The 119,198-nt window shown below is 41.7% G+C and overlaps 3 protein-coding genes and 1 long non-coding RNA gene across 5 annotated transcripts; 3 read left to right on the top strand and 1 right to left on the bottom strand.

Annotated features, from left to right (window-relative positions):
• Positions 1-1,127: 1,127 nt before the first annotated feature.
• Positions 1,128-7,500, top strand: LOC306773859. Of its 2 annotated transcripts, XR_013771817.1 has the most exons (4): positions 1,128-1,221; positions 1,332-1,404; positions 2,815-2,967; positions 6,851-7,500. It is a non-coding gene; the product is annotated as an uncharacterized lncRNA (long non-coding RNA). The 2 variants fall into 2 exon arrangements; XR_013771818.1 differs by lacking the exon at positions 6,851-7,500 and having other exon boundaries at positions 2,815-5,539.
• An 8,135-nt stretch (positions 7,501-15,635) lies between these two features.
• On the top strand, positions 15,636-18,330 carry LOC306773857 (nucleotide triphosphate diphosphatase NUDT15-like). The gene is made up of 3 exons (XM_079263799.1): positions 15,636-15,813; positions 16,820-17,016; positions 17,108-18,330. The coding sequence occupies exons 1-3, from the start codon at positions 15,668-15,670 to the stop codon at positions 17,215-17,217; spliced, it is 453 nt and encodes a 150-aa protein (XP_079119925.1). The 5' UTR covers positions 15,636-15,667; the 3' UTR covers positions 17,218-18,330.
• A 1,689-nt stretch (positions 18,331-20,019) lies between these two features.
• Positions 20,020-33,291, bottom strand: cpo (carboxypeptidase O; the record flags this gene model as incomplete). Its single annotated transcript, XM_079264128.1, has 9 exons — positions 20,020-20,285; positions 20,357-20,441; positions 23,002-23,204; positions 27,063-27,153; positions 27,424-27,540; positions 28,571-28,675; positions 28,747-28,848; positions 28,937-28,976; positions 33,173-33,291. 9 exons carry the CDS (start codon positions 33,289-33,291, stop codon positions 20,020-20,022), a joined length of 1,128 nt encoding a protein of 375 aa, XP_079120254.1.
• A 23,736-nt stretch (positions 33,292-57,027) lies between these two features.
• LOC306773863 (cholecystokinin receptor-like) lies at positions 57,028-118,901 on the top strand (the record flags this gene model as incomplete). The annotated part of the gene is made up of 5 exons (XM_079263804.1): positions 57,028-57,166; positions 80,491-80,739; positions 100,811-101,072; positions 112,955-113,082; positions 118,321-118,901. 5 exons carry the CDS (start codon positions 57,028-57,030, stop codon positions 118,899-118,901), a joined length of 1,359 nt encoding a protein of 452 aa, XP_079119930.1.
• Positions 118,902-119,198: the final 297 nt, after the last annotated feature.

Here is a 119,198-nt window from a genome sequence, read left to right as displayed (position 1 = left end):
TGATAAGAAAGGGAAACCCATAATTAAGACTGCATTTCTGGAAAGACCCAAACAAAAGGTTACTCTGCTTGAAGCAGAACAAGATAGCTAATACCTTGCTTGAAAATCTGTATTGATTTGGAGAGGACTGTTGAAGATTTGATAATTTTCTTACACCCCAAATGCTAAGAATTTTGAGAAATCTCACATAAAAGAGTGTGTGATTTGGTGGGAGTGTAACTGTGGTAATCATGTTGTTTAGAATAGTTGTTTAATTTCCAATATTGTGTATTTGTGTTTGCCTTGTAATTAGTTAACAATTAGGAATTTTAAGTTTAATTTATCACAGAGTTAAAGAAGTGTAAAGTACTTGTGCTTTTATTTTGGTACACCTAAAGTTATTTCCTGTTGGGCTGCTCTCGTTAGAGCTTGACAATAAGCAGGGTACAAGCGCCTTCAGAAATGAGATGCTGCAGGGTGAAAGATTTTGACTGGGACATTTCTGAAGGACTGAATAGTTCCCTTGCAAGGAGCATGCAGCCAGCGAGGTATTTGTTTGTTTACTTATATTTTACTTTAGCAAAACGTTATTTACTGGCTGTGTATGTGGTTTATATGTCAAATTGACACTGTTTATTTTTTCTTTAATATTTTTGTTCAGTTTTCACGGTGCCATTTGTGGAGATGTCTACAAATAAACCTGTAACAAGAAAGCCACTTGTGTCTGCTTGTGCTTCGAGGGAATTAATAAAGTTAGTATTACTAATAATCATAATACTTCATTTTCATATTCTTTTAAAGCAAATAAATAAATAAATACATAAATAGATTAGCCATTTTTTTTTATTTTTTTTATTTTGGTATGTAAAATGTATAGTATAGCTACCACTGATTTAGTTGCCACCCAGTCCCAGGGACCATTGCTCATTACAGTCGTCTGGACCCAACCACCTTTCTTGCAACAGACCTTCCCCTTATTGGAAAGAGAGTTTTCAGACTGTTTGTGGCAGGAAAACAGACTGGCCGTCATATGTTCGTGGAATGTGATATTTTGTCTAGTCTTCCAATCTACATTGGAGGATTTGTCCTTGATGTAGTTTTACTTTTAGACTGTGAGGGGCAGCAGCACGCCTGACGGCGTTCAGTCTGCCGGAGAAGAAGAAGACGACGAACAAGAAGAAACAACTGCAGCAAGACGACGGTTTATAAATATCGCGAGGATCCGCTTAATTTCATCGCAAGGTATTTTCTGCAACATTATTGAATTATTAATTAGTACCCTATTTTAAACTATAGCTGGCGAGTCCGATGTAGCTTTTATACCGACTAATGTTCGTTCCTATCTTCTGCAGAGAAACTTCGCCACAAAAGAACCAGATAAAGACGTTTTTGTTTAAATCGAGGGAAGCCTCGTCAGGAGAGGAGGTGAGACTTTACACTGCGGTCAATCGAGCCGCTTCACGCGTATCCGCGGTCAAGCCAGCCTACACTTTATTTCAAGTGCGCGTTTACTTTCAACTTTACCGTAAAGTCAATCGCCACCAACTATTACTTTGGATTTCAAAATAAAGCGTCTCCTTGTCTTTTTCCTTTTTTATTCTCGTCTTGCAGTCCCATTCATAGAGCAATAACAGACACGTGTGTCATAGTAATATAACCTAATAATGTTTAAAAAAACTGTAAAATATATAAACCTCTCGTTCTATTTTGTAACTATCTACATTCCACACCAACAATCTATAGACTAGTTACAGCTGTATTTGTCTAAGTTATTGAAATAGGTTGTATTTTCCTCAGTACATTAACCTGCGTAAATGATGCTTTTTATTCTTTACGTTCTCCTTAGCTTACATCTGTCCTACGTTGATATGCATTTGCAATATTGTGTTGGACAAGTTTTCTTGTATTTTTCTTGTGCTGACAAGAGATTCCAATGCGCAACGTGTCTCCCAATGCATGATTCCATTCGTCCACTAGATTTCAGCATTGTATTGTGTCCAAGTATTAAAGTGAAGTTAGCCTAACAGGCACATTTATGACAACCTAAAACATATTTACCTGTATTTAAGCACGTAATAGTTAATCATGCAGATTTTTATTTGTTATTAATGTGAATATTATTTTCTTTTATTTTATTTCACACCCTACACATGTACATACCAAAACAAATTGGATGTAAATATTATATGTACCTATTGTGCTGCTGTGATGTAATAAGCCTGACTATGTAAAGTAAACCACTGGACTTTATGAAGCTGCCTGATCCTTCTTTCCTTATGTTCTGAGCGCACAACAGGGACACACCCACAACATATCCCTTTTCCAATATAGTCCACTCTATGGTAGGGGTGTAAGAAAATGTTGAGATATCAAAATATCTCATTATTTTGTGTGACAATGTTATATCAATATTCAAAAGGACTGTACCAATTTTTATCAAGCTACTGATATTTACTGATGTGGCAGATTTTCATTTCTTTATTCATATTGTCCATAAAGATGTTCAGATGATAAAGATGTAAAGATGATCAGTGTTTTTATTTATTCTGCAGTGAAATGTAGATCCTCTGTTATTCTGTAAGTTGATGTCAAATATGCAACAGCATTCAGTGTTTACTACTAGCAAAGAAAAATTGCCATATATTGTCTTGCTCATAGTATGTTGATATATCGCAATATTTCGTATTGTTGGTTATACAAATATGATACAATTTTGGATGAGTCGGTCAGTTGTGGAAATATATTTTGTGGATTTTTATCCAATTCTATTCAAAGTTATTAATGTGGCGATGAATTTTCTCTTGAAATCCAGCTTTTTTTTCTCTTTAATTTCAGGATTTCCTGAAGATGTGTTGAGTTGAAGTTGGTGATGAAAAAGGGAGTTCCTTTATAAATGGAATCTGGACAAATGGAACCTCAAGTCCCATCTCTTTCAGAAAACAGAGGAAGTATGGCCAGCCAGGATGGAAAACAGTTGATGATGGGCAGGTGAACAGTTTACTAATGATGATGCTACTGTGAAGAACGAAGATTATGAAAAAGAATCTCAGCCTTGGTTATAATCAGCTCACCTCTATCAAACCAAAACTAAAGGCAACACAGGTAGAAGCTCTGATCAACAACCCTGCTGAACAGATTAGATCAGAACCTGATGAAGAGGACCAGAACTAACCTGTAATCCAGACTCAAAAACTTGTTTACAACCAAATAGGGACAAAAAGGCTTTAGGCTCTTCACAGTAAAAACATTTGTCAGATTTTGTAACTGCAATGGAGGGTGGTGAAAAAGACTTGAATGACAGCAGGGCACATGGATCAGATGTAAACAGTGGTGTGGAGTGTAACAATGACATAAAATCACTCGGCTCTGAATGTGGTGAAGAGTTTCACTCCCAAAGATCTCATCAGAGACGCTTAACCAAAAGGTCTTTCAGCTGTTTGAACAGTAAGAAATGTTTAAAAACTTTGCAATGTGTCATTTTTCAGAAAAGAGACCATTCAGGCAAAAACAATGTCAGATGTGAGATCTGTGGTAAAACCTTTCTTCATGAAGTAAATCTTAGAAGACACATGAGAATCCACAAAGGAGACAAACCATTCAGCTGTGATGAATGTGGACAAAGATTTAGACTAAAGACAACCTTAAACAGACACATGAGAATCCACACAGGAGACAAACCATTCAGCTGTGGTGAATGTGGACAGAGATTTAGTGAAAAGGCAAGCTTAAACAGACACATGAGAATCCATACAGGTGACAAACCATTCAGCTGTGTTGAATGTGGACAGAGATTTAGTCTAAAGACAACCTTAAACCAACACATGAGAATCCACACAGGAGACAAACCATTCAGCTGTGATGAATGTGAACAAAGATTTAGTCATAAGACAACCTTAAACCAACACATAAAAATGCATACAGGAGACAAACCCTTCAACTGTGATGAATGTGGACAGAGATTTAGTCGAAAGGCAAGCTTAAACAGACACTTGAGAATCCATACAGGAGACAAACCTATCAGCTGTGATGAATGTGGACAGAAATTTAGTGAAAATGCAAGCTTTAACAGACACATGAGAATCCATACAGGAGACAAACAATTCAGCTGTGATGAATGTGGGCAGAGATTTAGTCAAAAGACACACTTAAACCAACACATGAGAATTCACACAGGAGACAAACCATTCAGCTGTGTTGAATGTGGACAAAGATTTAGTCATAAGACAAGCTTAAACGGACATATGAAAATGCATACAGGAGACAAACCATTTAGCTGTAATGAATGCGGGCAGAGATTTAGTTTTAAGTCAAACTTAAACAGACACATGAGAATTCGCACAGGAGACAAACCATTTTGCTGTGATGAATGTGGACATAGATTTACTCAAAAGACAAACTTAAACCAACACATGAAAATCCATACAGGAGACAAACCATTCTGCTGTGATGAATGTGGACATAGATTTAGTCAAAAGGCAACCTTAAACAGACACATGAGAATCCATACAGGAGACAAACCATTCAGCTGCGATGAATGTGGACAAAGATTTAGTCTAAAAACAACCTTAAACACACACATGAGAATCCATACAGGAGACAAACCATTCGGCTGTGGTGAATGTGGAAAGAGATTTAGTCAAAAGACACACTTAAACCAACACATGAGAATCCATACAGGAGACAAACCATTCAGCTGTGAGGTTTGTGGCAAATTATTTAGGCGACGTAATATGTTAAAAGGACACATGAGAATCCACACAAAATAGAAAAACTGCACAGAGGCAAGATTTTCTTTCAAATATGTAAACAATGTTTTGTGTACATTATAGTTATATGCAGGTTAGAACTTAAATGGGTTTTTCAGGTTAGTTTCTGTAGAAAGAAATCCAGCCGAAGTAGTACAACTCAACCGTCACCATCTCTTAATTGAGCCCTAAGATGTACCATTCAACCTTTTTTGATCCACTCATCCAGACGGACTTGAACAAAGGTTTATCGCGCTGTCTCTCTCTGTGAATCTCCATGAATATGTTGCTCGCTTTCTGTTCCTTAAATCTGAACGGGCCTCTTTGTTGTACACAGAATTTAATCTAATAAGAATTGCTGCTATAATTTCATGGTTGATTTGTTTTGACATTAATTTAAAATAATCCTCCTTTTTTGCATACAAGGTTTGATTAAATATAAAGGTTTATTTTAATTTTAAAAACAAAGAAAAGGCTGATATTTGAATGGATTGAATTGTTCTCAGCGTTGTGCTCCAGCTAAAGTTACCATGGTAACTCAGCAGGGATGCATTTAATCACAACAATGGAACATAACTCTTACTTTGATAAGCCAGAATTAATAAAATAAACATAACTTTAATGAAATCCAGTTTCTTTGAGTAACCCGAGCTGTAATTTACATAGATATTGCAACTTTTCATATTATTTTAAAGAATAATTCTATTTACATTTAAATTTTGAATACTCTTAACTTTTTACCATTTTGTTGCTACATTTTTGTTTGTGTATAATCCATCAGTTTTCTGAACAACGGTGTAAATGTAAACGTAAAAAATAAATTCCAAACAAATATTAACGTTTTCACTGTTTATTTCCTTTTTCAATCAGTCAATCTAGTGCACAAGTAACACAAATAACACGAGTGTTACTAGTAGCACTAGTGTTACTTATGCCACTAGTGACACAAGTTACACTAGTAGCAAAAATAACACTAGTGCTACTAGTAACACTAGTGACACAACACTAGTGCACAAGTAACACAAACAACGCTAGTGTTAGCAGTAGCACTACTGTTACTTGTGCCACTAGTGACACAGGTTACACTAGTGCACAAATAACACTAGTAGCACTAGTGTTACTTATGCCACTAGTGACACAAGTTACACTAGTAGCAAAAATAACACTAGTGCTACTAGTAACACTGGTGACACAACACTAGTGCACAAGTAACACAAACAACGCTAGTGTTAGCAGTAGCACTAGTGTTACTTGTGCCACTAGTGACACAGGTTACACTAGTGCACAAATAACACTAGTAGCACTAGTGTTACTTATGCCACTAGTGACACAAGTTACACTAATAGCAAAAATAACACTAGTGCTACTAGTAACACTAGTGACACACTAGTGCACAAGTAACACAAACAACACTAGTGTTACTAGTAGCACTAGTGTTACTTGTGCCACTAGTAACACTAGTGACACAACTCTAGTGCACAAGTAACACAAATAACACTAGTGTTACTAGTAGCACTAGTCTTACTGATGCCACTAGTGACACAAGTTACACTAGTGCACAAATAACACCAGTAGCACTAGTGTTACTTGTGCCACAAGTAACACTATTGACACAACACTTGAGTAACTTGTTCAGTTTAACATTATCTTACTTGTGTCCTGGTGGGGAATTTTAAAAACATGAACTGTACTAGTGCAGCTAGTGCAACTAGTTACATTTGTGTTACTTGTCAAACTAGTAAAATTTAACAAGAAAAAACTTTAGTGGAAGGAATTTTTTAAAGTGTCAACTGCACAAGTGCACTTGTGTGAACTGTCACTCGTGGAACGAGTGTCACAAGGCCATTTTAACAAGGTAATTTGTTTTACTTGTTTACTGGTAGGGACATTACAAAGTTTCAACTGCATTAGTTTGACAAGAGGCATCGGTCACAGTAGTGCCACATAGCAACAAACAGGTCACCTGTATGGCAATGATGGACTGGTGTTGCATTTCTCTTTATATTTGTCATTGTGGTCTTTCGACTACATGAATAAATTATGGTTTTTAACTGTTTTTCTTTTCTTTTTTTCAAATTTTATTTGATTATTTTTACATTTTTTTGGGCCTGTGATCGGCCGAGCAGTGAAGCACAGTCAGGCACAGGTTTAAAGTTCACAAAATACGAGCACCTGTGAAAGAACCACACCTGATCTCCATTCTGGATGAAAGTGCAAGCTCTGCCCCCCTGATCCACGAGTGGTTACTGTGGACACACCTTCAACTCCTCCTCTTCTTATGGATTCACAGAGTGCCATTTTGGGAGCAAGCCAGGAAATAAAAGGACACTGCTGCACTTCAGCTGGAGGGGGAAGCAGCTGTCTGTTTCTGGTGGTTGTCCCCCTCAACTTGGGTTTTGTGTTGGACATTTTTTGTGATGTTTACCTTCATGGGATTTCTTTGAGACCTATGTCTGTGGTGAACTTTAATAACATTTTGACTTTCATGACAGGACATTCCTGTGTGTGAATCTTGTGAACTGATTTGGGATTCAGTCTTTTGTTTATTTTTTTTGTGGTCTTGCCCTGGTTGGGTTTTGGAACACCCTGGGTCGAGTTCATCAGACCACCCTATTCCATTCATGGGAACAGCTGCATTGGCTGTGTTTTGTGATTTATTATGTGCTTTTGCAGTCCTTTTTTTTCCTGTTCAGCTGTTCCCGTTACCCCAACAAACAACTAGCGTGTTGCTACATGCTTAACTACACTGTGTCAGCTATCCAGGGGTATAAAATAAAATGCCTTTCTTTCGCATCCATGGTGTCCACCGTACTTTGTTGCACCAACCTTCCTAACGGGTCGTAACATAGGGTTCTATTTTGACCCAAAAAAAGAAAAAGTTGTTTAACATAAATGAATAAATCAGGCCTATAAAAGAGGTCAACCTAACAAAACTATAATCAAAGAATTTGTAACAGAAGGGACCCAAGCAACAAAATGAAACAAACTGACCTAACAAATAACACACAAGGGTAAGCTTAAATAGTGGCTAATCAGCCCAAACAAAAACAGACAAAGGGGATGACACACAAAACCTAACTAAATGAACAGAAGAAAACCCTAAATTCCCCCTCCCATTTCTGCCACTGGTTCAGTCCAATTAGCTGACTCCACCCCGTGGCCAGCTGCTGGTTCACAGCCAAGGGACTGGAGCCACTGAAACTCAAGGAAAAAACAAATGAAAACCATACCATCACAACATAAACTAAAATGCGTGCTTTTTCAGAATAGTTGTGATGCTACATGAAATGGATGTCTCATATTGGTCTGCAAATTAAATCCTGGTTGAACAAAATCAATCTAAGTGTATGTGTAACGCATTTGGGTATCACCTATGTGTGGCTGTAGACATAGCCATCACAGGGCCCAAAGTGTTTGTTTAGAAAATGAGACTAAATATGTACAGTATGATGACCCTTTATGTTATAAAAACCAAAATCAGAACTATTCAAAGAACCAAATTAGTCAAAAACAAACTTTAAAGAAATCTTGATTCCTATAGGAATTTTGTTAGTGGGTTACCCTTGAGTTTCCTCTATTTCGTTGTGTAGCCTTTTTATTATTATCATCTTAAAGTCTTACCTGAAGCACAAAGTTTGATTAAACTGGGTACATTTTACACCATTGTGATTTAGTGCTGATAAAGTTGTTTATATTTCACCATGGACAGATAGATAGATAGAGAGATGAATAGTTTTATCATAAACAATTTCATGGAAGCAGATTCAGTGAGTCACCAATGAGGTCACTTTGCTTTCTCTTTTAAACTCAAACAAACTTTCCAGCAGTCTCTTAATACCAATCCTTCCATTGTGTGAGTGTGTGTTTGTGGATGGTTTTATGTTAAAGTGCAATGAAAATGTTACTGGAGAAGTTACTAAATGGCATATACGTGGGACTCAATTCCCAGCTGTTAGTTGCATTGAAGCATTTTTTGCTATATGTGTGTACAATGACAGTTTATTAGTCTAAAAGAAGCATATAAGATATTTTTCATGGATGGATGGATGGAGTCAGGAGATAAGGCAATCCAAAGGATAGACTGCAAAAGTATAAAACTTTTTTTTAGCATAGACATTAGTGTTAAAACAAAATAGACATTTGTAAACATGTATAACACATACAACCCTCTTTATTTAAGGAAATGTGGAAGGAAGGTATATTATTTTGCTAAACTGTGCCAAAACATTTCCAGAAACTGAAGAAAGCTGAACACCAGAGATAGTCTGATTTTAATATTTCATTTCTTGTTGAACATGCTAGTCTTTTGAAATTATTTGACAAAATATAAAAACACTGTTAGCAGCAACATGAACATCACTTTACTGTTTTTAAACAGAAACAAGGTTTTATAGGTAATGATGTCTGCGAAGAAGCATAATTTAAGATTAAAAACAAGTGAAATGTAAAATAAAGACATTGTTTTAAAACACTAGATAAAAATCAAGTTTAAAAATTCAGCTTTAAAGAAAGTCTAAATTTAGGCTTATAAATAATACCTCTGGAAATGCAGCTGAGAGCAGCTGGGTCTTTAACCTGGATTTTAAAATCAGATCTGTTTTAACAGATGAGGCTTCCTGGGTGTTTTCCAATAGAAGCACAGCAAGTCATGATGGCATCTTTTACCGATTTCTCATCATTTTTATGTCATTATTTAAAACTTTCTAAGATGTATGTGAACATTATTGTCACATACAACTTATTTACTTTGAACCAGACCAATTTTTCTCTTCGAGATATGTTCATTGATAAAATGTTTGTGACCAAGGTAAAAATAAACTAAAGGAAACTCTGGTGTGTTTCTTCTGCTTCAAAAATGCAAATATTTATCTTTCAGCATTTTAAACCTCTAAAAGTAATAACACACAGCAATGACTATGTTCAAGACAAAAATCAATATGTTTCTTGTTTTCTTTTTGTCCTGCTGAATCAAATTTATTAGTTGTTGTACATATACTTTCAGGTGTTCTTGTGGATGCAAACAACAAAAATGTTTCAGACTTTTAAGGGTTAAATATTCACTGGGTTGTTACAGCTGTAGACCCAATCAGAGAAGTGCTTTTAACCCTCTATCCCACCTCCTAATTAGCATTAAGTGTAACTACTGTAACTAGTGGCAGTTTATATTTTCAATAGTCAACTAGTGAACAATTATGATCTCTTTAAATAATCATTAAAATCAAACTATGCTTTAACTAGTTAACTGGAAAACATGTTAGAACTTTCTAATTAACAAGTGGTTTTAGATTTTTTCTTCAGTTTATAGCTAGTCGACATTTTTGATTTTTTTCACTAATTATCAAGTAAAACTTTCTGTCACAGCAGATAACAAGTAAAACAACAACAAAAAAAATGTTTAAAAAAACTGTTACTATAAATGATTGGAATTCCACTTGTCAATTAAAAATGCCCATGAAATGTGAGCACATGCTAACTAGTTTGTGCATAGTGACAACTAGTGAATAAAAGTAATGTCTGATATCAAAGATATGTAATAAATACACAACAGCTTGCCATATGCCAGTGGAGATTAAACTTTCACCAAATGTAGAAACTTTTAAATTCAGATTAAAAACATTTCTTTTCTCATGCGCCTATGCATGACATCTGCACAGTAACTTTTACTTAATTCTGCTTCTAATTATTTTAATATAATTTATGATTTTATTATGATTTTGTTATTTGTATTTTCATTTATACTTTTTCTCTGTAATGCTTTTAACGTTTCATGTAAAGCACTTTGAATTGTCTTGTAAGGTGCTATACAAATAAACTTGCCTTGCCTAATGTTTCTTGAATGTTTCCTTTCTCAGTAGTTCCTGAGTAACAAAGCAAATTTTGTGGCCTGTATTGTAAAGTTGTTACCCTATTTTTTTTGTAAAAAAAATCTACTTTTTTTTAAAAATGGAAATTAATACAAATAATCCATGACAAAATTTTATTATTATTATTGATCTTATGATCTTTTTACTTGTCTTCTTGGGAATTATAGCAGCAGAATGGTTCAGCCAGAATGATGGTCTGGCAACTGTGTTGTTTTTCATAATTGGAATAAAGAAAAATGACGAGCAAAAAAAGTTTTGTAGATTTTGTTTAGTCTACAAAAATCAGCAATATTGAAGAATAATGAGAATTGAAATTTCAATGGAATCTGCACCTAAAACAAAAATAGAATTGAATCTGGAAAGCTGGAAAACTAAGATTCCTGAGAAGTAAATGATTCCAGGCTGACATCTGAACTCCAGTAAACACTGAATCCATACTGTATTCTAGCATTTGATACTGCAGCAATAAACACTACTGTTAAATCAGGGTCAAGAGTTAAATTAATCCATTAAAAATTCTTTGTTGGTCCACAAGAATGATTAAATGATTTTACAGGGTTAACAGGCGAGGAGGAAGTTGGTAGAGAGAGCAGGCAGACTGATGCTAACATCATCAGGCGTGTTAGAAAATAATGATACATCAGAATTCACATCAGCGTTCAGTTCTACTACTAGTAAAGAAAAATTGCTATATTTCGTCTTGCTCATAGTATCCTGATATATCACAATATATTGTATTGTTGGCCCGTATTGTTATAAATATTGTACCGCCAGATTCTTTACAATACACACCCCTACCTACATCCTGCGATAGTTTTTCTGATTAACAAATTTAAATGTTTGACGAACAAAAAACACTGAATTAAAAATAAATTAAACAACAGTAGCATGAATCGCTCAGAGAACTGAGTAATTAGTACTAAACGACTGCTAGCATTAGCTATTAGTATCAATATTTGCTTTTAGCATTAGCCCTTCTACACAAACAATACATACTTTTTCTGAATTATATTTTTAATACTTACATTTTGCTGCTGTGAAGATTGCCCAAGGAGAGTCAGAAAGGATCTTCTTTTAAGTTTTAATGTTGTGGTTAATCCTGTGTTGTCCTGTTTTTCCTTTGATTCTGGGAGTTTGTCTTTAAAAGCCTCCTGAATCCGGCTGGTCGCAGCTTCGACTGCTTCCTGTCGGCTGAGGATGGGCAGGGCGAGTAAGGCCCACACAGACACGGGAGGTGTTGAAGACCAACAGAGGGAGGAACTTAATAGGTTTTGGATGTCATAAAAGAGGAGATTTTTAAAACGAGCTGTTGAGATGTTTAATTAAAAATAACTAATTTGTCCTGAGGTTGTTTTTTGTTGGAGTTTTTTGTCTTTCACTAAAAAACGTCACAGGAGACAATTCTAAGCACCTAATAAAAGTAATAATCATACTGACAAATCTCGACAAGAATAACTGCCAACATGAAATACAGCCCTCAGTCAGAACTATAGACCACAGGTGTCAAACTCCTGTCCTCGAGGGCCGGTATCCTGCAGGTTTTTGTTGTCTCCATGCTCCAACACAACTGACTGAAATTGATAGATAGGCTGACAAGAAGCTGCTGCATCTATTTGATTTGAATCAGCTGTGTTGGTAGAGGGAAACAACAAAAACCTGCCAGATACTGGCCCCCGAGGACTCGAGTTTGACACTCCTGTATATATTAAAAGATGGGTGGAGCCTCCGTGACATCACCTGTTGGTTTCTGAAGAGCTGAATTTAAGTTCATTTGGGCGATTCCTACCTTCACCATCTTGACAGTGCCATGCGTGTCTTCTCTCCTGGAAAATACAAAAATGGGCAAAGATGTGGAGCTGAGAGGGGGGCTGTGAGCATGGGGGTGGATGACTGACATCGAGCGATCTCCAAGCTGCCTGTAGCTAAGAGCAAACCGAGCTAACCAGTCGGTAAAAGGAACTAACCAGCTAGCAGAAGTAAGCGGGCTAAAGTTAAGTCACGCTGTTTATCGGCTAAAAACAGCGGTTGTTCAACATTCATCTCACGTAAGGCAGAAGATCAGGTACCTGTCAATCAAAAGGACACATTCTAAATATGCCAAATTTCAAAATGAAATTACTTTTAAACGGAGGAGTTAGAAAAAAATTCACTCACCCCCACAGTTGTCATGAAGGTAAACCTAAACTATTGATCCAAAAATGTTTTTTTGTACCAGGCGTTAAACATGTTTATTTCTGCTCTGAAGTTGGTCTTTTTAACATGGGAGTCTATAGGAATTTGTTCTGTTTTGGAGCCTCTAGTGGATGAAGGGGACTGATTAACTGCAATTTATGGCACTTCCACATAGGCTTCACTTTTAATCACCGGAGGCTGCTGCTGCTTGGTCCGAACAAAACTACTATATATTTATTCAGGAGTGTAGCCTAGTTTAGTCTGCTGGTCTACTCTGATCTGTCCCTCCCAGTCTTCAACAGCCCTGTTCTGGAGCAACACATTTAAACAAGAACCATCATCCTCATTAATAAATAAACACCCAAGCAAAGATGAGAGGATGAAAGACTGATTTTGTATTCCAAATATAAATATATTGTAAAGCAACATAAGATGTAAAACCATCTTTAACAGCTGGATTTTAACTGCTGAACAGCCAGAGACCTGCAGGTAAACAAATTGGTAAATAATATTACAATAAAGCTTTTCTTTTTCTATCTACATTTGAACTGAAGCAGCATCTAGAAACAAAACTTCCAACATGACGTTAAAGCTGTTTTCATCTACTACAACAAAAAGCACACACACACTTACCTCTCCTTGGTGGTTTTGGGAAATTCGGGACGTTCTCCAGTCACAAATAGAGTTCACCACTGGATTTAATCCAGTCCAATTCAATCCATTTGATTTATATAGCACATTTTATGAAATGAAAAATACTTTATTAATCCCCAAAGGGAAATTCAATTTTTATAAACATAAACAGTTTCTAAAGTGCTGCACAGAATAAAATAAAAACAATGTTACAGTACTAAAATATAAATAAATACAAGGTATTTACAAATGTGTATAACAGCAAAGGGCAAGGGTAATGGTTTAGCATAACCAGCTTAACCTTCGAAGTACTAACTCTCACCAATGATCTGCCTAATGTTAATGTAATTCTGAAGACATACAAGATTTAAATTGCTTGTTTGTTTCCCTGTTTCATGTGTTGGTCTTGCTGTCCATTGGCAGCCGCCACAATTCTTTAAATTAAAAAATAATAATCGTATGATTTCTATGTTTACTACTAATGTCCACTCGAATTAGGAATAATATCAGAGTAGTTCAGATTGGGGATAAAACTGACAGGCTGTCAGCCAATCAAAACACGGAGAATTTCCCGCTTCCGTAACACTCCCCTCCGATTGGTCGAATCGTTTTACCTATGTTGCATTCCATGAAGCCTAGAAATTACAAAACTACCTTCCTCTTTACCGTCATAAGGCGACTCAGTTAAATTTTTTCCTTCTGGACTGAAAAATCATTCAGGGTTTGATGACAAATGTTCGGGGCTGGAGCCTGAGAATGCCCAGGCCAGGCGATAGGATGATAACCAGCAATAAAAAGTCATTGTTGAAACACCATTACATTCAATTTATTTATAAAGACCTTTAGTCCCAGCTAAAGAAAATGCCAAACATCTAACATCGGTGAAATAAAAGCATTGTAAGCATTAATAAGATATAATAAAAGAAGCAAAACAAAAAAAACATCAGAATTAAAAACCAAATAAGTTAAATTAAACCAAACAAAATGGGTATGAGAGATGTGTCATCTTCGACACTTGTTATTTTTTGTTTTCTGATAAATTTACCTTTTGTTGTCTGCAAACAGAATTTAATAAGATTTTAGATTCAACAACTTAATTAAAATGAGTTGCAACAAATTTCTTTCCATAACTTTTAAATAAAAGATATTTCATATTTATGACTAGCGCGTAAGGCAGACAGGAGTCTTTGAAATCTTTTGTGATTAAATGATTAGTTATGTCTAATAGCAAAGTTCGAGTATAACAGTAGGATAACATCATAATAAATTCTAGACAAATCCATAATCTTCCCATAATAATGCAGAAAAACAGTAATGTTCCATTCTGTTGGCTTTCTAATATTATATATCCAAATACTTCTGATACTATTATTAGTATTACGTTCAGTGGGTTACCACTACATTGTAATGAACAAATAATATTTTTTTAAAAAGAAAACTTTTACCTATTAAGAACAAGTTTTCACTGTTCTCCCCCCTTGAAAAAAAAGTAAGATTGCGAAAAGATCTTTAAAGAAGAAAAGTCTGTTGCTCATCTGTTTTCATTTAGTCTCCATTCATTTCCATACAAAGTGCTTTTCTGATATTGATGTGCAAGGTTTTTTTGGGCTTTTGTTTTCAGTGTTTTCTTGATTTACGCTCAGCATGAATCCCATTGTTCCAACCTATAAATTGATTTGTTCATGTTTATGTGCAGACCTTTTAGATCTCTCCTGTCATGATCTTGTTGACTTCCTAAACGAGTTTGTATATTCACTGATCATAAAAACAAACAAAACACCTTCCATAAATAGTCACCAGATGGCAGTATTGCACCCCGTTGTAGAATGAAATTGTATTACTAACAAGTATCATTATAATTTCTGCTTGGACTGGCGAGCTGTCCAGGGTGTACCCTGCCTTTCGCTGCGGGGATGGGCTCCAGTTTCCCTGCGACACTTCCTCGGTCTAAGCCGTGAGGATAATGAATGGATAGATGGATGGATCATTATAATTTAATCAAATCAAGAACACTTTTAATGCACTTTATGCAAATTTATGGGCTAAATTAGACAAGTTTTACCATTAAAAGCTGCATACAATTTGTTTTTGTATTATTTTCCGTTCTAATTTTATGGTGAAAACATAGACTGTATGGGTGAAGGACTATAACTTGCGAATATTTCCGTGTTTTCGGCGAACCAGGAAGTGGACGACAGGGAACTATCTTGCGATGGAGCATCTGCATGGCGTTGCAGGAAAGGTTGAAAATGTTGAACTAATTTTTGTGTTCAGATGGACAAACAGGTTAAACGTCCAGGGGTCGGAGTTGGGGTACTGGTGATTGACTCTGCCCACCCTGGCTGTGTTCTTTTGGGGAAACGGAAGAGTGCAGTGGGCAGAGGAACTTACCAGCTCCCCGGTGGTCACCTGGAGTTCGGGTAGGTAGCTTGCTAGCACAATAACAGTTCACAAAGATTTTACAGACTTACAGTGTAAGTTTCTCACATATTAATGTATTTATGAATACTGAATAACTCCCGAACTTTTTCAGTAAACACAAAAAACACGATCTGAATGAATCATTTGGAATTTAATGCTAAAATATGGTGCTCAACTTTAAATTTGCTGTTTTTTAAGTGGAGTTTGGTGGAAGGTAATGATCCCGCAGCACATGGCCTGCTCTGACATTAGAGAAGGAAAAGGATTTGGACATAGACCGTATATGAAAGATGGACAGAGCCTTCGGCAGTAAAAAGTGCAGCCTATGCGGTAGTGTATAAAAGTGCAGTTCCCCCTTCTTCAACTAGGGGCTGGCTGCAAAACCGAGCAAATCCCCATAGACTCTCATGTTAAAAAGACCAACTTCACAGCAGAAATAAACATGTTTACAGCCTGGTTCAAAATTCCATTTTTGGTTTAATAGGTCAAGTCTTCATGACAACTGTGAGAGGACTGAATTTTTTTCTAACTTGCCCATTTAAAAGTAATTTAATCTCGAAGTTTAGCATATTTAGGGGCGTGTTCTTTTGATTGACGGGTACCTGATCTCCCGCTTGAAGTAAGAAGAATGTAGAACAACCACAGTTTTTAGCCAGTTAACAACGTGACTTAGCTTTAGCTTGCTTACCTCCGTTCTCTGGTTAGCTCTTGTTATCTCGGGGTTAGTTCGGTTAGCTCTTCGCTACAGAAAGCTTGGAGTTCACTCAATGTCAATCATCCACCATGACGCTCACAGCCCCGCTCTCAGCTCCACCTCTTTGCCCATATATGTATTTTCCAGGCGAGATGACGCGCATGCCTCTGCCAAAATGGCGATGATAGGAACCGCCCACCGAGCTTCAATTCAGCTCTTCAGAAACCTATGGGTGACACCACGGAGGCTACGTCCATCTCTTTATATACAGTCTATGGATTTGGATGACCCCGATTTCATGTCTTTGAAAGGGAAACATGGGAAGAATGTGCCCACAGAGAAGTACTGGAGGAAACTGGAGTGCATTTAGTGAATGTCCGCTTTGCTTCAGTGGTAAACTCCATCAAACTGGAGGAGCAGTACCACTATGTCACCATTATCATGCAAGGAGAACTGGACAGGAGGCAGCCTGGAGAGCCAGAGAACCTGGAGCCAGACAAGAATGAAGGTACAAGCAGTGGAAATACTGTTTTTAACTTGTCATAAATCATCTGTAGTTCATCAGGTTTAATGCTGAGGATTGACTTCTTGTCTTTCAGGTTGGACCTGGACACGTTGGGACGAGTTTCCTCCAGAGCAGCAACTTTTCCTGCCGCTGGCCGGTCTGAGACAGCAAGGCTTCCAGCCTTTCAGGAGCACGGAAACCTGAATTTCCTTTGTGACATGAGGAGCCTTTCATCGTAAACTGTTATTATTTATTATTATAAAACAACAAATTAAACTTGATGTTGTTGAAAGTGTCTAGTTTGCAATCATGATGAGATTGCCACTCAGATTTATTCTTTGCAATAATTCCAACCTGATGCAAGATGTGGAATTGAAGTGTGGTTTAATTTTCCAGTCAGACCCAATACAGAGTTTCACCACCAGTGTGTGGCGGGTTTAACTCCAGTTTATAGATATATGTAACAGTGTTTAGGGATGCAAAGATACCTCCTATAAAAAAAATTGTGCAAGTGAATGCTTTTGAGCACCAAAATGAGTACAAATAAATCCCTATCAGAGTTCACTGGTAAGGGGTATGGACCAGAATGTAAAATGTAATGTGTGATAAATTGTGACATCAGGTGGGTCACCCTGTATCCGTTTTTTTAATCCACTGCCATGACCAGGCACCAAATCCCCAAAAATGGTCTTTTCTCACAAAAATAAAACTGAATCCAGATTTTTAAAATGACAGCAGTAATAATTTTGCTTCTGGACACCCAGTGATGAAAACTCGAAATAAAAGCCATTTTTAAAACATCGCAAACTTCCTGCATAAGGATGATAAAAATGTTTTTGGTTGGTTATGTTGACATTTATGACAAGGCACCTACATAAACAAAACCAGGGTCTGTCACTGACATGGCCAGATTATCCAATAAGAATTATGGGGACGGTCCCCACTTGGGACCCATGTGGGGGCCACATAGGGCATACACCAGCAGTTTGGACATAAAACAAAATGTATATGAAAGTGAGATAGTTACACCACAGTGTCTAGTGTATTGCTATTGGTACCACTGGCTGAGGTATGTTGGAAATGTCGTTTAACAGTGTATCATTCCCAATTTAGACAATGTTGCTGTGTGGAAGAGGGTCCCTGGAACACTCTGGGCCCAGGGACTCGAACAGTTTTATTTCAGCCCTGGTCACTGAGACAATGCCAAATTTGGACTTTTAATACGGCACGAGTAATGACTGTTTATGCACCAATGCGCATGTTTGGGACGGCCTTCCCGTCAGTCTCTGTAAAGGTCTATTTCTGCTCCCCTATGTACTAAATCTGGACGTCAATAAAACAGTCTTGCATCGCCGTACTCATATTTCCATATGTCTATTATGTTGCCATGTTGAAGTCAGTTCATTTACTCTGGGGCAATTCTGAGTTCAGAGTTCACTTCCATGTTTTGACACCAGTTGGTAGAGATAATGCTTTGATGTAAAGATTGTAGCTGTCTGAAAACACCAGAAGAAGAATAATTTGCTGATCTCACCTCGTGCGTCTTCTTCATGTGCTTTTTATTTGGCGGTTTCTGCATTTTCTTCTTTCTGATCTTCTCTTTTGCTGGTTGTGTGTCAGCTGTACAACTAAACACAACCTCTGCTATTTCGACTGGTATAATATGGATACCAACGGTGGTGTTTTCAGTTGATACTATAGTGTAATCATCGATATTTTAGTCTTGGTTCGTCTCAGCTACACAGGTAAATGAGGAAGCAAATGGCCTCCCGCCAGCAGCACACACACCACCAGCTGTTAAGAAGTATGGACCAGAATGTCAGATGCAACAACGGACTTGCTAATCGCATGACACCAGGTGCTTCATCTTGCAGTCCCCTAAATTACCGGCTGAAAGACTCCCAGCATCTTCTTAAATAAGGAGTTTAAAGTTGTTTTTCGTGGATTTGGTTCACTGCTATGACGATGCACTTCCATGCCCAAAATCTGCCTTTCTTGGCAAGATAATACTACATTTTTAAACACAGCATGTTAAATAAATGCTTTGGACAATCTTATTTAAAAGTATCAGTATCTGCAATACTCCTTTTTTACTTACTCATTTTTACTTGATATAGAAAAATAGAGCGTAACATGACAATTATTTTAAAATTTTGTATATTACACATCCATGAAAGAGATTTTGGATTTGGATACTGGACACAGTTTTACAACTTTTGTTTTATTGATGCTTGAAAAACTTTTGGTCATGTAACTCATGAAAAGTTTATTATATAACAGAGGGGTTCCCAAATCTATAGATGGAATTTTATCCTTATAGTGCACCCACCAGTTAATGCCCATGACATAGAGAAACAGTTTTCTCCTTTTAAAATAAGTGCTGGGGTCAGACAGGCATCATGTGTCCTGTTTTTTTTTTGTCTGTGGTTCATTGTGCGACAGGTTGCATTGATGTATGCAGATGATGTCATTTTATCTGTTACAATGCTGCTGCTCAATCACATTAAGTAAATGTAAAGAGGATAAACATGATGGGGGTTCATCTATTCATCTGCGCTTCTGTCCATCTATCCATGAATCCATCCATCCATCCATTTTCTGCCGTTTATCCAGGGTCAGGTCGAGTAGATAAACTCTGTAAACATCATCTTATCTCTGATGGACCCGAACAGACTTCAGTCAGGATCTTTTTTGTATGTGGAGTCACTTGGAGTCCGATTGTAAATCTGGTTCTTTGTGTCTTCCACAATGTAAAATGAATGAATGAATGAAAAAATCCAATCTAAATTCTTTTCACTGATGTATAAAATGTTTAATTCCATCAATGACTGGAAGGAATTTGACATTCACGCAAAACAAACATTCAACAACTAAAGCTGCAGCTGTTATTATGAAATATACATTATTGTTTATTCACAAAATGCTTTTGCATTTATTCTAAAATGTGATAAAACAGCAGATTAAATCAGGATGTAAGACTGAATAAAAAAAAAGGATCTTTTCTCTTCACATCAAGTTGGCTGTGGTGATGCCTGCTGCTAACAGCACGGTCCAAAGGGTCGCCATGGCGGTTGCTACGGCACCGTTAAAGGTCTTATCGTGGGCGTAGGTGATGATGTGGAGAGCTCCGCTGTAGGCCTCCTCACAAGTCGGCTGGATCTGATCCTCTGGGAGGAGGAAGCCGTGTGTCCCATTGTCTCTCAGCTCAAAGGTGTAGGCTAATGAGATCCCCAGCATCCGGGCCCAGTCTCTGGATGAGCCAGAGTTGGGGTCTGAAGAAAGGTTTATTTTAAGGTTAGGTAAAATGAGGTAGTAGTCGGTTGTTTCTGCAGTAAATACATACATAATATATCTGGTGAGGCTCCAACTTTGTAGTATTTCCCGTGGACGTTGTAAATAGCATCGGCTGCTTTCAGTCCCACTTCCATCTGAGGAACCAGAAAATAGCTTTTGTCAGGTAATCACTGCCATGCACAAGACTACTTTCGTGCTCTAATACGAGTCTAAAACAGGAGATTTGGAGAGTAAAATGTTCTGGGGCTTCATCTGTATTCATGGCTCCATCCTGCGATCGACATATTACAGCAAAATGAGCAGAGAATTCAGTCACTTGAAAAACATGAGAAATGTGCTCCTAATGTATGACGCCATCTTCGATATGTCGCACAAACACTGTGGTGGGGGTGTGAGAACAGAGTGAGGAAACACTGCAGTCACAGTGTGCTTCTAGAAATATCAGCTTGAGGACTGAAGCTGTTTCTCACACACAACCATCTCCAGGGTTTACAAAGTAGGTCTGAAAGAGAAAATATCTAGTTGTTGATGTCAGAGGAGAATGGACAGACTGGTTGGAGATGATAGAAAGGCAACACGAAGTCAATTACGCGCTAGTTCCAATCAAGATATGCAGTCTCTGAACACAAAACATGTTCAACCTTGAAGCAGATGGTGTACAGTCACTTTTTCCCCAACTCCTCGGTAAGGAAAGTAGCTGTCAGGGAAGGTAGAGGGGTCTAAAAAGCTCTGTTTCCTCCACGGGGTTCAGGATGGCTAGGGGTGGGTCAGTACGCATTCTTTTTGCATTTACAGTAAAAAACACAGAAGGGACCCACGGCATCTGATCCAACCCGTACTATATTATAGAGAAACGTTGCTGGTCTGATGAGTCTCCATTTCAGCTCCACATGCTTTGACCCACTTTTGTTCCATGAATACCAGCATGACCTGGTTTAACCAGCACAGCCTATCTGAGTCCTGCTGCTGACCATGTCCGTCCCTTTATGAGCACAGTTTAGCATCTTCTAATGGAAACTTCCAGCAGGATGATGCACCATGTCGCAAATTCACATCATCTTCAACATGATGATGAGTTCACTCTCCTCCAACGGCCTCCAAAGTCACCAGATCTACATCCAACAGAACAGCTTTGGGATGTGGTGGAACGGGTGATTCTCATGATGATGTGGTGAAACGGGAGATTCTCATGGTGATGTGGTGGAACGAGAGATTCTCATGGTGATGTGGTGGAACGAGAGATTCTCATGATGATGTGGTGGAACGGGAGATTCTCATGGTGATGTGGTGGAACGGGAGATTCTCATGGTGATGTGGTGGAACGGGAGATTCTCATGGTGATGTGGTGGAACGGGAGATTCTCATCATGATGTGGTGGAACGGGAGATTCTCATGGTGATGTGGTGGAACAGATTCTCATCATGATGAGGTCGAACGGGAGATTCTCATCATGATGTGGTGGAACGGGAGATTCTCATGGTGATGTGGTGGAACGGGAGATTCTCATGGTGATGTGGTGGAACAGATTCTCATCATAATGTGGTGGAATGGGAGATTATCATCATGATGAGGTGGAACGGGAGATTCTCATGATGATGTGGTGGAACGAGAGATTCTCATGATGATGTGGTGGAACGAGAGATTCTCATCATGATGTGGTGGAACAGATTCTCATCATGATGAGGTCGAACGGGAGATTCTCATCATGATGTGGTGGAACGGGAGATTCTCATGATGATGTGGGGGAACGGGAGATTCTCATGGTGATGTGGGGGAACGGGAGATTCTCATGGTGATGTGGTGGAACGGGAGATTCTCATGGTGATGTGGGGGAACGGGAGATTCTCATGGTGATGTGGTGGAACGGGAGATTCTCATGGTGATGTGGTGGAACGGGAGATTCTCATCATGATGAGGTGGAACGGGAGATTCTCATGGTGATGTGGTGGAACGGGAGATTATAATGATACATACCACATACATCCCATTTAAAGCTAAACTCTTAGTATTTTGTAACATAAATAAATTAAAAGGTTTATTTGTATCTATCTGAAATTGAACTGGTGCAAAACGGGATTTAAACATTTTGTTATGTAACACGTTCATTATTTATTCATTAACTCATTTATTTATTTGCTATGTTATGTACTAACTGACCTTCTTACTGAACCAGCCAATGTTTTGGACTCAATTTGCATCCTGGTGACAAAGTTTCATAACAGCTACTGCACATAAACATTAGTAATGATCTCAAAATCTGAGGCAGTATTTGGAACAATTTTAAACTTCTAAACTAATCCTGCTCCAGGTTTGTACTTTTTTCTTCATAATAAAAGCCATACATGCATCATCCTGCTTTGCATAGAGTAATTCTCTCTGGAGATTATTACCTGCATCAGCGTCTCTGCAAACAACAGACAGGCCTTCATTCTCTACTATCAGTGTTTTGCAGCTTCCTGCAGTTCTGCCTTGCCAGCTGAAGGCTGACGGTTCTTGAATGTCAAGTGTGTTGCTGACATCTGTCACGGTACCATGCATGTGGTTCCATATGCTGTGTAAAGTCCTGATGGATTTAACTCCTGCAGAATTCAGCTACTGAACTGTAAACTCTGTATCCAACAGAGATCTGCACGAGTTCAGCGTCTGATGAAATTTATGTAAAGCATGCAACCCTGTGTTTGTATATGTACATACCAGCTCATCGTAATTGGAGGCGCTGAAGTTGGGGTGTCCGTAGGGAACCAGGAGCAGCTGGCCGTAGGAGTGGATGGTGAGGAAACACAGGAAGTCGTCCTTTCTGCTTCCTACGAAGTAAGTTACAGCTTGGGCCTCGGGCTCGGATATGGGTCTCGTCCCGCAGTAGATTTCTGAGCTGCAGTTTGTTGAGATTCCGACAGCTGCAAATGTTGGAAGAAAACCTCAATGTTTGGATAATGAAGGAAACTGATCTGGAGATAAGGATTTTTTTTTTTTTTCAAAAATTCACAAATGTTTTTTATTGTGTAATTGTGCTGCAAATGTGGGCGTTTGCGGCACAGTTACACAAATCCCCCAGAAGAAATAGGCATGTAATACGGAAGCTCATTCCAGCCACTCAAGAATAAAAAATATCTCAGAGTTATGAGATTTAATTTATGATATAGACAGCTAGAGTTCTAATGATTAGATAAAAAAATGACTGTAATTAGATTCAAAGTAATTCCATCCATCCATCCATCTTCTGCCGCTTTTCCGGGGTCGGGTCGTGGGGGCAGCAGCCTAAGCAGGGAAGCCCAGACTTCCCTCTCCCCAGCCACATTTGCCAACTCTGCGGGGGGGATCCCAAGGCGTTCCCAGGCCAGCCGAGAGATATAATCCCTCCAGCGTGTCCTGGGTCTTCCCCGGGGTCTCCTCCCAGAGGGACGTGCCTGGAACACCTCACCAGGGAGGCATCCAGGAGGCATCCTGACCAGATGCCCGAGCCACCTCAACTGGTTCCTCTCGATGCGGAAGAGCAGCGGCTCTACTCTGAGCCCCTCCCGGATGACCGAGCTCCTCACCCTATCTCTAAGGGTGAGCCCGGCTACCCTGCGGAGGAAACCCATTTCAGCCGCCTGTATACGAGATCTCGTTCTTTCGGTCACGACCTACAGCTCATGACCATAGGTGAGGGTAGGAACGTAGGTCGACTGGTAAATCGAGAGCTTCGTCTTTGGCTCAGCTCCTTCTTCACCACGACAGACCGGCGCAGAGTCCGCATTACTGCAGACGCCGCACCGCTCCGTCTGTCGATCTCACGCTCCATCCTTCCCTCACTCGTGAACAAGACCCCGAGATATTTAAACTCCTCCACTTGAGGCAGGACCTGACTCCCGACCCGGAGAGGGCAATCCACCCTATTCCGGCTGAGGACCATGGTCTCAGATTTGGAGGTGCTGATTCTCATCCCAGCCCCTTCACACTCGGCCGCGAATCGCTCAAGCGAGAGCTGGAGATCACGACCAGATGAAGCCAACAGGACCACGTCATCCGCAAAAAGCAGGGGCCCAATCCTGAGGCCACCAAGTCGGATCCCCTCAACACCTCGGCTGCGCCTAGAAATTCTGTCCATATAAGTTATGAACAGAATCGGTGATAAAGGGCAGCCTTGGCGGAGTCCAACCCTCACCGGAAACGAATCCGACTTACTACCGGCAATGCGAACCAAGCTCTGACACCTGTCGTACAGGGACCGGACAGCTCGTACAAGGGGGTCCGGTACCCCATACTCCCGGAGTACCCCCCACAGGAGCCCCCGGGGGACACGGTCGAATGCCTTCTCCAGGTCCACAAAACACATGTAGACTGGTTGGGCAAACTCCCATGCCCCCTCCAGGACCCCAAAGAGGGTATAGAGCTGGTCCATTGTTCCGCGACCAGGATGAAAACCACACTGCTTCTCCAGGAGCCCTGAATAGACCTTACCGGGGAGGCTGAGGAGTGTGATTCCCCTGTAATTGGAACACACCCTCCGGTCCCCCTTCTTAAAAAGGGGGACCACCACCCCAGTCTGCCAATCCAGCAGCACTGACCCCCGCTGTCCACACGATGCTGGAGAGGCGTGTCAGCCAGGACAGCCCCACAGCATCCAGAGCCTTAAGGAACTCCGGGCGGATCTCATCCACCCCCGGGGCCTTGCCACCAAGGAGCTTTTTGACCACCTTAGCGACTTCAGCCCCAGAGATAGGAGAGTCCACCCCTGAGTCCACCAGCTCTGCTTCCTCATCGGAAGACGTGTTGGTAGGATTGAGGAGGTCTTCGAAGTATTCCCCCCACCGACCCACAACGTCCCGAGTTGAGGTCAGCAGCTCCCCACCTCCACTGTACACAGTATTGATGGAGCACTGCTTCCCCCTCCTGAGCCACCGGATGGTGGACCAGAATCTCCTCGAAGCCGTCCGGAAGTCTTTCTCCATGGCCTCACCGAACTCCTCCCATGCCCGAGTTTTTGCCTCGGCAACAGCCGAAGCCGCATGCCGCTTAGCCCATCGGTACCCATCAGCTGCCTCCAGGGTCCCACAGGCCAAGAAGGCCCGATAGGACTCCTTCAGCTTGACGGCATCCCTCACTGCTGGTGTCCACCAACGAGTCCTGGGATTACCGCCACGACAGGCACCAACGACCTTACGGCCACAGCTCCAGCTGGCCGCCTCAGCAATAGAGGCGCGGAACACAGCCCATTCGGACTCAATGTCCCCCGCCTCACTTGGGACATGTTCGAAGCTCTGCTGAAGGTGGGAGTTGAAGCTCGCTCTGACAGGGGACTCAGCCAGACGTTCCCAGCAGACCCTCACAACACATTTGGGCCTGCCAGATCTGACCGGCTTCCTCCCCCACCATCTGAGCCAACTCACCACCAGGTGGTGATCAGTTGACAGCTCCGCCCCCCTCTTCACCCGAGTGTCCAAGGCATGTGGCCGCAGGTGCGATGATATGACTACAAAATCGATCATCGAACTGCGGCCCAGGGAATCCTGATGCCAGGTGTACATATGGACACTCTTATGTTGGAACATGGTGTTCGTTATGGACAATCCATGACGAGCACAGAAGTATAATAACAAAACACCATTTGGGTTCAGAGGGGGGGGGGGGGGGCATGCCTCCCAATCACTCCCCTCCAGGTCTCACTGTCATTGCCCACGTGAGCATTGAAGTCCCCCAGCAGGACAATGGAGTCCCCAGAAGGAGCACCCTCCAGCACTCCCTCCAAGGACTCCAGAAAGGGTGGGTACTCTGAACTGCTGTTCGGCGCATAAGCACAGACAACAGTCAGGACCCGTCCCCCCACCCGGAGGCGGAGGGACACTACCCTTTCATCCACCGGGGTAAACCCCAACGTGCAGGCACCAAGCTGGGGGCTGATGAGAATGCCCACACCTGCTCGGCGCCTCTCACCATGAGCAACTCCAGAGTGGAAGAAAGTCCAGCCCCTTTCGAGGGTACTGGTTCCAGAGCCCAAGCCATGCGTCGAGGTGAGTCCAACTATATCTAGCCGGAACCGCTCAACCTCGCGCACAAGCTCAGGCTCCTTCCCAACCAGAGAGGTGACGTTCCACGTCCCTAGAGCCAGCTTCTGCAGCCGGGGATTGGACCGCCAGGGTCCCCGCCCCTTGCTGCCGCCCAGCTCACATTGCACCTGACCCCTACGGCTCCTCCTGCAGATGGTGAGCCCACGGGAGGTGGGGCCCATGTAACCCTTTCGGGCTGAGCCCGACCGGGTCCCATGGGTGAAGGCCCGGCCACCAGACGCTCGCTCTCATACCCCACCTCCAGGCCTGGCTCCAGAGGGGGGTCCCGGTAACCCGCGTCCGGGCAAGGGAACATTCATGCCCAGGTTGGTCGTCATCATAGAGGTCGACGAGCCGTGCTTAGTCTGGTCCCTCCCCTAGACACCTGTTTGCCATGGGTGACCCTACCAGGGGCATAAAGCCCCCGACAACATAGCTGTCCCTCCCTGAGCCGTCACCTTATCGTAGTGGAGGGGTTTGTGCGTCCCGAAGATCCTAGCAGCTATGTTGTCGGGGGCTTTATGCCCCTGGTAGGATTCAAAGTAATTATGAGATCAAATTTTAATATTATAATTATTACTATAAATCTCATAATTACAACATACTTTGTAAATATTGAATCTTAAGTGGCAGGAAGGGGCTTCCATACATAACAATGAGCAAATTCAGCTGATTTAAGAGATCAAACTTTGACAAACAGAAGAGAAAAGCAGCAATAACACTTACTGCCCCAGTTGGCTTCAAAGTTGCGGTTGAGATCGGTGCCATAACAGTCGCCTGAAGGTCCCGGCGACCTGTTTTTCCTCCACAGTCGAGTCTGAACAGTTCAGAACGCTGAGTCAGTCGATAAGAGACTCATTCAGGAATGTATTAAACGGCCACTTGACATTTCTGTAAATATGAAATCTGTCCTTCTGCTGCTGCTGCATTCTTTCCCCACTCTTCACAAACAAAATGATTTCATCTTGTAAGCATGGGAAGCAGCAGAAATAATTTCCCAAAATGATTAAACTGCAGATAATTTCTCCTAAACAATCAGCAATCCTTTCATATCCTGCACTTTCAGAGCCTAAAGACGAGTACTGACTGTGCTGTCCTTCCAGGAGTAGATGTAGCCATCGATGTTGAGCACCGGCGTGACGTAGAAATCCATGTTCTTCATCATTGTTTCCATTTTTCGATCTGTTTTGTATGTTTGCAGAATCTGGTGAAAAAGGACAAGAAAAACCTTGTTAGAAGATTAACAGAAGACATGCTGGACACAGACGTTTAACAATTAAAAACACAAGTAAAAATCTTATTTTATTTTGTTTGTTTTTTTTGTCAGGGGTGTCAAATATATGACCTTGGGGCCAAAACTGGTGAGCAAGAGAGTTCAGTCCGGCCCGTGGGAGGGATTTGGGAAACGTGAAAATTGAGAATATTAAAGACACTCTGCAGAACTTTTGCAGCTTTGCAGCAACACTCCTATCGACGGCTGATTCGCTTCCATCTTCATCGTTCCTGTGCTGTAACATCTTCCCAGCCAGTAAAGGTCAGTCTCATCTGGACCTATCCATTTACTAGTGCATGAAGTGAAACTCTGCTGCAATGACATGCAGCAGTGCTGGCTCCAGAAATGTGAATTGTAGAGGTCACTGTGCCACCAAACGAGTTTTAATCTGGGAATCTTGCGTAATTCGTCTTTCACATTTGAAATGATTCGTTCAGTGAATATGTTTGTTTTTCTTGGAAGGCTGAAATAAAATACACTAATTTGTAAATAAAGAACTTGAACATGAGATCCTGCAACCAATTTCACACTACGTTACCCACGATGCACTGCGCATGCTAACCAGTGATGCTGCTACGGAGAAGCTAAAGATACAACATTGACATCAGACGCTTTGCCTGCTTATAATTATTTACTGGAATATTCTGTATTGTCTGAAAATTAAATTTAAGCAGGTAAAACTTTGGTATTGCCAATTATTTTCTAAAATGGCTGTTTTCATACAAGATGCAACACTTTATCTTCTTTTCTTTCACAAGTTTTTATCTCATTTCAAACTAAAAAAAAAACTGAAATGATCTGAACTTCGTTCAAAGCTGAAAAGAACTCTGAAGGTGAACTTTTCATTTGAACCTGCGGGAACTGAACTTTGCACTAGTTCATTGCTGACTTGACATCAAATCAACCTTTACGTTTCCTTTGAACTAAAATCAGTTGGACACACCTGTTTTTACTGGCTTACCTGTTTGACAAAGTACTGACAGAAAGCTGGAGCGATCCATTCCCTGGCGTGAATCCCACAGTCCATCCAGATTGCTTTCTTTTTCTGCTCAGTATTTAAACCAATCTGAAAAAAAAATCCAAATTAACTCATGAACACACAATTTTAACCTTGTTTTTATCTGGAATGTGCATCACCTTCAGCAAGCTAATAGTCCTCTTCTCATAAGTCTGTCCGTAGTCCACGATGGTGACCAGGTCGGGGTAATCCTTCACCATCTGAGCCATCCAGGTACTGATCTGCACAATGGAGCATTGTCATGCTGTTTATTAGCATATGTATCCACTGATCTATCAAAACAGTGAAGCTGAAATGAGCTTTTCCCACCTCCTCCATGGGATGGTATCTGAAGTAGTCATGTTCCACTCTGTTGCACAGAAAACACAAAACAATGAAGGTGCACACTTGTTCTTTGTCACCAAGACAGAGAAGAAAAAAGGCAAGAACTTTAAACATAAAGTGAAAAGTATCTAAAACATTCTGTCGTTAGATTTTTTACTTTATGTTTTATGTTGGGTATTTGAACTAAATATGACAATAAATCAGTTAAGTGAATATTAATGATCGAGTATTTCATTACATACACTGTGTTCCCAATGATTCTGTGTGTTTTTGTTTATTTCTCCTAAATAATCAGTGCAAATGATTTTAAATGTCAAATCAGTCATCAAAAATCGTATCATATCGGCTGATATTGACATTAAAAGTCAATAGAAATCATTGATATCAGCTTCTACTTTTTTAACTACATAACTTTACACAATCTGCACATATTACGCATTAATCTCTTTAGTTAAAGGTAGAGTATGTAAGATTTTCAATATTTTCAAAATAAATTAACTAAAAAAATAACTACAGTCATAATTAGATAGTTTTCTTAAACATGTAGATTCCAGTCTGTCCATATTTGATGCGTTATTAAATTACAAGTTTAATTAATGACAAAGACCCTTCTTGAATGTTTTCTGACCAGTAAAAAAAAAAGTACTTTTTTCCACCAGTAGGGGGAGTATAAGCCCATTTATTGCAGAGCGGCTCTGAGCTACAGCTCACAAGCGATTCCTGGCCTCATTGGAGCTGGCAAGGAGGAGGGGTGAGGGGTGAGTTTTGCTCATTACTGTCAACCTGTGTCCGTTTGTGGAGGTAGCAGTTTTGTGGTTTTGCTCATGACCTGGTGTTTGCCACCTGGTGGTGGAAAGAATCGCCTTGAAATCTTACATACTCTGCCTTTAAGTCTCCGGTAACTCAAATTGACAAAATGAGAGATGTCCTGTATAGTTTTCTGGAAAAATTTTTGTATGACACAACTTGCTTTGAAAATATCGGTATCGATGGATATCGGTGTAAAAATGGTAAATCGGATATTGGTAAAAAAAAAAGAAGGCAGTATTGAACATCCTTAGATTATATAATAATCTGGATTTTGTTGGTTAAAACAGCCAATAATGAAAACATCAGTAAATATCCAGAGGTTCAGATTATTCTGCAGAACATTGAATCTGTTGGAAAGAACTGAACATATGTGGACACTTCCTGCCTGGATCTCATTGTGGAAACCAGTTTGACTCCCACTGTTGCTGTTTGGAGGTCTCAGGGGATGGAACTCGATGGGCTTAGCAAAGGCCTGCATTAAGAGTCCTACCATCTTACTCACTCATTCCAGCCCAAAACATTGCCCTACCACCACCCTGCTTGTTGGGACATGTACACATCCACTAGAACTCTGTCCATCCTGACCATTCAGTGCAGCACGGCATCCATCAGAGAATAAAAGTTTTCCGTGCATATGGAAGCTTTTCCTGAAGTATTTAACCCAGAATTGTCTGGAAACTGTTTAACTGAAAGGTTTAATTGATGAATCTCTCACACGTTATTCAGCTCTGTTTCCACTGAACGGTTCGGTTTGGTTCGCAAGTTTCAGACCAGTTTAGCCAGTTCAGGTGAGTGTTTCCGCTGCAAGTTGGACCACCGCTGTGCATGTGGCATTTAGACCAAATATCTGTTGTAGCATCAGACTAGCGCAACGACAACTAACGTGATGCTGCAAACAAAGAAAAAAACCGAATGATACCTGGGAAAGTTTGCAGTTCCAGAGTCGAGCAGACCTTACTGTTGTTTGCAGGCATTGTTCACCTTTCCAACATGGACTGAACCACTGACTGAATAGCAGCGATCTTTGTTTCTGCTTGCTTTTGTTGTGAGCAGTGACGTTCGGTTCTTTGGGATGTTTTTTTAATGGTGACACAAAATAGCTAACCTGACCAGGCCGAACCGAACTGCTCAGTGACTTTTGTAAACCCTCATATTTTTCCATTTATGATGTGTCTTTTGTGCTCTTGGGTGTGTTTAGCTGTTCCTAAAGCAGCCGTGGTTTCTTACATGTTTCCCTTCGGGACAGAAATTCCATGTTCTACCTTTTAGTCAGCATGTTTCCACAAATTATCGCATTTTAACAAAAACTTTGCATGGTATAATGAACCTTGTTTACATTACATTGATTTGTGAGTTAAAAAAAAAATAGCATAAATTATTAATTATTGTAGTTATGATCAGAAACAGATATCAGGATGGATTATGATTGACTGATAGATCACACAAATGTCAGGATACTGTTGTTCGTCTGTGTGTGTAGAAGTAATTTTGTGTTTATGCTCATTGTCAGGTTTAAAACCTCTGTGACATGTAAAATAAAGAGACTGACTCAGACTCAGTTCCAGTCCTTTGCAAAGGGAAAAGGAGCAGTCTTAGAGCATGCACTGAAACTCCAAAACTGTCTTAAGCTTGTTACATACTCCACGAGAAATGAGAAACTTTTTTTTGTTCTCGAGGCTCCGAGAAGAAAATGACGTCATTTTGTTCTTGCAGACTCGTTTGAAGACAGTTTTTGACACACCGGGCTGGCAGAACTTTTTTCTTGAAGGTCTGCGAGAAGTATCGTGTGATTGGTTGGACATTGGAGGTGGGCGTGGTTAACACGGCGAAAGCATGAAGCGGAGTTGCTGCTTCCATATGTTTGCTGTTGCGGGCAAAACGGATTGTTTTGATGAAACAGCTGATCGAGGTGGTGAGCAAGTACGAACATTTTTACATGTGGCAATAAAACTCTCGGACCCAGCCACGTGCACAACCCGCCCTGCCGCGGACGAAGCTGCTCGTTAAATATGTAACAAGAAAAGTACTCTGAGAGCGGAAACCTCCGCCAAGCACAATGTTAAGGAATCCTTTTAAAACATTCCTGGATCCAAACGGTGATCCGGATCACCACCAAAATTTAATTAGCTTTTCATTTTTACATTTCCAACAACTCTTGAAATATTTATAAAAATCTGTCCGTAACCTTTTAAGTTATCTTCAGCAAAAAGACGCCGGGAAAAACAACCTCCTCGGCGAAGGTAACAACCGGCACATAAAAGCAGACATCAGCCCCCGCAGTGATCCCTCCCCACTGCAGACGTGCTTCTCGTGGAGGATGTATGGACCTGCCGAACAAGACATTTTTTCTTGTTCTTGCAGCCTCGAGAGTAAGAACTGAGTTCTTGCTTCTCGGTGAGTATGTAACAAGCTTAACCCCTTGCTCAAACTTCTGCGTAGGCTTTTATAGACGCATTGGGGTGTGACCACACACCATTGGATAAACAATACATCAGGGCTGTCACAATCTGCGGTTACGATTTTTTGGTGCCGGTTCAATGTAACTTATGATTCTCACAATTCTTCAATTTTGCTGATTTTTGTAAACTAAAAACAACAAAAAAAGATATATAAAACTTTCTTTGCTAGTCATTTTTCTTAATTTCAGTAAAAAACAGCACAGTAGACAGATCATCATTCTGCTGCCACAATGCCCAAGAAGACAAGTAAAAAGATCAATAAAAAGAATAAAAATGACAAAAATCTTTTATAATGGATTATTTTTATTTATTTGGGGAAAAAAAGATATTTAAACAACAAAAAAAAAAATCTATTTTTAAATTGTGAAGCAAAAAATCTGGATATTCAATTCTTTTCGATTCGATTCCCCACCTCTACAATACATGCCAGACATTTTACAGTTAAAAGGCAGATTAACATCTTTTCTATCGCAGTTATTGTGAAAGCAGTCAAGCGTCAGTTTTAAACAGCTTGTAATAGTAGACACTAGATGCAGAAATAAACAATGGAATACTCTGTTCAGGTGAATCTCTCTCTCTGGCCTGTAGTCTCCTATTTCAACGGACAATGTTATACTCTGGCTGATAACACATAGTCAAAATGAACATTGTCATAATGTATCGAAACAAATCATAACATATATGTACATTTTCTAACACTCATCATGCTGTGAAAGCAACAGTGTGACCCATTTAACCATTAAATATTATATATATTTATAAAACATTATTTATTTAACCAAAAGTTGTCATTAATAATGATATGGAACCATGCAGGTTATTTTCAGACAATAAACATTTAGGAAAACATTTATTTATTACCATTATAACTTAGAAAAAGTTCTTCAAATTCAGATACAAAGAAATGTTTAAATGCAACTGATCAGGAAGTGTTTTTACTAAACAAGCTCACCGGTCGACTGCAGCTCCTGCTGCTGCTGAGAGCAGCAAGACAACGCTCATTCCCACCAAGTTCAGCATCGTTTCTTCGTCCAGTCTGCTGTCTAGCTTCACCGGTCTCAGTATAAACATACCCGAGTCATATACACTGCTTATTCAGCTGTACAGACCTTACAGGACACGTGTTTGCACTTTCTTAGTTAATGTTTCATCTGTTGATAGCTTTGATTGAGTTCCACCATTTAGATTAAAAAGAACCTGCAGCTTTTTCTTAATAATTATCTTTATCGATCAGCTGTTCTTCCTGTGACGTTGTTCTCAATTCACTCAGATGGCTGATTAATTGATACAAACAACCATAAAAATACAGATCTGAGACACGTGCTGTCAGCTTTAAATGTTGTGTAAGTCTTTTTTTGTTATCGCTCTTATCTTCACTGACTTTCCAATATGACCTTTAGAGTTTTTCATTGGCTGTTCTTCCAGCTTTTATTGTCTTTATTATATCCGGTAGAAACTCCAGTCAAAACTTGATTTAACTAGGTGTTGCTCATAATTATACATCTGCATTTGAGTGAAACATTATAAATGAAAAATAGGTTTACAGTAATGTCTTCAGTTCTTTCCTTTTAGTGTTTGTGTTGTATGTTGGGTATCTGACATTACACTCCAACCTCATGCACAGTTTTTAAGATATTTCCTGTGGCCAGTTTGCACTTAACAGTGCATAAACAGTCTATGTTAAAAAGACCAACTTCACAGCAGAAATAATCATGTTTACAGCCTGGTATAAAACACATTTTTGGGTTTAATAAGTCAGGTTTACCTACCTTTACCTTTACCTTCACCAATTTTTTTTTTTTTTATAACTCATGGGTTTATGGGTATGTCCTTTTGATTGACAGCTGCCCAATGTCCCGCTGCAGGAAGGAAGAGTGTAACGCTGTTAATCGGCTAAAGTTTCAGGGCGTCACATCTGGAAAACTGTGAGAATCATCATAGATAAGGAAGATAAAGTGGTTTTTGGTTAATTGCTGTGACAAGGCACCTACATGCCCGAAATCAGTTTCTCTTGTGGCAATAATACTCCATTCTGATTTTTATGTTCTAACTTGATTGTGTTTAAAGATTCAGATGCTAATTTCACAGATTTATATCTGCATTGATGTTTTAATTTTGACAGCATTGATTAAAACAACTCCCCAAATTCACTTGATAAATGTAGGGTATATATTTGTCACAATTATCTGGTGACTCCTGAAATGATCTCATGACCCCCAAGGGGGTCCAAACCCTCAGTTTGAGAAACAATGATATAAGTCTAACAGTCTCATATTCAGCCAAAAAGTCTTTATTAATCTTGTTTTGAGAGTAATATACTTGGCAAGAGCAGAAAGTGTAAGATTAATCATCGTGTTTTTAGAGTTTATGTCTTTTATTTCTAATTATGTGACTATATATTAAGAGTGGTTATTTTACAAGTATACTACGCTAAATGATCTCACCAAGACTCTGTTTGACATCACATTGTTTCACATCTGAATGTAGCTGTAAGAACCTGTTTCAAGGCCTCCAGCACCCAGAGTTCATTAAATTAGAGCAATGATCTAGACTTAAAAAAAAGACTTAAGATTCTCAATTTATGAAAAATGTTATGTAACATCTTTTCTCTCAAAATGAGAAAGAAACGCATAAAGGAAGCATCAACAGGCTGGTTTTAAGGGTTATTTTCACCTAAAAAGGACGTAAAGTAGATGTTTCACAGCTGGTTGAAATATATTTAAAGTCTGCATATTTATTATTTCAGGGAATCTAACCAAGTGTAATTATGTTACTGCACAGACACATAATCTCACTCGATCATAGTCTGAATCTACTACATATAAGTGTTCTTTATTCATATTAAGATATTTTTGCTCATTTTTGCACTGAAACTGCAGAAGGCACCAGATCTCTTACAGTGTGCTGACCGAGAGAAGGTGGGGATGGGGGGATGTCATCTTGTACATGCTTCAGCAGGTCGTCTCTTTTTATGGCTCTGGGGGATATATGAGGCTAATCTTTTTTGATTTCTCAAGTGCCTTCAATACTATCCAGCTGCAGATCTTCTGCTTTCATGGAGTGGATCAGTGACTCCCTGACAGAGTGGCCACAGCAGGTCTCTGTCAGGGGAATTCGATCTGTGAGACTGCATGCTCTAACATTGGAGCCCCCCAGGGAACTGTGTTAACCCCTTTTCTCTTCCTTTACACATACAGGTCTTTATCAAGCCACATACAGGAATACTCAGATGATACAGCTGTGGTTGCTTGAAGGAAGGGGACGGGAGGGGCTTCAGGAGGGTCTTCTCTGACTTTCTACACAGTAGTTTAATCCTCAACACTGCTAAAACAACAGAGATGACATGCCATACGCCATTCACGCATGCTCGGAAATTCCAAAGGCGAGCAGAAGAGTTTATTCACTGTTGTTTCCATTGAACGCTGATTATTTTTTAAATTCTGGTGAAATGTCCTGCACAGAAGATGCTGAATAAGAGAGAATCGTTAGATTGCCAAATGTTATTCCAACCTTCCCAGAAGAATTGCATTTTTCTTCAGCAAAAACAGTAGTAAACATGGCGGGCGCCAGTGTTTACCTTGACAGTTTCCCAGCAATACGCTCGCTGCAGCCTCCTACTTGGGCTTCTGTCTCTCAGCTTTCCCCTTATGTCCACAGAAGGTTAATAGTCATTGTCTTTGGAGTCATTAGACAGCCAACCGAAGACAACTAGAGCACTGCATGACTGGTACCAGGGTGTAGGCTTCCAATTGCATGTATCCAGGCTGCTTGGTGGTGTATCTTCCCGGGAAACTGATAAAAACTTATTCCCCATTGAGAGGACTTCTGTCCTCTTTGACTAGAATACTCAAACATACTACAACTCTTTGGCATCTTTGTCATTTTGCTAGTAAAGACAACTCTCTGTGGAGATTTACATGGACATTAAAAACCTTCTTGGTTCATTACAAGCATGTGCAAGTGACATATGCATAAATTCTGAATATCGTTTGAGGGGGAGGGTATCAAGGTGCTCCAGATTCAGATATCTGGGTATCTACTTGGATCATTAGCTGGACAGGTCAGTACAGGCGGATGCAGCATGCAAACGATAAAGCAGGCTCTTCTTTTTCAGGAAGCTTAAATTCTTTGAAGTCTGCAGTAAAAAGCAAAACCTCTTCCACCAGTCAGTTGTTGTCAGTGCTGCATCTTTTGCTGTGGTGTGTTGGAGGGACTGCATGGCGTCCACGGAGGGGAAACAGCGAAAATGCCAGCAACTGGTCTATTAACTTCCCAGGCGAGATGCTACATGATGCAAAATGTCTCCCTGGAAGTACTTCTCACAGATGAGTTGCTGCTTTTCCACGAGATCATAAAATGTTTGACGTGTTGTTTGTGGTCTTTTTGGGATCAAATATGAGTTTATGAGATCTGCAGATCATTCCATTCAGTTTTTATTGACTTCTTTGTAGTTGGGTTTGTAAAAAGGAGAAGATTAGATCTGTTTTAGTAGATTATCAGTAGTTCAGGTCATTGAAGCCATAATGAAGTTAGACTAATGAAAAGGAGCAAAAGTCCACACATTTATGGGCCATAAGTGTAGCTGTTGTACAGGCTGAATGACGGGACTGCTATCTTAAAAATATCAGTAATGAGATTTGATCTGAGTCGGAACCTTCTGCGTCATCACTTGCCTTGTTTGTGAAATCCAACATTTCACATCTGTGAAATCACAACTTATCCTGCTCCAGCAGGAGGCTTCCACAAGTGTAATCAAGAGCATTCAGTAAAATAAATTTGCATTTAGGTTTCTTCTGGAGCAAGCAGCAGGCAGCAATCAGTAAACCTGGCATATTCTCAGTTCACCATAAAGTTTCAGCCGATGTGATACGAAAGGCTCTTTGGCATTTAAAAAGCATTTGAAGGAAGCCCTTTTCCGGTACCGCAAGCCTAAACATTTCATTCCCGTCTGAAAAGAAGCTCGTAAACAATGTCGAACGCAGGGGGAGTTTCATATTATACTCCAATCAAAGTGAGATTTCCACCTTCGAGATAATGTGCCTGGAGATCAGAGCAGTTATTGCAGCTCACAGAATACTTGTTTCATATTTCTTTTCTTTTTGTCTTAACTACAAGCCAAGGTTGTACTTATATCTTCTTTGCACTCTGGGAAAGTCTGGATGTGGGAGCAGAGGTCAGAGTAATGCTTTGTGGAAGAGCTGGAGGCACATAATGGGGATGATGTGAACATCTGTTCATCCAGTTAGAACAATATGTCCTCACTGTCAGAAGTTTTTATGCACTTCTACAAGTTAAAGAGTGTTTTTATAGAGTTTAATTGAGTTTTAATAAGTAATATTTCCTCCCTTTCAAGTACTGAAGGTAATATATAAAACATTTATTCCTGTGAGCCAGAAGTTTTTGGCTGTAAAAAGTTCTGAAAGCCAAGTTTCATTATTATTTCTTCTTTGAGGAGGGGATTTCAGCTCATCATTCATTTCTTTGCATCTGCTTCAGGAACATTGTGCATTCTTACAAAAGTGAACTTCAGTGTTCTGGTTGCAGAAATCTCAACCTTTCTGAAGCTCTTGCATGTTTGTTTGGATAGTTGCGGCTTTCTCACCTGAATATATGAAACAGTGACTATATATATATATATATATATATATATATATATATATATATATATATATATATATATATATATATATATATATATATATATAATGCATTGTTACTCCCTCAAAGTTTAATCAAGCTCGAAATCGTTCTTGAATTTTCACAGACATTTATTGATGGACAGTGTCTTCAACTTGACTTGGAAGATCCTTAATTGTCCCAAATATGCCGTCAGAACTAAAAAAAGAAATACCAAACTCAAATGAACTTACAGCAAAACAGAGGAGTTACATAAATGAAACAGGAATTCACGAGACATAGCAAAAGGTAAACTTTTCAGAAATACATAAAATTAAACGCTTAATTGGCATTACAGTTACACGAAACCAATTAACAATAAAAACAAGTAAAAATTGTACCTCACTGGCCGCATCAACTCCAAGGGAATAAAAATATCCCCGGCTTCCCACAAGAACAAAGAACTTATCTCCATTCTCTTGGCACATGCATGCAACCTGTCTCTTGCAGACACCGTGTGCACAGCGCCTCGTGTGGCTCCCTGAGTGAATCAATCAACTACATCCCTGGAGCAACAATGTGGGCCAGTGGTCCCTCCTTTCTTCCATACACTTCCATCCAAATAAACAATATGCTTTTACATGAACTTAGTGAATGAAAAAATAAATAATTACTGAAGATTTTATGAACTACTTGGATGTGAATATACATCGAATGTGAAAACTAAAATATGACAGGTGCTGCTGACAGCAGCACCTGTCATATTTGTATATATATGTATACAAATATGTATATATATACATACATATATATATATATGTATGTATATATACACACATACATATATATATACTTACTTTATATATATATATATATATATATATATATATATATATATATATATATATATATATATATATATATATATATATATATAGGGATATTTGACTTTCAGGTGAAATTTATGGAAAATGCAATATGTTCATGCTACAGTGATATAATATCATAAAAGTAAGACATTTAAGTAGAAGGATGCACTACTGATTTCCTCATCTCAAAAAATTCATTCAACACAAAAGGTAACAACAATGGTAGTTACACCACAACAAAAAATTTGAACGTCTCAATATCTCATCATGTGCCCTTGAGCATCAATTACAGCTTGACAACGACGTCTCATGCTGTTCACAAGGCAACTTATTGCCTGCTGAGGCATGGCATCCCACTCTTCTTGAAGGGCAGCCCTCAGGTCATTGAGGTTCTGGGGTGCAGGGTTTCGAGCCTCTACATGACGGCTCAGCTGATCCCACAGGTTTTCAATGGGATTCAGGTCTGGAGAGAGTGCAGGCCATTCCATTTGAGGTACACCAGTCTCCAACAGCCGTTCCCTGATGATGCGGCCTCGATGAGCAGGAGCATTGTCGTCCATGAAGATGAAATTAGGCCTGTGCTGTTCATGTAGGGGCACAATCACTGGATTAATGATGTTATTCAGGTAGTATGGGCTTGTCACTGTACCATTCACAAAGTGTAGGGCGGTTCTGTACCAAGTGGACACCCCTGCCCACACTGTAACACCGCCACCACCAAAAGCTGGCCTGGTGACAACAGTGGCTGATGCATAGCGCTCTCCCTGACGTCTCCAACATCGTTGCCGGCCATCATTTCTGCTCAGTGTGAATCGACTTACATCAGAGAACAGCACTGAGGCCCACTGGTTCCTCGTCCAGCGTAAATGCTCCCTGGCCCATGCAAGACGATGATGCCTGTGCCTGGTGGTGTGGTCAGGTACCCGTGCAGGTCGTCTAGCACGCAGACCACGCTGATGTAAATGGTTTCCAATGGTCTGACGTGACACTTGATGTGCCTCTCACCTCTCTTAAACGTGCCTGGAGTTGAGTGGCATTCATCATCCGGTTTCTCAGGGCAGTGTTCACAATGTAGCGGTCATCAGCACGGGATGTGGCCAAAGGACGTCCACTTCTACGCCTTTCTGTGACTCTTCTAGTCTCTGGATATCTCTGTTGCAACCTGCTGATGACACTCTGTGACACTCCAAGCTCACTGGCCACTTCTGTCTGAGAACGTCCTGTTTGAAGCATCGCAATGGCAAGGGACTGTTGTTCCATTGTTAGGTGTCGTCTTGGTCTCATGATGTGTGAACAGCATGATGAGGACAACTGTTTAAACACCAGCTCTAATTGAACCAGGACATTTATTGGTCAATTCAAGGATCACACACCTGCCGTGATTTTTGCCGTTAAGCTCCTTGTTAGAGAACAGCAACTTGTGCAAAATGTATTGAAACATTTAACAGTTGGACATGTGCATTTAAAAGCTTAGAGAAGATCACATTAAGTTCACCTGTACAGGTTTGAATGCATTTTAGGCTTGTTGTGAAATTTCACCCAAAAGCTGAATATCCCTAACTTTTTGTGAATAGTGTATATATATATATATATATATATATATATATATATATATATATATATATATATACATATATATACTAAGGTCCTCTCCCTGAGCCGTCACCTTATCGTGGTGGAGGGGTTTGTGCGTCCCGAAGATCCTAGCAGCTATGTTGTCGGGGGCTTTATGCCCCTGGTAGGGTCACCCATGGCAAACAGGTGTCTAGGGGAGGGACCAGACCAAGCACGGCTCATAGACCCCTATGATGACGACCAACCTGGGCATGAATGTTCCCTTGCCCGGACGCGGGTTACCGGGACCCCCCTCTGGAGCCAGGCCTGGAGGTGGGGTACGAGAGCGAGCGTCTGGTAACCGGGCCTTCGCCCATGGGGCCCGGTCGGGCTCAGCCCGAAAGGGTTACATGGGCCCCACCTCCCGTGGGCTCACCATCTGCAGGAGGAGCCGTAGGGGTCGGGTGCAATGTGAGCTGGGCGGCAGCAAGGGGCGGGGACCCTGGCGGTCCGATCCCCGGCTGCAGAAGCTGGCTCTAGGGACGTGGAACGTCACCTCTCTGGTGGGGAAGGAGCCTGAGCTTGTGCGCGAGGTTGAGCGGTTCCGACTAGATATAGTTGGACTCACCTCGACGCATGGCTTGGGCTCTGGAACCAGTACCCTCGAGAGGGGCTGGACCTTCTTCCACTCTGGAGTTGCTCATGGTGAGAGGCGCCGAGCAGGTGTGGGCATTCTCATCAGCCCCCAGCTTGGTGCCTGCACGTTGGGGTTTACCCCGGTGGATGAAAGGGTAGTTTCCCTCCGCCTCCGGGTGGGGGGACGGGTCCTGACTGTTGTCTGTGCTTATGCACCGAACAGCAGTTCAGAGTACCCACCCTTTCTGGGGTCCTTGGAGGGAGTGCTGGAGGGTGCTCCTTCTGGGGACTCCATTGTTCTGCTGGGGGACTTCAATGCTCACGTGGGCAATGACAGTGAGACCTGGAGGGGAGTGATTGGGAGGCATGGTCCCCCCCCTCTGAACCCAAATGGTGTTTTGTTATTGGACTTCTGTGCTCGTCATGGATTGTCTATAACGAACACCATGTTCCAGCATAAGAGTGTCCATATGTACACCTGGCATCAGGATTCCCTGGGCCGCAGTTCAATGATCGACTTTGTAGTCGTATAGTCGGACCTGCGGCCACATGCCTTGGACACTCGGGTGAAGAGGGGGGCGGAGCTGTCAACTGATCACCACCTGGTGGTGAGTTGGCTCAGATGGTGGGGGAGGAAGCCGGTCAGATCTGGCAGGCCCAAATGTGTTGTGAGGGTCTGCTGGGAACGTCTGGCTGAGTCCCCTGTCAGAGCGAGCTTCAACTCCCACCTTCAGCAGAGCTTCAACCATGTCCCGAGTGAGGCGGGGGACATTGAGTCCGAATGGGCTGTGTTCCGTGCCTCTATTGCTGAGGCGGCCAGCCGGAGCTGTGGCTGCAAGGTCGTTGGTGCCTGTCGTGGCGGTAATCCCAGGACTCGTTGGTGGACACCAGCAGTGAGGGATGCCGTCAAGCTGAAGAAGGAGTCCTATCGGGCCTTCTTGGCCTGTGGGACTCTGGAGGCAGCTGATGGGTACCGACGGGCTAAGCGGCATGCGGCTTCGGCCGTTGCCGAGGCAAAAACTCGGGCATGGGAGGAGTTCGGCGAGGCCATGGAGAAAGACTTCCGGACGGCTTCGAGGAGATTCTGGTCCACCATCCGGCGGCTCAGGGGGGGAAGCAGTGCTCCATCAATACTGTGTACAGTGGAGATGGGGTGCTGCTGACCTCAACTCGGGACGTTGTGGGTCGGTGGAGGGAATACTTCGAAGACCTCCTCAATCCTACCAACACGTCTTCCCATGAGGGAGCAGAGCTGGTGGACTCAGGGGTGGACTCTCCTAAGTCGCTGAGGTAGTCAAAAAGCTCCTTGGCGGCAAGGCCCCGGGGGTGGATGAGATCCGCCCGGAGTTCCTTAAGGCTCTGGATGCTATGGGGCTGTCCTGGCTGACACGCCTCTGCAGCATCGCGTGGACATCAGGGGCAGTACCGCTGGATTGGCAGACTGGGGTGGTGGTCCCCCTTTTTAAGAAGGGGGACCGGAGGGTGTGTTCCAATTACAGGGGAATCACACTCCTCAGCCTCCCTGGTAAGGTCTATTCAAGGGTCCTGGAGAGGAGGGTCCGCCGGATAGTCGAATCCCGGATTGAGGAGGAGCAGTGTGGTTTTCGTCCTGGTCGCGGAACAGTGGACCAGCTCTATACCCTCTCTGGGGTCCTGGAGGGGGCATGGGAGTTTGCCCAACCAGTCTACATGTGCTTTGTGGACCTGGAGAAGGCATTCGACCGTGTCCCCCGGGGGCTCTTGTGGGGGGTACACCGGGAGTATGGGGTACCGGACCCCCTTGTACGAGCTGTCCGGTCCCTGTACGACAGGTGTCAGAGCTTGGTCCGCATTGCCGGTAGTAAGTCGGATTCGTTTCTGGTGAGGGTTGGACTCCGCCAAGGCTGCCCTTTATCATCGATTCTGTTCATAACTTATATGAACAGAATCGATGATAAACAGAATCCGCTGTGATGGCGACAGGCGGAAGGGCGTCTTGAGTGCGGGATTGTTTGTTGTAAAAGCGGTGAATTCTGCCGTTTATCGTGTGCTTGTGAATGGCATGTTTTGCCTAAATGTACGCTTGATCGTTAAAGACTGATCTGGGCGTGATCGAACATTCATAGCTTTATTTCTCATCGCTTTTGGTGACCTGTCACAATGAGGAAGTGTGTGCCTGTGCTTCTTCTGCTCACCTGGTTTACTGTGGGGCCCCTGCTCGCGTTTGAGGCAATCCGTGGCGGTGGAACTGTGCGGTACAGCCGGCAGGATCTGTTACTCCTGCGGGATGTGGACTATCCGGTACCAGCGAGTCTACAAAACTGGACCGACATGCTACAGGGTCAACGCGGAGTCAGCAGCAGCGGGCCTTTCCAGTCGAGGAAAAAGCGGGGGAGGAGGGGAGGCGTGAGGCAGAGGCTGAAGCATCTTGCCCGGACTTCAAAAAGCCCTCCGCTCCCCTCTATACTGCTCGCTAATGTCAGATCTCTTCGCAATAAACTGGACGAGCTGCACACGAATATCTCGTGCCAATGGGCATATAGGGACGCGGGTCTAATATGTGTCACGGAGACGTGGCTTGACGGCGCTATTTCGGACTCACAGCTCTCCCTCAGCGGCTTTGGAACCCCTGTGCGGCTGGACCGGGACACGGTGAGCAGCCAGAAGAGACACGGGGGCGGGGTCTGTGTGTACATCAACCACGCGTGGAGCAGGACGTCCGCTGTCATCGACTCTTGCTGTACAACTGATGTGGAGTTGCTCGCATTGACATTTAGACCCAAGTACCTGCCCCGCGAGTTTGGTCAGCTCGCGTTAGTGCTTGTATATATCCCTCCATCAGACAATGTCACGCGTGCATCAGAGACCATTGCGTCCTGTGTTCATAAAATTGAGGCTGCCTCCCCTGACTCTCCTGTGTTTGTTCTCGGGGACTTTAATGGCTGCAGACTGAATAAGACTCTTCCTACTTACCATCAGTACGTCACATGTGCCACTAGGGGCGATAAAACAATTGACCTCTGCTATGGCAATGTTAAAGACGCATATAGAGCTTATAAGAAACCTCCTCTCAGTACTGCAGACCATAATGTTGTCCACCTAGTCCCAATATACCGCACTAAACTACAGAGAGAGGGTGTAGTGAAGAGGAAGGTCCAACAGTGGGGCAATGAGGTGCAGGAGACACTCCAGGGTTGTTTTGAGTGTACACAGTGGGAGGTGTTCACAGAGGGCAACACTTTAGAGGAGGCCACTGATGTAGTAACATCATACATCTCTTTCTGTGTGGAAATGTTGGTCCCTACTAAAACTGTTAAAGTGTTTTCAAATAATAAGCCCTGGATAACAAAATCACTTAAAGCAACCCTAAATGAGAAGAAAATAGCATTTAATTCAGGAAATAAAGTTGAAGGCAAACTCATTCAAAATAGATTGAATAAAGAGATTAAAACAGCACAGAGAGCTTATAAAGACAGGGTTGAAAGGCTTTTCAACAACGGTAAGCCCAGAAATGCCTGGCAGGGCGTTAAAACCCTGGCTGGCCCCCCCTCCATCTCTGCCTTGTCTGGGCTCTCTGCAGAGGTGTGTGTCCACATGGCTGAAGATCTAAACACCTTCTACTGCAGGTTCGACCAGTGTGATTACACCCAGGAGAGGGAGGAGCTCTCTGCAGAGCTCGTCTCCAGGCTTCAGCCCACTGAGAACCTGCAGCTGCTGCCTGTGGATGTGGAGCGCACTCTGAAGAGGATTAAACCCAACAAGGCTCCTGGACCAGACCAGATCTGCGGGCGCCTGCTGAAGGTTTGCAGCAGTCAGCTGGCTGGTGTCTTCTGCTCACTGTTCAACCGTTCCCTGGCTGAGCACATCGTCCCCTCCATCTGGAAGTCCTCCATCATCTGCCCTGTGGCAAAGAAGAGCAATCCCAGCACCAACAACGACTATCGGCCTGTGGCTTTAACATCTCTGGTCATGAAGAGCTTTGAGAGGCTCGTCATGGCCCAGCTGCAGGCTGATGTGGAGATGCTCTCCGACCCACTGCAGTTTGCGTACCAGCCGCGCAGAGGGGTGGATGATGCTGTGCTCACCTTGCTGCATGGTGCCATCACCCACCTGGAGAAGCCCAAGTCCCATGTCAGGTTGGTTTTTGTGGATTTCTCAAGTGCATTTAACACCGTGCAACCACACCTCATGGGACGTAAGCTGCTCTGGATGGATGCCAATCCCCACCTCATCCTCTGGGTCCTCTCCTTTCTCTCCAGGAGGGATCAGAGGGTCAGGGTGAATGGTCACCTCAGTACTGCCAGGACAATATCTACCGGTTCTCCTCAAGGTTCAGTCATCTCTCCACTTCTCTTCACACTATACACAAATGACTGTAGGAGCTCAACCCCAGGAATAACATATATCAAGTACTCAGATGACACCGTGATCATTGACACCACAAATACCGATAAACTTCTGCAATCAGAACTGGACTCATTCTCACTGTGGTGTAAGGACAACTGTCTGAATCTAAATGTATCCAAGACCAAAGAAATGGTCATTTATTTCCACCATGGCCAGTGTTCCACCTCCTCACTCACAGTAAACTATGAAATAATTGAAAAGGTTCATTCATACAAATATCTTGGCTCCATAATTGACCATAAACTCACATTCCAACTCAACACTGAACAGATCTTTTCAAAATGTCAACAGCGCCTCTTCTTTCTCCGTAAGCTCCGCAAACTTCAGGTTCACCAGTCCATTCTCACTGCCTTCTATAAATGTTTCATTGAATCCATTCTCACATTCAACATCACTGCCTGGTTTGGTTTACTCACTCTCACTCATCACAACATGCTCAATAAGATTGTTAAAATCAGTAGTAAAATCATAGGTCAGGAGCAGCAGTCACTCAGTACCATCTATAACACCAGAGTCTTGAGAAAAGGCACCCAGATCTCCACTGACCCCTCGCACACCCTGCACTCTCACTACACCCTGTTACCTTCAGGGCGCAGGTACAGGTCTCTCCCTCTGAGAACAAAGAGGGCCACTTCCACTTTCCTTCCCACCTCTATCCGTCTGTTAAATGGTTGATGGCTATTGCAGACTGTTATATTTATGACTGTGTATGGCATATTGGTGTCAATTGTTGTTTTTAACTTATTTATTAACTGACATGTTGAGTTGTGTGTGTGGACATGTCTCTTTTTATTTTATTTGTCATGGTTGTGCTCTACCCGCAAATGAAGTTCCTAACGGATAAATAAAGTGAATTTGATTTGATTTGATATGGACAGAATTTCTAGGCGCAGCCGAGGGGTTGAGGGGATCAGACTTGGTGGTCTCAGGATTGGGTCCCTGCTTTTTGCGGATGACGTGGTCCTGTTGGCTTCATCTGGTCATGATCTCCAGCTCTCGCTTGAGCGATTCGCGGCCGAGTGTGAAGCGGCTGGGATGAGAATCAGCACCTCAAAATCTGAGACCATGGTCCTCAGCCGGAATAGGATGGATTGCCCTCTCCTGGTCGGGAGTCAGGTCCTGCCTCAAGTGGAGGAGTTTAAATATCTCGGGGTCTTGTTCACAAGTGAGGGAAGGATGGAGCGCGAGATCGACAGACGGAGCAGTGCGGCGTCTGCAGTAATGCGGGCTCTGCGCCGGTCTGTCGTGGTGAAGAAGGAGCTGAGCCAGAAGGCGAAGCTCTCGATTTATCAGTCGATCTACGTTCCTACCCTCACCTATGGTCATGAGCTGTGGGTCGTGACCGAAAGAACGAGATCTCGTATACAGGCGGCTGAAATGGGTTTCCTCCGCAGGGTGGCCGGGCTCTCCCTTAGAGATCGGGTGAGGAGCTCAGTCATCCGGGAGGGGCTCAGAGTAGAGCCGCTGCTCCTTCGCATCGAGAGGAACCAGTTGAGGTGGCTCGGGCATCTGGTCAGGATGCCTCCTGGACGCCTCCCTGGTGAGGTGTTCCAGGCACGTCCCTCGGGGAGGAGACCCTGGGGAAGACCCAGGACACGCTGGAGGGATTACATCTCTCGGCTGGCCTGGGAACGCCTCGGGATCCCCCCCGCAGAGTTGGCAAATGTGGCTGGGGAGAGGGAAGTCTGGGCTTCCCTGCTTAGGCTGCTGCCCCCGCGACCTGACCCCGGATAAGCAGCAGAAGATGGATGGATGGATGGATATATATATATATATATATATATATATATATATATATATATATATATATATATATATATATATATATGTATATATATATATATATATATATATATATATATATATATATATATATATATATATATATGTATATATACATACATATATATATTTTATATATATATATATCCATCCATCCATCCATCTGTCTGCTAAGCGAGGTAAGGGTTGCTGTGGAAATTCAACAGAAACCAGGCATGACTGAACCGTTCTGCTCCAAGTAGTAGAAGCTGTTGAATGTTTCCAACACCTTATTGGATCCATGACACCAAGGATTAAGGCAGTTCTGAAGGAAAACTGCAGTCCAACCTGGTAATAGCAAGGTAGACCTGATAAAATTATGCTGATTTCAAGCTCTGCTAAGACAGTATTACTCCTGTAAAAATTGTCCAGGGCTTATATTGCTTTTTCTCAGGGAGAGGCTTATAGAAGCTTAGCAAATCTTTTTCGTCTCACGCCCTTGAGATTAATTAGTCCAGGAATCCTGCCTTCTCTGCGTTCAGACTCCCGTCTCAGTCTACGTTAGACTGAAATTGAAAATGCTTACGCCACCTCTGTCTTCGCAAGCCAACTCTTTGTTCCTGCACCTCTGCTGACATGTGCATCGTGTCTACTTGTGAGTTACTCATAAGATACAAAGACAAGACCTGTCTGAGCTGCAGCCATGTGTACACAAACCCAATAAGAGAGAAAGTGTGTGTGTGTGTGTGTGTGTGTGTGTGTGTGTCCCACATAGAGAAAACACACATCACAGCTTGTTTCTTCACAATGATGGATGAAAGCTTTAATGCATTCGGATGAGAGAGGCAAGCCGCTTGGTTGCTCTTAGACACAAGCTTACATTTTAAAACTTGTCTGCATGTGTGTTATTAAGCTTTACTGCTAGGAAACTGTCATTGCACTGAAGACTGACATCATAGTCTGAACTTCGGCTTTGGGCTGTTTTATGTTCATCTGCAGAAAAGCTGCATCAACATCTGGACAGACTGCAGCCGAAAAGACCAGCAAAGATTCGGTGCACATTCCTGAGGGGACTCCGGCTCTCATGAGTCGGTTAAGGCAGTGACATGTATGAATAATGTGTTAGTCATTCAGTGGCTTCATTTTCTTTTGCTCTTATTCTTCATATGAGCGCTGCTTTCTGTGTGAAGAGACACTGGTTTACTTAATAATATCAGTGAATAAGATAGGAAACTGAAAGGAAGCAGGGAGAAATAAGATGCAGAACTGTTCTTAAGTTAAAAAATAAAGGAGCTATATAAAATATAAAATATACATACCCCAGTGGAAATTTAATATTTTATTCAAGTGGTGAGAGATTGGATATTTTCTCCACAGAAATCTGACAGAAAACACACTCTACATGGATGGAGTCAAAATGTTGGAGGTTTTGTTAAAATCAAGAAACCAGCCTTACACACTCACTGGCCACTTCCTTAGGAAGACTTGCTCAGTCGGCCAATCACATAGCAGCTTTTAGTCATGAAGATGTGGCGAAGGCCACTTGCTGAGGTTCGAAATGAGCATCACAATGAAGAAGAAAGAAACCCTCAAGACACGACAATCTGTAGGACTTCCAGAGAAGCTCTAAAGAAGAGAAAATATCCAGATGTTGATGTCAGAGGTCAGAGGAGAATGGACAGACTGGTTGGAGATGATAGAAAGACATCAGGAAGTCAAATCATCACTGGTTTCAACCAAGACATATAGAACATCATCTCTAAACACACATGTCCAACCATGAGGCAGATGGTTATTGGCAGAAGATCCCACTGGGTGCCACAAGAACAGGAAACTTAGGCTACAATTCTCACAGAATCCCCAAAACTGGACAGTATAAGATGGAAACATGTTGCTGGTCTGATGAGTCTCCATCTTAGCTCCACATTCAGATGGAAGGGTCAGAATCTGCTGGAAACATCATGACAACATGGATCCATCCTGCCGTCAGGAGCAACGCTTCAGGCTGCTGCTGGTGGAATTGTGTTGAAGATGTTTTCTTTTTGCCCATTTTGGACCCCTTAGGACCAGCATGACCTGGTTTAACCACCACAGCCTACCTGAGTCCTGCTGCTGACCATGTCCGTCCCTTTCTGAGCACAGTGTAGCATCTTCTGATGGAAACTTCCAGCAGGATGATGCACCATGTCACAAAGCTCACATCATCTCCACCATGACGATGAGTTCACTGTCTTCCAACGGCCTCCACAGTCACCAGATCTACATCCAACAGAGCAGCTTTGGGATGCGGTGGAACGGGAGATTCTCATTGTGATGTGCAGCAACTGTGTGGTGCTTCGTGTCAACATGCAGAAGTATCTCTGAGGAATGTTTTCAACACCTTGTTGAATCTATAACTCCAAGAATTAATGCAGGTCTGAAGGAAAAAGGAGGTCAGTGATATTACATTTTGGACATACTGTAAATCTTGTTTTAACATACCACATATTCATACAACATCCTGTTTTCTATGGGGTCAAAAAAAGAGATCATTTAATGCAGGCGTCTTCTCAACCATTATGCAACTGAAGAGCAGATAGACTCGATCAGTGAGCTTTACTTATCTTAAAAAAAACAACCTTCCAACTTCTTAATAAATGCTTTGATTTACTGAACTATGGTCATACTGAAACTTCTTTCCAAGGCTAATATCTCCCCTCTCTAAGTTGATGAATAGAAAAGAAAATTCTAATAAACACAAGAAGAGATGGGCTGAAAAAGCAGTTAAGCGAATAACCTTCAGGAATAACAAAATCACTTGACATCCTGTTGAAGTTGAACGTGCCGAGAGAGAAGAATAATTGAAATCTCTGAAATGTTCATGAATGCACTGGAAGTTGAGGTTGTAGCTTGGCAACAGCTGAGCTAATGACGTCAAAGCCAACATGGAGCGGTTCCTGTAATGCTGGCAGGGAGTGCTCGTAGATAATCTGAACGGAGACTGACAGCTAAATGTTGGATATCCAGGTGGAGATTCACCACCTCATCTGTTATTAAGCAGAACTCTAATTTCTCCTTTTGTTCTGTTGCTCTGTTAGCAGCTAACGGGAGGTGGAGTCCAGAAAATGTCACACAGCCACCATTTTTTAATCTGTTAAAACCATCTTAATATTCCTGCTGTGTCCTTATTAATGCTGCAAAATGAGCTCATCCTCTTCTTGGTGATTGAAAGCCCATTTCTGCTCCCTCATGTACGCCACATTGACTGTTTCAAATGTCACATGTCGCTGCTCTCATACTTCATGCATCTTTTATGTTACCACAGTTCATTTAGTTCATCCAATACTGAGCAGTGTTGAGTTCAGAGTTCACTTCTGCAGTTTGACACCAGTTAGTAGCAGTAATGCACCATTATAAAATTCTTTACAACTGTTAGATAAACACCAGAAGAAGTAAAAAACCACGAAGATTTTGATATTCTCAACTTTGTCTGCGTCTTCTTCAAAAGATGTTTACTTGATGGTTTCCTGCATAGACATCATATATATTCATAGACGCTGCATAGTATCATGCTGCCTCTACGAGCTGATGTCTCATTGTGCTGTCATCTTGGATGGGTCTCCCATGCACCTCCAATGCATTTATTTGTAAGGTGTAAGCCCAACCACAACAATAACTTCACCAATTTTTACCTGATATTGCTCAAAGTTTGGTTTGTTACAAAGGGCAAAAAAAAAAAAAAAAAAAAAAAAAAATTTATGAAGGAAAATGCACTTGTGGGATGAGCAGCAAAGTTGAGGATGTGGGTGCTACCCACAAAAAACTTTCCAAATCTTCTCTGCTGATGCTGAACAGCTGATTCTGGGACTGGGTCTCGTTTGGTGTTGTTGTTTCTTGGATTGATGATGGATGAATTAAACTTTTAACTTCTGCAACCTACACACTTCCCCCTGCTGCTCATCTAAAAAATACATTTTCTTTACAAATATTGGAAAGGAAATAAAGAGGATTTCCAGTGGTGTTAGAACTATGAGCAAGAAGCATTGTTACAACAGCCAAACACTCATTTACTGACTTTATGTGTAACATTTATACATTTTAGCTATCTGGTGACAGACTGGAAATGTCTCCATGATATCGAAAACTAAATCTAAAACTTTTTCACCTTTATGAAACTCAATTTCTAGGATAGATTTTTACATTTTCTTTGGTGTCAAGTTAATCAAGAGAATGTCTTTAGGCAAAAAAGGAAAAAAAAATCTTTGAAAAGACATTTTTTACCTCAATAATCTCCCAACTCATACCTCCAACTCACCTTTTCTCTCATGAAAAGATTTAATTGGTCATATTCCTCACTGCTGTGTCTGCATTTGAAGAGATAATGATCAGAATAAAGGCAGCAATTACAGGAGTCTTAATTTGCCTCATATGAACTGGTGCTTTGTTAAAAAATGACTTTAAAAGCATTTAACCATCTGATGGATGGCGTCCACATAGTGTCTGAGTATATTCATGGGTGAGAATTGTGTAAGACATGCTAAAACACAACTTCATTGGACATCAATGGGCCATCTAATACATATTCATAAATAAATGTAAAATTAAATTTTTAAAAAAAGTATATATATATATATATATATATATATATATATATATATATATATATATATATACATACATATACATAGATGTCATTAAATAAATACTTTATAGAATAAAACAACTAAATAAAAAGCCAAATAAAACTAAAAATAGGCTGAAGCATCCCTGCACATGTCTGGTGAAATATTGTCTGGGGAAAAAACTGTAGCTTGGTTTGTGAATAATTCATGTATAAATACTGGTTTGACTGTGTTGAGGCGTCGGGAGGAGAGACGCCTTCACAGACTCATCAGTGTGAGGAGCAGATTGATGATGATACATTTCCCATCATCTGTTCCAGGGTTTCCTAACGGTCCTCATGCCAGGGACGGAGACATCAACATAACTTCATCAAATCGAATTTTATTCAGAAAGCAATTTTAATGCAAGAGCAGCGCGGAGTGCTTTATGGAAGAAAAACCCTGTTTGCATATTTAAAGAGGTATATAAAATTGTTTCAGTCCACATTTGATCCTACTCTCTATCTCACATGCACACACACCCAGACACACACTGGATCAATCCACATCCAGGCTTGGGTTCACATGTGACCATAAAGCTGCAGTGCAGGACCCCATGAGCCACTTAGACAAGAGCAAGGTGATGAGGAAGATTTGAAAGTGCCACCCTGTCTTGGCTCCTCCCCTTCTAATGAATAATCTGGTTTTGCTCCTTGCGTGATCCAAGGCTTTTTTATTCGCAGCTTTTTCCACCAATGATTTTCTCTTTCTCGGCTGTTTAGTGGGAGGAGGCAAATAAACCAAGCCGGGTCGCGAAAATCCTTCCTGCATTTTCTCAGCCATATTTGTCTTCCAAGTTTTGTCTTCACTACTTTGTATTTTCATCCTAACATGCTATTTATATGCAGGTGTGGCTATCAGGTATGCACTGTGGGAGGGGGAGGAAAAGAAGCGGGAGAAGAAGCTTACAAAATATAAGAAATTAAAAACTCCATTTCTGTCCGAACGTTTGAATTGGTCAGAGTTTTAACAGATATATAGTAAACTGAGGGGTCTGACTATATTTCTTGTTGTTCATAGTTACAAAATGTATAGATTACTATCAGGATGAGGAACCACTTCACCCAGAGTAAAGTAATATCTCTGAGCAAAATTACCAAATATAGCTTTAATATAGAATGAGTTAGTTTGTGTTGAACCCTGCTGAATTATTGGAATGCCTGGAAAAATGATGAGATGAGATGAGATGAGTTAAGAACATGAGAAAAGAAGATAACATAAGAAGATGAGATGAGATAAGATGATAAAATAAGGAGATTATATAAGAAAATGACATGAGCTAAGAAGATGAGGTTCAATATCGTATCTTATCTTTAGATAAAGATAAGATAAGATAAGATGAGATGAGATGAGATGAGATGAGATAAGATAAGATGATGACAGCTGAGAAATGAGAAAAGGAGACAAGATAAGATAAGATCAGATGATGATATTAGCTGAGAAGATGAGATTACATAATGAGATAAGATAAGATGAGAAAAGGAGATAAGACAAGATAGATAGATGAGATAAGATGAGAAGATAAGATGAGAAACGATAAGGACATGAGATAAGATAAGATGTTACTGTCATGGTTTCTGATCTGCAGTGAGGGATCTGCACACTTCCTCAGCCTGATTAACTTTTGAACTCACTTGTGCTGCTCATGATTTAAACACCTACTCAGTGTGAGATCGTCTGTCTTCGTGCAACTTTCCAGCCTTGTTTCATGTGCCCTGTTTCCAGAAGATTACCTGGTTTTGACCCTGCCTGTCCCCAACTACTGCCTCTGCTACTTCCTTCTGCTATGCGAATTGACCTCCTGTTGTTCCTGACCCTGCCTCTAGTCTTTGCTCCTTGGATCCCTTCCCTCTTCTGAGACCCGTGTATGACCCTGGACTGCCTTTGGAACCTGAGTATTGAGGATTGTGGGACCAGTTCCCTTTTCTGGAGGACAAAGCAGAAATCCTGTTCATACTTTTCTTTTCCCTCCTTCATCTCATCCTTGTTTTTTTGGCTCACATCTACTTTTTGTGTTCCAGACCTCGAACAACCAGATTGAGCCTGACCTTCAACACCATACCAGCATTTTAATACATCTGAATATTTTATGGCTGAGTACTGAGTTCTGTTTCTATATTGTAACAGTTACTTTATTTTACTGTAATACCAACAAAATGCCATGACTGGATTGAGATGTTTTGACACTCCAAAGTGTAAATAAGAGGAAAATTCTTCATTTCCTTCAGACATGCTGGTGTGGAAATTAATGTGGAGGAGCAGCTGAACTCCCAGCGCTAAACGCCTGAGTGGAAGAGGAAGGACGAGACTTTTGGCATCGCTTTAATAAGCTGTTATCCTACAAAATCTGGAAAAAAAAAACACAAGCACACGTTCAACTGGGCTGAACAACAAACAACCACTCCTCCCACACACCACAGCAGAATAAAAGCAATGAAAATACCTTTGAGACCACCACCAGGATAGACAGAAACATTGTGTATGTCCCCCCAAACCTCCATGCCTCCACAGTCTCATCATTTCTCAAGCTGTACCACATGAACCGAATTAAATCCTGCGGTGCTCTCAGGCTGTTCCCTGCAAACAACACCATCACTCTGTACATCAGGATTCCCTGAAGTTCTCACCTTCTCCTCCTGCGGGTCAGCCAAGGTGCCGAATGGAAAATGAAGCAGCTGTTCTGCAGGCGTTTTTTAGTTTTTAAACAAACCATCTGAAGCACGAGAAGCGTACCAAGCACAGGGTGTGCAGCATCTTCTGCTCTGTCTTGCATCTTATGCACTATCCTGCTCCTTATATCACAGCTCAGTTTGAGAAAAATAGGCTGCTTTCTTCTTTAAATCTTTGGAAATTGTAGCTGGTTGTCATACTGATGAGCTTCATCTGACATGCTGCAGGAATCGATGTGTGCTGCAGATGAGTCAACAGCAATCATTCCCAAAACTACATCTTACATTAAATTAAGACATACAAGTGGCCTCCTGCAATTTCTTCTCATATAACATGGCAGCGTGTTCACCTGAACATCTCAGCTGATTTCTTTTCTGGAAAGAAAGAAAATAAAAGATATTTTATAACCCCAAAATAGTACTGTTCACTGTTCGCCTAGAGTGGACATGCAAACATGTTTTTTTTTCTTTAACATCGTGCGATAACAGTAACTGTTTTCTTGAGATAACGCAACAATTTATTCCAGATTTGACAGATCCATAAATTTTATGGATTTGAAAATAAGAATCATTGAAACAAAATTCAGTATGCAATAAATTACATTGGCTTTGATTTACTGTGCTACAACAATCTAAGTGATGCTGTTATCAGAATAAAATAGTTTAGAGTATCTCAAGTTCTCATAAAAGATCGACTGTTGAGCAGAGCCGCACATCCTTATTCTCCTTGTGTTATGATAATTTTGACAGTCATATTAAAAAGTGTCGGTATCAGTGATATTTGTCCTTTATTCTCTTGGTATTGATCAATACCAAATCTTGCAGTATCACACCTATTTCAAATCTAAATAAGTCACTTGATTTCTATGCGGATTATAACCAAAAAAAAACCCAACCCATGAAAAAAATCTTAAGATAAATCCAATTTTTAGAATATGAGCTCTTTATTTGTCCCTTTAACAAAATGTCAAATAAAAAAGTTCTGAATTTGTTTAGTGATACTTACCATTCAATACCCTGTAAAATATTTGTAATCTTCTGCTTTCTGGTGTCCATTAAGGGACAGAAGACCAGAATCAAATTGTCCTCAACAGGATTTTGAGTAAAGTTTGAGCCAAATGTCTTAGAAACTGCATGTTTCATGTCACGCTGGGTTCTACTGGGTTTAAAAGGCAAACAACTGCAGGTATAATTTTCAGTATTAATAATATCCAGGCAGGGCCAGATTAAAAGTGCACAGGCCCCTGGGCTCAGAGTGTTCCAGGGGCCCCCTTCCCCACTGCAACATTCCGTGTGTTTACATGGGAGTTTTAATTCCTGTTTAATTCCAAATAAAAGTTAATTCTGCTTTAAACTGATGAAAAATGACCATGTAAACACTTAATTCCTAATGCTAATTTCTATTCGGAATTAAACTTAATTTCGATGTAGGTGGCTGGTTTATTTGCATTTTAATTCCGATCTATTTAATTCCTCTGTTATGTAAACTTTAATCCTTCTCTAAATTAATTCCGGTCGTTCTGCGCATGCTCGTTACCTTGTCCTGTCCCGATGATGCGTGTTGTTTTGCCCATAGACATGGGTTATGGTTGTGGTTTTGCCTCCTGTGTTCGGTGGTCTGTCTTTCTTTTTCTTCTCAGTTGCTGCAAAAAGTGAAGTAGTATGCTCGTGTTGAGCTGCTACTTCAAAATTCTGATAAAAATAGCGGCGAAACTGGTACTTATTATGTAGTTTGTAAAAGTTATGATTGAAAAGGCGAGAAACAAGGAGCCAACTTTTATTCAGAATTGTTATCTTCATGTAAACTCTTGAGAGAATAAGTTAATTTCAAATGATATATTCCGAATTAAAAATACCATGCAACCGTAGCCATTGTGAAAATTGTGACTGATACACTGAAATGACATCTCTAACATCTCTCAGCCAGTGGTGCCAATAGCAACGCACTGGATACTGTGGTGAAACTATCTGGCTTTTATATACATTTTGTTTTATGTCCAAACTGCTGGTGTTTCCCGACGTGGGCCCCAAGTGGGTATGAGGCCCCTGGGCTTGAGCCCAAAATGCCCATTGGATGATCCAGCCTTGTATCCAGGATTTAACGCAGGTCACAGATCAATATTTTCCTATTATGTCATCAACAAACAGGCTGCGCGCGAGTGTTATTTTCTTTGTTCAATATTTTAACGGCATTTTCCTGTTTGTTTCTTGAGTTTCGAAGCATTTTTGTAAGAAAAAGCATTTTTTTTGTGTTTATATTTGTGCTTGTCTCTTAACATGGTTGCTTAATATACACATATTCCACGCATATTCATGTTTACATGATAGTCCACGGTCACGAGCGGTTCCAAATCATTATGGTGACGAGAGAGAGAGAGAGAGCTCCTCAGTTGCCGTAGCAGCGCAGCGTCATTCCTCCACAGTGGGTCTTCTGAGCGCTTCGCGCGCCTCCTACGCGACTTCACATCAGTAAACATGTGTTCTTGGTCTCTATTAACTCCACGGTAAGATTTAAATTCTACTTTGAGCTCTTGACAAGTTTTGGCATCGCCCCCCCCCCCCCCACCCCGCTCGCTGCCATGAAGCAAACAGCAACCGGTTGATTCCTGCGCGTGAAGGCGCGCGCGTGTTGCAGGTGTTAATCATCCCAGCTGATTACCGCCGTTGCGGGAGAGGATGTCGTTGCAGGCGGTGAACGGCAGCGTGGCGTGGAAGGCTGGTTGCGAGCAGGGGAACCTCAGCGTGGAAGTTGGCGACTTCAACTCGAGCTGCTCGAACAGCTCCGACCCCCCCAGACCCGCGACCAGAGCACGAGGTAAGACTCATCTTCCTCCTTGTCCTGCATGTCCTCTGAATCATCCAAACTGGGGTGTTGAACTGCTTCAGATGCTCCCAACACTCCATCTGACCCTCTGAGGAACAAACACGACACTTCTTATTGATTACATGATTATCGAAGTGATTAAGACCGGAACCAGAACCTCTTTTTCAGGGTGAAATTATTCTCCTTTTGCTGCTTATTTATTGTCACCGGATAAAAAAGTCATTTTATTTATTTTCTGTCGTAAAAACACAATAAAACAACAATGAAAGGAGAAAAATATAAATAAAAAAATGATTGCTTGATGAAAATGTTATCATTTCAACACTGGATTGTGCAAGCTCAGGAAAAAAAAATCGCCTTTCAAGCTATTTTCCCAAGGGTTGACTTATTTGTTTCACCCCCCCCCCCCCCCCAAAAAAAAAGTGATTTGCAATCAGGGGTTTGATCAATCATCCCCACCAGGCTTATAATAAATGGCAAGTAGTCGACTTTCCTGCACAATAACGCCTCAGTGCTGCCTGAAAAGCTGTTTTTAATTCCCAATGTTTGTTTTGCCTGCATCTAATTCTAAAATGCTGAAGGAGATTAACACCCTGCCCCCCCATCCCCGCTGGAGGAGATAAGGCTCCTCAGTCCTTTATCAGGACACCAGTTGAACACGCAGACTTTTTGAGATGGGAGCAAGACTCATATGACATGAAGTTCAGGATCAGTGTGAGCTCAGCCAAAACAAATCAAACAGGAGTGTGTAAATGCATACGCCTCTCTGTAAGAAATCAATCAGTCTATGTCTTTATTTACCTTCGTGAGTCTGACTTGTCTGTTTTTAGGTCAAACTTTCAACACTGCTGGGAAATTTTAACAAAGAAAATGTCCGGCAAATTTTGATAAAATTCTGAGGTTATCAAATAAATCATTTAATTAAATGCCTTTTATTTAGCTAAAGAAAATATCATTTACAATTTAATCATTGAAACTGTTATAAATTTATTTTATACGGACAGAATAATATTGGTCCAGTTTCCATCTTTTTAAAGCCCCTGATTTTTAAAATAATTTATTGTTGCAGTTTAATGTTTAGAGTTTGTGTTGTAAAAGCTCGAGTTGTGCTTTTAATCTTTGCAGGAGCCCGACTTTTATTTCAACTGCAAATGGATTTGGTTTAGTTATTAAATACAAATATCAGAGTTGATATCTGAACAAAAATGGAAAAATTGTTTTTCTCATAACTTTTTGCATAATTAGTACAAAAACAGTACAAACAGTCATGTTATATGTCTCCATACACCGTTAATGAGAGCTGGATCATCTTTTCTTCTGTTTTAGGAAACACAGCCAGACCGTCTCCATCTCACCACAAACTGTTAATGTTAATGTTTGTCCAGATGTTTAATAATTAAACTTGCAAACATAATGTAAATTTCTGATGACGTGCACAAAGAAAATGGTTTCAAAGTGCTTTAAATCAAACATGAAATAGATTGTGCAAAGAAAGCAATAAAAAGTAGTAAAAGGCAGTAACAGAGCCAAAAATCAAATTAAAAATCATAAATTAAAGTTATTGTGCAGATCTGTGCATAAGCACAGATTTAATTTAATTTGACTCGGGTGTGTTAAAGAAGGGATACATGAGAACCTGCTGGACTGCGGCCTTGTAGGGCCGAACTGTAGAGATCTTCAGCAGGGCAGTCCATGAGCTCTGACCCTTACAGGGTCTGCAGAGGTACTGCTGGCAAAAAAACAACACAAGAAGACATTATTCATTATAGAAAGAGATGAAAATAAAAGAAGGGATGGAGCAGGGGATTAGTCTAGAGATGCGTTTTACTGCCGGTACAGATCTTGCAGGATGCTGAATTAGAACTGAGAAATTCTGCAGGAGTTCTGTAGTGGGTCTCTAAAGGCATCTATCTGCATTCGTTCCTGAGATGTGGGGCTGCTTCATGCCGGTACTGAGGGTCTTTTGTCTGATGGCAGCTGGGAAACAGTTGTCAAGCAAACCCGAAACAAACCCAGACATGTCTTCCTCGTGTAATTGCTGTAGACTTCTGAGAACAGGTCAGATTAGACGGAGCCCTGCTTGTGTGGAACAACATCTGCACACGCACTTCGGCTCCTCCTGGACGCTCCTCACCCCCCATCGTTGATTCAAAGTGGCACTTTGCTGAGCTCGCCCGTCCCCTTCATTGCATGATAACTTATGATGAACTAGATTTCATAAGCATTAAGTGAACACAGGTTTCCCTGTGGAGAAGGATGAGCCTGAGCTGCGGACAAAGCGACGGGATGTGTTGAAAAATGAGCATTTTATCCCTGCTGGGAATTTACTCAGATGTGGCCTGTCACAGGATGAGCATGTAAATTGGATCAAATAATTAGAAAATTTGAAGAAACCTGTTGAGAGTAAACAAATGGCACTTAGACGCTGAGAGAAGAAACTGCCTGAGGTTTCCTATGTGCTGCTAATGAGCCGCTACCTCCTGTGCACAACCCAGAGAGGGACTCGGATATTAAAACTGAACAGTTTGATAGACATGTTGACTCAGGTGCAGAAGTCGCATGTTTATCACCATGTTGTGTAAAGTCTGCTTGCATCAGCGTTTAGTAGCTTCTGTTGTAATGAACACGAAATGCATCAGATGCAATCTTTCCTGTTGTTGACATGGAGCTCTTTTACTCTGCAGTGTGCTGAATGTTGTACAGTTTCATGTTGCAACTAGAAAAAGCTTGATGCGACCTGCGCCTGTCAGCTCATTTTTACCCATGTAATGACTTCCAGCCGATGTTCTGATCCACATTCATGTTAAATAGATTAACTATCAGATTCCAGAGCCATTGATAATTAATTCAGTTTGTCGGCTATATGGTGGTGTTTGTTGTATGTTTGTTCACTTGTAGTGGTAAAAGGTTGATCCTGTTCTGGATGGTAGTATCCAGAAGGTTGTTCCTGTTCTGGATAGTAGTATCCAGAAGGTTGTTCCTGTTCTAGATGGTAGTATCCAGAATGTTGTTCCTGTTCTAGATGGTAGTATCCAGAAGGTTGTTCCTGTTCTAGATGGTAGTATCCAGAAGGTTGTTCCTGTTCTAGATGGTAGTATCCAGAAGGTTGTTCCTGTTCTAGATGGTAGTATCCAGAATGTTGTTCCTGTTCTAGTTGGTAGAATCCGGAAGGTTGTTCCTGTTCTAGATGGTAGTATTCAGAATGTTGTTCCTGTTCTAGATGGTAGAATCCGGAAGGTTGTTCCTGTTCTAGATGGTAGAATCCGGAAGGTTGTTCCTGTTCTAGATGGTAGAATCCAGAAGGCTGTTCCTGTTCTAGATGGTAGAATCCAGCATGTTTTTTCCTATATTGGATGGTAGTATCCAGAAGGTTGTTCCTGTTCTAGATGGTAGTATCCAGAAGGTAATTCCTGTTCTAGATGGTAGTATCCAGAAGGTAATTCCTGTTCTAGATGGTAGTATCCAGAAGGTTGTTCCTGTTCTAGATGGTAGTATCCAGAAGGTTGTTCCTGTTCTAGATGGTAGTATCCAGAAGGTTGTTCCTGTTCTAGATGGTAGTATCCAGAAGGTTGTTCCTGTTCTAGATGGTAGTATCCAGAATGGGTTTTCCTGTTCTGGATGGTAGTATCCAGAATGGGTTTTCCTGTTCTAGATGGTAGTATCCAGAAGGTTGTTCCTGTTCTAGATGGTAGTATCCAGAATGGTTTTTCCTGTTCTGGATAGTAGTATCCAGAATGTTGTTTCTGTTCTAGATGGTAGTATCCAGAATGTTGTTCCTGTTCTAGATGGTAGTATCCAGAAGGTTTTTTTCTGTTCTAGATGGTAGAATCCTGAATGTTGTTCCTGTTCTAGATGGTAGTATCCAGAAGGTTGTTCCTGTTCTGGATGGTAGGATCTAGAATGTTGTTCCTGTAGTAGACGGTAGAATCCAGAAGGTTTTTCCTGTTCTAGTTGGTAGAATCCAGAAGATTGTTCCTGTTCTGGATGGTAGGATCTTGAATGTTGTTCCTGTACTAGATGGTAGTATCCAGAAGGTTGTTCCTGTACTAGATGGTAGTATCCAGAAGGTTGTTCCTGTTCTGGATGGTAGAATCCAGAAAATTGTTGTTCCTGTTCTGGATGGTAGAATCCAGAAAATTGTTGTTCCTGTTTTGGATGTCAGTAGTCAGAATCTTGCCAGGATCCACATAAGTCTTTGATATTTTGGAAAACCTGTTGGGAACTTCTCCTAGATTTTCTCACTATTGTGGAGTTCTATGCAAATGTACTGAATCTCACAATGAGGAAGAATCCTTTTACAACATTCCGACATCCAGATGCTGATCTGCATTGCTCCCTACGTTTAATGGAGTGTAATGAAACATTCACATCAGCCTTTTTGATTAGAATCCTATTTTGTTTGCTCAGAAAGTCTGATCTAATGGGGAAATGTGAATGCACCAAACAAATTCTGATTTGGATCAAAGAAGTGGACTCGGTCTGGCTACAAACGCAGGTCTGTTTGTTTCAGGCCATACCAAATACAGGAAGCGGAATACAAAAAATCACTTCCAGCATTTGATGTAGTGTTACATTGGGGGTAAATACATAGCTATTGTGTAAATTTTATGTTCTAACTTAGATTTTCATATATTTCATAATCCTTAGCATATATTCATTCTGATTATGGCTTTGTGGGCTTTCTGAAAAGGTTAAGATCTTAAACATAGTTGCAGTGTCAACACATTAGTGTAACACATTAGTTACAGACATAACTAATGTGTAAAGACCCTGAGATATCTGCATTCAGATATCTGGGATCTGATTAACTAGTCTTGTTTAGAATAACATAGATTCAGGGCAGCTAATTGACGTACTGTAGGTGAGGACTTAAAAGTAATTTTGTGTAGAACTCTCTAGAGCATTTCAGACTTATCGGTCCAAATTGCAATTTGTATTATTCTGTTCTTATTTTCTGTTCGATTAAACTTTGTAATCTTTTTCACTTTAGAACCAGACTCCTCATCCTTGACACTTTTTCACAACAATAGGAATGGCATTAAGGGTCCTCTGCCTCGTCTGTTGTTCATGCTGTGTCCATTGTTGCAGTGTATTATTGCAGTATACTTGCATAAGACAAAAACCCCCCCCAGAACAGCGGTAGTTTTGTCTTCATGTTTAACTCGCAAGTGGAGGAAACGGTTCTTCTTTACGTGGGTCTTGTCCTCTCTTTTGCTAAATACTAGTGCAGCGCCACCTTTAGTGGGAATGGGGATATATTATTCTAATGATTTGGCTCCATCCATCCATCTTCTGCTGCTTATCCGGGGTCGGGTGGCGGGGGCAGCAGCCTGAGCAGGGAAGCCCAGACTTCCCTTTCCCCAGCCACATTTGCCAACTCTGTGGGGGGATTCCCGAGGCGTTCCCAGGCCAGCCGAGAGATATAGTCCCTCCAGCTTGTCCTGGGTCTTCCCCGGGGTCTCCTCCCAGAGGGACGTGCCTGGAACACCTCACCAGGGAGGTGTCCCGGAGGCGTCCTGACCAGATGCCCGAGCCACCTCAACTGGTTCCTCTCGATGCGGAGGAGGAGCGGCTCTACTCTGAGCCCCTCCCGGATGACCGAGCTCCTCACCCGATCTCTAAGGAAGAGCTCGGCCACCCTGCGGAGGAAACCCATTTCAGCCGCCTGTATACGAGATCTCGTTCTTTCGGTCAAGACCCACAGCTCATGACCATAGGTGAGGGTAGGAACATAGATCGACTGGTAAATCGAGAGCTTCATCTTCTGGCTCAGCTCCTTCTTCACCACGACAGACCGGCGCAGAGTCCGCATTACTCCAGACGCCGCACCGATCTGTATGTCAATCTCGCGCTCCATCCTTCCCTCACTTGTGAACAAGACCCAAAGATATTTAAACTCCTCCACTTGAGGCAGGACTTCACTCCCGACCAGGAGAGGGCAATCCACCCTATTCCGGCTGAGGACCATGGTATCAGATTTGGAGGTGCTGATTCTCAACCCAGCCGCTTCACACGGTTCTGAATTGCTCAAGTGAGAGCTGGAGATTACAACCAGATGAAGCCAACAGGACTACATCATCTGCAAAAAGCAGGGACCCAATCCTGAGGCCACCAAGCTGGATCCCCTCAACACCTCGGCTGTGCCTAGAAATTCTGTCCATATAAGTTATGAACAGAATCGGTGATAAAGGGCAGCCTTGGCGGAGTCCAACCCTCACTGGAAACAAATCCGACTTACTACCGGCAATGCGGACCAAGCTCTGACACCTGTCGTACAGGGACCGGACAGCTCGCACAAGGAGGTCCGGTACCCCCCACAGGAGCCCGCAGGGGACACAGTCGAACACCTTCTCCAGGTCCACAAAGCACATGTAGACTGGTTGGGCAAACTTTCATGCCCCCTCCAGAACCCCAATAAGGGCATAGAGCTGGTCCACTGTTCTGCGACCAGGAAGAAAACAACACTGCTCCTCCTCAATCCGAGATTCGACTATCCGGCGGACCCTCCTCTCCAGGACCCCTGAATAGACCTTACCAAGGAGGCAGGGGAGTGTGATTCCCCTGAAATTCCCCGGTAACACACCCTCCGGTCCCCCTTCTTAAAAAGGGGGACCATGCCTCCCAATCACTCCCCTCCATGTCTCACTGTCATTGCCCACGGTAGCATTGAAGTCCCCCAACAAAACAATGGAGTCCCCAGGAAGAGCACCTTCCAGCACTCCCTCCAAGGACTCCAGAAAGGGTGGGTACTCTGAACTGCTGTTCGGTGCATAAGCACAGACAACGGTCAGAACCTGTCCCCCCACCCGGAGGCGGAGGGAAACTATCCTTTTATCCACCGGGGTAAACCCCAACATGCAGGCACCAAGCTGGGGGCTGATGACAATGCCCACACCTGCTTGGCGCCTCTCACTATGAGCAGAACCAGAGTGGAAGAAGGTCCAGCCCCTCTCGAGGGTACTGGTTCCAGAGCCCAAGATATGCGTTGAGGTGAGTCCAACTATATCTAGTCGGAACCGCTCAACCTCGCGCACAAGCTCAGGCTCCTTCCCCGCAGAGAGGTGACATTCCACGTCCCTAGAGCCAGCTTCTGCAGCCAGGGATTGGACCGCCAGGGTCCCCGGCCCTTGCTGCCACCCAGCTCACATTGCACCCGACCCCTATGGGTCCCCTCCCGCAGATGGTGAGCTCACGGGAGGTGGGACCCATGTAACCCTTTCGGGCTGAGCCCGACCACCACGATAAGGTGACGTCACAGGGAGCCATGATTTGGCTCATTTGACCAAAATGCAGTGTGAACATGACCTCAATCTGCATGGTACACCCCCCCCTACAACTGAGCCGAGTCCCCAATCAAATAGAGTCTAGCGGACTATCCTGAGGTGAATGCACTCTAATCCTGGGGATCCACTGAAAGCGATATGGAAGTGCTGCTGAGCGGGAGCACTGAGCTTTCCTCCGGACACCCTATTTCCCCAACAGAGTTTCAGAGCGGAACGTCTGTGTCGCTGTTCAGATGAGAATTTTGTAATCATTTATCATAGTTGGTGTAGGCCTACTTAAAATGCTTTATAAAACTGCGTTAAAGTGAACGGTCAACCAGCAAATATAAAAGCAAACACAGTTTGACCACGTCTCACGTGCTTGTTATTTCTTTACAGTTGGCATGTGGTGTCAAAACAGGTATCCCTCCAAGATAAATGCACGTTTTCCATGCTGTCAATTATTAAGTACAACCTTCTCTTATCTAACAGCTTGGTGCTGGTGCTGATGGTTTGGAAGAAATGGTGATGTTTCAGAGTATAATGCATCCAAAGTGGACGTATAGCCTTATACTGGAAAATCCGCCAAATCCGCTTTAGTTTTCATCAGCTGATTTCCTGCCTGAACAATCCGCTCTGCTTCAGATTGAGGTTTCAAAGTGGCAAAAATAAAGCTGACGCATATGTTAGAGAAGCATCTGGGATGCTTCAGAAACACACAGCAGTGCACCTGGAAGAACCAGTCCTGTTGACTGGTGTTACCACGATCAGCTGCAAGGGCGCAGCACGGCCGCACCATGGTGCTTTTGCGTTCAGTGGATCCCCGAAGTCAGATCAAGATCCTTTCTCAGAAACGCATGATGGCAATCCCTCCAGGAGTTTGTGTAAAGTTGCTGACACACAGACAGATAAGGTAAAAACATAGCCATCACCACCTCCTTAGCAGCTGAGCTTTACTGCATGTGATCACAAGCTGCAGACAAGCTTCGCACTAAATTCCTTCGCTACTTTACACCTTCACACATGTCTGTCCAAGTTGCTCACACAAACGGTTGTTTTTCATGCATGAAATTTCTCCAATGAGCTGATTCATCACGCCAGGCCAAGGCTGATTGGTTGTGTGTTTGTGTCCAACATGCAGCCCTTGGTTTGACACTTTGTTGTTGTAAGTTGCTGACTAAGGCCCCGTCCCATTTCTGTTTTCCCCCTTGTCCTTTAAAGCCCCCACATTATACCTTTTCAACAATTTCGTCTAGCATCAGCAAAAAAAGCAATGTACTGTAGACACAGCAGATGGATACGAAGACAGCATCGTTTGACCTCTACCTGTCCCTGGACTGCAGGTGGAAATTGGCAGTCTTGCTAAATACTGATATTAAAAAAGAAGGCAAGTTTATGTGCAGAGCAGTTAACAGCACAGTGATTAAAAGTGTTTTACAGAAATGTTCACAAATAAGTAGCATAATTTATCAGTTATTTAAACTACAAATACATAATTTCCATCCGAGTATTACTAAACCATATATTCCATTTCGATTCAATCTAAGCTAATTTAATCCAACAAGGGCACAGTCCAGCATTCTTAAAAACACAAGATACTTTATTTCGAAAAAATACATTTGGTGCAGCTGCACAGACTGTTGCATTGTGATTATATGTTCTGTACTTCATAATGATGTATTTATCCATTTTGCCAGATAACTAATGGCTCAATAACAACCGCTGTCTGGCTTTGTGCTAATCACAGTAGAGTGTGCACATTACTAATACCGTTTGCACCGGTGCACCTGGTTATTATGGATGCTGCATTCAATTCCAAAGAAATTTCTATATTTTCTTTCCTTATTTTGGATGCAGTAACTAAGTTTTAGTTGGGAATTTTGATTCCTCAAGTTATTTCGGTGTAGTTTTTTAAAAAAAACTAATAAAGAGTACGTAACGATTTGGAATGTAAGATTTTTCCTGCTGTGAAAAGTCAAATTGGAAGCATCGGAGACTCTCCTGGCTTAGTTTACAGAATAATTTATGGGTTCAGGAGGAAAACACTTCAACTGAATGTGGAATTCAATCAAGAAATCCCCCAATGAAGCATCACAAGTTATGGCTTTGGGATGCTGCTTCCAGTTACGCCACAGCTTGGTGGATAAAACACCAGGGAGCCACTTTTTATGAGTAATTTCACTTGTTTTCCTAGATTTCTGCTTCCGGATTGGAAATGACAACTTTTTTAAGCAAATGATCAACAGGTATGGAAATTAATGTCTGAAATTAGAGAAGAAAAAGGTCTAAAAACAATGTATATTCATAAACTTCTTTTTAAATTCTAGCCAGTATGAGAATTACTGATTGTATTCATAGCAAAACTAAATGGTTTCTTCTTTATTATAGATTAATAAAGATATATTATTTTGAAATTTAATAAGATGCAGGTATTATCTGATTATCAAAATTAAATTAGAATTAAGTGATTTTTAAGGACTTAATGAAAACTGGAATCCATTTCAAGCAGGGGCATAGCCAGGCTATGGGCAGTGTTGGCCATAGCTTGGCTATGAGCTTGGCCCGCTAACACAACCTGTTGAGGGTTACTTATGTTTACCACAAAACAACTAGTTTATGGTGCTTTTCATCTTTATCAGTAAGATTATTGGCACTGTTTACCATTAACAAAAAAAAATCTGAATTGTACAATGTGCATTTATTTCTTTTATTGCATTTGGAACATGAATAAAAATGGAACATTAATACTTGAAAAATAACAGTAAATTAAAATAAGATTAATCTTTTAAATGATAAAATTAAAATACAAATTACTGACACTAGTCCTTAATAAATGGAAAATAACTGAATATATTGAAGTAATATGACTAATACATTAAAAAAATGTCTGATAACCTGCATTAAACCAGTAAAATATCAAAACAAAACCTCATCACAAATGGCAGCATCGTCATGAAGACATGACATCTGATAGGCTGCTGCAGTCATGTGGCAGAGAAGGAATACACTTGTGCTGAGCTTCAAGCTATTTTATTGCATAAAACTCCAACTAGTGAAAACCTGGCTGACATTGAAGTATCGAAGCTAATGCTTGCATACTTTTAATCTTTTATCAATCTTTAGTTCATATTTTTTTTTACACTAGGTACATTTAATATTTGGGTTTACTGGAGGGGGGATGTTTTAAAAAGGAATAAGTGTGCAAGTTTGTACATGGGAAGGTCTTTGCAGTTTAGACACTGATTTTGTGATGTAACAAAATTGTTCAGATTCTGGCCGTGTAAAACCAAAACACCATTTAGAAAAAAAGGAAAGGGAAAAAAAAGAAAAGTTTCAAAAACAAAACTTCCCAAAAGCTTCCTTGTGAGAATTATTTTGAATTTAAGATGTACAAAAAACAAAAACTAAAGCTCTCATGTATTAAAAGGGATGATAAAATCGTCGCAAGATTTTAGTCTAAAACGCTGGGAGAGTACTGAAGGACTGTAGGCATTGGAGAGAATAAAATGAATTTATTCTTGTGCTACTTGTGCACAGCAGCATTTAAGAGTTTAAAAAATGCATGTCAGTTTTTCCAGCTGCTCTGAATGCAAGTTTTGGAGTTTAGACACATAAAACTGACCTTTTCTCTCAATCTCTGAGTCTGAGCAGTCAGTGCCAAGCACTCCAAATGAGTTTTGAGCAAAAGCTGCCCATCATAAATACTCTCAACCCTTTGGGAGTTACATGGATTTCTGCCTGAATTGGTCATAAAATGCGATCTGATCTCCATCTAAGTCACAACAAAAGACAAACACCGTCTTCCTAACCTATTCCACACAGTGAAATATTTTGACAGCATAGGGTGGAAAATGTATGTGAAACCCTTGCTGACTTCTCCAGGAGCTAATTAGTCGGCTAAGCTCCAGTAGGAAACAAGGCACTCTGACTTCGTACATGAAGTCTTGTTACCAACTTGGGTGCTGGCTTGAGGCCCGATAACCCCGTTACTGTAGTGGTAAAACCATCCCTTTTCATCTAAAGCCCTATTCTTATGAGACTAGCTCCACCCAGGGACCACATATGATTTGTAATATTTGTGAAGATTATCTGCGATGTTAATAACGTGCAAACCAGCCATGTTGGTATTTTGATGGTTATAATTACACCGCAAATCACCTGCTATTAGGGATGCACCAATACCGATACCATTGTATGTCTACTCGTAGTTGCTATGCAGTGTACTGATACCACCACCGATACCACACTTGTCAAGCTAGCGCAGATGTTTGATGACATGCTTTGAACATGTTTTAAAAGAAATAAATGCCTTGAATGTTAAAATGTGTCATTTTTGTTACACTAAAACGGTGATCCTCACTGTTAATTCAACATGAGACGCACTTAATATACTAAGACAAAAAGAGTTGTTTTTGCTGTATTTAAACCCCTTGGTTTTTGTTTTACTTGCTGGTTCATTGTGTTTGTCGTTTCCTGATGCTTCCCTGTTCAGTTCTTCTATTTATTAAAACACTATTGTCAGCACTTCCTCAGCTTTCCAGCAACTCATTGCTGCTTTTGGGTCCCCACATCTCCACGGTTCTGACAGTCGGCTCATAACGTATGGAGAGAAAGGCTGAAAGGATCAACAGAGGGTACAAATGGTGAATTCATGCATTGCAATGTGCAGTAACGTGTTACTATTTGCAGCCTACTGGGCAAGACTTCCCTTTGTGCCAGCTGCTTAAATAGATGGATTAAAATCCATACACGGTTCATAGAATCCCACATTTTGAGTGGTTTTGTTGACTGACTTTAAATTTCACTTAAGTCAGCAGAAAAAACTGACATGGGGTAATTTAATACATCTGGTCCCAACTTTGAACTAATCCCATCATCATGGGGTTTAAGATGAGTCTCTGAGGGCAGAGCGGCAGAAGATGGATGGATGGATGGATGGATGTCCATTAATTGTTTAGAAGAAAATTCCTCTCCTGGTGAGCAGTGATGAGAAATTTGGCTCTTTTTAGAGATTCAGCTCTTTTGTCTCGACTCCCTTGGAAGAATATACTCTTTTGGCTCCCAAACAGTTCATTTAGCTTCGATTTTAGTCTAATTTCTCAATAACAAGTGGTTTTGTTAGTTGGTATAGAATTCTTTTAAAATGTATTTTTTTAATGTAAGAGCCTTATTTTTTGTAGATTTTCAGGGAAAATAGTTGTTTGTTTTTTAATCAGCTGAACACAAAACCACACCAAGCAAGTCAAGTAAATGGAGGCTAAAGTCTGAACCTGGTTTCCACCTCTCTTTATCTACCTGGTTTGCACCATTACGCTCAGTCTTCTTTCTTTCTGGTGGTATGTACTTTTTTCTTATATGTAATTGACCACACGGTGCCCCCATCAAAATAAAATCACAGACCTTTTAAAGATTCATCTCTGACAGGAATTGGTTTTTTGAGTTCACTAAAAAGAATAGTCTCTTAAAGTCGACTCATTTGTGAACGACACATCCCTTCTGGTAAGGCTTGGCCAGAGTCTTGACTTCAACCTGACTGAGGTGCAGTGAGAGTGATTCACACCACACATCCCAAATATTGCAGAATTTACAGTTTGTAGTAGTGCAGGTTTGACCTGAAACCATCTGGAAAGGCTTGGATGGGCTGAAAGGAGGGTGAACCCACTGCACAAGCCAGAGGTTCACATGCTTTTTTTTTTCTCCACCGTGCACATAATGTTTACATCTTAAGTAAAATATGAAAGTTTTGTTTGCTGACATTAATTTAGGAAGAATTTCTTAAACATTTGTGGCATTTTATGCAGAAATCCACGTCATTCTAAAGTTTCCTCATACTTTTTCTTTCCACATCCATGCAACTCATGCTTGAGTCATTTCTCAACACACTGTTTAATGTGAATGAAGCGGCAGCTGTTCTGGGTCTATGTAGAAACTTTGAGTGAGAGAATTGGTAATTGATTCACCGGATCTGAAGGTATTTTTCCAACGGTTGGACACTTCACCATGCTGATCCTGATCCTAATTGGTTTATAAGGTACGGCTTCTTGCCAACCCGTCTGATGGACATTGGCAGGCATCTTTGCTTTTTGCAGAAACGGCAATCCGGATTCGATTAACTGAATTTGTCACCCTGAGGAGTGGCTGTGATGCACTTACTCAGCCTGAGTTTTTCTACAAAGTGTTTTATAATTTAAAGGGGAAATAAGCTCAGGCATGCTGCGCGAGTGCCAAATAGCCATCAAGTTTCGTTCTGGTGAACATTTCGGTTCCTTGGATGATTTGTTATGTCAACATCAAGTTTATCTTGTCATATATGCTAATGAAAGAAGGAAGAGGAGAAATAAGACACTGAAAACAAGTGTAAACATAGAAACAGCCTCATGGGTAATCTAGTATGTGCTGAGCTTGTCCATGCACTGCAAGAATCCCACTAATGTGCAATCAATGTTAATCTCTCCGGGGGCGCATTATTAGAGGATGGATTCTGCTGAATTGTGCTGACTTTCGCATATAGAAACTCGCCTCATTACAGCGATAAAATACAGATGGGTTTTCACACCGTATTTAATTGCTGTCAAAAGACTCATTTGCTCTGCTTTGTTATTGCTCAGTAATGCAGTCGAGTCACACGAGTTCAGAGGTTACAGCTGTTAATCTGTCTGCCTCTTTAAGATAATCGCTAAGTGTTGTCCGCTGAAGCCAAGTTTGTCTTTGCATGCAAGGAGGTTGAAAAGCACTTGTCTCTGGATTGGATCTTCTGGATAGAGTCCATGCTGTTGGCCCTCTGAGCTTACCTGTGCAGTATGAGGAGAAGTAGCGTCTGATTGGTTGTCGGCCTGTGGTTGAAGAGCTGGAGGGCCCTTTGTGACTTGACATTTATAACTTGGACACAAATAAAAGAATTAAAAGCAAGTTCTTTCACGCTGAAGAGTCATATCAAGCATGTCTGTAGCCACTTTGGAGAGTTTACTCCAAAGGGCTCCATATGTTATCCATTAATGGTTGTTTATGTGTGATAACCAACAAGCTTTTAATGTCTGTTGGGAAAATGATAAAAATAAAAAACTGTTTGGTCTGTCTACTGGGATGGTTTTTTTTATAACCCATAAATTCCCATTATCTGTTATGTTGAGCTGTATTTTGTTCCTATGTGACCTCCTGTGTAGAATCTTTATATTTAGTGGGATGATTAGTGTCTGGGCTGCATGAGGAAGTTTATTTTCAGCAGTGAGATCTGTGCCAAGCAGCTAGCTTGCCTACAGCAGAGTTACAGAGACCATTATGAATGAAATTTTAGACCAACACCACACATTACCATGTATTTTAAATGATCCCATAATGCTGCATTCGATCTGACTCGGACTCTATGGCGTCATAACCATTGGTTTCTGAAGAGCTGAATTGAGGTTTATTGGGCAGTTCCCTCCATTGCCGTTTTGGCAACGTCACTTTTAATGTCTCTCCTGGAAAATACAAAAAAGGGCAAAGCAGTAGAGCTGAGAGGGGGGTTGTGAGTGTGGGGGTGGATGATTGACCTCTATTGAGTTGCATGAATCTAAATCACACTGTTAGCCGGCTATTGGGCTATTGTGAAGAAATATGCATTTTCAGAAAATCACTATAATTTCATTGGAATCTGTGTAAAAGGAGGGGGCTGGCACGCCGTGTTCACACAATCACTCACATTCGTACACATTGAGCTCCCTGGACCACACAGTCACACACATCCCGCAGCACTTAAATTTTACCATCATCTGTGATTTGTTGCAATAGTATCTGCTGCCGAATGAGCTGCAGATGCTGCCAATGGCCGTTACCTTGGCAATGCCACAACAAGCGACATTAGTCCGCTCAGCTGGTTCTTGTTAAAAACATTATTTTAACAGTAAAAACGAGTAATTGATCTTGTATTATTTCTTTTAAGTGACCATGGTATAAGTGGGATAGTGCCCTCCGAGGTGTCCATGATCAGAAATGAATGGACTTTGCAGAAGTGTGAACCATCCGATGCTACCTGCTGTAGACTGGAACAGAACTCCAGACTTGTTGGGGCCATTGATATGGCACACCTTATTTGGGTCAAATAATTGCAGCATAAGGGCCACAAGTGGTGTCTTGGAGCAGGAAATTATTTAAAACCTGCAGGACTCTGGTCTGTGAGGTCTGGAGATGGGGATCCCTGGTACAGGATCAGCACCATGTTAGTGTTTTGCCGTTAGCTTATCAACTCTTCCACCTTTGCACAGAAATACAGTTGCAAATGCACAAATTATCCTTTTAATATTTTAATCATACAGTTTTGCTTCTTTTCATGACTGAGAAGCAAAAAGTAAGCTAATTAAAACAACCAAAGAGATTCAGACATGATTTTTCTGCTAGTTTATCTCTACTTCTTACTTTCAAAAGAGAATTCTATCACAGTTTCAACCAAGCTGGTTTGAGCCAGATGTGCATGAATGATGCAGGAAATTTCCAAAAATGAAACTCATTAAACAACTTTTTAATTATCCCCATTTCCCCCAATTTCTCTCATGTGTGGTATCTGCTGCTACCTGAAATCTGCTACGACCAAACAAAGTCCTCCCGGAGTTTTATTTCTTCACACTAGAGATGCTTTTATAGATGTTGAAATGAAATATTCATGTGTGTTGGTACAGAAAGATTGCCTAAACTGTTGGAAAGAGCTGTGGATTTGACCTGGCCATCACTTGTTAGTGGGACACACACACACACATCCGCACACAGATCCCCACATCCACATGTACACATTCACGCTGAAACCAACCACTCCCTTGGTCCCGGAGGCCACAACCAGCACCAGGGCACGAGCCCACCCACCACCACAGCAGCAAGCCCAGCCCACCCAGTGCAGGCCGACTCTCCCCCTCGAGAGATGGAAGACAGCACCAGAGCACGGGACCCCCTGCCCAGCCCACCTTGCAACGGCTCGACCACCCGCCATGGAGCCAAGGCCCGCCAATCCCTCCCCCGCAAGCAGCCCACACACACACACTAAGTGATGGAGCTGAGTACAGGGGACCAGAGAGAACAAAATTCATCCAACTGATGTTTTGAAGAGGCAGACATCTCATTACTGATGTGATCTGAAAGGTTTCTGAAACTAAGTAATGCTTAAAATCTTTTTCTTTTTTTTTTTTGTTGCAATTCATGAGAATAGTTTTCTTTACCCAAGTGACCAAGTATGCAAAGAGAGGCAGAGGCTGGGATTCTACATTTGAGCCATTTTGATAAATCTCTGCACATTTTTTATATTAGTTTGAGGTTGATTAAATTAAAGAACTGTGCTACCCTGATAGGAAGTTGCAAGTCTTTATGATTCAGGTTATACTTTTTACTTTTTGTAAATCTAAGTCATTCTAGAAAATTGTTGCTGAAAATGTCAAATGATCTAAATGTTTGTTTACAATTACATCCTCCGAGTGCTTTATTCCTTGGTTGCTCCATAGAGAAAAGTCCTGCTTTTTTTTTATTTTTTTTTATTTTTTTTATTTTTTATTTTGCAGGATATCAGGATTGTGCAGGATGGGTGTATATTTACATTGGAAGAGTGATGACTTAGTTATTTTAAGGAATTCCCATCAGCCTGTCAGAGATTAACTAATATTAATGCTTTTAAAACTATTATGTTTGAAATTTGACTAATAAAGGGCAAGGTTTTGATTTCTAAACTTCCACAGAATGCTTGTTCAAGATCTAACCATATTTTGTCTAATGGGTGAGATTTGCACCATTTTGAGATGTATTATAACCTGTTGACTAAGTAGTAGTAATGGAAATTGGACAGGTCTAAATGTCTAAAACCTTTCGTTTTCTGTAGAGTTTTTAAGCTAATTTGTGGTGGTTTTTCCAGAGAAATTCAGAAATGTGAGTCGAATGACTTAAACCACTTAGGAGATGGTTTAAAGGGTATTATGGAGAAGAGCTCGTTGATTTTTGGTAAAACCATCACTTTAATCGTGGCAACTCTGCCCATGAGTGAAATGGGTAGAGAGCTCCAGCGTGTGAGATCATCCTCTATGGTTTTTAAAAGCTGAACATAGTTTAATTTTGTTAACTCTGAAAGTCTGGAAGAATTGTTTATTCCCAAGTATCTTATATTTCCTGGCTGTAATGTGATAGTGGGTATATTCTGGAAATAGCAGTTAATGGGCAGTATTCTGCCCTTTGTAAAGTGGCATTTAAGTTTTTTACAAGTTTTTATTTTATACATTGGTCTGTAGCGTCTCCTTGTGGTTTGTAGTGCTGTTTTATTTTGAAGAAGCCAAATGTAAAAAGTCTAGATGGCCGAACGCAGTTATGAGTCGCTCGTGTGTGAATTTGTAGAAAACGATTGTTGCCTTGGACAATAAGTGTATCCGTAAGTATGGAAATGTGCATATGTTCATTTTGTGTTTATTTTGGTGTAGCATATGTGTATTTTTTCGTGCAAGTTATGAGCCTAAGTGAGGTTAGTTTTAAATTACATTGTCATTCATCATTAGCATTTGGTACGGAGAGTTGTGGTTAATACACGTTTTGTACTGTTTTCAGTTTTACGGTTGGTCAGAGAGGACAATGGCTGAACGCCATTCTTCAATAAATCAGGTCAAGGATACAAAAGCCTGTCTATTGGAGCACCGTTATCTTGCAGTCTAGCCTTACAAAAAAGTAACTTATGGCGAGGACAGCATAGGCAGAACTGACGACTTTGACCAGTTAATAGAATAATCTGAGAGTAACGAGAAATCATAGACTAGTGAGGTGGTCTTTGATAGCGAGGTTTGTGAATTCTGTAGGAAAAGTAATATATCATCAGCATAATGACTTATTTTGTGTTCTATATTTTTTCCTTGGATGCCCTCGATATCTTTATTTTGCCTGATAGCAGCTGCTGAGGGTTTAATAAAAATGGCAAATAGTGAGGGTGAAAGTGGACAGCCTTGTCTGGTGCCTCTCTGTAAACTGAAGCTTGGTGAAATCAGATCATTTGTATTCACACAGGCCTTGGGTGAGTTATATAATATCTTTATCAAGTCCATAAAAGAGGGTCCAAATCTGAATTTTTGTAGAGTTGCTAGTAGAAATTTCCAGTTTACAAAACTCTCTCTGCATCTAAAGAAATAATTTTCTAAATTCTTAATGGTAGAGTAGTTTATAATATTGATGAGTCTGTGTGTATTAAGAGGATTGTCTACCTTTTATGAAACCTGTTTGGTCATGATGTATAATGGGAGTTGTCTTTCCTAGCCTGGTCACAAGGGCTTTGCAAATTATTTTAAAATAAACATTTGAGTGATATTGGTCGATAACTGTATGATAGTGTAGGGTCTTTATCTGGCTATAGTAAGTAGCTAATGTTAGTGGAGTTTATATTTGGAGGTAATCTATTTTTCTTAATTTTTGATGTCATTTTATGAACTACAGGTGCTAAAATTCAACAGGAAAAAAATCTGGGCCTGAAGCTTTATTGCTGGGCATGCACTGGAGGGCTTTATGCTGTTCTTCTACTGAGAGAGGTGAATCCAAGGCCGTAGCCTGTTCATAATTTAATTTAGGAAGGTCAGTGCTACTGAGGAACTTATTAATATTGTTGTCTAATGGATCAATTTGTGGTGTGTATAAGTTTTGTTAAAAGTCCCTGAATACTAGATTTAGTTCTTGATGGCCACAGGTGATATTTCCTGATGGGTCTTAAATAGAGGCTATGGTATCTTTTTTTTTATTTTTTATTTATTTATTTTTACCTGATTGGCTAAATATTTCCTAGACCTGTTGGGATATTTAAAGTTCTCCAAGCAAAGACTTTGTGCTAGAACCGGTTTTCTTCTTTAGTATTTCATTTAGCTCTAGCTTGGACTTGTTTTATTCAAGACGTTATCACCTGGGGAGATGCCATAGAAATCCTCTAGGGTTTTAATGTCAAGTTCTGTGATTTTCTTGCATTCTTGATCTGTTTCTTATAAGATAAAAAACAGATTATTTGCGCTCGTGTTACAGCTGTTCTTGCATCCCACATCATGCATGCTGATGTTCCTGGAAGGTCGTTATTTTGCAAATACATATTCCATTCTTTTTTAAAAGAAACTAATAAAGTTAGTTTCTTTAAGTTATGATGTGTTGAATCTCCAGTTTTTAGATTGTGATGTGGCTTCCTTTTTTTATCAAAGTGAAAGAGACTGGTGCATAATCACTAATATATATGGGGTGGATTTTAACTTCTGATATATTTCTCAGCAAAGAGCTGTTAGCTAAGAAGTAATCTAATCTAGAATATAAGTGGTGAACTGATGAAAAGAATGTGTATTCTCAAAGTAGGGTTGTGGGATCGCCATGCATCACAAAGACCAAAATCCTTCATGTATTGTTTTGACAATATTGACAGATAGCCAGTCACTGCTATTTACAGTAGCGTTGACCCTGTCCACACCACAGTTTAAGACAAGGTTGAGGTCTCCTCCCACAACGACAATATCATCTAGGTGGTTTGAGAGTGCAGCAAAAAAAGGAATGGAAGAGTCATCATTTGGACCGTAAACATTAGCTATGCATATTTTAAGATTCTGAATAGACAAGTTAACTATAATAAATCTACCTTTTAGATTACAATTAACCCTCACAGTGCAGAAAAAGAAGTCAAAAGTAATTTATACAGCTGACCTGGGATTGGTAAAGCCAGGGTGTAATTGATTGTTCCCTGTTGAGCATTGCGTTCACAAAAGGTCGGTCCACGGAGATGGCCGTGCATGAGCCGTCATCCATGAATCTTTTCATTTTTGAAGATCTCATGGGGAAACTGGTCACTAAGGCTATAATTTGAACCTTTGAGCTCTCTCCCACAATGTTTGACCTGTTATTTATGCTTGAAATGCTGGAACATTGCCACAATGGGTCATGGTCGGCTGGGAGCGGATTTTCTAGCTTCGATACAATAGACCCGGTGAAACATGACGTTATTAACGGCTTCATCTGGGAGTTTGAGCTGAGTTTTGATTAAGTTTTTCACCGTAGCTTCTGGATCTTCTTTAGCGTGTTTTGAGATGCCTGCAAAGACTAAATTGTCCCTCATGCTGCGTGATTGTAAAAACAGATACTTTGCTCTTATTTTCCCATGAGGTCTCTTTGAGAATAGCATTTTCCGAAGGCTAACTCTTGGCTTTTAGATTTGTACTGGATATTATACATGATCTATCGGCCAGTATGTACGTGTATCATGCTGACATCCACCCTCATTGATAGTCTTAAAATCGCTTTTCTTTCTCCGTTCTGCAATAAATTAGAAAATGCTTAAATGTGCTGAAAAAGTCCTGCTAATCTGCTGCTAAAGATAAAATGATGAAAGATAATGTAATTAAACTTTAATAAAAGCCAATGGTTTGCATTAGAGCTGGTGATTTAATAGGCTGTGCAGGATGGATGGAGAAAATAGGCTAAAAATGTCCATGTTAGTCATTTCTGCTGCACATGAACGTCCTGAAGATGACGCTATGTTTGAAACTAGTACATCTGACCACACCAGTCACATTTGGCAGTAAAAGGAACAAAAGGAGCTGAAATGCTGTTGATCGTCTGGTAGAGCAGCTTCAACGGACTGAGCTCTCCACTCACTCAACGGTGATGTTGAACGTGCATCTTGTTGTGGAAACTTGTTTAAACTTTTCTCCCTGTGACCCAAAAAAAGTTTCAATTTTCCTGACGTCATTCTTTATAAGACAAAACTACATTAAAAAGACAGTTATTCCATGATCAAAGGAGCTATTCATATTTGAAACGGAGAAGACCAGAGTCTCTGAGGCGACAGAGGTGATTAGCATGCATCTGAAGGGTTCGCCGTTCGCTTTTATCTCTGCTGGGAAGTCCCTCAGCAGTTTGTCAGGTCAATGCTACAATTTTTTTTTTTTTTTTTTAAATTGTCTAAAATATTTCTCTCTGCAGTTCATGTTTAATGTTCTTTCCCTAACATTAACCTGAAAAAGCATCAGATGCAAAATGTGTATTATGTTAGTATTTTTTTTTTTTTACATTTTACTATTTCTTTGACTTGCTGTTTAGATTTGGAGATCCAAGATGAGTATTATGCTTGACGCAGGAGATGGACGGGAAGTTTAGTCCATCTTCTGTTTTTGTTGCGTAATTTGGTGCATTTCCACCCGCAACTGATCAAATTTTCTTAACCTGAAGATCGGGCAAAGGGGAGCCTGCATGTCCAGAGGGGATGCTTCCGGCTGGATATGTTCAGGACTCATGGGCCAGGTGGAGAGCGATGTGTCTGACGGTTCTGTCGCCTGAGGAAGTGGAGGATGTTTACATCTTTAGATTATTGGTGATTGGGATTCTGCTGATTGGCGCTGGCGGAGTTCTGATCTACCTCAAGACCCATGAGATTCTGGCAACAACTGGCAGGCTGCCAGAATTCTGTAACGTTATGGCCCGAGCTTGCAGTGCACAGACTCTTGTGCTGACGGGACTCGACCGTAAGCAGAATACCAGTCTCACCCAAACTATTCATCTAGCGGCGGTCCTGGAGCTGGTCCGCAGAATAACATGGAGAGGATGTCTGCTAGAATCTGTGGAAATTGTGGAGCTGCCAGCCTGAGACCTGCTATGGACTCAAGGCCGTGGGCAAATTCTTTTCCTCGCCTTGAACCCAAACAACAATCATATCTGGATTCGCCTTCCCAACGGCCTTGGGCCGGTGCAACCCCCACTCCTGAAAACAGAAGAGATGTTCATAGACGCTCTGTCCCTCTCCTCATCCTCCCCCAGTCCCCCCCCCCCCCCCCCCCCCCCCACCTGACTCATGCCTCCATGGACTTTGTGTGTCTTGTTTGAGTTTGTGCGTAAGTGTATGAGGTTTTTTTTCTCTCTCTTCGGACCGCGTCATCTAGTGGCGCGGCCCGGAGTTGCATGACCCTTTTTCCCTCGAGCCCCCTATGATCCTAATGTATCTCTGTTCTTATCTGTTATAAGACGGCACCGGTAAAACTGGCTGCGTGGCCTAAGCTTTAGCTTGGTCCTGTATTCTTTTTTTGTCATTAATGTTACATGCCTGTATGTCAAACCTTGGACGAGCTGTCTTGAACCTTGAATTTCCCCTCGGAGATGAATAAAGTATCTTTGATCTTGACTGTTTTGCATCTCTTGCAGTTTCTTTTCCTCCATTTTATTTGTCCGATTAGACATTTTGTGGCTCTTATGTTGGGTTAAGCAGCTGTTGTCCAGTTGTTGGTATTTGCAAAGTTTCCCACCTCTTCATTGTTATGTTTTATTCCATACTGGTGATTTTTCCATTTAGCATCTTTTTGTCGTCCATCCATCCATCCATTTTCTGAACCAGCTTGTCCAGTTCAGGGTCGCGGGAAGCTGGAGCCTATCCCAGCAGTCACTGGGCGAGACGCGGGTACACCTGGACAGGTCGCCAGTCCATAGCAGGCTCCTTTTTTTTTTTTTTTTTTTTTTTTTTATATATAGTAATTTCTGATTGTGTGCCTGATTGGCTGCTGTCTTATTGTCCTGGGGGGCACTTTACAGATTACTTGACACCTGTCTGACTTTGTCCAAGTTTGCTTGATAAACACAGGTGATCCAGATCATGTACCCCCCCTGTCTGCCCAGTATGCTGTTCAGCACTGATGAAGCCATTTGTTTCATTGTCTTGCAGATTATTGCAGTTTTTGCTTTTTCTTGCAGGAGCACTTGGTAAACATTGACAGAAAATGACTTGAAATGTCATTTATACCCTGTTATCCCATCCTGTTACAGACTTTAATATCATTCAGGCTTATTTCCCAGGTGAACGACCTGATCCCGTCTGCACCTCATGCGTGCTTCACTTTTAATATTTTCATTTCATCATCTTGTGTATCATTTAGTACATGGATTGTGTGATTCGAGCTCTCCACCTGCTACCTTTTTTGTAATTGCATGAAAAGAAACTTGGACTTACAAACCAAGAAGTTTATTTGAAATAAATCCATAAAACACACAGATCCCTCAGTCATATTTGGTTATGTACTTGCATAGCTGATATTGTCTTGTGTCTGTCTTTGTCTCCGTCAGAGATGGACTCATTTCGTATCCTGCTCTACTCACTCATCTTCCTGCTCAGCGTCTTTGGCAACCTGCTGATCATTGCGGTCCTGATGCTGAACAAGCGCATGCGAACCGTCACCAACTCCTTCCTGCTGTCCTTGGCAGTCAGTGACCTGATGATGGCCGTCTTCTGTATGCCATTCACGCTCATCCCCAACATCATGAAAGATTTCATCTTCGGAGCCACGATGTGCAGGAATGTCGCCTATGTCATGGGTAAGCCTGGATAAAATGACTTGACTGATGACTAAAAATCTCCTTTCTGTTAGATGAGGAAAACAAAAAGAGGAGAAATGTAAAACATTCGAAAACTTCCATAGAAGTTTTTATTTTAAATAAAACGGATTTGTAAGTGTACTTGAACCTTCTTTAAGAGCTTCTTGGTCTTCATGGATCAGTGATCTGGCTACACACAAATGGACTTTTAACTTGCAAGTCACTGTCCACAGAATGACAGGTAAGGGTGTCACAACTGGGTATAAAATCAGGTTTCCATTCCTGTGCCTAATGGCCACTGTCCTGCAGGTTTTAGATGTTTCCCTGGTTCAACACACCTTAGTCAAATTGAGTGATTGAGCAAAACTTAAGCTGTGGGATCAATTAATTTGAATCAGGCATGTTGGAGTAACTGGATCTTCAGAAGTCAGACGTAAAGATGGATTTCTTTAAAATTATTAGAAGAGGAACAACTAATATGCGCTGCTCTTGACCAACAACTTGTCAAACTCATAACATTTTTCTTCATCAATAAACCCATTCACTTCCTGTTACGTCAAAATAAAACTTTTCAAAATTAAAGCAGTTCTTTTGCTATTAGAACCAAATGAGATGTGTGTCAGAATTATAGCAATGACTAAAGAAACACAGGCAAATCTATACTTTGTAAACTAAATATTTTAAACATTAATATTCATTGTATGGTTTGCAGTATTGATAATGAAGCAACTTGAGTGTTTACGAGGAAGAAACCATTGTGACCTTTGGTGGAAACATGGTGGGCTCTTTCAGATGGACAGTGGGCACATGTTCTGGAGTCACATTCATATGTTCAGGCAGCATTTGGGGCAAAGAAAGGCATCAGGTTCCAAGTGTCAAAGATAAAGACAATTTGCGAGGAAAAGGTACAAAAGCATATGTGATAGTTTAAGGGGGGGGGGTTATGGTATGTACATGTGTAAAAGTAATACTCGTGCAGAGGTGTATACTGGGATTTTGGAGAAGTACTGGGTAGTAGGTCGTCCTTTAGATGAAAGATTAGTGATTAAAAAATGTCCCATTCAGTCTGTTATGTCCTAGGTGAAGACACCCATGTTGCCTCCAGTGTTGATTGGTGAATGAATGTTGGATGGTTGGTCAGTATGTCAGTACAGATCTACACATCTGGTTCACCAGTTACCACCACCAGGTAGTGAATGAATAATAGATTAAATGGAAAGTGCTTGAAATGCCTTTCAAAGTAGGATATAAATGTAATCCATAACTTATTATTAGCGTCGGACAGGATGGCTTCGTAGAAAAGATCCCCACTGCAGTCCTGTTTAAATATCTATCAGCAGCCAGACTGGTGAAGAGCTGGATCTCGTTTTTAGCAAGTGGAGACGGGGATCCCTAAGTACCGCACGATATCTAAAGAGCCTGTTTTCCAGAAACCTCCTCTGAGTCTCATTTCTTTGCATTGGAGGGTAAGCATCTCTGAAAGTGCTCGAACAGTCACACATCTTCAGGAGTGTGACTTAGTGATGAGCTGGCTGCCATCAAGTCAGAGTCAAGGTGCCACGTGAGGCTTGAGTCAGAAGCATAAGAGACTGAGATCCGCTGCAAAACTTCATCTTTCCACTTCACTGTGAGCTCTGAATGCTTCAGGGGTGCTATTGAACGGTGAGGTTCACAATCCTATTATTGTCTCAGAAATGTGATGCACCATCTGTGAGGACAGGCTAGCTGAATCTCCTTTTCAATTACAGAGATCTCTGAGCTGTGATGAGGTGGAGGAGGGCAGGAGGGCCCAGCTGTCTTGGACTTGAAATATTTTTTTTCTTTTTTTTTTCTTTTTTTTTTTTTCTTTTGCTGGGTAGATTAATTGTTAGTGGAACAAGAAGTCTCCAGGATTTCCTTTCATTGTGTATAATGATTAATATTTATTAATGAAGGTTCCTAACTGCAGTAAAACGGTTTGATTATAGAAAAATTACATTTTAAATTCTAACACCTAGCTTGCAGTTTGCAGAAAAGCTAAATATTACGAATGTGTGCTTGTCGTTGGAAAAGAGGTTCTTCTCTCTGCTGTCGAGGTTCTTCTCTCTGTCTGTAAATTAGTGTTTTCATTGATTGTTCTATTAAATCACTTTATTTCTTCAGCCTTTTTCATGCCACCGGCGACACAAAGTGCTTTATAAGATAAATGCTTGTGTCAAAGATTAAAAATAAACATTCATACACAGAACGTTGATAACATATTTTGGAACAATCTCAAGTTCTCTTCCACACATAGCACAGATTGTACCCCCCCCCCCCCCCCCCCCCAATAACATATAACATGACTCCCTGTTTGTCTCTAACTGAATGTAGGTTTAATAACTAAACAATATATAAATATCTGACTTGATACTAATGTGAGGAAACAATATGTTTGGGATCCATTCACACCAGGAGCATGTCCCTCCCCACCATTGCCACGGCAATCAGCCAGCACCCAGGCAGACTGGGCTCCACCCCACAGCCATAAAGCTGCAGTGTTTGACCCAGTACCACCCAAACAGGAGGAATCACCATGGCACCCCCAGACCAAGCAAGCAGGACCTTCAGCATGGATGATCCCAATAAGGAAAACACTGGACTTAAAATGAAAGTTGAACCTTCAGAAACAATAAGAAATATGAGCAACAACAATAAAAATGCATATAAAAAGACTTCACAATAACTGTGCTAAAGAGGTTAAATAGCAAAATGAAGAAGAAAAAAAAAAAAAAAAAAAAAAAAAAAAAAAAATAAATATATATATATATATATATATATATATATATATATATATATATATATATATATATATATATATATATATATATTAGTGTCTTTTCTTTCATACTTAAACTTCCTGTGACATTCGGCTTTGTACAACAGCGTGCACGTCAACATTCTGTACCATCGTTGCAGCATACTGGCGGTACAATGTTCCAAGCGGTGCGATTTTCCTCCTTTTGGCTGGTGTCTGTATCAACGCCCATCATGTTCCACATCTGCTGCCAGCTGTGAAGTCAGGAATTTTTGCTGCTCAGCAGCTGGAAAGAAAAATCTTAAAATGCTGGTAGTTTGCTGGTCCAAGTGGTGCTCTTCAAAACTTGTTTACCTCTGATCTCATGTTGATGCTCATGTTCACCTCTAGCGTTTGAGTCCTGCAACCACTTTACCTCACATCATATAATAAACAAACACGGTGTACCAGTCATCATGCGTACACGGACATGTTGCTTACGGGTTTGTCTGATTCATTCATCCCAATCTGGTCGCAAACAGCCATTACGTAGATACGATGTTGTTGTCTTCGTTATCTTATTTTCTGTTTGTTGACTGCTTCTTTGCTATCTTCTACTTTATCTTGTCTTCAGCTTCATTATCCTCATCCGTCTTGTTGTCGTCGTCTTCTTGGTTCTCCTACAGCTTGTTGTGTAGTTGAGCCATTGATGTGAATCAACTGTGTTGCACTAGGGAAACATCTCAAACCTGCAGGATGGGAGGACTGGACCTCAGACTCCTGCTGTAAATGGAAAAGGCTGGAAAACTGGCTTCATTAAAAAGTTATTGGTGATTTAACAAGACACCCAAATGGTCGTAGTTTGCTTTGTTTTCTTGATGCACTTGATGCAAAGCTAACACGCAACCAGCACAAACACACAGTGGTTAGCACTGTGGCCTCACAGCAAGAAGGTCACTGGTTCGATCCTTGGCTGGGGAGGGGTTTGGTCAGTGGCCTTTCTGTGTGGAGTTTGCATGTTCTCCCTGTGCATGCGTGGGTTCTCTCCTGGTACTCCGGCTTCCTCCCACTATCCAAAGACATGCATGATAGGTTAATTGGTTACTCTACATTGCCCCTAGGAATGAGTGAGTGTGAGTGGTTGTTCGTCTGTGTGGCCCTGCGATGGACTGGCGAGCTGTCCAGGGTGTACCCTGCCTGTCGCCCAAAGCCAGCTGGGATAGGCTCCAGCTTCCCCGTGACCCTGAATTGGAATAAGCGGTTCAGAAAATGAATGAATGCGAATGAATGAATGCAAACAACTAGTGGTTTGTTTCTGTGACCACAATGTCACAATGCAGAAGTGAACCCTGAACTTAGCACTGCCCCCTACTGGCCGAACTGACTACTGCAATGTAAAAGAGGCATTGTAGCATGATGGAGGTGATGTATGACAAAGGAGGAACCAGTTTACTTAGATAAAGGAGCAGAAATGGGCCTGAAGAGCTGCCATGTTACATTCTCCCCCTCTCTGTAACAGTCATGAGAAAGGTCTGCAGGTCTTGGGGGCAAGCAGGGTGAGGGATCCGGGGTCCCACAAACCCGAGCTGCCTCCAACTTCATGCTCTTGGAGTGGCTGCGAATGAAAACATGGATCTCTCTGTAGAAAGAAGCTGGCAAAAGCTCTCTTCACTGGGAATAAATGAAAGTGCTGGTGCTCAAAAAAATATTCCATGTGGACTCCAGCCATCAAATGTCTCATAACTGTTTTCCAAATAAATATTTAGGATAAACCACACTGCTGCACCCTGCAGATTGATCTCTGCCCTGCTGAAGCTAGCAGCACCTTCGTGTTGTCTCGCCAAGTTACCAACGTTTTAACTTGGACCTTTCTGGTTGGCGCTTTTCTCAAACTCCGTTTCTAATTGCTGAAAGTAGAAAAATGGGGACACATCTTGAGTGGCAGACAGTGAAAAACCTCAAGCTCCGACTTTAAAAAGACCTGACAAGCAAAGGGATTTCCTTCATGGACTCTTGGCTCAGATGCTTTTTAACTAGCAGGGCAGCTTTTTGTCAGCCTTCTCTCCTTCCCTGTTAGTGCTGATATTTTTAGCTTCCCTCCTGCATCTGTCCCAGTCCTGAGGACCTACCACTTGTCTCTCTGAAACTGGAATTCCTAATGAGCCATGACGTGAACTGGAATCATTGCAGAACCATTAACGTCATAATCTGCATCAGTCAAACCTTCCCTGACTGTCTAATCAGGGTCCAATGTGAGCGAGATCGAATCTAATCAATGAGCAGGATCAGTGTGAGTAACTTCACCAAACTCATTAACCCTTAACTAAGTCATCTGTTAACACACGTTACACACATAATGAGCCGCTCATCCTTCTACCAGGCATCTATTCATCTGCGATGCTGGATGATCATCTGAATCATTCCCTTGTACCTTTCGGTGGCAGTAATTAGATTGATGTCGCAATATTGGTTGTGTGCGTCCCCCTGCGAGTCCACTCTTCAATCACATTTATGTTTCCATGTTTGTTTGTTTTTTGTTTGCCGGTCGTATGATGCAATTACCAATCAGCTCAGCAGCTTCTCCCCGCGGTGCAGTTTGCATAATGCATGAGAGTTTGGGTGGAACGTAGTTTCCAACTAGAGTTTCTACAGAAGCGGCTGCAGGGGTGTCTGGATAAATATCTGCATTTGCAGCAGTGCTTCTCAAATGGGGGTACACACATCCTTCGGGGTACTTGGAGACACTCCAGGGCGGCATTTCTTAAAGTTTTTTTAAGCGTTCCACCTCTTGTGTAATGTATTTTCACAAAAATACCTCCTAGCTAATGCAGATGTTGCAATAAACACTAGACTGCAACTAAACTGCAAACACGCTAATCGTCCATTAATAAATGCATAGCAAAGATTTTATGTCTAACAGCTGACTGTTTGCAGAAGCTGCGATTCCAGTTAGTTTTTCGCAAAATAAGCAACATTTCTAAAATTTCGACAACTGATTTGCAGGTGTTTTAATTTAATGTAAAAAAATTTTTTATAATTTATAAAAATAGAAATGTCATGTATATAATAGAAAATAGTGACTATGATTTTGCACCACATTCCGCTTCATTTCATGGATGCTCAGGAGACATTTTTGTTTTTATTTCACATTTACTTCGTGAGTGTAAATGTCTTTCCTACGTACCAATGAAACTGTTTTGAATTTGAATGTATGATAAAGAAATAAAAAGTAAAACACATTAATGAGCTTCACTTAATTTATCTTAAAACTCTTCTAACGAATAATGTAATTTCTTTTTTTAGACCTTTATCCTCCTGGATATATTTCATTAAGATAAAACCCAGACTCGATTAAATTATGTGTGTTTGCCAAAGTTGTCATAGCAACCCCTCAATTCTTTGCTAACTTGCGCTTAAAGCACCTCCAATTGGAGCTCGTCTTGGTGATAATACAGTTGTTCATCCAATGCAGCGGGAAAAACGTGAGCATTGTATCATAACTGGTTAAACTGTGAATAAATGTTGCAGAAATTGAGTCGCTAACATTGACGCTACGTCAAGCTCTTTAATTGTGTAAACTTTTCATTCCTTCCAAATGGTGGCCTTTCAGGACTTCTAGAGGTGATTGTCAGGTTGTGGTCTGTCCATTTCCATAGTAATTTCTTTGTAAAAGTTGTCAGTTTCCTATGTAGAAGAGCTACAACCCTACTTCACTGAAAACCTCCTGTAAGTTGTCAGCTGTCTTCTCCGCCATCGTGCAGCCGAACATGTAGTGTGATGTCTTCGGCAGGCGCAGGATTCCCAGCAGATCTGGTACCTGCACCAGTGCAGGCTCCACTCTGACCACCACCACATGGCAGGAAGTAATAACGCAGACTTTTCAAAATAAGTTGCATTTGGGGATTTTTCTAAAATTCAGACAGTGTCTCATCGCCATCTGGATGTTATCCGTGTACGCAGAGGCCAGACTTGGGTTGAAGAAACTTGAAGGAAGGGTTGGGGAGTATTTTTCAGCCAGGGCGACGCAGCGCAGAGTGTAAATATAAGCGTTTGGTTTGCTGACTAGTAATTAACTGGGAGACTCAGTGGCCAGAATTAAAGCAGAATCTCAAACATTAGCCCATCGATATTTGGCCAAGTGTCAGGGAGTGAAGCTTTGATCAGCGCTTGAGATTATATGCAAACAAGATGTGCATATAATGAAGTCCTCGCAGTTTAATATGTGAACAGTGGATTTAGCGATATGAGCAGCAACAGTATTGATGACTGGATGTTTCTCATGGGCACTTAAATGTGGCATTTATGGGTTTTTTTTATAGTTGTGATTCGTTTGCGCTGCTGCTGCTGATGAATGAACTAGTTAAAATTTAAATAAAAGATGAAATTGCACATAATAATAGACACAATGCATAATGAAGTTATGATTTAAATTAAGTTTTATAGCTTTCATCTCAGAACAGCGGTGTCTTCTTGTCATGATAAAACAGATGGCCGAGCGGCGATGGGCTGATGAATATTGACACGGTGCAGGAACTGTGGCACCAGTTGAAGTTGGTGCCAGAAAAAGGCTAATCAGGAGTTTGGGAGGAATCCTGGTGGGCCGCATTGTTGGGCTTGTGTGTTGGTCAAAAAATAAATTGGTGAGTTGGTAAGAACGAATCCATGCTTTGATCTGAGTGGATATCTGAGAGGACTTGAGAAGGCAGAGCAGAACAGAAATTTCTCTTCCTCCAACGCTTACATCCATATAAAACTTTCCCAGCGTCACGGCAACTCTTAATGCTTAGTGGTCAGTCTGACAGATACAATCCAGGTACTCTCCAAGTACTATTAGGTACTGTCCAGGTATTTTATCATTATTCATGTACTATCCAGGTATTCCGGTTATTATCCCAGTGGTATTCGGTTATTATCCAAGTATTATCTGGTTATTATCCAGGTGTGGTCGGGTACAGACTGAGAAAATGTGGAGCGGTTGTTTCGCTCTGTTACTGGTCTTTGGTGAAGTGTTTTGTTTGTTTTTTTTTTCTTTTTGGTGCTGGTTTAAGTTTTCAGGAATTCACTGCAATCTTATAGCCAAGTACACGTTTTGTTTAAATGGTCAGCAATAAATACATTTAAGTGAATGTTACAGTAACTGTCTGCATGCATTCAGCTTGAAGTAATATGACAGCAAAATCACCTCAGTTCCATCGGGTGAGATGACCTGCAGAGGCTCAGACCAGGCGTTGTCATAATGGGGAGTACTGGGAATAAAACGGCCACTGTGAGCTTTTAAAGACAAAATAGAGAAATATTTAATAGATGGAGATTTTTTTTTTTTTTGATGAGTAAACAAAATCTTCTTAATTGCAGAGATAAATAGATGAGCGATACGTACAACCCAATGGTCAAAACCAACTAACTTGATTTCACCAAGTTACTAACCACAGAGATGTCTTTATTTATTCCAGAAGCATCCACAGGGTCCATTTAACATTAAGGCAAACGGAAGAAATGGTCTCAGTACAGCAGATGTTTGTTTACTGAGTTGACACAAAGAGCTGAGGAAGACGAGGAGATGGGAAGCTTAAATAAGAGAGTGGGATAAAAGGGAGTGGTTTTGTGAAATTTAGATTTTTCTGTCAGTCTCTCGGGGTGTGTGAGCAAATGTTTTTATTGCTGTTTGGCTTTTACAGTTGCTGCGAGTTCTTTTCATAAAACAAACAAACCTGCTGCGTAAATACAAGAAATGATCCTTCTGGTTTTTGTTTTTTTTTGGTTTTTTTTTGTGTAATAAAAGCTAGTTGTACTCATATTGGTACTAAAAAAACCCCAAAGGATTGCAAGTAGTGAACAGATGATGGTGATGAAGATGAAGTAGGACTTCAGGCCTGTGGCAGGACGGGTTAATAAATGATCTGAGGAAATAAAGTTGGTATGTAATAGTTAAGTCATAAACGTGGTGGATGAGGTGGTCATTGGCTGGCGATCTCAGTCTACATTTCACCTGTACATATTACACCACCTTTTTTCGGGCATAATTTCCGCATTTGCTTTTTCTTTGTTTTTGACCAGTTTTTGTTAAAGAACCTCGTCTTTCTCTCTCAAGATCTTCATTCTCATTCACAGCGGCCTCACAGCAAGAAGGTTGTAGGTTTGAGCCTCGACTGGGGAGTTTACATGTTCTTACTGTGTATGTACTCCAGCTTCCTTCCACTCACTAGGCGTGCATGTTTGGTTAATTGATCACTTATCACATGTATTAGATGGAAGCATGTGCTAAATGACTGTAGAAGAGAATAAAATGTTTTTCTGGCGTTCCAACCAAGGACAGAGCTGGTTACATTCAAGTTGTTGTTGTCAAGTAAATTACCTTTTTAATGAAATGGAAAATTTCTTCTTCTTAGAAAATTTACATTTTCAACCACAGAATTTAATAATTTAATATTTCACAATGCAATTCCTTTTTAATATTTCAGTTTAAAATGTGTCGTTACAAAACACTGCAGTTTGAGTTGTTTTTGGATGAATTGTTCAAAAATAAATTGAGCAAGATATATATATTTTTCCACAACTTATGACTTAACATCAGCATGTTGTGTCGGCTAGAAAGACCTTCGTGGTCCTTCAAACCAAATAGATGAGCTTTAACTGTCCTTCCTTGAAAAAACTGAACCTTTTGACACTTTCTACTTTTATACCGAGTTGTGACACCCTCACCTGTTACCAGTTCGTATGTAGAATGATTGCAGTTCTTTTTCTTTACAAATTTGAAGTTATTTACTTTATTTTCTGTTCTTGCAGAGTACATAGAGTTTTATCCAAGTTTCCAAAAACTGTTCGTCATTTCAACATTGCCATCACTTGTCTTTGCTAAAAGTTTAAATTTATTAATGACGAGATGTAGATTCAGCTATCTTAAAATTGCCAGTTTTTTGTTTTTATTTTAAGCATATCCTCTATATAGTCAGTGCTTGTAATGGGCCATTGGAGATCAAGGTTAAACACTGACAGCTGCAGCTTGAAATTTGCTGTAATCTGCACAGTGTCTCTCTGATTTGATTGAGATTTTTACTTTTCTTTAAAAAAAAAAAACCCCCACACATTTTATGACTAATTCACATCCTGAAAATGCTGATTCATTACTAACACTTAAGCAGAACTGATGAAAACACAGTTTTTTCAGGAAACCTGTGAAAATGCGGAAAGGAACTGCATGGGGTTTCATTGCAGATGGAAGCAAATCAAGCTTTCAGGCTTGATCATTTAACTTTCTGCAGATATATCTGCTGTGATGCTTCCTTCCACGTCTCCTTTTTTGTGTGGGTTTCCACAAGCCTCATAAAAATGCTTCATCAACGATAAACTTCTTTGCACACTCGTTATTTTGATTGGTCCTTTTGATTATCTCCTACTTTGCTGTGCTTGAAGAGCAAACAGCTTCTGCATGTTCCAGTGGTTGATGTAAGCTGCAGTAGCTGGGCATGACCTCCTTCGAGCATCAACAGAAAGAAACCCCCTGTGTGGTGTTTGCCGTATTTCTGTCTCTGCTCCGCACTTTAAAGAGACGTGTGGGTCTGAGTCTCATTGTGCGAGACTCTGAATGTGAACTGTTAAGATCTGATGCGTTGACTGTGCCACCCACGTCCTTCTGCTGAGCCAGAACTGGTGCCAAGGAAGCTGTTGTGTGCAGGGTCATACAAAGGGGCTGGACACTCCCACATGCTCAGCAGGTTTACACCCTCATTCTGATCACCAACACGGCGCTCTGCAATCATTTGCAGCATCAGCAGCTCATTTTGGAGAAATAAATAAGGTTCAAGACAACTTTATTAATCCCAAAAGGACAATTCAGTTGCAGCTCTTCCACATCAAAGTCGACAATCATTCAAGAAACGACCAAAACGGAACAGAACAGTCGGGTCCATCAGCTAAAAAAAAGACTAAAACCCCAGATAATTAAGTCCACTGTCAGCTTCCAACCTGATGGCTGCAGGAATGAAAGAACTAGAGATTTGTGTTGCTCAAGGGAGCACGGCAGCCAAACTTATCAGCCATCATGTGATGATGGGGCCTGATCAATGGCCTGTTTTTAACCCAAAAACTCTGAGTGAACTCTAATCTCTACGTGACTCCAGGACAACAACGTTGTTCAGGCTCTTCCTGTACTTAACAGAAAACCTGGAAAACCTGGAGAGATTAAAGGGAAAAGTTGAGTCTTTCAATGATTGAACAGTAAAAGTAAAGTTGGGCTGTAACCAGCAATCAGAAAGGTTGCTGCTGGTCTGCAAGACGGCTTGACAGAAGCCAGAAATGACCTTCATATTGTTAATGTCTTGCAAAATGATTCTTTATGCTTAGTTTGCAGTCTGTGTGCTGGAAATTTAATTTTCATTAATTTATTTGACAGGTACATCAACAGACAATAGCAATACATCATATTCTGCAAAATTAACTTTGTAAAGGTTTTTGAGTAAGCATATGTCCAATTGCTTGTGTATGAAAATCTGTCTTTTGCTTGCTTCACTTTATAGCAAATGTGTTCTCAAATGACTGAGATCTAACTGTTGGTAATCTCATAATCTCATGAAGGGACCAAGCCCCCCCCCCCAACCTCCCTGCATTGCCTCCGCATAAAGGCTGTGGACTAGGTGTAGAAAAGCAACAGTCATGAACATATAAATGTTGACACAGTGGGTCCACTCCTTTACCGTTGGCGGAGGAAGAGTTGCCACTGAAATGGAGGGAGGCGTGTTTGCCATGCAAGAGGCATGGATCTTTCAGAGTGAAGTTAATTATGCAAATAATAAAAACTTAATAATAAAGCCATAATTTTGTCCAGATTTTGTTTAGGTTGCAAAGTACAACAGTGTCCAATGGAGGACAAAGGAGGGCAGGTGGATTGGAACAAAACTCGCTGCCTCCAGCAGCTGAAGCTGTTTTAGGAATCCGACTATTTACCCCACGTGCTTAAACAAGCTGTCAAATCTGAGTGGGTCTTCTGGCTTATCACTGCTGTAAGTTCAGTGACAACTCCTCCCACCCATCTGGCTACCAGGTCACCCAGGCTAAACATGGAGCGGACCCAGAAACAGAACCAGTTTTGAGAACAGCTGAAATTAAGAACCATGGCTGAATTTGGGGTGAAACGGTTTGAAAACAGTGTTGGACCTCCGACACCTCGATGAAATGATCAAAAACCTTTAACCTGAAAGGGTAAAACATCTTTTGCCAGTTTTTAGTAGATGTTAAACGCAAACAATGCAGGACACCGGTAGGAAGAAGAGCAGTCGGCTTGTGACTGGAAAGTGGGGAGTTCAATTCCGGACTTCCCCTGACTGTGCGCCGAAGTGTCCTTGGGCGAGACCCTAAACCAGGGGTGCACAAACTTTTTGACTCCAAGGGCCAAACGCTGCAGCTTTAAGGATGAAACACAAGAAAATGCACAGTTATTTTAATTATTGTTCAATACCAAATAGTTTGTTTTTCCTATCTTGGCAAATAAAATGTTGCATAAAAAAATCAATATAGCAATAGAACAATAAAGCCATAGTTAGAGGGGCAAGAAACAATATTTACAGCCACTAAACAGCAACCAAGTGCAACGTGTCAACAACCAGAAACGGTGCATGTGGAACAAGACAAGTTGTTGTTACTTAGTGGAAAACATGTTGATCTTTGGACATTACCAGTCTCTCCATGTTGGGTTGCACCTGGCTCACTGACAAGGTCAGTCAGGGTCCCTCTGAGTCCGGTCTTATTGGGGTTCATGACACCGAAAGGGTCTCTTCATCAAGCTCTGTAGGGCATTAATATAAACAATGACTTAAGGGCCAAAAGCAAAGTGCTGGCAGGCCAATTTTGGCCCGCGGGCCCCACTTTGGGCACCACTGCCCTAAACCCTAAGTTGCTATGAGTGTGTATGTAAGTCGCTGACAAACACATATTCTACAATGACTGTAGAAAAGAATGGACATGTCCGTCATGTATCGATCTTCTGCATGGAGCGTAAATTGCTCGTCCAGCTGATGCACGGCTTGCTAACCCTATTCACATGCAATAGCAGTGCAACACATAAGTCTTCATCTCTGTGCAACGGTGGCCTGATGTTTTACTGCTGCCTCTCGTATTCTGTCAGGAATCATGCAAGTATAGCAGCAGTCGGAAAGGAAATTACGCCTCTCTCACAAAGAGCCGATGTGCTTTTCATAATGCACCAAGGCTGCTCGTGGAACAGAAAAGGCATTGAGACGTCTTTTGTTCTTCGCTTTCATTCCCTTTGTTCTGCTTCTTCACATCACTCCGAGAACAGCGAGGAAATGTGGCGATGTTACAACTGTTGCATTTGTTTCTTCCCTTTCATCTGTCGTGTCCACAGCCTTTTAGCTTCTAATGAAAAATCTTATAACACCAAAAAGGAAATAAGATCCATTTGTAATCACAGTTTTCCAAGACGGGCCTGTTTTCCAATACCTGGAGCAATCCGCTATGTACAAGCTCAATATGTGTAAATTGAATTGCACCCTGTTTGTACAGGACAGCATGCAGTAATGACTTCCTCCCTTCCGTTATAATGCAGAGCTGTGGTTCAGACAGGATGTTTTCTTTTGCTGTGATGAGTCTTGAATCGGAATTAATACGACGCTGGATTGAGGTTGTTGCTTCTTACTGACCGAGGATCATTCTTATGACTTTATTCCTTTTGAATTTGTTGGAAATGATGGAGAGAAAGCTCTAAATAGCAGTGTATTACATGCAGGTAAGGGTATATTTATGCTGTCTGTCTCACCCTGACTCACCCTCAGAAAGCTAGCTTACTCCCCCGCTGCAGATTATGCATATATACGTTCATCGCGTCAGTTATTTCCCCCAGGTGTCAACAGAGAGCGAGAACGGCTTAAGGGAGAGTAAATATTAGACTTTGCATTGTTGGGTGCTTCATGTCACTGTATTTCCACTGAGTGTGTAAACAGTTACTCTTGTTTACGCGCGTCTATAGCCTTGAAAAAGCACTCAAACACCTTGAAACTTTCCATATTTTATTTCAAATCTATTCCAATCAAATTTTATTTATAAAACAGTTTTCATACACAAACCAACACAAAATACTGAATATAATAAAGCAATTTATGCATAAACACAAAAATTAAAGGCTTCACACACCTAGACAGGATGTCTGTTTCACATCCTGTCAGACTTTAAAGTTCTGTTGCTGGTTTGTAACCTCTGAATACATCAATACTACCGGACCCCTCAGGTCATCTGGATCCAGTTTTGTATCAGTTCCAGAGTTAGGACCAGACATGGAGTTGCATTCAGCTTCTATGCTACACATGTCTAGAAGAAAGTCCCTGAAAGCCTCAGATAAGCTAAAACATGCAGGTGAAAGACCCTCCTGTTCTGTGCTGCAGCTTCTTATTTTAACATCCAAATCTGCATCTGGAATGTAAAACCTTCATCATATTTTCATCAAATATTGTTTTTCATTTTGTTTTTAATGTTAATTTATTATCTTCTGATGTTTCAGTGTTTCTGTAAAGCACTTTGAATAACCATGTTGTGGTTCTGGATAAATGAACTTGCCTTACTTTGCACTTTAAATTAGTTTCGTGGAGCGTAATCAGTGTATCCTGCTGGTAAACAGCTTGACCTCCACCATGGATACTTATAGCAGATCCTGAAAAGAATCCAATGGATGCCAAAAAGTCACCTGAGCGGCACGGCCTCAGAATCAGTTTGGAAAATAGCTTTCCAGCAGGTCATCTAAAAAAAAAAAAAAAAAATACTATTTAAATAAATGAAGTGGTATTGCAAACCTATCACAAATTGCATGGATAAAATGGAAAAAAAAATCCCATAAATAAAAAAGATATTAAAAAAATATATATAATTTCCTTAGCTTTGTACAGCCCTTTGGATACTTTTTAATCCATCTGAAAATGGAAAGCGTTTGGCAAAAGATATGGCCATCTGCCTAAACTGTCGGGCTGGGCAAGGACAGCTCTAATCAGAGAAGCCGCCAGGAGACGGATCGTAGCTGTGGAGAATCTCCAGAGAACCACAGTCCTGTACTCATGAACCGGCGGCAAAAAGAAAGCTGCTGTTGCCATATGAAGTCACATTCGCAGTGTTGGGACATGGCAAACATGCAAACTCTGTGCTAAAATGAATGAAATGGGAAAAAAAATTAAATGAAAAATACTTTATTAATCCCCAAAGGGAAATTCAATATTGTAGTGTATAATAATAATTAATTTGAGGAGGTCTTGTTCCGGAGGCTGATGGTTGCTGGCAGGAATGATCTTCTGGATCTTTCAGTCTTGCGTCGGACCTGAAGAAGCCTCTCACTGAACACACTTTGTTGTTGCATCACTGTGTTGTTGAGAGGGTGTGAAGAATCCTCCATCATCTTCATCAGCTTGTGCAGCATTCTTCTTTGGACAATCAGTTCCAGCGGCTCCAGAGTTCCTCCAAGCACAGAACCAGCTTTCTTGATCAGTTTGTTGATTCTCTTCAAGTCTCTGGTTCTGATGCTACTACCCCAGCAGATGCTGCAAAGCTGATTGTACTCTCCACAACAGACTTATAGACGATATGCAACATCTTGGTGCAGATGTTAAAAGATCTCAACTTCCTTAAGAAGTAGAGTCTGCTCTGACCTTTCTTATAGATGTAGTCAGTGTTGCATTTCCAGTCCAGTTTGTTGTCCAGCTGAACTCCAAGATACTTGTATTCCTCCTCCTCTCCCAGGATGGAAACATTGCTTTTATTCTTGTTCCTCTTGAAGTCAACAATCATCTCTCTTGTTTTGCTGGTATTTAATGATGGTCACCGCACCATTTAACAAACTGACTGACCAGTTCTCTGTACTCTGCTTCTTGTCCATCACTGATACACCCCACAACTGCAGAGTCATCAGAGTAATTCTGCAGATGACAGGACTCGTACTGGAAGTCGGAGGTGTACAGTCTGAATAGGAATGGTGAGAGTACATTTCCTTGTGGTGCACCAGTGCTGCTGACCTCCATCTCAGACACACAACCTTTCAGTCTCACAAACTGTGGTCTGTTTGTGAGGTAGTCATTGATCCAGGTGGTTGTGGAGGTATCCACCTGGAATTTATGGAGCTTCTCACATAACAAAGCAGGCTGATTATTAAAGTGAAAATGAAACGGTCAAGCAAACTAACATTATTTACTAGACCCTGTCATAATCTAATCGATAATATTTCAAACATGACAAATATTAACATATACAAGAAAACCGTAGTTTAGTTTTATCGTTTGTAGCAAGAATGCTGCCATCTTGCAGTACCGTAAACGGTGACGTCACGGGGTTGGTTGGTTCTTTGGCTGCGAGCTGAATGAATCTATTCTACCTACAGCAGTAACTGGAGGAGAAGGAAGATGAGGAGCCGATGCTTCTCTATGGGGTGGAGCGGGTCGGCACTACCACCTGCGTAGGTGTGGCTGCTGTTCTGTGATGCCAAGAATCGATCTACTGCCAAGAGGCTGACTTAGACCACCTCTTGTGCGGTAAATCGTGCATAACTGAAGTCCGCATGTTTGATCTACTGTCTTGGAGGTGGCCGTGCTGTCCCGAAAGGATGTCCGAGCGGAGACACTGGAGCGTCTGGTTAACAGCAGCTAACTGTTAGAAAAGCTAGCTAGTGTTAGTAATCACTGCTGGTTTAATCTAAAATAAAATAAACGCTGCTGTGAAACAGTAATATGATGGAAAAATGCAAACAATATTTCCATTTGCAATTAACTAATAAAACGTCTAGATTTATTTTGCTCCCGGCTAACGCTGCTAGCTAATGACTAGATAAACATTAGCATTGGCTAACAATAACATTAGGAGCTCGTCTAATGTGTGAAGTTGTTGCCTGCTGTCTAAACATTTTTAGTGTATAAAAACTACTTTTGTAATTACAACAAAGTTGAAAGACTTAAAAACCCTTTAAGTTAAATTTATATTAGCTTGTTGAACAAATACAAACAAGACTTGGGGCCAATTGGAGGCTTCTTCCTCTTCAGTGCTGCCACACTGAAGCACAGTTCTTCTTTTTAGTGGAAGTTTGTGAAAATGAACTGTTTTACCTTCAGCCCGAACTCTGCAAAACTCATTTTTACGCCCGGGAGCAATGCAGTAGTGCCTCCCTTCTGCCACCTCTTCTCTTTTGGTTCACAAGGCTCCATTGTTTACTCTGTCTCTCTTAATCTGATGCGCACAATGGGACTCTCATCAGGACCGCAAAACCAACCAACCCTGTCACGTCACCGTTTACGGTACTGCAAGATGGCAGCGCTCTTGCTACAAAAGATAAAACTAAACTGCGGTTTTCTTGTATATGTTAATATTTTTCACTTTTGGAATATTATTCATGAGATCATGACTGAGTCTAGTAAATGTTAGTTTGCTTGACTGTTTCATTTCCACTTTAAAAGCACTAAAGAAATGAAAGAACATGACCCTCAGAGTGCTGCCTGAATGGTCCAGATGAGTGTGCTCTCTGGAGCAGGTATATGATGGCATCTTCAACCCCAAGTCCATTACGATATGCAAACTGTAATGGGTCCTGAAAGGTGTTTACTTGCTTGTGGAGGTGAGCCAGTAAGAGCCTCTCCAGGACTTTCATGATGTGAGATGTCAGGGCAACTGGTCTGTAGTCACTTGGTTCAGCTGGTTGTGTTTTTTAGGCACTGGGACAAGGCAGGATGTTTTCCACAGCACTGGGACTATTTAGTTTTCAGACTGGTGTTGAAAAGGTGCTGGAAAATCGGACATAGTTGTTATGAGCAGGTCTTGAGAACTGAGACTGACACCATCTGGACCTGCAGCCTTGTTCTGGTTCAGTTTCTCAGGTTGCTTCTTGACCTGATTGCAGGAGACAAACAAGGTGGAGGTCTCATGATGTCCTGATGTGGAGGGAGATGAAGCTGTGTTCTGGTCCATGACTGAGCTGCAGGGTGACAGATTAGAGGTGTGATAGGAAAGCAGTGGGCTTATGGAGGGTGTGTGGTCTGTTGGGCTGGAGGTAGGGGGTGAACTGTACCTGTTGAAGAATATGTTCAACTCATTAGCTCTGTCCAGACTTCCATCAGGCTGGTCCCCCTTTAACTTGAAGCCGGTGATCTTCTTCATTCCAGACCACACATCCCTCACTTTATTCTGCTGGAACTGACTTTCTAACTTCTTTCTGTAGTCCCCCTTGCACTTCTTAGTTTGTGTGTTAAGTTTTTGTGTTGCCCTCAATAACTTCCTGTCTCCATCCCTGAAGGCTTTCTTTTTTATGTTCAGCAGCTTTTTCAGGTCACTGGTGATCCAGGGTTTGTTATTGGGGAAGCACCTCACTGTTCTTATTGGGACGATGGTGTCCACGCAGAAGTTTATGTAATCTGTCACACACTCAGTCATGGCGTTGATGTTGTCTCCATGAGGTTCACAGAGAATGTTCCAGTCTGTAGCCTCAAAGCCTCCTTAAAGAGCATCTTTAGCTTCAGCAGACCAGATTTTGATAGTCTTTGTGATGACTGGTTGCTGCTGAACGATAGGCTTGTAGGTGGAGGTGAGAAGAACCAGATTATGGTCAGATCTTCCTAAAGGAGGCAGGGCAGAACAACTGTATCCATTATTCATATTTGCATAAAATAAGTCCAACATCTTATTTTCTCTGGTTGAGCAGCTGAAAAACTCTTGGAATGTTGGTAGAGTTGCAGAGAGGGAGACGTTGTTGAAGATCGCCATGAATGAGTTTGGATGCTGTGTTTGTAGCCGAGCAACAACGAAGCTGATGACGTCACAGGCTGTGTCTGGTGCTGTACCAGGTATTGTATAAACCGCAACCAGAATAACACAGGTAAACTCTCTGGGTAAATAGTATGGAGCTACACAGCTAACAGTTCAATGTCCCTTGTGCATATCTTCTCCTTGACAGTAACATGTCCGGGATGACAACAACGCGGGTTAACCAGCACTGCAATAAAGGATGTGTTCATGCACCCATTTCTTGGTAAAGCACATAATACTGCACTTTCTGTATTCTTTCTGAGACCTTGTTAGCATCTCGAGCTTGTCTGTTTTGTTTGCTAGCAATCTCATAAATCCCTATTAGGACAGTTGGCAGAAATGGTTAATTCTCCATCGCTTTCTCTGTCTCACTCCCGCTCTGCAACCTCTTCTCTTTCGTTTCAACTCCATCGGGATTTGATGTGTTGTTTAGCTGATAATCCTGATATGGGAGAGTTTAATCAGTTGATCCCAATTGTAAACAAGTTTTTCGTTGCCATGGAGACTCATCATAACAAGTCTTAAGAGCTAAAATATGCAGAAAAATCTTCCTTGCAGCACACCCTCCGAACCGGCATGAAATCCTCAGAAAAAAAGACCTAATTTGAGGTAAAATCTCTGTGAGAAGTGTTTGTACTTTTTAAAAAATCAGGATAGCAAGTCAGAGCTACTACAATTTTCTGCCATCAGACGGCGCAATCTAGAATGGAATGGAAAGACAGAGACGGAAGCTTTATCCTTCATCAGTGTCCTTTGTGCTTAAATTAGTCAGATTCCAGGACGTTCCCCCGATGCAGCAAACATAGGAACGTCAGACTGTGGGGGGCAGTGTTGAGCTAATGTGCAATCAGTGACAAGAACAAAGAAACTGCCATTATGTATTCAATGCCACCACCGTCTAATGGATTGCCTTCCTTTGACAATGCAACTTATCATGATCTCCTCCGACGTCGCCGTTTGCTTGTGACTCAGATGTCTCAGCTTGGAGTCTAACTCTGAACTCTGTGTTGCCCTCTGGTGGCTGTACTGACTAACAACCATGACAACTCGAAGTATGAAGGCAATGACATTTGAAATGGGCTTAACTATTTACATATGTAAACGGTTAAGCCCGTTGGCATAAACAAGCCTTAAGACACCATCCCCACTATGAAACATGGCAGTGGCAGAACCCTGCTGTGGGGATGCAGTGATGGGGAAGCTATATGGAGCTTCATGAAGGGCAATTGTGTAAATATACCTGTTTAGAAGCTTCAAAAGACTTGAGACTAGGGCGAAGGATCCCTTTCCAGCAGGGAAAACCAGCCTTAACCAGCCAGAGCTGTGATGGAGCAGCTTAGTTTGGAGCATGTTCAGAACTAAATCCAGATGAAAATATGTGAACAGATGTATTTCTTCCCATCCAATCTGTCCAAGACTGATATTACTAGAAAAAGTCTGTTGGTCACAAAATAAATTTTATTCCATTATTCAACAGTGAGACTATGAACATCATGCATGTCGTCAATACTATACTTTTTTGGTAATTTTTCTGTCCTGCAGGAGTCTCTGTCAGCATCTCTACCTTCAGTCTGGTGGCCATTGCCATCGAGAGGTACAGCGCCATCTGCAACCCACTGAAGTCCCGCGCCTGGCAGACACGTTCCCATGCTTACCGCGTCATAGCTGCCACCTGGGTGGTGTCGCTGCTAATCATGGTGCCATACCCGGTCTTCAGTGTGCTCAAACCATTCCCAAAGACCAACGATACCATGGGTCACATGTGCCGCCTGGACTGGCCCAGTCAGCAAGCCGAGCAGGCATGGTAAGCATCAGGGAGACCCATTTTCTGATCAAAACAAATGTGGAATCCATCAGTTTATCAAAGATTGCTATTGTAAGATCAGCTTTTTTGTTTTTTTTAGATAAAGCTTGAACTTAAGTGGAAGTAATGGTATTTGCCAATCAAAATATCTTCATGTTTATCTTCTGCCGCTTATCCGGGGTCGGGTCACGGGGGCAGCAGCCTAAGCAGGGAAGCCCAGACTTCCCTCTCCCCAGCCACATTTGCCAACTCTGCGGGGGGGATCCCGAGGCGTTCCCAGGCCAGCCGAGAGATATAATCCCTCCAGCGTGTGCTGGGTCTTCCCCGGGGTCTCCTCCCAGAGGGACGTGCCTGGAACACCTCACCAGGGAGGCGTCCAGGAGACATCCTGACCAGATGCCTGAGCCACCTCAACTGGTTCCTCTCGATGCGGAGGAGCAGCGGCTCTACTCTGAGCCCCTCCCGGATGACCGAGCTCCTCAACATATCTCTAAGGGTGAGCCCGGCCACCCTGCGGAGGAAACTCATTTCAGCCGCCTGTATACGAGATCTCGTTCTTTCGGTCACGACCCACAGCTCATGACCATAGATGAGGGTAGGAACGTAGATCAACTGGTAAATCAAGAGCTTCGCCTTCTGGCTCAGCTCCTTCTTCACCACGACAGACCGGCGCAGAGTCCGCATTACTGCAGACGCCGCACCGATCAGTCTGTCGATCTCGCGCTCCATCCTTCCCTCACTCGTGAATAAGACCCCGAGTTATTTAAACTCCTCCACTTGAGGCAGGACCTCACTCCCGACCCGGAGAGGGCAATCCACCCTATTCCGGCTGAGGACCATGGTCTCAGATTTGGAGGTGCTGATTCTCATCCCAGCCGCTTCACACTTGGCCGCGAATCGCTCAAGCGAGAGCTGGAGATCACGACCAGATGAAGCCAACAGGACCACGTCATCTGCAAAAAGCAGGGATCCAATCCTGAGGCCACCAAGTCAGATCCCCTCAACACCTCGGCTGCGCCTAGAAATTCTGTCCATATAAGTTATGAACAGAATCTGTGATAAAGGGCAGCCTTGGCAGAGTCCAACCATCACCGGAAACGAATCCGACTTACTACCGGCATTGTGGACCAAGCTCTCACACCTGTCGTACAGGGACCGGACAGCTCGTACAAGGGGGTCCGGTACCCTATACTCCTGGAGTACCCCCCACAGGAGCCCCCAGGGGACACGGTCGAATGCCTTCTCCAGGTCCACAAAGCACATGTAGACTGGTTGGGCAAACTCCCATGCCCCCTCTAGGACCCCAAAGAGGGTATAGAGCTGGTCCACTGTTCCGCGACCAGGATGAAAGCCACACTGCTCCTCCTCAATCCGGGATTCGACTATCCGGCGGACCCTCCTCTCCATAACCCCTGAATAGACCTTACCAGGGAGGCTGAGGAGTGTGATTCCCCTGTAATTGGGACACACCCTCCGGTCCCCCTTCTTAAAAAGGGGGACCACCACCCCAGTCTGCCAATCCAGCGGTACTGCCCCCGATGTCCACGCGATGCTGCATAGGTGTCAGCCAGGACAGCCCCACAGCATCCAGAGCCTTAAGGAACTCCGGGCGGATCTCATCCACCCCCGGGGCCTTGCCGCCAAGGAGCTTTTTGACCACCTCAGCGACTTCAGCCCCAGAGATAGGAGAGTCCACCCCTGAGTCCACCAGCTCTGCTTCCTCATCAGAAGACGTGTTGGTAGGATTGAGGAGGTCTTCGAAGTATTCCTTCCACCGACCCACAACGTCCCGAGTTGAGGTCAGCAGCTCCCCACCTCCACTGTACACAGGATTGATGGAGCACTGCTTCCCCCTCCTGAGCCGCTGGAGGGTGGACCAGAATCTCCTCGAAGCCGTCCGGAAGTCTCTCACCATGGCCTCGCCGAACTCCTTCCATCCCCGAGTTTTTGCCTCGGCAACAGCCGAAGCTGCATGCCGCTTAGCCTGTCAGTACCCATCAGCTGCCTCCAGAGTCCCACAGGCCAAGAAGGCCCGATAGGACTCCTTCTTCAGCTTGATGGCATCCCTCACTGCTGGTGTCCACCAATGACTCCTGGGATTACCACCACGACAGGCACCAACGACCTTACGGCCACAGCTCCAGCTGGCCGCCTCAGCAATAGAGGCACGGAACACAGCCCATTCGGACTCAATGTCCTCCGCCTCACTCGGGACATGTTCGAAGCTCTGCTGAAGGTGGGAGTTGAAGCTCACTCTGACAGGGGACTCAGCCAGACGTTCCCAGCAGACCCTCACAACACGTTTGGGCCTGCCAGATCTGACCGGCTTCCACCCCCACAATCTGAGCCAACTCACCACCAGGTGGTGATCAGTTGACAGCTCCGGCCCCCTCTTCACCCGAGTGTCCAAGGCATGTGGCCGCAAGTCCGACGATACGACTACAAAATCGATCGAACTGCAGCCCAGGGAATCCTGATGCCAGGTGTACATATGGACACTCTTATGTTGGAACATGGTGTTCGTTATGGACAATCCATGATGAGCACGGAAGTCCAATAACAAAACACCATTTAGGTTCAGAGGGGGGGGGAACATGCCTCCCGATCACTCCCCTCCAGGTCTCACTGTCATTGCCCACGTGAGCATTGAAGTCCCCCAGCAGAACAATGGAGTCCCCAGAAGGAGCACCCTCCAGCACTCCCTCCATGGACTCCAGAAAGGGTGGGTACTCTGAACTGCTGTTCGGCGCATAAGTACAGACAACAGTCAGGACCCGTCCCCCCACTCGGAGGCGGAGGGAAACTACCCTTTCATCCACCGGGGTAAACCCCAACGTACAGGCACCAAGCTGGGGGCTGATGAGAATGCCCACACCTGCTCGGCGCCTCTCACAATGAGCAACTCTGGAGTGGAAGAAAGTCCAGCCCTTTTCCAGGGTACTGGTTCCAGAGCCCAAGCCATGCGTCGAGGTGAGTCCAACTATATCTAGCCGGAACCGCTCAACCTCGCACACAAGCTCAGGCTCCTTCCCCACCAGAGAGGTGACGTTCCACGTCCCTAGAGCCAGCTTCTGCAGCTGGAGATCGGCCCGCCAGGGTCCCCGCCCCTTGCTGCCGCCCAGCTCACATTGCACCCGACCCCTACGGCTCCTCCTGCAGATGGTGAGCCCACGGGAGGTGGGGCCCATGTAACCCTTTCGGGCTGAGCCCGACCGGGCCCCATGGGTAAAGGCCGGCCACCAGACGCTCGCTCACGTACCCCACCTCCAGGCCTGGCTCCAGAGGGGGGTCCCGGTAACCTGCGTCCGGGCAGGGGAACATTTCTGCCCGAGTTTGTGTACATCATAGGGGTCTTGTGAGCCGTACTTGTTCTGGTCCCTCCCCTAGACACCTGTTTGCCATGGGTGACCCTACCAGGGGCATAAAGCCCCAGACAACATAGCTGCTAGGATCTTTGGGACACACAAACCCCTCCACCACGATAAGGTGACAGCACAGGGAGGGGCCAATCAAAATATGTAAAAAAAAAACAAAAACCTAAGAATTTCTATTCACAAAAATACCATGTCAGCCAACATAAACAGGAATAAGCGAGTAAAAGATGAGTCGATGCAGTGGTGCTTTGTGAAAAAAATCTTATTTAAATTAAAGTGTGCAATTTACATGTGTTAAGAGTAGCTTCATCTCTGGAATGGCACGACCTTTTTCTGTTGTTCATGCACATTTAGAGAAGATGCACCATGCTGATTGGCTCGCTTTGGAAATTTCCTGCACTGACCTTTGGTGATTATTTGCTGGAAACTAAAATTGCAGGAAACTGAAATCAGTGTTATTCTGCTGTCTAACAATGCAACAGCTTTTATAAATGGCTTGTCGTAGATATTTTGTACCTAATTTTAAGTAATGTGGGTTTGAGGTCAAACATGCATCTTATCTTACCAGTGCAAAGTAAAAACTGGTGGGTCTGGGAGATAAATGGGTTATCATTCCAGTGTCACGACCAGTTGTTCAGCTGTAGCAAAAAGCTCTTGCATCCCTTGTCATAAGTTTTAACGGTATGAATCAGTAAAAGGAGAGTCACACCAGAAAGTGTCACAGTGAATTACATCTTTATGTCTTTGTGACATAGGTGGTGCTAGGGGCTGGATGATGCAGGACCAACCAGCGAGCTACTTTAGCTGGTGACTTAATGGCTGACAAGCTAGAACCAGTCAGTCACAATAGCTCTCCGGGCTTCTGTCTGTTTTCTTCCATCTATAGTTTATTTTTCCTTGGAATAATTTTTTTTTTTTTTTTTTTTTACTTCCTGCAAGAAGCAGTTTTTGCAAGTTGTTTTCCAGCTTTAATGAGATTCAGAAGTGCTGAACATTTAGCTCATTTTGATTTTTTATTATAATTGAATTTAAGCTTGAGAGAACAACTCTTCCAGGAAGAGATATTCTTGTACTGGTAAGGAGACAATTTCCCCCTCTTGAAATCCTATAAAGCAACAGACAAAACAACCAGCCATCTGAAATTAAAATGTCCTGACAGTGATGGAGCTCATAACTCAACCTGAAGATGGGTCCGTGCTGCAACTGCAGAATAGAAACTGATAAGTACGTGATTTGCCTGAATGCTGGAAAAGCATACAATGGAGTGTTTGCCATCAGATGGCGATTAATCCTGCTTTGTTTTCACTCAATTTGCTGTCAAGAATACTGCACATTTCATTTAACATTATTTGTACAAAGTTCATTCACAACAATTTCATCTCAAGAACTGTTTATAAGATCTGTTTATAAACCAATTCATAAAAAGTGGCTGACTAGTAAGTAAAACAACATATTGAATTGAATCTTCTTTGATCCAATCCTTTATCCTGAGCTGCATGAGACCACAGTCGAGGAAAACCTTCACCAGAACCATGAAGTGTGGCCATCTGCCTTGATGGTGGTGTTGGAAAGATTTGATTTTTCATTAAAGGTGAAGTGTTGTTTGCATCATGATAATATTCAGTTGTAAGTAATGAGATGTTGCTTTAGAGATGCTCATACATAGGATGCTGCTGGAATGTAATGGAAGACTCGTAAACAGTTGCTGCCTCTACGTAATTTGCTTGAAGTAAAATTATCAAAACAAAAACAAATTTGTTTACTTTCTACTTATTTCTTCGTGCAGTTGGATATTGGAGTAGTGTAATAGAGTTGGCGCATTACAATGCATCGTAGAAATGGGGTAGGGTTATACAAGTTTCTGCTTTTTCTTTTACAGCCATGAAATGTGAAGCTATAAATTTAGTAAATATTGAAAATGAAAACATATTTGAAATAGACCATTAGATGAAATGAAGTCATTTTTATATTTGGAGACAGAAATCTGTTTTCCAGTTTAAAAACCTAAATCCAACCATGTTGAAACACTGCAATCAGTTTGCTAGCAGTTAGTTAGCTTGTTTGCTTTTTGTTTTTATGAAACATCTTGGCAAATTGTGATGTTTTTCCTTGCAATCCTCCACTGCAGTTAAACTATTTCAGCCTGCTGGAGGCAAGTTGAGGAGGAAAACATTTCGTACATTTATTAAACTACAAAAAGTATTCAGTTAATACTTGGAAGTATTCAGTTAATACTTGGTATATTTGCTAGCCAGTTCTATCAGCTGATGTTGCTAAAATATGTCTGAACCATGTTTGCTTTTTATTAAACGGCACAACATTATAAATGTCATGCTGTTTAATTTATCCTATTTAATCTGTTTAAATTTGGTATGCTACTATTATCTCAAAGGTAATATTTTATTTGCTGCGTTTAAATCATTGCAATTAGTTTACCAGTGAAGCTAGCAGTTTGTTAGCTTGTTTGTTACTAAACAGTGCTCTTTCTCCTAGAAATCCACCACGAAATTTAAAATATTTTAACCTAGGGCAAATTGAGGAGAGAAAAATGTAACATTTATTTAATAAATTGACAAAGTGTTCAGCTAATGCATAGTTAGCTAGAGTGTTTGCTAGCTTGCTAATGGGACAATAGTTTATTCAGAAGATACTGCACATCTGCGTTAACTTCTGTTCGTAAATGATTTCTTTTTATAATACAAAGCTAAGTGCATTTTTCTGAGTTAAAGTTGATTTGAATCAAGCTTGACAGATTTTTTTCTGCTCTTAGGTCCAGATCTTTAGTATATTTGCTCTCAAGCCACGAATAAATGAGAGAAGAGGAAAACATAGGGGGGAAAAAAAGGTTCTTGATTTCTTTGCCTTTTTAGTACTGACCCTGTGGGAAGTACTTGGGGGGGGGGGGACATTAAATTCTTATGAGAGTTTTATAAGTTAAAAAAAGGTAAGCCGTCTAGTCCTGCTGAGGATTAATTAGCCAGTATGGATGGATAGGTTATCTTGCTCTGCAGGGGTCAGACCAAAAAAATGAAGTTGGGTAAGAAAGTATAGACCACATCATTAGTGGAGATTCTGTAGATAATGTGTCTGCCTCAGTAGAACCATCCTGCCATCACTTCAAATGAATCTAATTGTTCTTTGCTCCTGAAATTTTTACTGAGAAACGAAGAAGTGCAAGGCTCATGAAAAAGGTCAGCAGAGAAACAATTACTGATGCAGCAGCCTGGACTGCTCGGTGTAAGGAAATCCATCCATCTGCCTGCAGTACATGCCCTTTGTGGGCTAATAAAAGTTGAAAGGATTTCACAAGTAGATGGATATGCATTCAAGGAAAAGCTGTTTGAGCCTAATCCTCTGGGATTTTTGTATATATGTCTATAAGCAACTTAGTTTCTGCAAGATAGCACAATTACCTCTTTAAAAAGTCATTTTTACAGTCTTGCTGCATACACAAGTAGGTTTGCATGCAAATAACACTGAATACTGAGATTCTTGCAAACTGCTTTGATGTGAAGTATTTTTCTATACTGTGACCAGAACTGGCTTCGAAAAGTGAAACAACTTACCAAAAATGCCTACTGGGAAGCCACTGGTGGACATTTTTCCAACAAAATGGTTTATTTTTGTTGTTAAGGGTCCAAGAATATCCAATTGAGTAAAATCTTTTTTACTGTTGCATCGATATTCAGCCTGTATCTTTGTTTCACCTGTCATGTTTTTTCTCCTATAATCCATGTTTGCATAGAACATCCCTTCATAACCCTTTAATCTGATAAATGGGTTAATGTAGGGATGGCTCCGAAACTATCCAAGCATTGTCCCCCAAGGCTTGTAGTTAAAGAGCGCATCAGTTGTTGTGACATAAAGTAGTGCTCTCATTAAAAAGGCAAGTGTTTAAGCATGTCTCGAACTCTGTTTACTTCAGCTATGCTGTCGGGAGTCACTTTCAGCAGTTTTGCACAGTGTGGGAAGGGGTTAAAACGGAGAAACTGGAGTGAAAACTTGTACATCTCTCTTCTTGACAGACTTTTGTGTTCGAACACTAAAGAATACGCTTTCTTTGCCTGGCTGTCTGTCAAGCTCTTAAGCTTCAGCAGGAAAGGCGCCGCAGTTGAAGACCTAATTAGCCTGCTTGGCGAGGGGGAGGTTTAGCAAGGAGCAGGAAGAAAGCCGATGCTGAAATGTCAAGAGTGCCTGTGTCACAGAGTACGAGTTTCTTTCATCCCTTTAGATTATCTTACAGACAATATCTGGAGACACCAGCGTCCACACCTTTCGTTAGACTGAAATGAAACGGACACTAAAGCACATTGAGGCTGAAACAATATGCTGTGGCATCAAATGGCAAATAAAAGAAAATTAACTTACATTTTTTTAAAAGTAGGTATGTGTAAAATATAAAAACAATGGAATCCAAATAGTTATTTAACTTTTATTTTACCTGGTAAACAACTTATTTACAATGATTAAATTACAGGTTAAATATTAACTAGTATTCAGAATTTTCTTTGGAGAGAAATGTCCCATTGTTCTGTGATTTCTGACGATATCTCATGATGCACACGTTTATAGCTAATCAAAGGTCTGAACTGCAGGCCGGTAAATTCAGGACCTGGACTCTTCCAACGAAGATGCACTCTTGTACTACATACAAACAATTCTCAGCTTTCAATGTGTGGATCACATGACTTTCTGAACAACAAAGAAAAAATTGAAATTGCTTCGAAATTTGTAAACTATTTTCCAGTCGTATGACTGATCTGTGGCCATTTAGCTTCATGTTCTGCTAGCTGCTCAATCTTTTGTTGCTCCGGTTACAACTTTTTGGAGACGTATTACCATCAGATTCAAGCTAATATTCCCATAAAATAATAAAATGTCTGTTTTGACATGTTTTCTCATGTTTTACTGTAAAAGGAAAATAACTGTTTAAGAGTCAACATGTCTGTTTGTGGAAGAGCAACTATCAGGATGTAAATGGTTAAAGTTGCATTGCTCATATTACTCACGGGTTTGGGTGCTATGCTGGTCTCTTCATCATGCTGCAGTTTCTCACTCAAAACAGTGTGTGGGCAGTGCTTCTGCAGACATTTCATGGCTAAATAGCTTTATAGCAGAAACATAGCGAATATTCATAAAACCAGCCACAGTCCAAGTTTTTAAAAAATATGCAAAACTGAAACACTGATTACGTCACATTTCACCTTTGCAACAGGTAAAATGATGGAAAATAAGTCCCTGAACAGCAGATGTTACCTCTCTTTGATGGTTAGTATAAACCAAACCCGCCTCCACTGGTTCAGGTGCTGTCGTCACACTCGAGGGACATGAATATTCATATATATATTCCTGAAGACATTTTCCACGTTATCAATCGGCCAGCTGATTAAAGCCTTTGAAGTTCTTCCTTTAAACAAGAAGTGAAAGAAAGGAGCTGTGCTGAGTTCAGAGAGTAGCCAGGAAGACATTAGAATATCAGAGACAGACTGAACACGGCCTCTTCCTCTCCGCTGCTGCTTTCATGTCCTGACTGATGTACGCTGCAGACAGCCCCGCTTAGGAAGAGCTCGCTCTGATTCCAGCCAATCAAAAGCGAGAGCTTCCTGTAGATGGTAAAGATTTATAACAAAGTGTTATCCGAGCAGGTTAACTTGAATCCAGTAAATGCACGTTTACCGTCTGCAGCTGAGTGAGGTGAGCTTGGTTTTCAGATGAAACCATGTGCAAGTGGTTAGCTTCAGGCTGATTCCCACCAAGCTGAAAGAGGCTCCAAATATCTTCTAACTGCAACACACAGACTTTAATCTGTCAACGGTTTGTTCAGCACTCAGTTCATGACTTTTCCCTTGATGTGTCATCAGTTCTGGCACTTGAGGGAGCTGTGGTTGTTTCTCTTTGTGTGTCTGTGAAAAGGAACATTCATGCCCAGAAAATGCCTGAGTTCTCCTGATGGAAACATCCAGCAGAAGATGCTACACTGTACTCATAAAGGGGTGGATATGGTCAGCAGGAATACTCAGGCAGGCTGTGATGGTTAAACCATGTTGGTACTAAAGGAACCCAAAGGCCACTGGGTTCTTTTCTGGACGGGATGGTTTGGTAAATCCTGATCTCTGTTGCATTCCCACAGCCAAACATACCCTTACCTGACAACAGATGTGAGGCTGCTAGCTAATAAAATGGACAAGCTAACAAGGATGCCGAAGCTCGGACAGCGACAAATGGTCCAGCTGTGTGATATTGCACGTCATAGTGGTGTGACACCTTCGTCAATTAGAACAAAAAACGTGGTACACGAAACGAGAATGATGGATAATTATGTTTGTCATCTTTCTTCTTGCCATGTAGCTTGAAGCGAGAATAAAACATATCCCAGCCAGTAGGTCCATGTGGGGACCTTAATGGTTAAATTTAGGCTGCAGATAAGGGACCAATGTGGGTTTGTCCACAGTTTCCCCAGCCTGCATGGGTTTCAAGCTGGTTCTGACTGGGTTTAAATTGGAGCCTGTTTAGCCAACCCACATTGGCTCCCCGTGCTCACTTAGCTCATCTACATCACTTAAGGGGTTCATACAGCCAGCATGGGCTTCAGCCATGTCCACTCAGTACCCACATGGGCTAAATGATACCCTTATGGGCCCCACATGGATATGTGACCTGAGACCAGGTGAATGAATTCAATATAAATGTATATTGCTAATTATTTACTAGCACTGATTAAATGTTGGTTAACTCTGGAGTTTAAGGGGTTTACTCCTCACCTGGTCTGGTTGTGTCTGAATGTTTGTGAATGTTCAGATCTGTGAGCTTCTGACTGAAAGCTCGGCCTCTAAATACAGCTACAGGTACAGACACGTGATGAGCTTATTACAGAAACTGGAGACTCCGGGTTTCTTTATTTTAAATAAATAAATACACAACACTTATTTTCTGTTTTAGAAACACTGCGGTGACGTGTGGATCAAGTTTTTCTGTCCTGCATTTATAAAATAATCTCTCCTGTCCAAACACATCACTACACACTCTAAATATGCACGTGAAGACTGATTTTATTTAGCCAGATAGGTGCTTGAGAACAGAGTGAATGTAGCAACAAGTCATTGGTGATCAGAAGTTTTTATATGTAGTACACCGCCCCTCAATTCCAGAGAACAATTCTTAAACCAAGCTGCCGCAACCTGCAGGAAACATGCGGGCAATGAGGGTCGAGGATTGGCCTGCGCTCCACCAATCAATGATGTGATGTTTCCAAGCTCAGACGCTGAAGAGGGCAAAGTGAAGTCAGCAGTAGTCTGTAGATAGCTAGCTTATTTTACGGATCAACAGGTTCATTTCAACAAACCACGCTGCCAAAACTCTGCCATAAAAAACGAAAAAAATATACAGAAATTAGTTAATTTAAGAATGATCTTACCTTTAAAAAAAAAAATATATATATGTGTACTCAATGTAAGATTTTTAATCTTAGATTCCAGTTTTTGCAGTGCACAAACTAAATGGCTCTTGAAAATAGCTGCTGATGAAACTGATGTGCTCAGACGGTGGACGAAACCATTTCATGCACTTTTACAGGGGTGTTTGGTCGACATCAGTAAGTTTTTGTTCATCAGGTTATTTTACGGCTACATTTTTCATAGCCTTTGAAAAAAAAACAACCATATTTTAATGAAGGTTTAATAATGTTCTTATATAGTTTGCACATCTTCTATCAAGTCGTGGGCCCTTGGAGTCTTCCAAACCCCCCCCCCCCCCCCCCCCCCCCCATACGGTGCTCCTGGCCTGGATGGTAGAAAAGTCAGACATGTGTTGCATATAAATAAAGCTCATGACATTCATAAGATTCATACATGCAAGTTTGCCTGCGAATGTCAGACCTGAGCTGGATAATGGGAGTAAACCAGCCACAGCTCTGTTTTCCTGCTGTAATTATAGTCCACCAGTGTACGCAGCAATTTAGACAGATTGCATTCTGATTTCAAAGTCTGACGACAAACAACTGGCGGTGATGGGAAACCGGCGTTTTCCTCCGCCTCCCCTCACTAGCAGAATGAATCACAGGGTGTTGTCTGAAGCAGGAGGCTGGTGGCCTCGAACAACAAAAAGAAAACTACATGTCATCCTCTCGGGGGGGGGGGGGGGGTGTAAACATCTCCTCCTACAGCTGCGGCGCCATGTAAACCATGTTGACGCATGAAAACATGAGCTCAAGCAGGAACGTCCTGAGTGGTAAATAAACATTTTAAAAGAGGCAGATTGAGATCTGCAGGGTGCCGAGGAGCCTCCAGAGCGAAGCCGGGAGGCGGCATCGTTTTTTGGAGAGAACGGGGGCAAAGAGGGGGTGTTGGGAGGGTCCAGCCATCTGGATGGCCTCCAGCACAGCTGCAGCACCTGCAGGAAGGTGGATCGAGCAACAAATAAACATCCTGTTCTTCAGTTTTCTGGCTTTTTCTGTTCAGTTTCCTCTTTTAACCCCCCTCCCCCCAATCTATCCAACTTTCTGTCTTTCAGGTACGTGCTGCTGCTGTTCACCCTCTTCTTCATCCCAGGAATGGTGATGATTGTAGCCTACGGCTTGATCTCCAGAGAGCTCTACCGTGGCATCCAGTTCGAGCTGAGCCAGAACAAAGAGATGCATGGTGAGACGTCCTGAATGCCGAGCAAACTGCAAAACGCTGCCTCTTCACAGGCATGTCGCTGCCAGCCGAGATGAGGGCAAATTCCCCACAGCAAGCTGCAGAAAACCCTGGATTTGTTTCTAAATTTTATTCAGCAGACAGTCTGAGGCTGATTTAGTGGCTCTAAATCCGGTTCTACATCTGCGATATTAGAAGTTATTTCTCGGTTTTCCTGACATGAACCGACGTCATTTCACAGCAGCTGAACTGTTTCCATGACTAGTCTTCAACTTTGACACGGTCTTGTTTATCCAGCGTCACAATGCCGTTTTATTCCTTTGTTTCCCAGAAACACAACATTTAAATTCTTCCAGCTTAGCTGGAACTCTTCTTCCTGAGCAGTAAACTGAAATGTGTAGGCATAGATATGAACCTTTTCAGACCTAGAACGCTGACAACAGATGCGTAAAATGGCCATTTTGGAGACGTTGCCAGAACAAAAACTTTGCTCATTTAGTTCTGCGTCATTTTGCCAGAGTTGTCGTTTCCAGAGACGATGTGACTTTGTTCGAGCCACGCAGACAGGATGTTTATGCGTTACATTTTTAGTTATAAGGCAGTTTTAAGGAGTAGATTTGCTTTGTGTGATGTGTTTAGTATTTGTTTTTGTGGCAAAATGAGTTATTTAGGCCGTTAATTCTCACTGTCGCGTCCTGACGAAAACAAGTTTCATTTGGTGTGCAAGTCATGTTGCCGCTTCACACACTTTGTATCCTATTGAAAAGGAAAGATCCTGTTGGTCCTGAAAGGGATTTTTAGGCAAGCCTGAAAGTTTTTTCATTTATGCAATGTGACATTTCCATTTAAGCTTCTTACATTCACCACAAGAAGCTTTGTCTGCGATGGGGCGGCAAGGTGTCTGGGTTTTTATGTGCAATGAATAATTGACTTTAATTTATTTTAATTGACCGATTTCATGTTTAACGAGATGTTTAACTTATTCTGCGACAGGATTGGGTTGTGCAGGTGTTGGTGTCCGTGTCGCTAAATGCCATGAGTTGTACACACGTTTAGTTCTGTCTCACCACCTCGATCAGCCGATTAAAGCTTTCCATTTCACCCCACATCAGCAGCGTCTGTCTGCTTCATTCTTTTCCACATTAGCCACGCCCACCTCAAATGTCCAACCAATCACACAACATTTCTCACAGCGCCACAAGAAGAAAGTTTTGCTCGGCTGATTGATTGTGAACAAACCGCCACATGTCCCCGAGGACGAAGTAACCTTAAACCTTTTGCTTCTAACAGTTTCACTCTTCAGCAGGGGTTAAACTGGGATTTGCTTCACGTATTTGCTTGTCTGCCGTTGCACACGTAGGCGTGACGTCTCATTTCTGGATGTTAACCTTCCCTTTGCAGCTTCAGCTCCTCTAGGAATTCTTCCCACGCAGTCTGGGAGTGTTTATGGCAGCGACTGTCGTCGTTTTCTTTCCTGGAAAAAGTGCATTGAATTTCCAAAACATAATGACACACATAGTTTTTTTTTCTTTTTCTTTTCTACATGATCTTCCAAATTTATCATTCCGTCCTTCCATGGAAGAAAATGCATCTGTCCTATTTTTTTTGGAATTATTTTGTTTTTTCTTCATTTTAAAACCTCCAATAGAAATAAAATCGTGGTTCTTGATAACAGCAGATGTCCTGCAGGAGGTATTTATCAAATATTATTACCTGTCCTTTTGCAAAAGGTCATTTGCAGCTGTAAACAAGGTTTTTTTGTAGTTTGAGCTGAGGGCAAAGACGCCTCTCTGGATTGTAAAGGTTGCAGACCCTGCTTTTTTTTTAACCGTTCTTCCAGAAGCCCCGTGAGGTCAGACACAGATGTTGGATGAAGATGCCTGGCTCGCGGTTTCCTCTGATTCATCCCAAAGCAGTTCTATCAAACCGAGTCCAGGACTCTGTGTAGCACAGTTGGACAACGCTGCAAATGTTGGCATCGATCCGAGACCAAGAAAATCCTACTGATCATTATGATCATAATAAAACAGAACTTTTTTGTTAGAAGATTTTTATTAAATTTCTTATTTTGTAAACAATAAAAAAAAAAAAAAAGCATCAATGTCACAAATGTGAAAATAACTTTTTCCAACTTTTTACACAATTGTTTGAGGAAAAATAGTTAAAAAAACAAAAAAACAAAACTTTAATAGTAAAAAAAATGCAGAAAAAAAAATTCTTTTGGGTTTTTTGCGCTCAAAATAAAAAAAATTGCTGGTATCCAGCGATTCCGGTGCTGGTTTAAGTATTAAAACTATCGATAAGCCAGTCGAGTTCTTGCACACCAAACTGGTTAATCTGTCTTCATAGACCTTGCTTTGTGCCTATGTTTGCTGTGTCATGTTGCCACAGAAAGAGGCCATCTCCAAACTGTTTGTACTGGAAATCGTCCCACAGGTCTTGCTACATTGAAGCATTAAGCTGGATTCATAGACCACCCTCAGTGACATCACATGTTTTGTTGCACCTCCATGTTGAATGGCAAAAAGCTGCATGATTTTCCAAAATACTGGTTTACAAACATCCAAAACTGCCAACTGACGGAGATTTTGCTGCCAGATTCAGCTTCACAGGACGTTTACAGCGAGCTAGCCAGTTTCACGGGAGCAGATTTAAAAGCTCAAAAGTCATAACAGTTGATTCATTTTACGTGTCAGGAGGAGTATCAGATCTGCAGTGGGAAGTATTTCCTCTTCATGTCAACAGTGGTTTAAAAAACAGCTGACGCAGACAACGTTCTGGAGATTCTAAGTTTGTGAACTACACGCTGAAGAGAAAACGTAACACAATTCTGTAGCCCCACACTGTCAGCATAAATAGCTGCATTTCCATTACAAGTTTTTGCAAAATAGAAGTGGTTTCCATTTAAGTGTTTAGCACATTAGCCTCAAGCCTCGTAAAATCTCACAAGAGTAACAAGATTTTACGAAAATTGCGGTTATGCAAGCTAGCCATGTAGCATTGTGATGGTGTTTTCTACTTGCTGTGGAGGATTTGCAGATTTTTTTTTTAAGCTTTTCTGCCTCATTTTTTTTTAAGACTCTAAAATTAAGAAGAAAAAAAAGGGGTTTCCATTTAACAGTGATTAGCACATTAGCCTCAAGACTTGTAAAATCTACAGTGGCAAGATTTTACGAAAATTGCGGCTATGCGAGCCACGTAGCATTATTTTGGTGTTTTCTACTTGCTACGGAGAATTTGCTATGGATTTTTGAAGCTGCCTCATTTTCTTGACAAACTCTGAAACTAAAACTGGCCATCTTTATTAGAAATTAACTGGTCATAACCCCCCACATCACACGTAAGTGCAAAAAAGTTTCCTTTACACTTTTGCGATAGGTTTCTTCATCAAAACATCTGAAAAACAACCTCATGAAAGCCTGTAAAATTTTTAGAGATATTTGAGGCTTTTTTTTTTTCTTTTAAATGTAGGTGCTTTCATGTGCGTTTTTTTTTTTTTTAAATTGCGATATTTAGATTTTTTTAATAATTCCAGGTGTAATGGAAACGTACCTTATGACTGGCCCGGCCATACATAGACGCTGCACAAGCATAAATCCAGCTTTAGCAGTTAGTTTCACTGGAATTACAGCATGAAACTTCACATTTTACAGTCAGATATTGAAGAGGAACAGATCACTGCCATCATCGTCCTCATGTCTGTGTGTCAAGATCTCCACCGTCACCATGCTTGATGCCTGAAATGACGTCAGAATTTGAGGTGAACTCTGAACTCTGCACTGTTGCCTAATAACCATGGCAATGTGGAATATGCATGAAAATGTGGAGGCAGATTTAAAAATAAAAAATGGCCTGTCACAGAAATTCTTCATTAAATCAATAAAAAAAAAAAAAAGTGAAGCTCCAGTTGTCTTCAGTTATCTGCTATGATGCAAGAAGAAAAACTGGTTCAGCAGAGAATAAAAGTCTGCAGAAGTTGTTTGTAATTCATTTTCTCCCAGAGCTTTCCACTGTGTCTTCCCACGCTGCTCTCAGCCAGGTTCGCTGTGGTTGAGCATGTGGATGCATGAAAACAGTTGTCTAAACTAAGTTTCACCTCAGTAAGACTGCAGCTGGACTAAAGCCAAAACTAACCTTCACCTGGCCTCACACTGGGTCCTGCAGAGGCTCGTCGGATTTATATGAAGGTAAATTTATAGGAAAATTATCAGAAGGTATATTTCCCCAATAGGACATGCTTATTTAAATACGTACAGGTAGCATTGATGAGCCTTTAGAGCTTTAAAGTTCAGCAGTAAGTTCCTCTAAAGGCTCTGTTATTCTCCCTTTATGTATGAAAATAGCTTCATCCCTGTCAGTCATCACCGCCCACATTCCCCCATGCATCCTTTATGCTGGCGTGGTGGTTGGGCAGTCATCCTGGCAATCGGAGTTCACTTCTGAGCTCAAACACAGCGTCGTGTAGGAGATCAGAAAGAAGCAAAGGAGACGGCGGGGGTCTGCAATACTGTTAAATATAAATCACAGCTTTCTTTCTGAAGCAAACAAGCTGAATTTATCCCAAGTCTTCACACTGTTGTAGAATCAGAGGAGACACGGTGGTAACTTGGTGGAGTTGGTTCGTAGTGTGATAACGTCCATCTAGTCACTCATAGTTAACAGTTGGCAACATATGATGACCATAAGGTGTTTCCGTATTTAGTCTTGTGATGTTTGTGCTTTTAAATCCTGCAGCATTCTTGTCATTTACATTACGAGTCGTCATAATGTTAACACTCACTGCGTGAAGGTAAACAGAGCCATTTGCTTAGAGGTGTGCCACATATCAATCAACAACCCCCGCCGAAGGATAGTCCTTTGTCTTACAAGGACACGTTACAGGTGTTGGAGATGCCAGTAAGCTTATAGCTGATCTCATGAAGACTGAAGTCTTTCCTTAACCCTTGGAGATTATTGGGGACGTTTTCGTTAGGGTGGGCGATACCAACGTCTTCCTGTTGACATGAGTTCATTATGCTTTTTCTTCAATGCCGATACTGATATCCATACTTCTGTCTGTTCCTGTATGACACCAATTTTAATGAAAAGAAAATCAAATATAGTTTTAAATCTCGTGTTCATGACTTTTATCAATGTGATAATGTGAGTTTTTGTTTTCTGAAGCTTCATTTAACTAAAAGTGGGTTTGCTTCCTCTTCGTCAAGCATCCCCAGCTCACAGTTTCACCCCGATCCTCTGCAGGTCAGAAGAATGGTGTAGGACGGAGCATGGCTGGGTCCAACGATGACGATGACGACGATGGCTGCCACATCCAGGTATCAAAAAAGCCCCCCTTTGCTGTAGAGCTTCCCACCCTTTCCGCCTCGTCCAGCGCTGTCCAGGCCAAAACTGAGCGTGCACGTAGCAACACCTCCGAGGCCAAGCTCCAGGCCAAGAGGCGAGTCATTCGCATGCTGATGGTGATCGTAGCCCTTTTCTTCATCTGCTGGATGCCCGTATATTCCGCGAACACCTGGAAGGCCTTTGACCCCATTTCAGCCCCCAGAGCCCTTTCAGGAGCTCCTATTTCCTTCATCCATTTGCTGTCCTACACGTCGGCCTGCGTCAACCCCATCATTTACTGCTTCATGAACACTCGTTTCCGCAAGGCTCTGCTGTCCACCTTCGCCTGCTGCTGGCGAAGCCGCCTCTGCCGCCGGTGCTGGTGGTGCAGGAGGAGAGAGGGAGAAGACGGCATCAACGCCGCATCCATGGCTACATCGATGGTGACCTCTATGTCCAAGTTCAGCTACACCACGGTCAGCACTGCTGGAACCTGCTGAGCAGTCGGGTGGTCGCAGTCGTTGGTGTGTGTACCATCCTTCTTTTCCATCTTATGTATGTCACTCTTCATCGTAAACTGTGAGTCATACACTGAGTAATATTCATGTCCTCGTTTTGAGGCCTTTTCAAAAGGTCTTGTTCAAATTTTGTGCATGATTGAAGAAAAGAGGGTGAAGAAAGCGGCGTTTCAGTTTGGTGACATTCTCTTACCTCTTTTTATTGGCAGCAAGCGCTTTATTGCATCCTGAAGAGAACATCAAGTGCCTGTGCTTTTTGTGTAGCTTTGTTTGTCATGA

The sequence above is a fragment of the Telmatherina bonti genome (assembly GCF_933228915.1).
Source record: "Telmatherina bonti genome assembly, chromosome: 24".
Lineage (NCBI taxonomy): Eukaryota > Metazoa > Chordata > Actinopteri > Atheriniformes > Telmatherinidae > Telmatherina > Telmatherina bonti.
Note: the sequence above shows the minus strand (reverse complement) of the source record. Positions and strands in the feature narration are given on the sequence as shown.

Coding starts and splice junctions, on each gene's coding strand:
- LOC306773857 (XM_079263799.1), top strand. CDS start 15,668: ATGGACAAACAGGTTAAACGTCCAGGGGTCGGAGTTGGGGTACTGGTG. Junction 15,814..16,819: donor GGTGGTCACCTGGAGTTCGG/GTAGGTAGCTTG, acceptor TGTCTTTGAAAG/GGAAACATGGGAAGAATGTG. Junction 17,017..17,107: donor GGAGCCAGACAAGAATGAAG/GTACAAGCAGTG, acceptor CTTGTCTTTCAG/GTTGGACCTGGACACGTTGG.